At 52.4% G+C, this 140,196-nt stretch overlaps 5 protein-coding genes and 1 pseudogene across 5 annotated transcripts; 5 read left to right on the forward strand and 1 right to left on the reverse strand.

Moving 5' to 3' along the window:
• Positions 1–7,701: 7,701 nt before the first annotated feature.
• LOC132249254 (zinc finger protein ZFP2-like) lies at positions 7,702–13,650 on the reverse strand. Its single transcript, XM_059723845.1, has 2 exons — positions 13,184–13,650; positions 7,702–10,482 (listed from the first exon to the last, which is right to left on the reverse strand). The coding sequence occupies exons 1-2, from the start codon at positions 13,332–13,334 to the stop codon at positions 8,357–8,359; spliced, it is 2,277 nt and encodes a 758-aa protein (XP_059579828.1). The 5' UTR covers positions 13,335–13,650; the 3' UTR covers positions 7,702–8,356.
• Positions 13,651–27,237: 13,587 nt separating this feature from the next.
• LOC132249269 (zinc finger protein 239-like) lies at positions 27,238–30,426 on the forward strand (annotated as a pseudogene).
• A 6,890-nt stretch (positions 30,427–37,316) lies between these two features.
• Positions 37,317–48,262, forward strand: LOC132249272 (zinc finger protein 446-like). The gene is made up of 5 exons (XM_059723898.1): positions 37,317–37,878; positions 37,975–38,185; positions 41,876–42,048; positions 42,483–42,609; positions 48,132–48,262. The coding sequence occupies exons 1-5, from the start codon at positions 37,525–37,527 to the stop codon at positions 48,260–48,262; spliced, it is 996 nt and encodes a 331-aa protein (XP_059579881.1). The 5' UTR covers positions 37,317–37,524.
• A 4,395-nt stretch (positions 48,263–52,657) lies between these two features.
• On the forward strand, positions 52,658–55,798 carry LOC132249263 (zinc finger protein 883-like). The gene has a single exon (XM_059723873.1). It carries the CDS (start codon positions 52,874–52,876, stop codon positions 54,923–54,925), a length of 2,052 nt encoding a protein of 683 aa, XP_059579856.1. The 5' UTR covers positions 52,658–52,873; the 3' UTR covers positions 54,926–55,798.
• Positions 55,799–61,245: 5,447 nt separating this feature from the next.
• On the forward strand, positions 61,246–92,753 carry LOC132249276 (delta-1-pyrroline-5-carboxylate synthase-like). The gene is made up of 19 exons (XM_059723908.1): positions 61,246–61,626; positions 67,208–67,331; positions 69,187–69,309; positions 71,235–71,458; positions 72,014–72,163; positions 72,268–72,372; positions 73,603–73,755; positions 74,222–74,312; positions 77,872–78,020; positions 81,154–81,298; positions 84,146–84,219; positions 84,979–85,078; positions 86,391–86,611; positions 87,545–87,682; positions 87,819–88,014; positions 88,176–88,297; positions 89,978–90,164; positions 90,484–90,579; positions 91,787–92,753. Exons 2-19 carry the CDS (start codon positions 67,229–67,231, stop codon positions 91,966–91,968), a joined length of 2,559 nt encoding a protein of 852 aa, XP_059579891.1. The 5' UTR covers positions 61,246–61,626; positions 67,208–67,228; the 3' UTR covers positions 91,969–92,753.
• Positions 92,754–103,347: 10,594 nt separating this feature from the next.
• LOC132249273 (pre-rRNA-processing protein TSR1 homolog) lies at positions 103,348–104,434 on the forward strand. Its single transcript, XM_059723902.1, has 3 exons — positions 103,348–103,543; positions 103,919–103,993; positions 104,122–104,434. Exons 1-3 carry the CDS (start codon positions 103,405–103,407, stop codon positions 104,298–104,300), a joined length of 393 nt encoding a protein of 130 aa, XP_059579885.1. The 5' UTR covers positions 103,348–103,404; the 3' UTR covers positions 104,301–104,434.
• Positions 104,435–140,196: the final 35,762 nt, after the last annotated feature.

Consider the following 140,196-nt stretch of genomic DNA (forward strand, 5'->3'; position numbering starts at 1 on the left):
ACTCCAATGCTAGGGGTCACTGTCCACTGCTCCAAACCTCCTCTGCATGGTGGCCCATGCCTCGCAGATGATACCAATGTTAAACTGCATCCTAGGGCATTGTGTCAGCTCACTCTGTTGCTGTGCCTCTTGGCACTGGGGTCTGCCCCCTGTTTCTGCACCACCTGGTGCTGTGCCCCCTGGTGCTGAGGTCCAATCACCCCCTCTCTCCATGCACTGGTGTCCCATCACCCTCTGTGTATGCACCCCCCGGTGCCTCGGCTATTGGGGGTATTAAATGGGCAGCCCCCACCTGAGTAACATCATCAATATTGTTCCATCAAGGTGTGGCAGGGGAGATAGGTGGGTGGGTAGCCCCGACACAGAGGGTCAGACCTCCATTAGACAGGCTCAGGGATGGACCCCTGTCACAATGGTGCATTGGCAGCGACACTTCCTATGGCAGTGTGTAACTGGAGACAGTGAGAAACCCGAACACAAGACAGAATCCTTGGGCCCAAAGAGAAATCAGGAAAAGAGACATTGGGATTAGCCTCGGAGCTGAGGATGCAGCAAAAGATATTAGAGCTAATGGGACAGGCAGTACAGGGATTGCAAGATGAAATAGTAAGACACCAGTTACTACTAGAGACGGTGGCCAGAGCCTTGTAAACCCAACAAACAATGCCAGAAGGGGTTTGTGGCTATGGAGCAAGGGTTGACCCTTAAACGAGAGAAGAACAACCTCCACTCATGACAGGCGTGAGAATAGAAGGACAGTGGGTGTGGGCTGTGTTAGACACAGGGTCATCCTAGATGGTAGTGCAGAGAGACACGTTACCAAGAAAAGAGAGAGAGGTAATCGATCAGATATCCTCTCGATGTTGGTGCGGGGAGTTCCTACAGAATGACAGAGTGTGGGTCACTTTGCATGTGGGCGATAAAACCCACCAGATGCTAGTAGGGGCAAGGGAGCACTCACCCTATCCACTGATGACAGGTTATGACTGGCCAGAGTTATTGACAGTGGTAGTTTGGAAAAGACAGAATGAAGAGATGAGAAAGCCCTCCCATGGCCACACCCGTCAGGAGAGAGAAACCAGAAAGAGAGACAGTTTGGAAGATTTTGGTCTTGGATATGACCTAAAACTATACCCTGCTGGGGATGGGTGGCCTGGTGGGGCTCCTGGTGGTGTGGGAGTCCCCAGGAAATGCCAGGCCACTTACCAACCCAGCAAAAGGCAGGTAGGGGCACCTCATAACCACAGCCCAGCACCCATGGTTGAAGGGTTCATCGCGGAGAGTGAACTTCTCCCACATAAGGAAGAGGAAAAGCAGGAGATAGACATCGCCCAACTATGTGACGAAGGCCATTTTTGATTGGCGCAGAGCCAGGAGGAAGGTTTCCGGTATGCCTTTCAGGAACATCTGGCTCAACGCAACAGTGGAATATTGCATCTGGAGGTGATGAAGACAACCTGAAGAGTCGAGGTGAGGCATGATCTCCTCTATAGAGTTGAGCAGTGGAAAACCAAGGGAGAGGAGACAGTACAGCTGCTGGTACCCCGGCGCTACAGGAGGGCCCTATTGAAGGTCGCCCATGAACTCCCTATGGGTCGACACCTGGAGAGGGTCAAAATGGAAGCCCATATTCATGAAAGATTTTTTTTGGATGGGATTACTATGCGAAGTAGCGAATTACTGTGCTTCGTGCCCCGCATGCCATAGAGCGACCCCTAATCATCCGTTTGAACGGGTGGCAGTAGATATCATTGGGCCACTGCCCAGAAGTGGTGCTGGGCACCAATATAGCTTAGTGTTACTAGACTATGCCATAAGATCTCCTGAGCTGTGCCAATGCGAACAGTGTCAGCCCCAAGGGTGGCAGGAAAACTGCTAAAAATATTTGCCAGGGTGGGAGTCCCTAAAGAGCTGTTGATGGATCAAGGGACAAATTTTATATCCTAAGTGTTTGAGGGGGTGAGTAAGACCTTGGGAATTAGACACCTAAAGACTGCCATTTACCACCCACAAACCGACGGGCTAGTGGAGCGATGTAACAGAACATTTAAACATATGCTAAAAAGTGTTGTGGTAGAGAGCGCACAAAAATAGGACCGCATGTTGCTGCCTTTGTTATTTGCGGTATGAGAAGCTCCCCAAGCCTCAACAGGATTTTTCCCCTTCAAAGGGTTGTATGGACATCAACCACAGGGACTACTAGATTGGATTAAAGAAGGCTGGGAAGAACAGCAAAGGAAAGATAAGAATTGGATCCAATACGTGGTATAGTTAAGGGAGCACCTAGAGGTGGTGAGGAGAGAAGCTTTAAGAAAATATGAGCAAAGCCCAAAAGAGACAAGTAACCCATTATAACAGAAGAGCTCATGACAGGAAATTCAAGGTGGGGTTCAGAGTGTTAATTTTGTTACCCGACCAGAAGAGTACACTACCTGCACAACGGCAGGGACCTTACAAAGTTATACATCAAGTGGGACCCATAGACTTTGAGATACACTAGCCAGATAAGAAGAAAAAACAAGATTATCATGTCCACATTTTGAAGATGTGGCAAGAACAAGAGGATTCCAAGGTCTGGAATAGACTGCCACTAGAGGTAGATCAAGCACCTACTTAGAACACCTTCAAGAGACATTTGGATGTTTATCCAAGAGAGTCGTAGTGGATGGGTGGGTCTGTATCAACCTGGAAGGATGTGGGCAGTGGGGTCCCGCAGGGCTCGGTCCTTGGACCGAAACTCTTCAATGTCTTCATCAGCGACTTGGACGAGGGAGTGAAGTGTACTCTATCCAAGTTTCCAGATGACACAAAGCTATGGGGAGAAGTGAACACGCCGGAGGGCAGGGAACAGCTGCAAGCAGACCTGGACAGGTTGGACAAGTGGGCAGAAAACAACAGAATGCAATTCAACAAGGAGAAATGCAAAGTGATGCACCTAGGGAGGAAAAATGTCCAGTATACCTATACCTACTGCCGAGGGAATGACCTGCTTGGTGGCACGGAAGCGGAAAGGGATCTTGGAGTCCTAGTGGACCCCAAGATGAACATGAGTAGTCAGTGTGATGAAGCCATCAGAAAAGCCAATGGGACTTTATCGTGCATCGGCAGATACATGACGAACAGATCCAAGGAGGTGATACTTCCCCTCTATCGGGAGTTGGTCAGATCGCAGTTAGAGTACTGCATGCAGTTTTGGGCGCCGCACTTCAAGAGAGATGCAGATAACCTGGAGAGTGTCCAGTGAAGGGATACTCGTATGGTTAAGGGCTTGCAGGCCAAGCCCTACAAGGAGAGACTGGGGCACCTGGACCTCTTCAGCCTCCGCAAGAGAAGGTTGAGAGGCAACCTTGTGGCTGCCTATAAGTTCATCACGGGGGCACAGAAGGGAATTGGTGAGGTTTTATTCATCAAGGCGCCCCCGGGCGTTACAAGAAATAATGGCCACAAGCTAGCAGAGAGCAGATTTAGACTGGACATTAGGAAGAACTTCTTCACAGTTCGAGTGGCCAAGGTCTGGAACGGGCTCCCAAGGGACGTGGTGCTCTCCCCTACCCTGGGGGTCTTCAAGAAGAGGTTGGATAGGCATGTAGCCGGGGTCATCTAGACCCAGCACTCTTTCCTGCCTATGCATGGGGTCAGACTCGATCGATTGAGGTCTCTTCCGACCCTAACATCTATGAATCTATGAAGCTTACTAGGATCCTATGACCCCTGCTGACTTCGTGCCCCTGGGGCAGAGGACTGGACTCGATGATCTTCCAAGGTCCCTTCCAGCCCTAATATCTATGAAATCTATGAAATATCTGTGACATCTGAAACTGAACAAATTCATGCTCAGGGGCAACCAGCACGGTTTCATTAGGGGCAGGTCATGTCAGACCAACCTGATTGCCTTTCACGATCAGGTCACAAAAGCATTGGAGGCAGGTGTCGCTGTGGATGTAGTCTTTCTGGACTTCAGCAAGGCCTTTGACACTGTCTGCCACCCCATCCTCATTCAAAAACTAGGTGACTGTGGCATTGATGCCTACATAGTCAGATGGATTGCAAATTGGCTGAGCGGTTGTACTCAGAGGGTGGTGGTGGGCAGGTCATAATTGACCTGGGGGGAAGTGGGCAGCGGAGTCCCCCAGGGCTCGGTCCTTGAGCCCACGCTGTTCAATATCTTTATTAGCAATTTGGACGATGGGGTGAAAAGCAACCTGTTCAAATTTGCTGATGATACCAAAATTTGGGGTGAGGTGGGCACACTAGTAGGGAGGGAAAGACTGCAGCAAGACCTGGATAGGTTGAGGGTGGGCTAACAAAAACAGGATATGTTTCAATACGGACAAGAGCAGGGTGCTGCACTTGGGCAGTAGTAACTGGCAGCACACTTATAAGATGGGAAACTCCCTTCTCGAAAAGGGATCTTGGAGTCATCACTGACTCCAAGATGAACATGGGCCGACAATGCGAGGTCATGGTCGGCAGGGCCAACTGGACCTTATTGTGCAACCACAGGTGCATCTCAAGTAGGGCCAAGGAGGTGATCCTCCCCCTCTACGCGACACTGGTCAGGCCGCAGCTGGAGTACTGTCCAGTTCTGGGCACCCCACTTGAAGAGGGATGTGGACAACATGGTATTCAAGGCCTTAGATGATTCGCTTGCTGCTCCAAAGCTCTCCATAATCATCGCTCGCCTGCGTGCTGCCTCTTCCTTTAAACTCAGCACCTTTCTCCTCTCCACCTCCCCCATTGCTCCGCCTCAAGCAAAAGGGCAGGGCTCACATTCAGGATCAAGATGTCTCCCCTGCCCTGGGTAGACCGCCTACGTGGTCACAGCTCTTCCCCTGCAGGTCGTTTTGAGCCCTTTGTTGCAGTCTGGTTTTCTAATAAAATGTTTTTAAGGAAAAAAAAAAAACCAAAAAAACCCACTGCCATAGAGATGATGTTCCAGAGGACGCAGCAGGTCATGAAGGAGTCAAGGAGGGACAGCACAGAGGACAAAACAGCGGGGATGTAGCTCTAAGAAGGGATCTACCATCCATGGGGCAAAGGAGGGGAGGGCTTCCCTTAGTCACTGCACCATTCCTCTTGCCCTCCAGTCTCCCTGTGCCCTGCAGCCCTCCGCACCCTCCTGCTCTCTCCATCCAGGGGAGCTGGCAAGGGCACTCATGGGCAGTGGCAGCAACACCAGGCCCTTCAGCAGCCTCCCCATGTCCCACCCCAGCCCCTCTGCCAAAGGCTTTGCTCCCCACTGATGCCTTTACTCATAGCCAGGCCTGCACAGTAGTCTCATGTCCTGCTCCTGTCCCAGGAGAACAGAGTCCTGCAACTTCCTCCAGTGGAAAGGCTCGGCTATGTGGGCTCTTGTCTCTGACCTCTGCCCACAGCATCTGGTCCTGGGGTCTCTGGCTCATGCCCGCCTTGCTTGCTGCCTGCCTTCAGAGGAGCCACAAGCAGCTATCTCAGCAGAAGCACATGTGTGCAGCCCACCTACCTCTGTGTGAACGTGCTCCCCTGCCTTCCACACACTGGAACAGCACAGGGACTCCCAGGGAGGGAGGTCTCCCCTCCCTGCAATCCTCCCTCTCTTGAGGAAGCAGTAGTAGGGCCAGACTCCCTGAAAGGGGGCAGTTACCTGACGGATACGGGGGTGATTTGGGCATCTGTGCAGCAGTATATGTCCCAAGGATTATTATGGAGTCAAATGGCTGTGGCACTTTCAGGAAGGCCTCAGTACTCTGAGTGGGAGATTACAATGTGCTACATTTCACCAGGAGAATATTTTTATACTTTCCCCACCCTTCCAGGGGGGAAGGTAGGACCTGCCACCAGCTGCACCTCCTTCACCTCTCCTAAAACACTGCACTCACGTAAGGGACTCTACTACCTCCTGCCCAGGGTTCATTCAACACGGCAGGGTCCTGGCTGCACAGCGGGACAGGGCAGTGGAGCCCTGAGTGGGACCAACTCCTGCTCCTGAGGCTTAGGAACAAGCTCTGCGTAACAGTGAATCTTCTGAAAGACAAGGGTCTGGGAAGTGGGAAAGAGATCTGCCCTGGAAAGGGTTGAGGATTCCCACAGCACAGCTCTGCAGAGTACACAGACACCAACCACAAGGTACCATGTTCAGTTCAGGAGCTTTGCTAGCAGGGATGTCAGGAGAGAATGCAAAAAAGGGAGGGAGGGAAGAGTGTCAGGGTGACAGTATTTGGATCTTGGGGAGCATTGGATTTGCAGCTGAATAAAAGGCTTAGCAAAGCTGCTGACCAAAAAGCTGAATGGTATGTTAAAAGTAACACTGCAAGACACTTAGGCAAGCATTTTCCTCACGATACAGTACTGTTCTACGATATATAGCTCACTGTGTACAAGAAACAAGATGTAGACCTCTAGCTATCATGAGGAGATAAAGCACAAGCAAGACCTTGGAGATGGTGAAGACATCAGCAAGAAACTTCAAGTGATGGAGAGAAGCAGAGGTCAGGGTTTTAAGCATGCGCTCATAGCAAAAAGACATGTAAATGAGTGACATGCAAAGGCAACTGCATGCTAATGAAGTAAGCAGTAGACAAAGGTGGAGCTTAAGATGGGAAGGACTAAGGGTGGAGCAAAGGTGGGGTAAATGTTAATGAGTAAAAATCAAGGTATATAGATATGAAAAGAGAGAATGTTCACTGCAGCTCCCCAATTTGTTGAAGCTGGCCCAAAGATCTCTCCACTTTGAATAAAGCTGTTGACGAGCAATGCGTGCATCGATCCATTTTCTCCCTACTTGCTGGGCATCGCATAGAGGCAGGGTCTAACAAAGAGCAGGTACCAAGTGCTGCACAGGTCTGCAGAGGCTGAAAAGCAAAACAGGTAAAAAAGGCTAATAGGGTGGCAGTAGCAGCTCCTGGCAGACCCCACTGGGCATGGGCAGGTCTGGGAGAGGGCTGATGTGCTGGTGAGGAAAGGCGAGGTCAGGGAGGAAGGTAGGGAATGCTTCCTCAGCCATAAATGAACTCCTCCCTGCAACTCAGGGGCTCATATGCCAGAAGCCCTGGAACAGGAGGAAGGAGAAAGCTGGGAGGCAGCCAAGGAAAGTCCCTGGGTGTCGTTTGAAGACAGCGGTCTGGGGGAGGTCACCCTATCATTAAGGCACTTCTTCCCCTGGGACTACTATCTGCTTTTAATTCATGATGGGGAATGCATAGGCTCCAAGCCTGATACAAAGATCATCTCCTCATCACATGGAGAAGACGCAGCAAACACTATCTGGCACAGGGACACGTGGCTCAGGACCATACAACCCCCACCAACAAAAGAAGAGAGCGATGGCAGCAGAGAAGAGGACCAGACAAGTGGTATGGAGGACAGCCACAGTGACAACAGCAGCAGCAGTGGGTCCTCCAGTGGAAGCTGGAGTGACAATGAAGAAGAGACCAGTTGAGCAGAGTACCTGACCCCAGAAACGGGGCATGACTAGGTGTGAAGGGAGGGCTGGTTGGAGAGACCAGAAAGGACTGGGTGCATTGTGTGTGTTTTGCACGTGGCTTCAGACATTGTAATGGGTACGGGTGGCCAGCGGGCCTTTGTACGGGTGCTCAGGTGCACAGGAGTGTGGGTACAAGGGTGCAGGGTTTTTTTTTTTTCTGTAACAGGATCGGTTTAGATACATACAACCATATATAGAGAGAGAAATATATTTTTACAAAAAACAAATATCATCTCCCCTTCGTTGGGGCTGATCTCTGCCTGAGGTGTTTCTTCTTACCCCTTCCCCACAATCAAAACTTGGGGGTGAGTGTCTGGGTTCTGGACTCCCACTGTGCCCTACAAGGGACAAAGCCTGGGGGAACTCTTTGTTCAGGTCACCAGCATGAGGGTGCTTGTCTGAATGCACCACTGGTGGGTGCTGAGCAGGCAGACATCTCCCAGGGCTTCCTGCACGGCTGGCAGAAATAGAGATGCTTCTGGGTGTGGATGTGCTGATACTGGGACAGGTGGGAGAGATGGGGGAAGCTTTTCCAATACTCAGAGCACCGATGTAGCTTCTCCCCTGTGTAGATGCACTGGTGTTCGGCACAGGCTGCCGGAGTAGGTGAAGCTCTGCCTCCACTAAGAGCAATGATGTGGCTTCTCCCCCTTTGTGGATGCACTGCTGCTGGGCCAGCTTGGAAGAGGGGGTGAAGCTCTTCCCACACTCATAGCACTGATCTGGCTTCTCCCTTTTGTGGATAAGCTGGTGCTGGGCCATATGGGAAGAGTGGGGGAAGCTATTCCCACACACAGAGCACTGATGTGGCTTGTCCCCTGTGTAGACATGCTGGGGCTAGGCCCACCTGAAGGACAGTGTGGAGCACTTCCCACATGCAGAGCACTAATGTGGCTACTTCCCTGTGTGGATCAGCTGATGCCGGGTCAGGTGGGAGGATCGGCTGAAGCTCTTCCCACACACAGAGCACTGATGTGGCTTCTCCCCCGTGTGGATGAGCTGGTGATGGGTCAGGTGGGAGGGTCGGGTGAAGCTCTTCCCACACTCAGAACAGCGATGTGGCTTCTCCCCTGTGTGGATGCGCTGGTGCTCAGATAGATGGGAGCATTGGGTGAATCTCTTCCCACAGACAGAGCAGTGATATGGCTTCTCCCCTGTGTGGATGAGCTGGTGCCGAGTCAGACAGGAGCGCTTGGTGAAGCTCTTCCCACACGCAGAGCACTGATGTGGCTTCTTTCCTGTGTGGATGAGCTGGTGCCGGGTCAGAACGGAGCGGTTGGTGAAGCTCTTCCCACACACAAAGCACTGATGTGGCTTCTCCCCTGTGTGGATGAGCTGGTGATGGGTCAGGTGAGAGGGTCGGGTGAAGCTCTTCCCACACTCAGAACAGCGATGTGTCTTCTCCCCTGTGTGGAGGCGGTGGTGCTCAGCTAGGTGGGAGGACTGGGTGAAGCTCTTCCCACACACAGAGCACTGAAATGGCTTCTCCCCTGTGTGGATATGCTGGTGCTGTTTCAGGCTGGAGATGTAGGTGAAGCTCTTCTGACACACAGAGCACTGATATGGCTTCTCCCCTGTGTGGATGCGCTGGTGCTGTGTCAGATTGGAGCGGTTGGTGAAGCTCTTCCCACATGCAGAGCACTGATGTGGCTTCTCCCCTGTGTGGATGCGCTGGTGCAGTGTCAGGCTGGAGATGTAGGTGAAGCTCTTCCCACACACAGAGCACTGATGTGGCTTCTCCCCTGTGTGGATGCGCTGGTGCTCAGCTAGGTGGGAGCGCTGGGTGAATCTCTTCCCACAGACAGAGCAGTGATATGGCTTCTCCCCTGTGTGGATGAGCTGGTGCCGAGTCAGACAGGAGCGGTTGGTGAAGCTCTTCCCACACGCAGAGCACTGATGTGGCTTCTCCCCTGTGTGGATGAGCTGGTGCCGGGTCAGACCGGAGCGGTTGGTGAAGCTCTTCCCACACACAGAGCACTGATGTGGCTTCTCCCCTGTGTGGATGAGCTGGTGATGGGTCAGGTGGGAGGGTCGGGTGAAGCTCTTCCCACACTCAGAACAGCGATGTTGCTTCTCCCCTGTGTGGAGGCGCTGGTGCTCAGCTAGGTGGGAGGACTGGGTGAAGCTCTTCCCACACACAGAGCACTGAAATGGCTTCTCCCCTGTGTGGATATGCTGGTGCTGTTTCAGGCTGGAGATGTAGGTGAAGCTCTTCTGACACACAGAGCACTGATATGGCTTCTCCCCTGTGTGGATGCGCTGGTGCTTGGTCAGGTTCCACGATTGGGCGAAGCTCTTCCCACACACAGAGCAATGATGTGGCTTCTCCCCTGTGTGGATTAGCTGATGACGGACCAGGTCAGAGGACCAGGTGAAACTCTTCCCACACACAGAGCAAGGATGACGCTTCTCCCTTGTGTGCATGCACCTGTGCCTGGCTAGACTGGAGGGCTGCCTGAAGCTCTTCCCACACCTTGTGCAGCCGTGTGGCTGCTGCCTCCTCTGCACAGAGAGGCTGGTCAAGCTCTTCCCACACTTGGTGCTAACATGGGGCTTCTCCCCAGCATGCTTTATCTTGTGCAGAGCCAAGACTGAGGGGCAGCTAAAACTTTTCCTGCACTCAGGGCAGGAGTGGGCTCTCCCCCTGCGCTTGGTGGTGGGCTCCTGCTTCCCTCTGAGGCCCCCCATACTGCCTTGCCTTGCATGCAGTGTCTCTCTCCAGTGGGCCTTTCCTTTCTGCCTCTTCTGGTGTCTCAGCACCACAAATTCATCCCTGGACCTTGGGCTGTTTTGGGCTTGTTTCCCTTCTTCACTCCAATGCCCAAATAGAGACGGGACCTTGTTCACTGCTACATTCTCCTGCTTTTGGAGCATCCCCTGACCCTTGTGCCATTGGTCTGTTGCTGGGGTCAGGGAATCCACCTCACCCATACTCCCCAGGGAAGCCCATGCTGGCTCCAGCTTTCCAGGCCCCTCCTCAGCAGCTGGCTCTTCAGTTCTGCTCAGCAACCAGGCATGTCCTGCATGGGAGGAAGAAACACCAGATTAGTCCCTGCCCTGCTGCCAAGGGGCAAGCACTGCTACTCCTTCTGCTGGGATGGGCCTCAGAGCAGGACTGGACCTTGGCACTTGTGTTTCCTCAAGAAAACTAGGTGTTTCTGCCAAAATCCCAAGTGCTGGGCGTAAGGCAGTGCCAGGTCTCTGTGCCAGTCTCATCTTCTCTACTCGGTGGGGTTAAGAGGCAGACTCTCAAGGTTTCTGGCCCAGCTCTCAGCCCCATCACCTCAGGCCCTGCTCCAACAAACACGTGGGACATGTGCGTTTGCACTGTACCTGAATGGCTTCATGTTTTAACAGGCTGAGGATGAGACCAGAGGGATCTGATCAAAGGAAAAATGAGGCTCTCAAAGGGCTGCTGTATCCCACAGCACTGGTGCGTCCAGGGGCAGATGGTGCTGAGCCCTACACCTGACTGGGCTGACACACGCCAGAAACCCCAGGGCTTTGGTGAGACCCATCTGCAATGCTTGCCCTTGATCTCTGGCAGTCCTGAAAGCAGCATCTAGGTACAAGGGTGAACAGCCTCGTGGTGCATGTCCAGGACTTATCACCAGTCAGGAGTGTGTGCTGAGCACTGCTTTACACTGCTTGGTAGCAAAACCCATCATGGTTCATGCATTATCCCTCCAAGAAATGTTCTGGGAGTGGAGGATTGAGAGCAGTGATCTGCTTCCTACCTGTTTCTGGGGCAATGTCTGGTGCAGGGAATGAGCCCATGGAGCTTTCCTCTGCTAATGAATCCCAGGCAGCCTCCACATCACAGACAGCTGCACTGGGACAAAGGCCTTGGCACGAACCCGCACACGGACTCTGGGCTGAGCCTCAGGCTTCGTAACACTCGGGGCCCCAGAGAGGAAACATCACAAGGGGTGATTCCGGTGCAAACAGTGGGGGGTTCATTTCCCCCCACAACATGAAATCTTCTGAATCCCACCCACCCCACCAACTCACTTCATGCAACCTGAGGCCAGGATTACACACGCCCCGTGCTCCAGGTCAACCAGACCAGGAGACACCAGGGACAGCCCCAGCCTCTCTCTTGTCCAACAAGAATGGCTGGGGGTGAAAAAGCCCAGAAGTGAGAGGCTGTGCCCATGAGGGTGAAGATAACCAGGGCAGAAGAACCGAAAGATTAGTCCTGACTAAGTCCTCATAACTACACCCTCCTAGGACTAGTTAGTATGGTGGAGCTACTTGAGGCACGGCAGTCTCTACGAAATGCCACGTTGTCACCCCTGAGAAAGGCGAGTGCAGAGTGCCTGAAAACCTTGGCTCCCACTGCCTTGTGGTTTACTCTTGGCTGGGAAAGGATAGGGGGAGCCTACCCCAACAGAAAACCCCTGGTGAAAGCCAAGGAAGGAAAGTGTGTGGGAGGGTACACCTTGCAGCAGCTGTCACTTGAAGTAGAAAATATTGCTAAAAAAGCAGCCTCTCAAGCTGCAAAGAGAGGAATCTCTGAAGGAGCTCCAGCAGGGCCAGGGCCAGGGCCAGGGGCAGGGCCAAGCCACAGTGTCAAAAATGATCCAATGACAGGAACAAACTTAAAGGGGGTTAAGCCCTTCCCTTTTCTGTCTGTGTTTTCCAGGATGCGGACCAGCAGTGAATCATCACGAAGTTCACTTGGTACAAAGAAGATTCAAGGTTCACTGCGTTCTCCATAGTCATTGTCTTGCTTGCTCGGCTGTGTTTGTATACCGTTATTGCTGTAAGTGGCTGTGGTGTTAACTGTGCTAGACAAGGAAATGTAAGTACAAGTTCTGGATGGGTTCTGGAATATCTGCAAAGTGGCTACAGAAAATGGTACATCCCTGGAGCATGGCCTCCTGGGCCTCAAACATATCAGTCACGCCAAAGATCGAGAAGGGCGGACTGACCTTTTGTTTGGATTCTCATCCTTTTGTTGGTTTCCTTTTGACGATTATCTACAATGGCACAAGCAATACACTTGAAAGAACAAGGAAAGTGTTGCCGACTGTATAAAAGGGGCAGAATTCCTGAGAACACATCTGGTCCGAAAAAGCTCTGACCATGAGATGTTTCTCTGCCATCTTAAATATCAAAGAAAACCATCATTTCAGTACTGGAAGAGTTTAGAAAACTAACCCATAATTATGACTGGTGAAAAACTGTTCAGCTGGTAAGGAACTTGAGGATTAGACAATTTAGACAAGTTACTGAAATACTGGACAAAGGAATAGGGTGTTGTGTGCATGCTCTTACTCTGGGGAGTTGGGGCGCGGTCGTGCATTTCTACGTGAACAGCAGGAAAGCCAGAAACAAACATCTCCCACACCCAGCGGAGGACACGAGGCTGGCACCACCAAACACTGCTGCTGTAATATCTAAAGGAGCCATGTGTCAGGTTGTAATGCAGGGAGGAACTTGTAAAAATTACTATTAAAGTTTACTTGATATTAAATCAGACAAGAGGCCATGTCTATCCTTGGGGGTCTTTGGCAAAAAGACTACCGAGAGTTTCCATAGTTTGAATTTCAGGGGGTGGAACAACACCTGTCTGCACACACGACAGCATAAGCTATATGAGGTCAACACCCTGAAATGGCAGCACAGGGCAGGTCTGCAGTTTCCAGGCTCCCTTTCACCCTGGGCATGGAGCATTTGCGAGAGGGGAGTTGGGTGGAGGGGACAGCCACAACTCACCTGGCAGCACGTCCTCCGACCTCGAGATTGCCCCACGGTCCTCATCACAACAGACCCAGAGCTCCACCTGTCCTCCCTGGATGCGGCAGATCAGTTCAGGGGCAGGGCCTCGATATCCTGTTTGGGAAGTGGTTAGAGAGAGTTTAACCATTGGTACTGGATGCAGAATGAGCAACTGAAATTTGGGGAATGGAGCCAATGAACTCAAGGATTAGACTAAGGACTTGAAGGACAAGGGAAGATGGACATTTAGGATGAAAGGGAAGGCATAGCAGGGGGAAGAGGATGGTCCTTTTCATCCAGGTAGTGGATGTATGGTCACAGGAAGCAAACACCAGTGCAATTCCAGGCAAATGAGTGGAAATGAGTTTGGACAGGACACACTAGGCAAGAGAGGGAGGAAATGAGAATAACTGCCTAAGGAACACCTCCTGGAGCTGAAGGAACAGGCGTTACAGCATCAGTGTCTCCTGCCCTGCTGCCCCCACAGCCCTGTCTGCACTCACTCTGCACTACAGCGCTTTGCACGCTTAGCCAGGACAGCCAGGGGTACGTTACTCAGCTGACACATGACATGCAGGGATCCTGGTTTTCTCTTTAAAAATTGCAAATTCTCTCATAAAAAAAAACAAACCCATAGCCCCCCAGCCCTGCAATGGCCCGTGAGCAGGGAGTCAGTGAGCAGGGACTGTCAACAGGAGCCGTTTCCAGGCAGTTTGCAGGCAGGAGTGCAAGCCCCCTGCAAGGGCGCGCCTGTGTTTGCGCCGGCATTGGCACAAGGTGGGCAAGCAGAAGCCAGGTCCGATTCTTCAACAGGGGAAAGAGGAAGACAGGTCACTCTACAATAGTGGTAAGGACATGGCAGGCTGTCTGGCAGGGCCTCTGTGGGCTGTGCGGGGAGTGCACGGTGACCCTCGCCTGTCCCACGTGTCCCCACCTTCGGGTCCTGGAGGGGCAGGTGAGGGAGCTCCAGGAGGAGGTCAATGGGCTGAGGGGAATCAGAGCTGCCGAGGACAAAATTGATGAGTATTTCCATTCTCTGCAGGGTCAAGTACCTAGTGGAGAGGCATCCCGGGAGGGACCCAACGCCCCAATGGTATCACGGACCGTTACCACCAGGGCCAGGGCTATTTGTGCTCCTGCAGTGTTGACCCCCGCAGTACACCTGGCGAACAGGTACGAGGCCCTGGCAGCATGGGAGGAGGAGGCAGGGGAGGATGACTCCAGAGCACCCGATGTGGCTCCACGCACGGCCCAGACTGAGCGATGCCGGAAAACCCACAGGAAGAGACGCCGGGTCCTCGTCTGGGCAACTCCCTCCTGAGCGGAACGGAGGGACCCACCTGTCGCCCGGATCCCATGGCACGTGCGATTTGCTGCTTGCCTGGATTCAGGACGTCACGGCCGTGATCCCAGACCTCATCCAGCCCTCTGATCACTACCCCTTGACCCCCATCCATATGGGCACATATGATGCTTACAGAGACAGGAGCACAGGTGGTTTTCTCATCTGTTCTTCTGGTGAGCAGACATGGATGGTGCCACAAGGCCTGCATCAGAGAGGTCAACCGGCAGCTTTGGACCTGGTGTTACCTGGCAGGTTTGGATTCCTCGACCATGGCTCGCGCTTCCACACGGGAGACATGCTAGGGCAGAGCAGGCTAAATCTTTCCCTGAAAAGTAAGCATGCATTTCTCTTCCAGGTTGACTGATCTTGTACAGCGAGCTTTAAACCTAGGTTCGTCGGTGGATGGGGATGAAGAGGTCAACTGGTGACTTGGAGCTGGTGTTACCGGGCGGCTTTGCATTCCTCCACCATGGCCCGCCCTTCTGCGCAGCAAACATGCTAGGGTGGATCAGGCTAAATCTCTCCCTGAAAGGTAAGCGTGCGTTTCTCTTCCAGGTTGGCTGAAGTTCAACGGCCAGCTTTCAACCGAGGTTCGTCGGTGGATGGGGATGCAGAGGTACAGGAGGACACTTCGACGTCAAGGCGGAGGAACACCCTTCTCAACACAGCAGCTGAAAGGGATCTTGGGAGTCAACATACACTCCAAGATGAACATGGGGTGACAGTCAGTAAGGCTAACCGGACCTTGTTGTGCATGCACAGATGCATCTCAGACAGGTCCAGGGAGGAGATCCTCCCCTCCATGCGGCGCTGGTCAGGCTACAGTTGGAGTACTGCGTCCAGTTCTGGGCGCCGCACTTCAAAGAGGGATGTGGCTAACCTTGAGAGGGTCCAGAGAAGGGCCACTCACATGGTGAAGGGGTAGCAGGGCAGGCCCTACTAAGACAGACTAAACGGCCTGAATCTATTCAGCCTGCACAAGAGAAGACTGAGAGGAGATCTGGTGGCCCTCTATGAACTCACCAGTGGGGACCAGCGGAAAATAGGTGCAGCTCTGCTCCCCGAGCCCCACCTGGGATAACAAGGAACAACAGCCACAAATTGATTGAGTAGGTTCAGGCTTGATATCAGGAGGTCATGAGCAGAAGACACTTGAAAACCAGGGAGAAGACAACACTACTTCAGAGCTCACATGGCTGCAGGGAGAGGCAAGAACCAGAGCTTTACCCAGGGAAAGGAGGGCTTGGTAGTTCCTCAGCATCTGGTCCTGGTAAAGCCCCTTGTCTTCCTCTTCCAGCAGATCCCACTCCTCCCGTGTGAAATACACTGCCACGTCCTCGAACACCTTCCGGAGCTGCAGGCACAAGCGTTACAGCATCAGTGTCTCCTGCTGCCCTGTCTGTACTCGCTCTACTACAAGTATTTGCACCTTAGCCACGGATGCAGCTGTGGACATAGGAGCTCGTGTGTCGGCCTCAGCCCAGCTCAACACGCTCCATTTCCTCGGCCCTTGGAGGCAGCCCAGGCAGCACATTTAGAGGCAGGGAGCCCAGCTCCAGGGACTCTGCCCAGGCCTTCCCGTGCCAGCACCCCTGGCTCTCTGCACCCGGGAGTGCGCGCCTGCTAATGCAGCCTGGGGGGTTTGCAACTGTCACCAGAGACGTCTCACTCTTCAGGTCTCTGCTCCCCAAACTCTTGACAGCACCCCGGCTCCTCCTGGGCTCTCCCCAGCTGCACTCCCACCCCCACCTCCAGCTGGTGCCCTGCTCACCTCCATGCTCTGCCCCTGCTTCGCCGGCCTGCCCTGCCCCTCCTGCAGCTGGCCCGGCCCAGGTGTCAGGGAGCCGCTCTGTCCCTGTGTCCCTGGGGAGGGTCTCTGCGGCTCCAGGTTCACAGGCCCTTCCTCTGGAGGCTGCTGATCCGCTCGGCTCAGGGTCCCGGCGCCTGCGGGTGGAAGAGAGTGCACAGGTGAGCCCTGGGGTGGGGGCAGGGGAAAGCCCTGCTCGTCCCCTGCACTGGCCTGGGGTGAAGGGAGCTGGAGGCTGCAGTGTGTGGAAGAGGGGGGAGAAGGGAGACTCATCGTGCCACCGCTCTTCCTAACAGACCTCCACAGGCACGAGGCTGGAGATGAGCCCAGCGCCGGTGGAGATCACAGCGCCGCGTCCGAGCCGGCAGGGACATCGCTGCTGGGGGAGATGCCGCCGCGATGTTGGTGCTGTCACATTCACATTTTCAGGGGGGAAGCGGGGAAACGCACAGCACGGACATGTGAAATGCTGCCGGGGCACTGGGAGAACAACAGCCCGGACGTGTCGGAGCACAGACCCGCCGAGCAGCTCTGGCAGAGATCTGGGGACGCGCCCGGCCCGGGGCACTTGCTTGAGAAGCATCCACGTGCCGACAGCGCCCAGGTCTGCCTGTCCCGGGGCTGCAGCAGGACGGAGGCCTGGGGGAATGTAAGGAGTGACCTAGAAAGCAGTGCCCGAAGACGAAGCGGAAGAGAATGCTATGTGACGAATGCCCATCTGCAATGATAAGGAGGAGACAGTCCTAGATAAAGGGGGCTTGAAAACAAAAAGAAAAAACAGGGAACTGGGTTAAAAGGGCTCATTAGAATACTAAAAATCACGCCCCTGGGTGGGGAAGAAGTATGCTAATGAAACACACATGTATGTAAATGAGATACATGGCTAAAACACAGGTATAGAGACACGCTCAGTAAAGAACTTCTTGCGTCGCTCATAAGCAATCAGCAAACAAGTATGCTTATGAAGGCTCAAAAACTCCTGTATAAGAGATGCTTAGATTAGTGATCTGGTGTGCTTGTGCGAGCGGAATAATTTCACGTAACCTTTTATTGCTAGCAGTAAACCTTTGTACTTTCACCCCTGGTATCTTTATTGGCCTTTGCATACCGGGCACGATCCCAGACTCGAGCTGGGGCACGACAGGGGGACGGCACCGGCACCGGCACCGACCGGCTGGAAGTCACGGGGACTCCCACATCCCCTCCCCTGCACCAGCTGCAGCTCAAGGGGGACAAGGAGGCCTGCACCGGCCTCGCATTGGTGGATATTATTACAACACGGATCGTTAGCACGGCAGTGACATCACCGAGTGTGACCGCGGCCGCACGGCAAGAGCCAACAGCCGTAGAGCGTGTGTGTGCGGGGAGCTGCGAGGAAGCCGCGGGACCGCGACCCGCCAGACAGACCACAGCCCGTCCCACCCGCCCGTGCAGCACGTGCTGTCCGTCCCGCCCTCTACTTGTGGGGGCACTCGTGCTCTCTGGGGCCCGTGGGACCTCGCGCACCGAGCAGGCGGGCAAGGACCTGGCTCCGGGCGGGGCGGGGCGGGGGCCCCTCTTTGGGACACGGGGCAGCTCGTGCTCCGGCCCGGGCGCTTCCCCACCGCCCGCCCGCGGCCCCGCCTCGCCCCTCACACGCACGGGGGCCCGGGGACGGATCCACGTGTCCCGGGGGGGGCGTGCAGCGCTCTCCCCGTGGGGGAGGCTCATCGGAGGGTAGGGTGGGGCGGGTCTCGCTGTCCGCACACGCGTGCTCGGCGCTCCTGCGGGGGGCGGGGCCCCGGCTCTTCCCAGGGCGCTTTGCGGCCGGGGCGGGGCTAGGTCTCCTTCCTCCCGCCAGGTGCAGACGGCAGAGCGGCCGGCTCGTGTCCGATTTGCATATGCAAATCCGACCCGTGCAACGATTGGAGGAAGGGGCAGAGCCCCGCCCCCGGCAGCAGGACGCGGCGGGCGGGAGGGGCCGGGTCCTCGTGCGCTTCCGCCGCAGCCGCTCGTCCCGGCCGGGGCCGCCCCGGGCTGTGGGGGGGGCGGGCCCCGCGCGGGGGGGGGCACCTGGGGTCCCGGCCTTGTCCTCGCGGCGCCGCCGCGGTCCCAGCCGGGTGCGAGGTCGGACCCAAAGCTGGAGCCCGTGGCAGCCGTGGGCTTCCCCTTCCCGGCGGGAGCTGCAGGAGCAGGACCCAGGAGGGGCTGAGGGTGCAGAAGTGCCTCGTGTCGTCCAGACCGGAAACCTTGCTTTTCGTTTTCAGGCTGGCAGAGTTGCAGCCTGTAAGACTGCTTGGGGCTCCCCCGGCCCAACACACCCATTGCCTGCCCCACAGCCTGGGGTGCTGGGCCCTGGGGGTGGGGGGCAGCGGGTTGGGAGTGAGGGGCACTGGGTTGGGACTGGCCATGGGTGTATACAAATGGGTCCTGACACACGAAGGGTTGAGAACCCCTGAAATGGGACATTTTAAGAGCTGAGGCACCAGGGAAGAGCCCCTCTGGGTACGCCGTGACAGCCAGCCAGCACCAGGGAGCCCGGGGCAGCGGTCTCTACAGCTGAGCCCAGCAAGGCCTCTCCCGCTGCCTAGGACTGGGGAGCACAGAGGGTCTCTGCAGCTGATGCCAGCAGGGTCCCCCCAGCCCATCAGTTTGGCAGGAGTGAGCTGCACACCTGGCTGCTGATTATGTGTGTTAGTGTGAGGGGAGGCAGAAGCCGGGATGGATTTGCAGCTTACAAATGACCTGAATCAAAGGCGCAGCACAGGTTTTTTCGATTCCACACTCATTTGATAGGTTTGAATTGAAGGGTATGCACAGACCAGACTATTGAATAGAGAGAGTCTTTTGCATACCAAGTGCAGAGGGGCAGCGTGGTGGGAAGGGGGACAGTGCTGGGAGAGGGGATGCAAGCCAAGACCCCCCCACACAAAGGGGACACAGCAGCTAATCCGGTTAATCGGAGAAGACTGCACAGTCCCTGTGTGGACCGTGCATAACACAACCCAGCCTGCATTTGATTTCTGGTTGCACAACTCCATGTTCAGGTTTGTGTTGCAGTGTTGGGTGTAAGGACAGCTGCTCTGAGGCCAGCACTGGGAAGTCCAGGGAGGTGAAAGTGTCCTGCCACAAGCCTTTGTCTCTTCCTGGACCAGATGTTGGAGCGGGGTTGATTCAGTCTTTCCTGGAGGGATTGCACCATCTGGCAGTGTAGACAGCAGCCGGGCACTGTAAGCAGGGGATGTCCTATAAGAACAGTAGGGGCCCAGGTGGATGACCCTCTGATGCCACGATCCATGTTGTGTGGCTCAGTGACGATGTGGTGTGCATTGAGGAGGGAGCAGTGTTTGCATCAGGCTCCGTTGCAAGGCCTGGTGCCTTGGTGAGAATGGGCTGCGTGGTAGCCAGGACATGTCCGTGCCCCATAGGACACTGAATTGGCCCTCCTTTGCCAGGAGGAGGTGGAGGTCATTAATGGTGTGTCCTGGCTGGTGAGGACTCAGTGGGGCCAGGCAGGGAAGGTAGATGCTGCTGCTGCGATCCAAGCACCGCCATGGTGATTCACCCCCTGCCCACGCAGCAAAAGCGGGAAGCACAAGTCTGCGCCACAACCCCCGCTGTGGGCAAGGGCTCCTTGCCATGGTGGCACTCGGCTCGTGGCACCACCACCAAGCTGTCCCACCCTGCTCTGTCCTGCCACGCCGCGTCCTGCTCTCTGCCATGGAGGCCTCAGGAGGCGGGCAGCAGGACCGGGAGCCTGAGCCCGCAGCTGGCAGCCCTCCCTACCACCCCGTGGGCTGTGCTGCACTAGTCAGCACCTCCCTCAGGCTGCAGCCACGGCCAGGGTGCCGCGGAGCAGGCAGGGCTGGGCTGGGCAGAGTGCTGTGGGTGAGGACTGAGGGGACCAGCAGTGCCAGCAGGGCTGTACATAGGGAGCGAGTCCGCAGCAGGGCCAGGGGGCTATGGGGGAGTGTGGGGCAGCAGCAGGGCTGGGGGACTATGGGTTGGGAGCAATTTTTTTTTCTTTTATGAGAGAACTTACAGTTTTCAAACAGACAAAACCAGGATCCCTGCATGTCACGTGTCAGCTGAGTAGCGTACCCCTGTCTGTCCTGGCTAAGCGTGCAAAGGGCTGTAGTGCAGAGTGAGTGCAGACAGGGCTGGGGGCAGGGGGGCAGGAGACACTGATGCTGTAACGCTTGTGCCTGAAGCTCCGGGAGGTGTTTGAGGATGTGGCAGTGTATTTCATACGGGAGCAGTGGGAGCTGCTGGAAGAGGAGGACAAGGGGCTTTACCGGGACCAGATGCTGAGGAACTACCAAGCCCTCGTTTCCCTCGGTAAAGCTCTGGTTCTTGCTTTGCCCTCGAGCCATGTGAGCTCTGCAGTGTTGTTGTCATCTTCATAGTTTCATAGCTGGTCGGGTCGGAAGGGTCCTAAGCAGATCATCAAGTCCGACTTTCCCGCCCATGCCAGGGGGGATGCTGGGATAACACGACCCCGGCTAGGTGATTGCCTAGCCTTCTTTCGAAGGCCCTGCGGGTTGGAGCGAGCACCACTTCCCTTGGAAGTTGGTTCCAGCTCCTCGCCGCCCTGACAGTGAAGTAGCGCCTCCCGATGTCTAGCTTGAATCTACTCTCAGTCAGCTTATGGCTGTTGTTCCTTCTTACCCCGGTAGTGCTCGGGGGAACAGGGACTCTTCCATGGCCTGCTGGTCCCCCTTGGCAAGTTTATAGGCATCCACCAGATCCCGTCTCAGCCTTCTCTTGTGGAGGCTGAACAGGTTCAGGTCCCGTCGCCTCTCTTCGTAGGGCCTGCCCTCCTGCCCCCTGATCATGTGAATGGCCTCCTCTGGACCCTCTCCATGCTGTCCACATCCCTCCTGAAGTGCGGCGCCCTGAACTATATGCAATACTCCAACTGTGGCCTGACCGTGTCCCCACACTGTCGCCCCATGTTCATTTTGGCATCAATACTGACTCCAAGATCCTTTTCTGCCTTCTTCCTGGTATTAACACTTTCATCCTCATGAACGTTTGGGCGGGGGATTAAATCCCTTTGCTCCCCACTGCTCTGTCCATGAACAGACCTCTCACACCTCATACTTGTATATATTCCTCCTTCATTTTATCCAGCTGCCTTCCCTGGAGTCTTTCCCCTTAATAACATGATTTCCCTTTGCCTTCTCACAATGATCATATCATTTGCCATTCATTGTGCCTCAAAATGCACTAACAGCCATTCCTTGGGCAGTTATTCTGATTTCTTCCCTCTCCTCCTAGTGTGTCCTGTTGAAACTCATTTCCACTCATTTGCCTGGAATTGCACTGGTGTTTGCTTTCCTATGACCATACGTCCAGTACCTGGATGAAAAGGACCATCCTCTTCCCCCTGCTATGCCTTCCCTTTCATCCTAAATGTCCATTCTCCCTTGTCCTTCAAGTCCTTAGTATAATCCTTGAGTTCATTGCCTCCATTCATCAAATTTCAATTACTTATTCTGAATACAGTACCAGTGAATAAACTCTCTTTAACCACTGCCCAAGCAGGATATCGAGGTCCCACACCTGACTTGATCTGCTGCATCCAGCGAGAACAGGTCGAGCTCTGGGTCAGTGATGATGTGTACTGTGGGGTAATCTTGAGGCCGGAGGACCTGCTGTCAGGTGAGTTGTGGCTGTCCCCTCCACCCAGCTCCCCTATCAAAAATGCGTTGTGCCCAGGGTGAAAGGGAGCCTGGAAACTGGAGACCTGTCCTGCGCTGCCATTTCAGGGTGCTGACCTCAAATAGCTTGTGCTGTCACGTGTGCAGACAGGTGTTGTTCCACGCCCTGAAATTCAGTGTCAGTAGTCTTTTTGCCAAAGACCCCCAAGGATTGACATGGCCCCTTGCCCATTTAGTATCAGGTAAAGTTTAATAGTAATTAAATAGTAATTTAATAGGGCCTGAGATGATGGGGCTGAATGCTGGGCCAGAAACCCTTGTGAGTGTGCAGCTTAACCCCACCGAGTAGGGAAGATGAAACTGGCACAGGGACCTGGCACTGCCTCACCGCTGGCACTTGGGTCTTTGGCAGAAATACCTAGTTTTCTAGAGAAAACACAAGCGCCAAGTCCTGTCCTGCTCTGAGGCCCATCCCAGCACAGGGAATAGCAGTGCTTGCCCCTTGGCAGCAGTGCAGGGACTAATCTGGTGTTTCTTCCTCCCATGCAGGACATGCCTGGTTGCTGAGCAGAACCAAGGAGCAGGGTCCTGAGGAAGGGCCTGGAAAGCTGGAGCCACCATGGGCTTCCCTGGGGAGTATGGGTGAGGTGGATTCCCTGAGCCCAGCGAAGGACCAGTGGCACAAGGGCCAGGGGATGCCCCAAAAGCAGGAGAATGTAGCAGTGAACGAGGTCCCATCTGTAGTTGGGCGTTGGAGTGAAGAAGGGAAACAAGCCCGAAACAGCCCAAGGTGCAGGGATGAATATGTCATGCTGAGACACCAGAAGAGAACGAAAGGAAAGGCGCACTGGAGAGAGACACTGCATGCAAACCAGGGCAGTGTGGAGGAGCTGGTAGTGAGGCAGGAGCTCGCTACCAAGCCCAGGGGGAGAGGCCACTCCTGCCCTCAGTGCAGGAAAAGCTTTAGTTGCCCCTCGCGCCTGGCTCTGCACAAGATAAGACATGCTAGGAAGAAGCCCCATGTATGTGCCACGTGTGGGAAGCGCTTCACCTGCCTGTCAACCCTGGCTGCTCACCACCAGGTCCATTCTGGACAGCTCCCCCACCGCTTCACCAAAAGGGGGAAGAGCTTTGTGCGCAGCTTGGAGCTGCTCAAAAAACAACATGTGCACAGGAAGAAGCGTCAGTACTGCTGTGTCACATGTGGTAAGACCTTCACCCATTTCTTCTCCCTGGTTCAGCACCGTCGGATGCACTTGGGGAGGAAGACGCACCGCTGCAACAAGTGCAGGAAGAACTTCATCAGCTGGCAAAAGTTGTCCCAGCACCGGTGTGTGCAGAAGAGGCAGCAACCACACTGCTGCACCAAGTGTGGGATGAGCTTCAGGCAGCCCTGCAGCCTGGCCAGGCACAGGTGCATGCACACACGGGAGAAGCCACATCGTTGTTCTGTGTGTGGGAAGAGTTTTGCTCAGTCCTCCACCCTTACCCTGCACCAGGCCCTCCACACAGGGGAGAAGCCACATCGCTGTTCTGAGTGTGGCAAGAGTTTCACCCAATCCTCCCACCTGACCCGACACCAGCTCATCCACACAGGGGAGAAGCCACATCAGTGCTCTGAGTATTGGAAAAACTTCCCCCATCTCTCCCACCTGTCCCAGTATCAGCACATCCACACCCAGAAGCATCTCTAATTCTGCCAGCCGTGCAGGAAGCCCTGGGAGATGTCTGTCTGCTCAGCACCCACCAGTGGTGCATTCAGACAAGCACCCCCATGCTGGTGACCTGAACAAAGAGTTCCCCCAGGCTTTGTCCCTTGTAGGGCACAGTGGGAGTCCAGAACCCAGACACTCACCCGCAAGTTTTGATTGTGGGGAAAGGGTAAGAAGAAACACCTCAGGCAGAGATCAGCCCCAACGAAGGGGAGATGAGATTTTTTTTTTTTGTAAAAATATATTTCTCTCTCTATATATGGTTATATGTATCTAAACCGATCCTGTTACAGAAAAAAAAACCCCTGCACCCTTGCACCCACACTCCTGTGCACCTGCGCACCCGTACAAAGGCCCGCTGGCCACCCGTACCCATTACAATGTCAAGCCACGCACACAACACACAAAATGCACCCAGTCCTTTCTGGTCTCTCCAACCAGCCCTCCCTTCACACCTAGTCATGCGCCGTTTCTGGGGTCAGGTACTCTGCTCAACTGGTCTTTTTTTCATTGTCACTGCAGCTTCCACTGGAAGACCCGCTGCTGCTGCTGTTGTCACTGTGGCTGTCCTCCATACCACTTGTCTGGTCCTCTTCTCCGCTGCCGTCGCTCTCTTCTTTTGTTGGTGGGGGTTGTATGGTCCTGAGCCACGTTTCCCTGTGCCAGATAGTGTTTGATGCGTCTTCTTCATGTGATGAGGAGATGATCTTTGTATCAGGCTTGGAGCCTATGCATTCCCCATCATGAATTAAAAGCAGATAGTAGTCCCAGGGGAAGAAGTGCCTTAATGATAGGGTGACCTCCCCCAGACCGCTGTCTTCAAATGACACCCAGGGACATTCCTTGGCTGCCTCCCAGCTTTCTCCTTCCTCCTGGTCCAGGGCTTCTGGCATATGAGCCCCTGAGTTGCAGGGAGGAGTTCATTTATGGCTGAGAAAGCATTCCCTACCCTCCTCCCTGACCTCGCCTTTCCTCACCAGCACATCAGCCCTCTCCCAGACCTGCCCATGCCCAGTGGGGTCTGCCAGGAGCTGCTACTGCCACCCTATTAGCCTTTTTTACCTGTTTTGCTTTTCAGCCTCTGCAGACCTGTGCAGCACTTGGTACCTGCTCTTTGTTAGACCCTGCCTCTATGCGATGCCCAACAAGTAGGGAGGAAATGGATCGATGCACGCATTGCTCGTCAACAGCTTTATTCCAAGTGGAGACATCTTTGGGCGAGATCCCTTTCAGCCGCTGTGTTGAGAAGGGTGTTCCTCCGCCTTGATGTCGAAGTGTCCTCCTGTACCTCTGCATCCCCATCCACTGACGAACCTAGGTTTAAAGCTCGCTTTAGAAAATCAGCCAACCTGGAAGAGAAATGCATGCTTACCTTTCAGGGAGAGATTTAGCCTGACCTCCCCTAGTATGTCTCCTGTGTGAAAGTGCGAGCCGTGGTCGAGGAATCCAAAGCTGCCCGGTAACACCAGGTCCGAAGCTGCCGATTGACCTCTCCGATGCAGGCCTCGTGGCAGCTTCCATGTCTGCTCACCAGAAGAACAGATGAGAAAACCACCTGTGCTCCTGTCTCCCTAAGCTTGTCGCCCAGAGCCTTGTAGTTTTTCATGACGCGGTCCGGACAACTCCCGGCCGTGTCATGCATGTTCACATGGATAAGGACGAAGGGGGAGTGATCAGAGGGCCGGATGAGGTCTGGGATCACGGCCGTGATGTCCTGAATCCAGGCAAGCAGCAAATCGCACGTGCCATGGGATCCGGGCGACAGGTGGGTCACTCGGTTCTGCTCAGGAGGGAGTTGCCCAGACGAGGACCCGGCGTCTCTTCCTGTGGGTGTTCCGGCATCGCTGAGTCTGCGCCATGCGTGGAGCCACATCGGCTGCTCTGGAGTCATCCTCCCCTGCCTCCTCCTCCCATGCTGCCAGGGCCTTGTACCTGTTCCCCAGGTGTACTGCGCGGGTCGACACTGCGGGAGCACAAGTAGCCCTGGCCCTGGTGGTAACGGTCCGTGATACTGCTGCATCGGGTCCCTCCCGGGGTGCCTCTCCACTAGGTACTTGACCCTGCAGAGAACGGAAATACCTGTCAATTTTGTCCTCGGCAGCTCTGATTCCCCTCAGCCCGTTGAGCTCCGCCTGGAGCTCCCTCACCTGCCCCTCCAGGGCCCGAAGGTGGGCACACATGGGACAGGCGAGGGAACTCCCGCTCCCCACTCCCCCCACAGCCCACAGAGGCCCTGCCAGGCAGCCCCCACAGATGGGGGGAGGGTGGCTTAACCTGCATGCGGGCTCTGTGTGGGTGGAGGACTCAGAGGAGCCCCAGGCGGGCAGCATCCCTGGGGCCAGGTCCCTGGCAGCCCATCACGGCTTTACCATTAATGTAGAGTGACGTGTCTTCCTGTGTCCCCTGCCGAAGAATCGGACTTGGCTTCTGCTTGCCCGCCTTGTACCAATGCTGGTGCAAACACTGGTGCGCCCTTGCAGGGGCTTGCACTCCTGCCTGCAAACTGCTTGGAAATGGCTCCTGTTGGCAGTCCCTGGAAACCAACAAAAGGATGAGAATACAAAAAATCGGTCAATCTGCTCTTCTCAATCTTTGGCGTCACTGATATGTTTGAGACCCATGAGGCCATGCTCCAGGGATGTACCATTTTCTGTAGCCACTTTGCAGATATTCCAGAACCCATCCAGAACTTGTGCTTACATTTCCTTGTGTAGCATAGTTAACACCACAGCCACTTACAGCAACGACGGTACACAAACACAGCCGCGCAAGCAAGACAATGACTATGCAGAATGCAGTGAAGCTCGACTCTTTTGTACCAAGTGAACTTCTTGATGATTCACTGCTGGTCCAGATCCTGGAAAACACAGACAGAAAAGGGAAGGGCTTAACCCCTGTTAAGTTTGTCATTGGATCATTTTTGACACTGTGTCTGGCCCTGGCCCTGCTGGAGCTCCTTCACAGATTCCTCTCTTTGCAGCTTGAAAGACTGCTTTCTCAACAATCTTTTCTGCTTCAAGTGACAGCTGCTGCCAGGTGTACCCTGCCATGCATCTCACCTCCTTGGCTTTCACCAGGGGTTTTCTGTTGGGGTAGGCTCCCTCTATCCTTTTCCCAGTCAAGAGTAACCCACAAGGCAGTGGGAGCCAAGGTTTTCAGGCGCTCTGCACTCGCCTTTCTCAGGGGTGGCAAAGCTGCATTTCGTCGAGACTCCCTTGCCACAAGTAGCTCCACCGCACTAACTAGTCCTAGGAGAGTGTAGTTATGAGGACTTAAACAGAACAAATCTTTAGGCTCTTCTGCCCTGGTTATCTTCACCCTCATGGGCACAGCCTCTCACTTCTGGGATTATTGCCTCCAAAGCCATTCTCGTTGGACAAGAGAGAGGCTGGGGCTGTCCCTGGTGTCTCCTTGTCTGGTTGCCCTCGAGCACGGGATGTGTGTAATCCTGGGCTCAGGCTGCATGAAGTGGGTGGGTGGGGTGGGTGGGATTCAGAAGATGTCATGTTGTGGGGGGAAATGAACCCCCCGCTGTTTGCACCAGATTCTCCCCTTGTGATGTTTCCTCTCTGGGGCCCTGAGTGTCACGAAGCCTGAGGCTCAGCCCAGAGTCCGTGTGCGGGTTCGTGCCAAGGCCTTTGTCCCAGTGCAGCTGTCTGTGATGTGGAGGCTGCCTGGGATTCATTAGCAGAGGAAAGCTCCATGGACTCATTCCCTGCACCAGACATTGCCCCTGGAACAGGTAGGAAGCAGATCACTGCTCTCAATCCTCCACTCCCAGAACATTTCTTGGAGGGATAATGCATGAAATGTGATGGGTTTTGCTACCAAGCAGTGGAAGGCAGTGCTCAGCACACGCTCCTGACTGGTGACAAGTCCTGGACATGCACCCCGAGGCTGTTCACCCTTGTACCAGATGCTGCTTTCAGGACTGCCAGAGATCAAGGGCAAGCATTGCAGATGGGTCTCACCAAAGCACTGGGGCATGTGGAGCGTGTCAGCCCAGTCAGGTGGAGGGCTCAGCACCATCCGCCCCGGGACCCACCAGTGCTGTGGGATACAGCAGCCCTTTCAGAGCCTCATTTTTCCTTTGAGCAGATCCCTCTGGTCTCATCCTCTGCCTCTTAAAACATGAAGCCATTCGGGTACAGTCAAAATGCACATGTCCCACGTTTTTCTTGCAGGAGGGCCTAGGGTGATGGGGCTGAGAGCTGGGCCAGAAACCTTGAGAATCTGACTCCTAACTCCACCGAGTAGGGAAGATGAAACTGGCACAGGGACCTGGCATGGCCTCACCCCCAGCACTTGGGATTTTGGCAGAAACACCTAGTTTTCTTGAGGAAACACAAGTGCCAAGGTCCAGTCCTGCTCTGAGGCCCATCCCAGCACAGGGAATAGCAGTGCTTGCCCCTTGGCAGCAGGGCAGGGACTAATCTGGTGTTTCTTCCTCCCATGCAGGACATGCCTGGTTGCTGAGCAGAACCGAGGAGCAGGGTCCTGAGGAAGGGCCTGGAAAGCTGGAGCCACCATGGGCTTCCCTGGGGAGTATGGGTGAGGTGGCTTCACTGAGGCCATCGAAGGACCAGTGTCACAAGGGTCACGGGATGCCCCAAAGCAGGAGAATGTAGCAGTGAATGTGATCCCATCTCTAGTTGGGCATTGGAGTGAAGAAGGGAAAGAAGCCCGAAACAGCCCAAGGTGCAGGGATGAATATGTCATGCTGAGACACCAGAAGAGGCAGAAAGGAAAGGCGCACTGGAGAGAGACACTGCATGCAAACCAAGGCAGTGTGGGGGGTCTCAGAGGGAAGCAGGAGCCCACCGCCAAGCGCAGGGGGAGAGCCCACTCCTGCCCTGAGTGCAGGAAGAGTTTTAGCTGCCCCTCACTCTTGGCTCTGCACAAGATAAAGCATGCTGCGGAGAAGCCCCATGTACGTGCCACGTGTGGGAAGAGCTTGACCAGCCTCTCTGTGCAGAGGAGGGAGCAGCCACACGGCTGCACAAGGTGTGGGAAGAGCTTCAGGCAGCCCTCCAGCCTGGCCAGACACAGGTGCATGCACGCAAGGGAGAAGCGTTATCCTTGCTCTGTGTGTGGGAAGAGCTTCATCTCCTTGTCCAAACTGGCTCGACACCAGCTTATCCACACACGGGAGAAGCCACATAAGTGCTCTGAATGTGGGATGAGCTTTGCCCAGTCCTGCTACCTGAGCAAGCACCAGCGCATCCACACAGGGGAGAAGCCATATCACTGTTCTGTGTGTGGGAAGAGTTTCACCTACCCCTCCCACCTGGCCCGGCATCAACTGATCCACGAGCGGGAGAAGCCACATCAGTCCTCTGGGTGTGGGAAGTGCTTCCACCATTATGCCAACGTGACCCAGGACGAGGGCATCTGCACCGGGGAGAAGCCACATCAGTGCTCTGTTTGTGGGAAGAGTTTCACCTGGTCCTCTTCCCTGACCGTGCACCAGCGCATCCACACTGGGGAGAAGCCACATCGCTGCTCTGAGTGTGGTAAGAGGTTTGCCCAATCCTCCTCCCTGACCGCGCACCAGCATATCCACACTGGGGAGAAGCCACATCAGTCCTCTGTGTGTGTGAAGAGTTTCACCTGGTCTTCTACCCTGGTCTGGCATTAGCTGATACACATGGGACAGAAGGCACATCAGTGCTCTGAGTGTGGGAAGAGCTTCATTCATTCCTCCTATCTTGCCAAGCACAAGAGCATCCACACAGGAGAGAAGCCGTATCAGTGCTGTGTGTGGAAAGAGCTTCGTGCGATCCTCCCACCTGGCCCAGCACCAGCGCATCCACAAAGAAGAGAAGCCGCATCATTGCTCTTAGTGTACGGAGAGCTTCACCTACTCCTCCAGGTTATGCCGAACACCAGTGCATCTACACAGGGGAGAAGCTATATGGGAGCCCTGAGTATTGGAAAAGCTTCACCCATCTCTCCCACCCCTCCTGGAATCAGCACATGCACACCCAGAAGCATCCCTAATTCTGCCAGCAGTGCAGGAAGGGCTTGGAGATGTCTGCCTGCTCAGCAGTCACCAGTGCTGCATTCGGACAAGCACCCCCATGCCGGTGGAGTGCAGAAAGATTTTGCTCAGGCTGTGCCCCTTGTAGGGAACAATGGGAGTGCAGATCCCAGAGGCTGGCCCACAAGGATTGATTGTGGGGAGGGGCTAAGAAGAAACACCTCATGTAGAAGTCAGCCCCCATGCGGGGAAAGGAGAAGAGGAGGAAATGATCTTGCATCAGCCTTGGAGCCTGTGCATTCCCCATCCTTCTCTAAAAGCAAATAGTACTCCCAGGGGAAGAAGTGCCTTAACGGTAGGGTGCCCTCCCCAAGACAGCTGGCGTGAAATGACACCCAGGGACTTTCCGTGGCTGCCTCCCAGCTTTCTCCTTCCTCCTGGTCCAGGGCTTCTGGCATATGAGCCCCTGAGTTGAAGAGAGGAGTGCATTTCTGGCTGGGCAGCATTCCCTACCCTCCTCCCTGACCTCGCCTTTCCTCATCCCCACATCACCCCTCTCCCAGACCTGCGCATGCCCAGTAGGGTCCGCCAGGAGCTGCTACTGCCACCCCCTGAGCTGTTTGTTAGACCCGACTCTATGCAATGCCCAAAACTAGGGAGGCAGTGGATCGATGCACAAATTGCTTGTCAACTGCTTTATTCCAAGTGGAGACAGCTTCGGGCCACCTTCAATAAACAGGGGAGCTGCAGTGAATATGATTTCGTTTCATATTTATATACCTTGGTTGATGCTCATTAACGTTTACCCCACCTTTGTCTCTCCTTCGCTGCACCCTTAGTCCTTCCCACCTTAAGCTCCGCCTTTGTTTACGGCTTACTTTATTAGCGTGCAGTTGTCTTTGCATGTCACTCATTTACATGTCTTTTTGCTATGAGCGCATGCCTAAAACCCTGACCTCTGCTCCTCTCCGTCACTTGAAGTTTCCTGCTGATGTCTTCACCATCTCCAAGGTCTTGCTTGTGCTTTATCTCCTCATGATAGCTAGAGGTCTACATCTTGTTTCTTGTACACCGTGAACTATATATCGTACAACAGTACTCTGTCGTGAGGAAAATGCTTGCCTAAGTGTCTTGCAGTGTTACTTTTACCATACCATTCTGCCTTCTGGTCAGCAGCTCTGCTAAGCCACGGGTTATTGCCTTTTATTCAGCTGCCAATCCAGTGCTTCCCCAAAATCCAAGTACTGTCACCCCGACACTCTTCCCTCCCTCCCTTCCTTGCATTCTCTCATGACATCCCTGCTAGCAAAGCTCCTGGACTGAACATGGTACCTTGCGGTTGGTGTCTGTGTCCCCTGCAGAGCTGTGCCGCGGGAACCCTCAGGCCTTTCCAGGGCAGATCTCTCTGTGACTTCCCAGACCCTTCTCTTTCAGATAATTCACTGTTACGCAGAGCTTGTTGCTAAGCCTCAGGAGCAGGAGTTGGTCCCACTCAGGACTTCACCTCCCTGTCCCGCTGTGCAGCCAGGACCCTGCTGTGTTGAATGAACCTGGGCAGGAGGCAGTAGAGTCCCTTACGTGAGTGCAGTGTGGTAGGAGGGGTGAAGGCGGTGCAGCTGGTGGCAGGTCTACCTCCCCTCTGGAAGTATAAAAATATTCTCCTGGTGAAGTGCAGCACGTTGTAATCTCCTACTCAGAGTACTGAGGCCTTCCTGAAAGTGCCACAGCCATTTGACTGCATGATGATCCTCGGGACGTATACTGCTGCTCAGCTGCCCAAGGGACCCCTGCATGCCCAGGGGACTGGCCCCTGGCTGGGAGTCTGGCCCTACCACTGCTCCCCGAAGGGAGGGAGGATTGCAGGGAGGGAGACCTTCCTTCCTGGCAGTGCCTGAGCTGTTCCCGTGTGCAGAAGGCAGGGGAGCGTGTTCACACAGGTAGCTGGGCTGCACACATGGGCTGCTGCTGAGATAGCTGCCTGAGGCTGCCCCAAAGTCAGGGAGCAAGGAAGGCGGGCCTGAGCAACAGACCCCATGCCCAGATGCTGGGGGCAGATGTCAGAGACAAGGGCCCACATAGCACAGCCTTTGCACCAGAGGCAGTTGCAGGACTCTGTTCCCCTGGGACAGGAGCGGGACATGATTGCTCTGAGCTGGCCGTGGCCAGGAGCAGAGGCAGCAGTGGGGACCTGAGCCTTTGGCAGAGGGGCTGGGGTGGGATGTGGGGAGGCAGCTCCCCTGGATGGAGAGAGCAGGAGGGTGCTGAGGGCTGCAGGGCACAGGGAGACTGGAGGGTAAGAGGAGTGGTGCAGTGACTAAGGGAAGCGCTCCCCTCTTTCACCCCATGGATGGCAGATCCCTTCTCGGAGGTACGTCCTGGCTGGTTTCTGCTTTGTACTCTGCATTCTTGAGTCCTTCAGGACCTGCTCTTTCCTCTGGGACATCGTCTGTGTGATGGTGGGTGCCAGTCTTTGGTACCAGCAGTGGTATGCAGACAACCTGTCAGGGGTATATGTGCCCCGCCCAGACCTTGCACCCATGAGTGTGAGAGCGACCTGCTCATGTGTACACAAAACCTAAAGATCCCTTATTGCACGTCGCTCCCACCCCTGTGGGTGGAAGGGCCCGGCCCTGCCAGCACCGCTTCCAGGTGGGGGCCCCGGGGCCCTGCTCTGCTTCCCGGTCTCTTCCTGGCTCCAAGAAGCAGGTAGGGAAGCAGCAGGGGCTGCTGCTGAGCAGGACTGCAGAGCATGGGGCTGGGACTGGTGGCAGTGCGGAGCCTGCACCGGGGGGGTCGGTGGGGCTTTGTTTGTGTGTGCGCTTCGGCACCACTAAATTATTTCTCGCCAAATTTGTCGCTTTCTTTGCACGGAAGAGTTCTCTGCTGCAAGGGAGAACGCTAGTGCAACGGGGGATTTCCCGCCAGATTACAGCTTCTTTTCAGGGTGCATTTCTTTTGCATCATAGTGATACACGCTGCAAAGAAGTTCCCACCATTTGTATTAGGATTCGCGCCACATTATTGGCCCATTCTGAATGTAGGCACACGTGTTGGATAGCGATTGGCTTGCTAGCCGTACAAAAGGCTTGGGTAGTTTCTGCCCAAGCCGGAGGAGGGAGGACGAGAGAGATTCTGTGTGAAGATCTCCAAGCGCTGCGGACCCTCGCGGACCCGACGCGCCTCCCCTAAGCAGGCAATAGAGGCAATAGAACCGAGTCTACGGAGCTTTCGCTTCTCGCCTCTCCCTGTCGCCGAGCGCAATCCTAGACGTACCCCTTTCCTGTAACTTCGGACCCGCGGAGCCTAAGTAACTCCGGGGAAACTTTTCGAACCTAACCGAACCAGTCCTGCGGAGCCTGAACCACTCCGTGGGAGCAATCGATTTCTCGTGTTCCTCCAGTGAGGATCCAAGCGGGAGCTGTGCCTGGACACCTGTCCAGCCTACACTAATACCATCTTTGGGTGTAAGTAAACAATCTTTTCAATCAACCATTACGCCTCCGTAACTAATTCTAACTCGCGTGCGCTAAACCGCCCTGCGGTTCTCTCGAGCCCCGTGTGCCTGGGCTGCCGGCCACAGCCCGTGTGCAACGAAGACGGGCCTGGCTCGCCCCCGGCTCTAACATGGCGACGGGAATGAGATCGGAATCGCCCCCGCACATGGCGACAAAGGTGGGATCGGGGCGTGGCCCGCACAGTGCCCCGCCCAGGCTTTGCACCCATGAGGGTGAGAGCGATGTGCCCACATGTACACAAAGCCCAAAGATCCCTTATTGCATGTCGCTCCCACCCTTGTGGGTGGATGGGCCCGGCCCTGCCAGCACCGCTTCCACGTGGGGGCCCTGGGGCCCTGCTCTGCTTCCCGGTCTCTTGCTGGCTCCAAGAAGCAGGTAGGGAAGCGGCAGGGGCTGCCACTGAGCAGGACTGCAGAGCATGGGGCTGGGACTGGTGGCAGTGCAGAGCCTGCACCAGGGGGCGGGGGCGGGGGCATTGGCAGCAGGGAGCTGGGCTGGGCAATGTGCGGGTGTGAGGGAGGGTGGGGGTGTGGGGACCCCCCACATACCCCCAATAATGCGCAGCCCCGGTACGCAGTGGCGGCAGCAGCAGCAGCAGTAGCCAGGGGCTGTCAGGGCACTCGTGCCTGGTGCAGGTGCCCAGCGGGCCACGGCTCCTACCTCCATTGCACGTTGCAATGGTGAAGGTGAGATCAAGGTGCCCACGTGAACACACAGCCCGAACGTTTCCTATCGCGCCTTGCCTAGTCCAGGACATTGGAAAAGTAAGGCTTCATACCAATGCCCCTCCCCAAATCTCCTCCTCTTTAGATAAGGTCAGTGTGTTGCTGAGCTTTTCCCCAGCCCAGGGGAAAACCTCCCATGTTACCCCGCGAGGGACATGGTTAGGAGGGTTGTTGGGCTCTGACCCAGGCCCTCCCTGTAGTGTGCGAACTGGAACTGACCAAAGGTGACAGGACAGGCCCCGCTGCCCCTGCCCAGCCAGCACTGGGAGGGCCCAGCTGGGCCCAGCAGTGTGCACCAGCCCCACACACTGCACGGCAGATGAAGGAGGTTGAGGGCGCTTGTGGTGTCCCAGGGTCCTCCCAGGGCTACTTCTCAGCATGTCGTTGGTGCCCACCAGGACAAGGAGCATGGGTTGTGGTCACTAGGGCGGACCAGTTTAGGGAGTCTTGGTGTAACATCTCTGATCCTGGCTGCTGGAAGGCAGCAGAGCTCGCGAGCAGAGGGGTCTGGATGGAAATGGCACCCTCTGTGCCCCGCACCAGGGAGTCTCCCACCCTCCGATCACCCTCCGAATCTTCCACCCTCCGATCACCCTACATTGTTTCCTTGCTGGGGTCGGTTGTTCCAGTTCAGATGCATCATCTGTCGATGGTGTGAGGGCTTGGTAGCTGGTGTGCAGGATTATTGGTGGGGCAATTTATGCACGTTGTGGCTTTAGTCGCTAAGTGAGCAGTGTCCAACCATTGGGGCCCTTTGCTGAGGTCCGCTCTTCAGCCCTACCTTCTTCTCCAGGTGCAGCGCCTGGCAGTAAGCATCAATTTCTGCGTGGTGTTCCCTGACGCATCACAGCCCGTGCGCCTCCTCTTGTAGCTCCTGCACCCGGCCCCAGGGCCTCCACCAGCTGCACATCCCACAAGTGGGAGTGCCCGTGCCTCTGATCCCAGCAGACGTGCCAGGTATCCCCCGCAGCCTGGAGTGCAGGGCTCCATCTGTGACCCTGGTCACGTGGCTGCCTGGGTGTGTGTGTAAGTAGGAGACCAGGCGGGTGTTAGTGCCTCCACGTGGGCTCACCAGCTGCTGCTGCTGCTGCTGCTGCTGCGGTTTAAGAGGCAGGCTCGAACCGTAGCAGGATCCCCTAGCTACCTGGCTTCCCCGGTGGCCAGGGGATTCCCAGGGTCCCTTCATGGAGCAGGGGAGGGTTGGTCCCTTGTCCCCTTTACCTGATGTCCAATGCTGGACGGCTTTCCTAAGAGTGTGGCGGGCTTTGGTTGCCAGGGGTGTGCTGTGCGGTGCTGTGCTGTGCTGTGCATTGGGCAGTTGGGGGCCAACTCAGGACTGAGTGCTCATGGGTAGCCCCTTCATGTCCCCCCTGTGCAAACTCCCGTGCAAACTCATGTGCTAGCCCAACCTGAGGGACTAGTAGATACGCTGGGGGGTAGTGCTAGGGTTCAGAGTGAGCTAGACCACTCTAAATCCTCTAAATTGGAGGATTGGGTCAATTGGAGAAATGGGCAGATCCTACAAGGACAGGCGACACGACCTGAACCTGTTCAGCCTGCACAAGAGAGGCCTGAGACGGGACCTGGTGGCCATCTATAAACTTACTAGCGGGAACCAGTGGGGTTTGGGAGAGACCTTGTTCCCCCGAGCTCCTCCTGGAGTAACAAGGAACAATGGCTAGGAGTTGTTAGGGGGTAGGTTCAGGCGAGACACGCGGAGGCGCTACTTCACTGTCGGGGCGGCTAGGATCTGGAACCAACTTCCGAGGGCAGTGGTGCTGGCTCCTACCCTGGGGTCTATAGGAGAGGGCTTCACGATTACCTAGCTGGGGTCATTTGAACCTATTTTGTTAACCCTGTCTTTTGCCAATGACTGTAAGTGTCTAACCTTTGTTGAATCCTGCCCCCCTGGGGCATTGTGGGGTCCACTTTACCCCCTGATTATGTGTGTTAAAAGGTATATGTTAAGTCCCCAGCGGTGGTCTGGCTCTGCTCTGTGGGGGGAGGAGAGTCCCTACACCTCCCACAGCGCTTGTGCACCTGCTCTGATCCCTTCAGTTGGAGAGGGGTACCTCGTGGAGTACTGCCGTGTAACACAAAAATCGAGGACTCTTGGTTCGGAGATGATACCTAAGAAAGAGCACAAAAAGTGTCTTTTTCAGGAAGCTTTTGGGCTCTCACGCCCTTCATCCGGCACAGGGGAAATGAACGATGGTAACAAGTCCGTGTAGGTAGGGAATCAACTTCCTTTTTGCACAGAGGGAATTGAGAATGAAAGTCCGGCCCCTCTGGGTCCATCCAAGTGTGCAAAACCGGTGTGCCTCTGCCCTAGTCCTCATGTAGCCGTGGACGGACGTGGTCCCCGGCTCCCCCTGCGCTGCTGCACCTGCCTGCCTCTACTGCCGCCAGCCCCGCTCCCCTGGGCTCCAGGGCGCAGCCCCTTCCGCTGGGGCCTGTTCCCGGCTCGGCTCGGCCCGGCCCGGCCCGGCTCACACCCGCACGCTGCAGTTCACACGCGCCCCCCGGCACGCTGCGTGTGCCACGTGCGTGTCACTGCTGGCACACCTGCACGCGCAGCACCGGTCCCAGCGGGCGGTGCGAGGGCAGGGAACGGACGCTGCTGCAGCGCTGGGTCCTGAGCTCCCGGCCGGGGCAGACCGCGGAGCGGCGTGAGACGAGCACGAGGAGTCGGGCGGGTCCAGGGCTGCTCCGGGCTCGTCTGTCTGCCCCTGCCCCTGCCCCTGCCCCGGGTGGGTCGGTGTGGGGGGGAGGGCTCAGCCCAGCCCTGCCCCGGGAGCGCGGCACGACCCGCCGCTGCGGTCAGCGGCGCTCGGGGCGGCGGGGGAACGGACTGACACACGCCCCCGCCGCTCACACGCGGCTCTACGGGGGGTGGGGCAATCCCGGGGGCGGGGCCCGGGGGGCGGGGCGGGGCGGCCGCGATGCGCACGGAGCCCGGGCACCGGTGGGGCGGGGCTCTGCCCATTCCTCCAATCATTGCGCGGGGGGATTTGCATATGCAAATCAGAAAGGACAGTCTGCAGTCCACACCCGAGGGGGGAAGTAAGAGCTCGCCCCGCCCCGCCGCAAAGCACCCTGGGGAGACCCAGGCCCCGCCCCCCGCCTGGCGAGACAAGGGCACGTGTGCGTCGGCCGTTTCCCGTCGCCGCCGCCATCTTGCGTGTGCCCCGCCCGCCCGCCTTCCCGCGGCTCCCCCGGGCCGGTGCCGCCCCCGCCCCCGCCCCCCGCGCTCGGGAGCCGTGTGCCCGCGCTCGGCCGTCCCGCTCGGGCCTTGAGGCCGCCCCTCACCAGCGTCCCCGGCCCGGAACACGCGGTCCCCGCCGCGCAGGGCCGGGCCCGGGCCGGGGCTCGCACCTCCCTGCAGCGCGGCCGGGGCCGGGGGGGAGGGCTCCCACCCGCACACGGCCCACAGCCCGGGCCCGGCCGGGGAGACCGCTCCTGGGGAGCCCGTGGCAGCTGTGGGCCTCCCCTGCCCGGCAGGAGCTGGATGAGCAGGACTCAGCGGGGGCTGAGGGTGCATTAGTGCCTCGTGTCGTCCAGACCGGAGCCAGTCCAGCACCGAGAGCTGTGGGGCAGGACGCGACGCAGGCCATGCAGCCCCCTTGCGAGGCCGAGCTGCCCTCCGCGACCCCACAGCTGGCAGCGCGGGATGAGCTCCCCACCCCAGAGCCCTGGCGCCAGCTCTTCCGTGGCCTGCGCTACCGGGAAGCCGAGGGCCCAGGGAAGATTTGCAGCCGCCTGCGGGAGCTGTGCCGGCGCTGGCTGGAGCCCCAGCACCGCAGCAAGGAGCAGATGCTGGAGCTGGTGGTGCTGGAGCAGTTCCTGGCCATCCTGTCTCCGGAGATGCGGAGCTGGGTGTGCGGGTGTCACGTGGAGACATGTGCCCAGGCCGTGGCCCTGGCCGAGGGGTTTCAGCTGGGGCAGGCGGAGGATGAGAAGCTCCAGGTGAGAGCCTTTGTTTGGTGCCATCTGCACCTCCACGTGTCGGGGGATGTTCCCCCCCAGATCCCAGCTCCCCAGTGACACGTGTCTCGTCCCCAGGTCACGGCGCGTGTGAAGGTCGAGGAGGGGTCGTCGGACCAGATGCAGCCCCCGCGGGCCCTGACGGAGCCTGGTGATTCCTGGGGGCAGCAGCCAAATGCCCATGGTGAGGACAGGTGTCTGGAGGAGGCAGGAGAGCGGGAAACCCCAGGGCCCGAGGATGAACTGCCCCATGTCCCCGAAGAGGAGCCCCCGCCCAACCCGGAGCCAGGTCCTTACCCGCCTTTTTGATTTCATAGATTTCATAGACATTCGGGCTGGAAGGGACCTCGGAAGATCATCGAGTCCAGCCCCCCGCCCAAAGGGCAGGACGTCAGCTGGGGTCATAGGATCCCAGCAAGATAAGCATCCAGTTTCATCTTGAAGGTGTTCAATGAAGGCGCTTGAACCACCTCCGGTGGCAGGCTGTTCCAGACCTTGGGGGCTCGGACAGTAAAGAAATTCTTCCTTATGTCCAGCCTGAAATGATCTTGTAGTAGTTTGTGACCGTTCGACCTCATCATCCCTTGGGGCGCTCTGGTGAACAAACGTTCCCCCAGATACTGGTGGTCACCCCTGATAAACTTGTAGGTGACCATCAGATCACCCCTGAGCCTGCGCTTTTCCAGGCTAAAGAGCCCCAGGGCTCTCAGCCTGTCGTCGTAGGGTCTGCTTCCCTGACCTCTGATCATGCGCGTGGCTCTTCTCTGGACTCTCTCAAGCTTCTCCACATCCTTTTTGAATTGTGGAGCCCAAAACTGGACGCAGTACTCCAGCTGCTGCCTCACCAAGGCCGAATACAGGGGGAGAATGACGTCGCAGGATTTGCTTGAGAAGCATCTATGGATGCAAGCCAGCGTTTTGGTCGCTTTACTAGCCGCAGCATCGCATTGCAGGCTCATGTTCATCTTGTGGTCAGTGATGACCCCCAAGTCTCTTTCTTCCATAGTGCTAGCCAACATAGCACTGCCGAGCCTATAAGGATGCTGCAGGTTTTTCTTCCCAAGGTGGAGAACCTTGCATTTATCGGTGTTGAACACCATCAGATTCTTGTCCGCCCACTTGCTGAGCCTGTCCAGGTCAGCCTGGATCACCCGCCTGTCTTCTGGTGTGGATGCTTTGCCCCAAAGTTTGGTGTCATCAGTGAACTTGGCCAGCCCGCTTCTGACTCCAGTGTCCACATCATTAATGAAGATGTTGAACAGTATGGGTCCAAGGACAGAGCCTTGGGGGACCCCACTGGTCACCATGATGAGTGACTTCTATCAATTACTACCCTCTGGGTCCAACCCCGGAGCCAATTTTCCAGCCCGTGGATTGTGGAGGAACCAAGGCAACAATTGGCCAGTTTCTCCAAGAGGTGATCATGGGAAACCAGATCGAAGGCTTTTTTGAAGTCAAGATATATGACATCAATCTCTTCTCCCTTGTCCAGGTGATAGGTCACCTGGTCGTAGAAGGAAATGAGATTGGTCAAGCAAGACCTACCCGCAACAAACCCGTGCAGGGTATCCCTTAAGATGTTGACATTGGCCAGTCCGTTAAGGATGGCCTCTTTAATAAACTTTTCTAAGTTCTTCCCTGGGATAGAAGTCAGGCTGATGGGCCTATAGTTAGCCAGATCCACTTTCCTCCCTTTCTTGAAGATAGGCACCACGTTGGCCTTCTTCCAGTCTTCGGGCACTACACCAGAGCGCCAAGAGTTTCCAGAGATCCGTGCTAGAGGCTGGGCTATGATGCTCGCCAGCTCCTCGAGTACCCTGGGGTGAAGATTGTCAGGGCCGGCTGACTTGAAGGTATCCAGCTTCTCAAGATGTTCCTTCACGAAGTCAGCATCAATGGAAGGCAGGGGATCACCCTCACCCGGACTTCCCGGCCCTGTAGCTGGCACGGGCGTCCCATGGGGCTGATGAAAGACTGATGCAAAGTACCTATTTAATAGGTTGGCTTTTTCCTGGGCATCAGTTGTCAGTTGCCCCATCTGGTTCAGCAGGGGTCCAGTGTTGCCCCTGCTTTTCCTCCAGCTCCCCACATATCTGAAAAAGGACTTTTTATTGTCCTTGATGCTCAAAGCTAGCTGGAGTTCAGTTGCAGTCTTGGCTTTCCTGGTCAGCTCCCTACAGGACCGGACCAGTGCAGAATAATCTTCCTTGGAGGCGAGTCCCATCCTCCATCCTTTGTAGGCCTTTCTTTTTAGCCTCAGGAGGTCTGCTAGGTCCCTGGAGAGCCAGGGGGGCTGCTGTGCCCTCTTGCTGCCTTTCCTCCGAGATGGAATAGACTTAGTTTGTGCATGGAGGATCGCTCCCTTGAGGAGCAACCACTCGTCTTGAACTTCCCTCTCCCTGTGGTCACGGTCCCTTAGGGCCTCACTGACAAGCCTCCTGAGCTTGTCAAAGTCGGCTTTCCTGAAGTCAAGGACTTGCGTGTTGCTGACTGACTTGCCAGCTTTTCGGCGGATGGTGAAGGTGATCAGGTCGTGGTCGCTGTCACCCAGCTTCCCATCGATCACTAGGTCGCCGACTAGGTCATCCCCCGTAGCCAGCACCAGGTCGAGCAGTGCTTTGCCTCTTGTTGGCCCATAGACTTCTTGAGTCAGGTAGAGGTCATCCACGCACGAGAGGAAGCTTTGCGACCGCTCAGATGTTGCTGAGCGATCCTCCCACGAGATGTCCGGGTAATTGAAGTCACCCATGACAACCATGGTCCTGGAGCAAGCTATCTCAGCCAGTTCCTGGGCAAACTCCTGGTCAAGCTCAGGACTTTGGATGGGAGGTCTGTAATAGAAAGCAGGCTAAAGAAAGCAGGGCTGGGAGTGGGGTCGCAGGCTCCAAACAAGTATTGCAAAGAGGGACAGCGAGCGGAGCAGAGCAGACAGTAGCTGGTGGCTCTTGAATGAGCCCAAGGAGCCAGGGACAAGGGAGTTATTGGAGACAGGCCTGGGCATGGGTCTGGGTGCCTGAGTGGCTGTCCTGTGCTCGGGGGGAGAGGCTCTAATGCCGGCTGCTGCCTGGGACGGGGCCACAAGATGAAAAAGCCCTGTGGCGCAGGTGGGAAAGGGCTGTAGACTGTCTGGCTGGTTGAAGGTGCTGGATGTTCCTCGCCGGTGTGCAGCTCCCTGCACACAGACGCTTTACGGCTGTTGGCTCTTGCCGTGCTGCCATGGTCACAATCGGTGATCTCATTGTTGTGCTAAAGATCCGTGTTGTAATAATATCAATCAATACGAGGCCGGTGCAGGCCTCCTTGTCACCCTTGGGCTGAGGCTGGTGCAGGTGATGGGGATGTGAAATTGCCTAGTGACTTTGAGGTGGTCCAGGTGCAGTTCACCCAGACCTCCGTCCTGCTGCAGATCCTCCGGGACAGGGGAGACCTGGGAGCTGTCAGCACGTGGAGGGTCCCCAGGTGGGTGCCCCAGATCCACACCCTTCCCCAGGCAAGGTGAGGAGCGGTGGGTTTCCTGTTGCCAGAGGCAGGAGGCCCCGTCCCTCAGTGCACAGATCTCTGCCAGAGCTGCTCGGTGGGTCCGTGCTCCAACAGATCCATGGCTGTTGTTCTCCCAGTGCTCCTGGAAGCATTTCACATGACTGTACTGTGCATTTCCCCTCTTTGCCCCCTGAAAATGTGAATGTGACACAGCGCCAACATCACGGCAGCTTCTTCCCCAGGAGCGATGTCCCTGCCGGCTCGGACAAGGCGCTGTGATTACCACCTTCCCTGGGACAGTGCTTGGGGCTCATCTCCATCCTCGTGCCTGTGAAGGTCTGTTAGCGAGAGCTGTGGGATCATGAGTCTCCCTTCTCCCCCCTCTTCCACACACTGCAGCCTCCAGCTCCCTTCGCCCCAGGCCAGTGCAGGGGACGAGCAGGGCTTTCCTCCTGCCACCACCCCAGGGCTCACCTGTGCACTCTCTTCCCACCCGCAGGTGCTGGGACCCTGAGCAGAGCGGATCAGCAGCCTCCAGAGGAAGGGCCTGTAAACCTGGAGCCGCAGAGACCCTCCCCAGGGAGACGGGGACAGAGCGGCTCCCTGACACCTGGGCCGGGCCAGCTGCAGGAGGGGCAGGGCAGGCCGGCGAAGCAGGGGCAGAGCATGGAGGTGAGCAGGGCACCAGCTGGAGGTGGGGGTGGGAGTGCAGCTGGGGAAGAGCCCAGGAGGAGCCAGGGGTGCTGTCAAGATTTTGGGGAGCAGAGAGACCTGAAGAGTGAGATGTCTCTGGTGACAGTTGCAAACCCCCCAAGCTGCATTAGCAGGCGCGCACTCCCAGGTGCAGAGAGCCAGGGATGCTGGCACGGGAAGGCCTGGTCAGAGTCCCTGGAGCTGGGCTCCCTGCCTCTAAATGTGCTGCCTGGGCTGCCTCCAAGGGCCGAGGAAATGGAGCGTGTTGAGCTGGGCTGAGGCTGACACACAAGCTCCTATGTCCACAGCTGCATCCATGGCTAAGGTGCAAATGCTTGTAGTAGAGTGAGTGCAGACAGGGCTGGGGGCAGCGGGGGCAGGAGACACTGATGCTGTAACGCTTGCACCTGCAGCTCTCGGAGGTGTTTGAGGACGTGGCAGTGTACTTCACACGGGAGGAGTGGGAGCTGCTGGAAGAGGAGGACAAGGGGCTTTACTGGGACCAGATGCTGAGGAACTACCAAGCCCTCCTTTCCCTGGGTAAAGCTCTGGTTCTTGCCTCTCCCTGCAGCCATGTGAGCTCTGAAGTAGTGTTGTCTTCTCCCTGGTTTTCAAGCATCTCATTCTCATAAGCTTTTGGCAGGTGTCTTAAATACTCTTCCTCCTGACTGCTCTGTCAGTGATCTGATGTCTCTGGCATTTCATGTTGAAATCTGCTCCCTCCTCTGATCCAGTCACCTTCACTGGAGTCTTCCCCATTCCTGTAGCTCCTGGTACTGACATTCAGCTCCTTCTTGGCGAATGATCCCCCTTTGCCTTCTCAGCCTGTGCACATCTTCTCCATCACCGCCTACAAATTCATTCACAGACGGTCCTTGGAGAATTATTGTGATTTTTCGCCCGGTTTCGTAGTGTCTCCTGTTCAATCCCATTCAACAATCTGAGCGTGCTCAGTTCAGTGCTGTCTAAATCCCTTTTCTCCTCCTCTGGGTAGGACCCCCTGGAGTTATTGGATGTTGTAGTCTTTTCTTCTACATGACATGGATTATGCATTTCCTTGACTCCTTCCTAGTGACCTACGTACACGTGATGGAGCCCTGGTACCTGTAGCAAGGAATCACTGGACGCTTCTCTCCCCGTCCTTCCTGTCATCCTCATCTCCAGAGATCAGAGACTGTGGCTGTACTCTGTTTCCTTTGAGATGTGTGCTCTCAAGCTCGCTCTCCCATTCTCACAGGTTTTCTTGTCCTCCTCCTGTAGTCCTCCTTGGTGCAGGGCGTAGTGAAAACCAATTTTCCTTTCCAGAATATCTGTATTACCGGGGCTTGTTGTGTCTTGTGTGCAAGGTTGAGGAACTTACCTCTTCCTGGGTCGGTTTGCTTTCCTGGTGCTTTCTTTTCCCTCTGTTTCCTCCAGAGGATTGGCTTAGGGAAGTGCGCAAATGCTTTTTTTAGCTGAGCACAGACCAAAGAGATTTCTGTTTTTTTTTCTGCAGTTATCTTGAAAATGTTAGAGGATTTTTGCCCGCTTCTAAAAACCTGCTGGTTATCACTCATGTTGGTTGTCCTTTTGATTCTGGCTGCACTAACATTTTCCTTACCTCTTTCATGGAGTGGCTACGACTAAGTAACTGTTCTCCATTCATTGAAGAATTGGCATTTACTACACCTCTCTCTCAACAAGAGATGTGATATTTCAACCCCAGTCTGTTCATCCTATTCATTTTCTAGATGAAAAAGTTTCATAGTATCTAAGGTCGGAAGGGACCTGAATAGATCGTCAAGTCCGACCTCCTGGCCTGGGCAGAAACGAGTGCTGGGAACACAATACCCCAGCCAGACAACTGTCCAACCTCCTCCTTGAAGACCTCCAGGGTAGGGGAGAGCACCACCTCCCTTGGGAGCCTGTTCCAGACCTTGGCCACTCTGACGGTGAAGAAGTTCTTCCTGATGTCCAGTCTAAATCTGCTCTCTGCTAGATAATGTGGCCATTATTTCTTGTAACCCCCGGGGGCGCCTTGGGAATTGGTGAGGTTTTATTCACCTTCTGTGCCCCCGTGATGAACTTATAGGCAGCCACAAGATCGCCTCTCAACCTTCTCTTGCGGAGGCTGGAAAGGTCCAGGTGCCCCAGTCTCTCCTCGTAGGTCTTGGCCTGCAAGCCCTTAACCATACGAGTGGCCCTTCTCTGGACCCTCTCCAGGTTATGCACGTCTCTCTTGAAGTGCGGCGTCCAAAATTGCACGCAGTACTCCAACTGCAGTGTGACTGGCGCCCGATAGAGGGGAAGTATCACCTCCTTGGATCTGCTCGTCATGCATCTGCTGATGCACGATAAAGTGCCATTGGCTTTTCTGATGGCTTCGTCACACTGCCGACTCATGTTCATCTTGGAGTCCACTGGGACTCCAAGATCCCTTTCCACTTCTGTGCCACCAAGCATCTCAGGGTCTACGCATGGCAGTCTGGCGCCTTGCTGCTGCCTCTCTACAACCCCAGTGAGAGCCTTGTCATGCCCCTCACTTAGGAACACTGAGGCAAAGAACTCGTTGAGGAGGTCAGCCTTGTCCCCCCTGTCCGTCACCAATTGCTTCTGCCCATTTAGCAGGGGTCCTATTCCTCCCTGGGACTTCCTTTTACTCCCTATATATCTAAAAAACAATTTTTTGTTATCTTTATCTTGGGATGCCATCCTCAGCTCCATGATAGCTTTGTCCCGTCTAACTGCCTCCCTACAAGCGCGAGCAGAGGAGGTATACTCCTCTTTGGTAATCTCTCCCCGTTTCCACTTTTTATATGCTCCCCTTTTAGTCCGCAGGATGCCCTGGATTTCTCTGGTCAGCCAAGGAAGCCTCCTGGCCCCTTTCCCTCTTTTTCCTCGCTTCGGGATCGTCTCCCTCTGTGCCCGAAGGATCATTTCCTTAAGGCACAGCCACCCTTCCTGGGCTCCCATCTCTTCAAAACTCCTACTCTGCAGTGCGTCCTTGACTAATCGCCTGAGTTCATTGAAATCAGCTTTCCTAAAGTCTAGCACTTTCACCCTACTAGTTACCTTACCCACTCGACGTCTTATGATGAATTCTATTATTTGTTGATCACTGTCCCCCAGGTGACTACCAGTCTGTAGGTCCCCTACCATGTCATCCCCCATTGCCAATACCAGGTCCAGGAAGGCATTCCCCCTGGTGGGACCGTGTACCTCCTGTGTCAGGTGGAGGTCCTGTACGCAGGATAGGAGCCTGTGTGAACGGTGGGACTTTGCCGTCTGTGTCTCCCAGCAGATGTCTGGGTAGTTTAGGTCCCCCATGACTACCAGCTCCCTAGTGTTTATGGTCTCTGAGAGCTGCCTCAGGAGCCCCGCATCTAGTTCTACCCCTTGGTTTGGGGGTCTGTAGCAGACCCCTACCACCAAATCCCTTTCTCCTTGCCCCCCATGTAACCTAACCCACAATCGTTCTACTTTCTCCTCCTTCGATTCCGTCTTGATGAGGGTCGATGTATATCGCTCATTGACATAGAGCACAACCCCTCCTCCTCTCTTCCCCACCCTGTCCTTTGTACAGCCTGTAACCCTCAATATGTACCGCCCAGTCGTGGGACGAATCCCACCAGGTTTCTGTTAGCCCTACTAAGTCGTAGGTGTTTTGTGCAAGCAGGAGCTCTAGTTCATCCTGCTTGCTCCCCATGCTCCTAGCATTAGTGTATAGGCACTTGAGCCTGTGACTGGTGCCTTTTTGCCTCCTGGCTCTGATGCCCAAAGGGCCCCTTATTGCTTACCTGTGCTGTAGTGCTGGCCGTCCCATGGCTTGCAGGTTCCTGATGTTCTCCTTCTTCAGGCTGGGCTGTCCTTGTGGGTGCCACATGGTTTGGTGGTCCATGGCTTCCCCCACCCTCATCTTCCCCTCCCCCCAGTGAGGCTAGTTGAAAGCCTGCCGGAGGAGATCTGCCAACCTAGAAGAGAACACATGCTTAGCTGTGGGATGGGCTTCACCTGTCCCCCAAAGGTAAGCGTGTGTTCTAGGTTGGCGGATCTCCTCCGGCGGGCTTTAAACTAGCCTTGTCGGGGGGGAGGGGAAGATGAGGGCGGGGGAAGCTGTGGACCACCAAACCATGTGGCACCCACAAGGACAGCCCAGCCTGAAGAAGGAGAACATCGGGAACCTGCAATCCATGGGGTGGCCAGCAATAGATTAAGGAGCTTTAGTCTGTCTTAGTAGGGCCTGCCCTGCTCCCCCTGATCATGCGAGTGGCCCTCCTCTGGACCCTTTCAAGGTTAGCCACATCCCTCCTCGAAGTGCGGCGCCCAGAACTGGACGCAGTACTCCATCTGTGGCCTGACCAGCGCTGCATAGAGGGGGAGGGATCATCTCCCTGGACCTGCTTGAGATGCATCTGTGGATGCACAACAAGGTGCGGTTAGCCTTACTGACTGCTTCCACGCGTTTGCAGCTCATGTCCATCCTGGAATCAATTCTGACTGCAAGATCCCTTTCAGCCGCTGTGTTGAGAACGGTGTTCCTCCGCCTTGATGTCGAAGTGTCCTCCTGTACCTCTGCATCCGCATCCACCGACGAACCTAGGTTTAAAGCTCGCTGTACAAGATCAGTCAACCTGGAAGAGAAATGCATGTTTACCTGTCAGGGAGAGATTTAGCCTGCTCTGCCCTAATATTTCTCCTGTGTGGAAGCGCAAGCCATGGTCGAGGAATCCAAAGCTGCCCAGTAACACCAGCTCCGAAGCTGCCGGTTGACCTCTCCAGTGCAAGCCTCGTGGCAGCTTCCATGTCTGCTCACCAGAAGAACAGATGAGAAAACCACCTGTGCTCCTGTGTCCCTAAGCTTGTCGCCCAGAGCCTTGTAGTTTTTCATGACGTGGTCTGGACAACTCCCGGCCGCGTCATGCATGTTCACATGGATGAGGACGAAGGGGGAGTGATCACAGGGCCGGATGAGGTCTGGGATCATGGCCATGATGTCCTGAATCCAGGCAAGCAGCAAATCGCACGTGCCATGGGATCCGGGCGACAGGTGGGTCCCTCCGTTCCGCTCAGGAGGGAGTTGCCCAGACGAGGACCCGGCGTCTCTTCCTGTGGGTGTTCCGGCATCGCTGAGTCTGCGCAGTGTGTGGAGCCACATCGGCTGCTCTGGAGTCAACCTCCCCTGCCTCCTCCTCCCATGCTGCCAGGGCCTCGTACCTTTTCCCCAGGTGTACTGCGTGGGTCGACACTGCGGGAGCACAAGTAGCCCTGGCCCTGGTGGTAATGGTCCGTGATACTGCTGGGTTGGATCCCTCCCGGGGTGCCTCTCCACTAGGTACTTGACCCTGCAGAGAACAGAAATACCCGTGAATTTTGTCCTCGGCAGCTCTGATTCCCCTCAGCCCGTTGAGCTCCGCCTGGAGCTCCCTCATCTGCCCCTCCGGGGCCCGAAGGTGGGCACACATGGGACAGGCGAGGGAACTCCCGCTCCCCACTTCCCCCACAGCCCACAGAGGCCCTGCCAGGCAGCCCCCACAGATGGGGGGAGGGTGGCTTAACCTGCATGCGGGCTCTGTGTGGGTGGAGGACTCAGAGGAGCCCCGGGCAGGCAGCATCCCTGGGGCCGGGTCCCTGGCAGCCCATCACGGCCTTACCATTAATGTAGAGTGACTTGTCTTCCTGTGTCCCCTGCCAAAGAATCGGACTTGGCTTCTGCTTGCCCGCCTTGTGCCAATGCCGGTGCAAACGCTGGCGCGTCTTTGCAGGGTCTTGCACTCCTGCCTGCAAAATGCTTGGAAATGGCTCCTGTTGGCAGTCCCTGCTCATTGACTCCCTGCTCACGGGCCATCGCAGCAGTGGGGGGGCTATGCATTTGGAGCAATTGGTGGTTTTTTTTTTTTTTTATGAGAGAATTTGCAGTTTTTAAACAGAGAATACCAGGATCCCTGCATGCCGTGTCAGCAGAGTAGCGTACCCCTGGCTGTCCTGGCTAAGTGTGCAAAGCGCAGTAGTGCGCAGTAAGTGCAGACAGGGCTGTGGGGGCAGCGAGGCATTAGACACTGATGCTGTAACGCTTGTGCCTGCAGCTCCGGGAGGTGTTCGAGGACGTGGCAGTGCATTTCACACGGGAGCAGTGGGAGCTGCTGGAAGAGGAAGACAAGGGGCTTTACCGGGACCAGATGCTGAGGAACTACCAAGCCCTCATTTTCCTGGGTAAAGCTCTGGCTCTTGCTTTGCCCTCGAGCCATGTGTGCTCTGAATTAGTGTTGTCTTCTCCCTGGTTTTAACAGTCTCTCACCCCATTCTCATTAAGAAATTAGGTGACTGTGGTGTTGATGCCTACACAGTCAGATGGGTCACTCGTTGGCTGGAGGGCTGCACACAGAGAGTGGAGGTGGACGGGTCGTTATGGACCTGGAGAGATGTGGGCAGTGGGGTCCCCCAGGGCTCGGTCCTCGGACCCGCACTGTTCAACATCTTCATCACCGACTTGGACGGGGGTGAAAAGAACGTTGTTCAACTTTGTGGATGACGCTAATATGTGGGGAGAAGTGGGCACGCTGGAGTAGAGTGACAGGCTGCAACTAGATCTAGACAGGTTACAGGGGTGGGTGGATGAGAGCAGGATGGGATTCAATACTGACAAGTGCAAGGTGCTGCATGTAGGGAGGAAGAACCAGCATCATACCTACAGGCTAGGAACTCCCTTCTCGTCAGTGCAGAGGCAGAAAAGGATTTTGGAGTCATTATTGATGCCCAAATGAATATAGGCCACCAATGTGGGGACTCAGTCAGGGAGGCTAACTGCACCTTCTCATGCATGCACAGATATATCTCGAGCAGGGCCAAGGAGGTGATCCTCCCCATCTGTGCGAGACTGGTCAGGCCACAGTTGGAGTATTGCATCTAGTTCTGGGTGCCACACTTCAAGAGGGGTCTGGATGACATGGAGAGGGTCCCAATGAGTCCACGCGCATGATCGGGGGCAGCAGGGCAGACCCTACAAGGAGAGGCGATGAGACCTGAACCTGTTCAGCCTCCACAAGAGAAGGCTGAAGGGGGATCTAATGGCTGTCTACAGACTGAGGAAAGGGGACCCGGAGACAATGGGAGAGTCCCTGTTCCCCCCGAGCACTACAGGGAGTAACGAGGAATAACGGCCATAAGTTGACTGAGAGTAGATTCAGGCTAGACATCAGGAGGTGCTACTTCACTGCCAGGGCGCCTTGGAGCTGGAACCAACTTCAAAGGAAAGTGGTGCTCGCCCTGACCCTGGGGATCTTCTAAAGGAGGCTGGATAATCACCCAGCTGGGGTCGTTTGACTCCAGCATTCATTCTTGCATGTGGCAGGGGGTCGGACGTGATGATGTACTCAGGTCCCTGCCAACCCTACCAACTATGAAACTATGAACTTTTGGCCGGTGGCTTAAATCCCTTTGCTCCCCACTGCTCTGTCCATGATGAGACCTCTCACATCTCATACTTGTATATATTCCTCCTCCAATTGATCCAGCCACCTTCCCTGGAGTCTTCCTCCTTGATAACAGGATTTCCCTTTGCCTTCTCACCATGACCATATCATTTGCCATTGATTGTGCCTAAAAATGCACTAACAGCTGTTCCTTATGCAGTTATTCTGATTTCCTCCCTCTCTTGCCTAGTGTGTCCTGTCCAAACTCATTTCCACTCATTTGCCTGGAATTGCACTGGTGTTTGCTTCCTGTGACCATACATCCACTACCTGGATGAAAAGGACCATCCTCTTCCCCCTGCTATGCCTTCCCTTTCATCCTAAATGTCCATCTTCCCTTGTCCTTCAAGTCCTTAGTCTAATCCTTGAGTTCATTGGCTCCATTCCCCAAATTTCAGTTGCTTGTTCTGCATTTAGTACCAATGGTTAAACTCTCTCTAACCACTTCCCAAACAGGATATCGAGGCCCTGCCCCTGAACTGATCTGCCGCATCCAGGGAGGACAGGTGGAGCTCTGGGTCTGTGGTGATGAGGACCGTGGGGCAATCTCGAGGTCGGAGGACGTGCTGCCAGGTGAGTTGTGGCTGTCCCCTCCACCGGACTCCCCTCTCACAAATTCACCATGCCCAGGGTAAAAGGGAGCCTGGAAACTGCAGACCTGCCCTGTGCTGCCATTTCAGGGTGCTGACCTCAAATAGCTTGTGCTGTCATGTGTGCAGACGGGTGTTGTTCCACCCCGTGAAATTCAAACTGTGGAAACTCTTAGTCTTTTTGCCAAAGACCCCCAAGAATAGACATGGCCTCTTGTCTCATTTAATATCAAGTTACCTTTAATAGTAATTATTACAAGTTCCTCCCTGCAATACAACCTGACACATGGCTGCTTTAGACATTACAGCTGCGGTTTTTGGTGGTGCTGGCATCATGACCTCTGCCGGGCGTGGGAGATGCTTGTTTCTGGCTTTCCCACTGTTCACGTAGAAATGCACGACCGCCCCCAACTCCCCAGAGTAAGAGCATGCACACAGCACCCTCTTCCTTTGTTTGTCCATTACTTTAATAACTTCCTCATGCCAAATTGTCTAATCCTGAAGTTCCTTACCAGCCAAACAGTTTTTCATCAGTGATAATTATGGGTTAGTTTTTTAAGCTCTTCCAGTACTGAAGTTGACGGTTTTCTTTGATATTTAAGATGGCTTTTTAGATCAGAGGAACATCCCATGGTCAGAGCTTTTTGGGACCAGACTTTTTTTGGGAATTCTGCCCCTTTTATACAGTGGGCAATGCTTTCCTTGTTGGTTCAAGTGTATTGCTTGTGCCATTGTAGATTAGGGTCAAAAGGAAACCAAGAAAAGGATGAGAATACAAAAAATCAGTCAATCCGCTCTTCTCGATCTTTGGCATGACTGATATGTTTGAGGCCCAGGAGGCCATGCTCCAGGGGGGTACCATTTTCTGTAGCCACTTTGCAGATATTCCAGAACCCATCCAGAAGTTGTGCTTACATTTCCTTGTCTAGCATAGTTAACACCACAGCCACTTACAGCAATAACGGTACACAAACACAGCCGCGCAAACAAGACAATGACTGCAGAACGCAGTGAAGCTCAACTCTTCTTTGTACCAAGTGAACTTCGTGATGATTCACTGCTGGTCCACATCCTGGAAAACACAGACAGAAAAGGGAAGGGCTTAGCCCCCTTTAAGTTTGTTCCTGTCATTGGATCATTTTTGACACTGTGACTGGCCCTGGCCCTGCTGGAGCTCCTTCACAGATTCCTGTCTTTGCAGCTTGAGAGGCTGCTTTTTAACAATCTTTTCTGCTTCAAGTGACAGCTGCTGCAAGGTGTACCCTGCCACACACTTTCCTTCCTTGGCTTTCACCAGGGGTTTTCTGTTGGGGCAGGCTCCCCCTATCTGATTCCCAACCAAGAGTAACCCACAAGGCAGTGGAAGCCAAGGTTTTCAGGCACTCTGCACTCGCCTTTCTCAGGGGTGACAACGTGGCATTTCGTAGAGACTGCCCTGCCGCAAGTAGCTCCACCGCACTAACTAGTCCTAGGAGAGTGTAGTTTTGAGGACTTAGACAGGACTAATCTTTCGGTTCTTCTGCCCTGGTTATCTTCACCCCTCATGGGCACAGCCTCTCACTTCTGGGCTTTTTCACCCCCAGCCATTCTTGTTGGACAAGAGAGAGGCTGGGGCTGTCCCTGGTGTCTCCTGGTCTGGTTGACCTGGAGCACGGGACGTGTGTAACCCTGGTCTCAGGCTGCATGAAGTGGGTGGGTGGGGTGGGTGGGATTCAGAAGATGACATGTTGTGGGGGGAAGTGAACCCCCCACTGCTTGCACCAGATTCTCCCCTTGTGATGTTTCCTCTCTGGGGCCCCGAGTGTCACGAAGCCTGAGGCTCAGCCCAGAGTCCGTGTGCGGGTTCGTGCCAAGGCCTTTGTCCCAGTGCAGCTGTCTGTGATGTGGAGGCTGCCTGGGATTCATTAGCAGAGGAAAGCTCCATGGGCTCATTCCCTGCACCAGACATTGCCCCTGAAACAGGTAGGAAGCAGATCACTGCTCTCAATTCTCCACTCCCAGAACATTTCTTGGAGGGATAATGCATGAAACGTGATGGGTTTTGCTACCAAGCTGTGTAAGGCAGTGCTCAGCACATGCTCCTGACTGGTGACAAGTCCTGGACATGCACCCCGAGGCTGTTCACCCTTGTACCAGATGCTGCTTTCAGGACTGCCAGAGATCAAGGACAAGCATTGCAGATGGGTCTCACCAAAGCACTGGGGCATGTGGAGCGTGTCAGCCCAGTCAGGTGGAGGGCTCAGCACCATCCGCCCCTGGACCCACCAGTGCTGTGGGATACAGCAGCCCTTTGAAAGCCTCATTTTTCCTTTGAGCAGATCCCTCTGGTCTCATCCTCTGCCTCTTAAAACATGAAGCCATTCGGGTACAGTCAAAACGCACATGTCCCACGTTTTTCTTGCAGGAGGGACTAGGGGGATGGGGCTGAGAGCTGGGCCAGAAAGCTTGAGAATCTGACTCCTAACTCCACCGAGTAGAGAAGATGAGACTGGCACAGAGACCTGGCACTCCGCACCACTGTCACTTGGGATTTTGGCAAAAACACCTAGTTTTCTTGAGGAAACACAAGTGCCAAGGTCCAGTCCTGCTCTGAGGCCCATCCCAGCAGAAGGAGTAGCAGTGCTTGCCCCTTGGCAGCAGGGCAGGGACTAATCTGGTGTTTCTTCCTCCCATGCAGGACATGCCTGGTTGCTGAGCAGAACCGAGGAGCAGGGTCCTGTGGAAGGGCCTGGAAAGCTGGAGCCACCATGGGCTTCCCTGGGGAGTATGGGTGAGGTGGATTCCCTGAGACCAGCGAAGGACCAGTGGCACAAGGGCCAGGGGATGACCCCAAAGCAGGAGAATGTAGCAGCGAACGAGGTCCCATCTCTAGTTGGGCATTGGAGTGAAGAAGGGAAAGAAGCCCGAAAGAGCCCAAGGTGCAGGGATGAATATGTCATGCTGAGACACCAGAAGAGGCAGAAAGGAAAGGTCCACTGGAGAGAGACACTGCATGCAAACCAAGGCAGTGTGGGGGGCCTCAGAGGGAAGCAGGAGCCCACCACCAAGCGCAGGGGGAGAGACCACTCCTGCCCTGAGTGCAGGAAAAGTTTTAGCTGCCCCTTGCGCCTGGCTCTGCACAAGATAAAGCATGCTGGGGAGAAGCCCCATGTACGTGCCACGTGTGGGAAGAGCTTGACCAGCCTCTCTGTGCAGAGGATGCAGCAGCCACACGGCTGCACAAGGTGTGGGAAGAGCTTCAGGCAGCCCTCCAGTCTAGCCAGGCACAGGTGCATGCACGCAAGGGAGAAGCGTCATCCTTGCTCTGTGTGTGGGAAGAGCTTCATCTCCTTGTCCAAACTGGCTCGACACCAGCTTACCCACACGGGGGAGAAGCCACATAAGTGCTCTGAATGTGGGATGAGCTTCGCCCAATCCTGCAACCTGAATGTGCACCAGCGCATCCACACTGGGGAGAAGCCACATCACTGCTCTGTGTGTGGGAAGAGCTTCACCCAATCTTCCTCCCTGAATGTGCACCAGCGCATCCACACTGGGGAGAAGCCACATCGCTGCTCTGTGTGTGGGAAGAGTTTCACCTACCCCTCCCACCTGGCCCGGCATCAACTGATCCACGAGCAGGCGAAGCCACGTCAGTCCTCTGAGTGTGGGAAGCACTTCACCCATTATGGCAACCTGACCCAGCACCAGGGCATCTGCACCGGGGAGAAGCCACATAAGTGCTCTGTGTGTGGGAAGCACTTCACCCAATCCTTCTCCCTGACCAAGCACCAGTGCATTCACACAGGGGAGAAGCCACATCAGTGCTCTGACTGTGGGAAGAGTTTCACCTGGTCTTCTGCCCTGGTCCGGCATCAGCTGATCCACATAGGGGAGAAGCCACATCAGTGCTCTGTGTGTGGGAAGAGTTTCACCTGGTCCTCCGAGCTTGTCCGGCATCAGCTGGTCCACACAGGGGAGAAGCCACATCACTGCTCTGTGTGTGGGAAGAGCTTCACTCAATCCTCCTCCCTGACTGTGCACCAGCGCATCCACACTGGGGAGAAGCCACATCAGTGCTGTGTGTGTGGGAAGAGTTTCACCTGGTCTTCTTCCCTGGTCCGGCATCAGCTGATCCACATAGGGGAGAAGCCACATCAGTGCTCTGTGTGTGGGAAGAGTTTCACCTGGTCCTCCGAGCTGGTCCGGCATCAGCTGGTCCACACAGGGGAGAAGCCACATCACTGCTCTGTGTGTGGGAAGAGCTTCACTCAATCCTCCTCCCTGACCAAGCACCAGCGCATGCACACGGGGGAGAAGCCACATCACTGCTCTGTGTGTGGGAAGAGCTTCACCCAATCCTCCTCCCTGACCAAGCACCAGCGCATCCACACAGGGGAGAAGCCACATCAGTGCTCTGTGTGTGGGAAGAGTTTCACCTGGTCTGCCCTGGTCCGGCATCAGCTGATCCACATAGGGGAGAAGCCACATCAGTGCTCTGTGTTTGCGAAGAATTTCACCTCATCCTACAGTCTGGTCCAGCATCAGCTGATCTACACGAGAAAGAAGCCACATCAGTGCTCTGAGTGTGGGAAGAGTTTCACCTCGTCCTCGTCCTTGACCGTGCACAAGCGTATCCACACAGGAGAGAAGCCATATCAGTGCTCCGAGTGTGGGAAGAGCTTCATTCATTCCTCCTATCTTGCCAAGCACAAGCGCATCCACACAGGGGAGAAACCATATCAGTGCTCTGTGTGTGGGAAGAGCTTTGCGCGATCCTCCTACCTAGCCCAGCACCAGCGCATCCACAAAGAAGAGAAGCCGCGTCATTGCTCTTAGTGTAGGCAGAGCTTCGCCTACTCCTCCAGGTTGTGCCGAACACCAGTGCATCTACACAGGGGAGGAGCTACATGGGTGCCCTGAGTATTGGAAAAGCTTCACCCATCTCTCCCACCCCTCCTGGAATCAGCACATGCACACCCAGAAGCGTCCCTAGTTCTGCCAGCAGTGCAGGAAGGGCTTGGAGATGTCTGCCTGCTCAGCACCCACCAGTGCTGCATTCGGACAAGCACCCCCATGCCGGTGGAGTGCAGAAAGATTTTGTTCAGGCTGTGCCCCTTGTAGGGTACAGTGGGAATCCAGAGCCCAGAGGCTGGCCCACAAGGATTGATTGTGGGGAGAGTCTAAGAAGAAACACCTCAGGTAGAAGTCCGCCTCCATGCGGGGCAAGGAGAAGAGGAGGAAATGATCTTGCATCAGCCTTGGAGTCTGTGCATTCCCCATCCTTCTCTAAAAGCAAATAGTACTTCCAGGGGAAGAAGTGCCTTAACGGTAGGGTGCCCTCCCCAAGACAGCTGGCGTGAAATGACACCCAGGGACTTTCCGTGGCTGCCTCCCAGCTTTCTCCTTCCTCCTGGTCCAGGGCTTCTGGCATATGAGCCCCTGAGTTGCAGGGAGCAGTGCATTTCTGGCTGGGCAGCATTCCCTACCCTCCTCCCTGACCTCGCCTTTCCTCATCCCCACATCACCCCTCTCCCAGACCTGCACATGCCCAGTAGGGTCCGCCAGGAGCTGCTACTGCCACCCCCTGAGCTGTTTGTTAGACCTGACTCTACGCAATGCCCCAAACTAGGGAGGCAGTGGATCGATGCACAAATTGCTTGTCAACTGCTTTATTCCAAGTGGAGACAGCTTCGGGCCAGCTTCAATAAACGGGAGCTGCAGTGAATATGATTTCGTTTCATATTTATATACCTTGGTTGATGCTCATTAACGTTTACCCCACCTTTGTCTCTCCTTCGCTGCACCCTTAGTCCTTCCCACCTTAAGCTCCGCCTTTGTTTACGGCTTACTTCACTGGCACGCAGTTGCCTTTGCATGTCACTCATTTACATGTCTTTTTGCTATGAGCACTTGCCTAAACCCTGACCTCTGCTTCTCTCCGTCACTTGAAGTTTCTTGCTGATGTCTTCACCATCTCCAAGGTCTTGCTTGTGCTTTATCTCCTCATGATAGCTAGAGGTCTACATCTTGTTTCTTGTACACAGTGAGCTATATATCGTACAACAGTACTCTGTCGTGAGGATAATGCTTGCCTAAGTGTCTTGCAGTGTTACTTTTACCATACCTTTCTGCCTTCTGGTCAGCAGCTCTGCTAAGCCACGGGTTATTGCCTTTTATTCAGCTGCAAATCCAATGCTCCCCAAGATCCAAATACTGTCACCCCGACACTCTTCCCTCCCTCCCTCCCTCCTTCCCATTCTCTCATGACAGCCTTGCTAGCAAAGCTCCTGAACTGAACATGGTACCTTGTGGTTGGTGTCTGTGTCCTCTGCAGAGCTGTGCCGCGGGAACCCTCAGGCCTTTCCAGGGCAGATCTCTCTGACTTCCCAGACCCTTCTCTTTCACAGGATTCACTGTTACACAGAGCTTGTTGCTAACCCTGAGGAGCAGGAATTGGTCCCACTCAGGGCTTCACTCCCCTGTCCCGCTGTGCAGCCAGGACCCTGCCGTGTTGAATGAACCCTGGGCAGGAGGCAGTAGAGTCCCTTACGTGAGTGCAGTGCAGTAGGAGGGGTGAAGGCGGTGCAGCTGGTGGCAGGTCCTACCTTCCCCCCTGGAAGTATAAAAATATTCTCCTGGTGAAGTGCAGCACATTGTAATCTCCCACTCAGAGTACTGAGGCCTTCCTGAATGTGCCACAGCCATTTGACTCATGATGATACTCGGGACCTATACTGCTGCACAGCTGCCCAAGGGACCCCTGCATGCCTAGGGGACTGGCCCCTTGCTGGGAGTCTGGCACTACCGCCGCTCCCCGAAGGGAGGGAGGATTGCAGGGAGGGAGACCTTCCTCCCTTGCAGTGCCTGAGCTGTTCCCGTGTGCAGAAGGCAGGGGAGCGTGTTCATACAGGTAGCTGGGCTGCACACATGGGCTCCTGCTGAGATAGCTGCCTGAGGCTGCCCCGAAGTCAGGGAGCAAGGAAGGCGGGCCTGAGCGACAGACCCCATGCCCAGATGCTGGGGGCAGATGTCAGAGACAAGGGCCCACATAGCACAGCCTTTGCACCAGAGGCAGTTGCAGGACTCTGTTCCCCTGGGACAGGAGCGGGACATGATTGCTCTGAGCTGGCCGTGGCCAGGAGCAGAGGCAGCAGTGGGGAGCTGAGCCTTTGGCAGAGGGGCTGGGGTGGGACGTGGGGAGGCAGCTCCCCTGGATGGAGAGAGCAGGAGGGTGCTGAGGGCTGCAGGGCACAGGCAGACTGGAGGGCAAGAGGAGTGGTGCACTGTGGGCTTGGCTCCACAGCAAGGAGAAGTCCCCGCTGTCTGCTGAACTCGCCCTCCAGCGAGCTGCTGAGGAAGGTGGTTCGGTCATGTCTGGTGGGTTGCCATGCGATCCTTGAGGGCGCTGGTGGCGATGATGCTTACTGCTGGGTCCGGGCATTTTATCCAGGTCCCCGGGCTCTTTACTGAGCCCTGGGCTTCACCCCCTTGTGAAACCTGGCTTAAAGCTCTCTTCACTAGGTTAGCAAGCCTGTACGCAAAGATGCTCTTCTTCCCTGGCTTCGTGAGGTGGATGCCCTCTCTCTTTCTAGCAGAGCCCCTGTGGAGCACCGCCCCAAGGTTGAAGTAGCCGCAGCCCTGCCAGCAATGCTCTCGACGCAGCCACGTGTTCTCTCTGGGATGCGTCTGCGTTCAGCTGGGCCTTTAGCCTCGACTGGAAGGATTGAGGAGAACCACCTGGATGCCCGTCCCCTTCACCCTTGTGCCCAAAACCATGTAGTCCCTTTTTGATCTGCCCAAGGTTGTCCCTGGCAGTATCATTGCTGTCAACATAGATGAGCAGCATGGGATGGTAATCAGGGGGCCAGATGAGTCTGAACAGCGTTTTTGTGATGTCTCAGATGTGGGCTCCTGGCAGGCAGCGGCCTCCCCAGCCAGAGGTCAGGCCGACAGATGGATGTTTCCGTGCCCTGCAGGAGGGAGTTGCTAACCGTCACCCCCATTGCTTCCTCTTGGTAGTGGTCTCAATCCTCTTTCCCTGGCAGGGGAAGGGAGAGAGCAGGGCTTGGCCTCCCCGGCCACTGGAGTGGGCTCCTTTTTATCTGAAGCCAGGGCTTCATACCGGTTCTTCAGCTGGGCAGCTGCAGGCATAGAAGAGGAGCATTGCCTGTTGCCAGAGGTGACAAGCTGCCAGCTTCCACCTTCTAGAGTACCTGCGTCTTCCAGGACCATCTCTGGCTGGCCCATGTTCCCTAATGCTGGAGGTCTTTGTGAACCCATCTGCCTCCTCCTGCAGCGCCTTTACCTGATTACCGAGAGAATTCCCCAGGAGGTACCTCTTACCCCATAAGCCATCTGCGCCCCCACCCCGGCTGCCCCCGGCAAGGACCTGCCGGCTGCAGTTCCTGCAAAGCCAGACCAGACCTCAGTGGAAGCCTCCGTGGTCGGTGACCAAGCCTGGACACAGCTGCACAGGTGCAGGCAGAGGAAGAGCTGGTAGTGGCAGAGGCTTTGGCATTGCAGTGTTTTCCAGCCACCCTGTTGCTTCTCTTGCTAGGTCCATCTTTCTCTGCTGCTGCCTCATTGACAGAAAACCAGAAAGATCCCAAGTGAACGTGCGCTATCACAAGATGTAAAAACTTTAATCTGGAAAGGAGAAATTCAGCAGCATTTAATTGAGGTTTACAGAACTGTAAAGGGTTCAGTTAATGCTGTTCACACCACTTTTATAATGATGCACAGGTAAGGGGTAGCTCAATGTAAAACAAAAAGAAAAATAAAAAAAATTAGAGCCAGTAATAAAGTAATTGGTCTTCCTATTGTGGGTAGTTAGCTGTGGAGTTCAGTCACAACAGACTGCATCTGAAACTGTCTGGATTTTCAAAGAGCTGATGATGTCTTTTAGGCAAGCCAGAATAACAGTGATTAAATCGCATGCTTTGTTTTGTGAGCTGCTCTTACATTCCTTGTATAGAAGTCTCCCTTCCCAGTCTCATGTTGCATGACTGGCTTGGTGTTTAGACAGGCAGGGTTTGGCCTTCGGGGCTAGATGTGGGCCCTTGCCAGAAGTAAACTACCAGGTTAGACAGACTGGGTTTGCGATGACCAGGGATCCTGGTTTTCTCTGTTAAAAATCCCAAATTCTCTGATTTAAAAAAACAAACAAACAAAAAACCAAAAAATTCACTGATTAAAAAAACCCAAATACATGTTTTTCTGTGATTCAAATGAAACGCCACTTTGGCATCCTTTCGTCTATGGGAGATGGTGGATATTGCAGACTGTGACGTAGATGGTTTGCAGTGTTTCATGTGACTGAATAGTCCAGTCCGAGATTTGCATGCTCTGTGGCAGTGATTACAAATGTACATGTCATGGTTGTAGGCAGACAAGGTTCCCTGGGTGAATTTGATATCTTTTATTAGACCAAAGATATCAAATTCACCCAAGGAACCTTGTCTGCCTATGTCCTTAGACCAACACGGCTACAACCTACACCCCTGCAACATGTCATGGTTGGGCGGTTTGGGAGCTGCTTGCCTCCTACGGGCTCTTTTCAAGCTGTTGGAGCCAATTTCTGTTGTGGACTTTGATGCCCTGGTGGAGACGACACCACTTGTTACGATCGCTTGCCAAGGTTTCCCATTGGTCAGGATCGATCCCAGATGCCTTCATATCTCGCTTGCACGTGTCTTTGTAGCGAAGCTTGGGGTATCCTGTTGTTGCCTCCGGTAATTCCCCGTGTAGCATGTCCTTGGGTATGCGTCCATCTTCCGATCTTCTTCGATGGCCTAGCTAGTTCAGTTGTCTGTGTTTGAGTAAAGCTGTCATGCTTGGTAAATTTGCTGTTTGAAGAACCTCTGCATTGGTAACTTTATCTTGCCATTTGATGTTGAGTATGCAGTGTAAGCAGCGCAGGTTGAAGCTGTTTTACTTTTTCTCTTGAAGTGCTTGAGCTGTCCATGTTCCCCCCCACATACACGAGTGCTGAATATGCAAGCCTTGTACACTAGCATTTTGGTCTTGATGATAAGCTTTGGGTTGTTGCAGGTTCTTTTAGTTGGTCTGCTGAAGGTGGTGCCAGCCTTTCCGATGCGAACATGAAGTTCTTCATCCAGTGAAAGGTTGGTGGTCACTATGAAGCCTAGGTAGCCGAACTCTTGGACTACTGCTAGCTGGTTCTCATCAATGATGATTGATGGATCTTCCCTGTCCTAGTACAGTGGTTTTCTTTATGCTGATGGTGAGAGCAAATGCCTGACAAGCTCTTGAGAGGCAGTTCATGAGTTGTTGAAGTAGGTCTTTGTCGTGGACTGTAAGGGCAGCATCATCAGTAAATAGAAACTCCCTGATAAGCACCTTTCTAACTTTAGTCTGCCTTAATTTGTGACAGGTTGAAGAGTTGCCTGTCCAATCTTGTGTGGAGGTACACTCCACCTTCCATGTCTTTAAATGTGCAATGTAGGAGTACTGAGAAGAAGATTCCCCAAATCCCAAACCTATAAACATCTATAAATTTTGGCATTTGATTTTGGGTTTTTTATCATAGAGAATCAGGGCTTCCCCTGCCCCCTTTGCTCACCAAGACACAGGTCCAGCTGCAGCTGTGTGGTCCGTCCCCCCTGCCCCATGCCATTGCCCTCACTCCTGACTTGCAGCCCCCCACCTCTCCCATCCCTGTCAGTGCCCCTCAGTCCCAACCTGCCCCCCAGTATGTGGGGAAGGGGGGACTGTGTGTGGGGCAGGGGGTGTGAAGGCATGGGTGATGTCAGGAGGGCATGGGGGGTCACAAGCCCCTTCAGAGATCTCTCTGCCCACAGCAGGGCACCAGGCTGCAGTCTGGCGGGACTGGCACTGGGCAGGAGCCACCTCCGTGGCCCAGCAGTTTGGACTCAGCCTGGGAGGGCAGAGTGGGCCGGGGAGGTGCTCTGCACCAAATGGGCCTTAGTATGGTATAACTTGCAATGCTTTGCACCCTGTTTTACTCTGTACTAACTTCCTGAGTTAGATTCACAGCCCTGAAGTTTCCTGGCTCTTTTCTAGAGCTTCTTTTAAATATCAGAGTCACATTGGCAATCCCCCAATCCTTTGATAGCAAGGCTGTTTTTTGTGATAGGAGGCATGCTACAGTTAGGAGTTTGGTAGTTTCTGATCTGAGCCCCTTCAGTGGCATTCACCCTAAGGTCCTGAGTCCTGGTGATTTGTTACTGTTTAGTTTATCCATTTTCTCACAACCTTATCTACTAAAACCTCAGTTTGGGTTAGCTTTACTGATTTGTCCCTGGAAAGGTTTCTTACTATAGTCAAAGTCCCTTCCTGCGACTGGTTTTAAGCTGCCTCTCTCCATGGCTGACCTTCCACTACAGCTCCAGAGGACCAGGACAGTCCTAGAAGAACAGGGCCAGAAGGAACCTCAGGAGGTCACCCAGTCCAGCCTGCTGCTTTTGGCAGGAACATCCCTGTCTAATCCATCCAGCCAAGCGTTATTCTGACCTGCACTTAAACTTCCACTGAAGAAGACTGCACAGCCTCTCTAGGTAATCTGCTCCAGTGCTTAACCACCTTCAGTGTTAGACTGCCCTTCAGTTTAAATCTCCCTGGGTGCTGTCTAATGCATCTGTCTGCTAGCACAGGCAGCGATGACCGTAGCAGGTTGTGGGGCCTGGGAGAAATCAGCCTGTGTGGGGCCTGGACATGGCAGGGGAGGAGGGAGGGTGGCAAGCGGCCAGACATACAGCCGGCCTGTCTTCGCGGGGCCCCCCAAAGCACAGGGCCCGGGGCAGTTGCTCCAGTTCACGCCCCGCTAGGGACAGCCCTGAGCACAGGAGACAGGTCAAGCTCCTGTGAAAATCTTGGCTCCCTGTGGGAGCTTCTCACAAGGGTTTGTTGATCATGAGTGCAAAACTCAGCCCTTTGACTTAGTTCTCCTTTGATTGCTCCTCCCGCCCCAAGAAGGGACATTTCTTCTGCTGGCTGACAAGAAAAAGAAACAGTCTTTTCAGTTAGTTGCTAGATGCAGCTTCTGTAGTGGAAGCTGTCAGTATGTGGAATTGTGTTTGAATGGAGGCGTTGAAGTGTTCTGCGTCAGGTTGTGTCAAGAATCGCTGAGGTAGCCTGCAGAGAGGAGAGCTATTAAACACAAAAGCTGAACATTGACAGCTGTGTCATGTCTGGCTGGAGACTGAAGGGAAGAGGAGAGTGGAATACGACTTGGGCTAAGGCAGGGTCAAACTCATCTGGCCCACAGAGCGTGGGGCTGGTCCACAGCCCGGATTGAACCCCCAGGCCAGCTCCACACATCAGAGCCAGTGTGCAGGGCTGGGCAACTTCATGTAATGTGTGTCCTGAACCAACCCTGCCTGCTGCACACGGTATGCACCAGCACCGTTCCTGGGCTTGTACATAGAGCTGGCATTGGGCGCATGCTGTGTGAGGTGGCCGTGGCCGTGCCCAGGGGCAGATCTATATGCTGAGAAGTGGAGTGCAGGTGTTGTGGCACAGGCGGTGAGGCACATCATCACACAAAACACAACGCACATTATTCTTCAGTTCCAGTTCTCCATGTTCACTGATTTGCTAGATTATGTATTAAGTTTAAAAAACTACAACAAACAAGGCACAAATGGTCAAAAGATATCATGCAATTAGTCCCGTGAGTAGCCATTATAGTCAAACGTACATCTCTTATTCAGATTCATAAAACAAAACCTAGCCTTCTTGAGTGTTGTGATACTGCCTCCAGTACTTCAGTGCATTCAGCCCTGTGTGCCACACGCAGCATGCGCTGGACTGTCTCTGCACGCTGTCTCCGGTGCATAGGGACGGTCTCCGAGACCTGATCTGGCCCTGGAACAAGTGCACAGGGCTGGGCTGACATGGTGCCACGTGCAGCGACTGCCAGACTGGCTCCACAAACAGCACTTTTGGTCAGTCCGAGGGCGCCATCAATCCCAGGGCGCCACAGCCAAATTTGGCCCATGGCTGTATCTTTGAAAATAAATTAGATTAATTAATAAATGAAGTTAAAGAAAGGAGAGTTATGACTTGGTCACGGTGTGTCTAAATCAAAACAAGGATCTAGTTATTAGGCAACATTTTATCTGCTCTCTGGTTTTCCAGCCCGATCCCATTTGTCTTGTACTTGCCCTGCCTAAGTCTTTGGTTGCAAACTCTTTTGGGAGCACTTTTATTCTGTGTGCACAGTGCCAATGCAGTTAGTGCAGGGGTGGGCAACGTATGGCCTGTGGGCCAGATCTGGCCCTCCAAATGACTTTATCCAGCCTATGACTGCTCCTCTGAAGGAGAATTGTATCTGGCCCATGGCTGCCCTGGCTTTCCGTGCTTCTCACTCTTTTCCCTTCCCCCTGCCAACCGGCTACAGCAGCACCAGCCATTCCCCTTCCCATTGGCCTGCCCTTCCCTGCCCTCCAGCCCCCAGTGCACACTCCCAGGCAGGGGACACTGAGCCCCTGGCCAGGCTCCTGCCCATCGAGGCTGCCTGCTTGCTGCTCCAAGCCTGAGGCTGTTCACAGACCAGAGAGCCCGGCCCCAGCAAACGTCACTCTCCACTGGCAGGGGTGAGGGCGCGGGGGGAAGAGGCTCAGGAGCTGCGGGTTATCCAGACTCTGCCGGGTCAGGACCTGGTAGGGGTGTAGGCGTTGCTAACATGATGCCACGCTGTGTTCCCTCACAGCTTTGGGCTGCACCATGTGGGCCCAGCTGGAGTGGCTGGTGCAGCTCCTGCCCAACCCCAAGCCCTCAGCAAGTGGCCAGGTCAGATGGGAACCATGTCAGATGCACCCACATGCCCCGAAGTGGCACCTGGGCCCAAAGTGGTACAGCATGGCACTGGCCTGGCCATGTGCCAGAGACTTTGGGCAGGGGAGGGGATGCAGGGAGAAGGACTGGAGCTGTGGGTTATCCGGGCCTGGCTGGGCCGGTGGCACACTCTGTTTACCCCTTCTCTCTGCACCCGATCCCCCGCCCTAAGTCCCCGGTACATGACCAGGTCAGGCAGGAACTGTGCCAGCTGTGCCCACGTGGCCCAAAGTAGCATGTGGGAATACAGGACAACATTGGCCCAGCTGTGTGCCAGAGACTCGGGGTGGGGGGAGGTACAGGGAGCAGGGGGGGACAAAGGTTAGCTTCCCCTAACCTTTGTTCTCTCTGCCCTTGGATCGGTGGCAGGTAATTATTTGGGCTGCAGGGCCACTTAGGGAGTTTGGGTGAGCTGTTGCCAGGGGGACCTGGCCCATGACAGTTTACCCAAACTCCCTAGGTGGCCCTGCAGCCCAAATAATTGCCCGCCCCTGAGTTAGTGCATGGGGACTCAGTAGGTTTCTTTAGCCCTGATGCTGGGAAAATGAATGGCTGCAGTTTTTATCTAAGGATAGATGTCCCTGTGCTTGGTTTCTATTTTCCCCCACCAGTTTGGAGATACTGTCCCATTTAGAAGTGGAGAGTGAGTCTGCCAGCCTCAGACATGCAAATGTGAATTGGAGCCTCCAAGTTACAAGAGTACATCTCTTTTTGGAGTCTCTGTATTTGCTCCGGTGTTTCAAAGAATGAATTTCAAGGATTCGGAATTGTTTCCAGCCACAGGAGTGAGGAAGCTAGCGTTTTGACCGAGTCCCCTAAGGCCTTGCTTTTTGGAAGGAAAAACAAGCCTTTGATTTGGTCTAGAATCACACTGTGAGACTTGGGGTGAGGCAAAATGGGAGTGAACCGGGGCCATCTGGGTGTGATGCAAGTCAGGCTGAGGCAGCAGCTTGACTTGGATGTCTCTGAAGAGAAGACATGACAAATGCTTTTAACTACAGAATCAAAGCGTGCTTTCCCCTTTACTGTGCCAAGTGGAGTACAAACAGAAGGGCAGAGGGGAGTAAATAGGACAAACTGCCTCCCCTCTTGTGGAACAGGATAGGGGCTGGATCTGGATGCAATCAAAAAGGAGAGAGCTGGGCTAAGGGTGGATTCAAAGACCACACTACCCTTGAAAGCACGGAGGGAGCTGCACGCAACTGCCACCATCAGTGGCTCAGCGGGTCTGAAAATGAAGAGCATGAAGGTCAAGGGAAGCTGGGTGTGGAGCAGGGTGCTTGTGCCGGAGTTGTGGGACCAGGACTGCCCGTGGCACCAGGGCTGCCATGCACAAAGTTCTTACTGACACAGCAACCTTAAAACTCTGGATTTTGTGCTGCAACGTGGAGCAGAGTTACATCAGCTGGGCGGAGAGGTGTACGTGCTCCTGCAGCCACAGGGAAGAGCTGGGCCTGACGTTACGTCAGCCGCAGGGTAGCTCTGTCTGTGCTGCTGGAAGGGATGTGGCTTGTGCTGCCAGGACCTCGGATTGGCGGCTGCTGAGTTGCATCACGCCTCGGCCGAGCTGGCAGAAATTCGGTCTGTGTCAACTCCTGGTTTCACAGCAGCTGCTGCTTCTGTCTGAAATCTTTCTCATCAGGCTTTCAGCCGGAAGTGTCAGGTACAGAAGCCTCTGCACGGCACACAGTGAGTGGCACCTGCACGTGATGCTCTTGCTATGTTGCTGCTTGCTTTTGCCCTGCGTTCTGGATAGCGAGCTCAACTGCTTGACTATGCCAGGGAGGGCACTGGTGTTTGCCCCCGTGTCAAAGCTTGTCCCACGCAGGTCATAGAAGACCATTGACCAGGGATTGGGGCCTGATCCTAAATCTACTGCAGTTGGCTATTTGATTGTAGGCATATTGCTTAAACCGCTCCTGCCAGTTTTCCCATTTATAAACAGAAATAATGCTTAACTTGCAGCAGAATAGTCTTGTCTATGAGATGCTTGAATTGAAAGCGCATTGCAGAACCTCACCATCCAAATTCTCTAATGGAAAAGAAACATGTCTGTTTGGGGCATGCTTCCTATTCTGCACTGTCCATTTCCGGCCAATTTAAACCATTAGGAAACCTGGGCAAACTTTTATTGACTAGCTGCAGGTCAGATCAAGCTTTCTTCTGAGACCTGTTTTTGGGTGATGATAACTTTGTTTATACAGCTAGCTTTAATAGCTGACTTTTCTCATTTGTCTTGGTGTAGAGCAGGCTGTCAAGGCAGTGATTCTCAGGCAAGGGAGTGTGGCATGTTGGGATGCCTTGAGATCCTTTCAAGTGTCACAAGGTGCCACACAATGTTAGCAGTGTAACTACTGATAGTGAAGGGGGGGGGGGGGCACAATTTGGCTGTCAACCTTTTTTTTTTAGTCCCAAACCCCTAAAACTGGGGAATGGATCTTGCTGTCTTGCAGCACCTTCAGATCCCACCTGAGGCAGCGGCAGAGATGGGATGAGGCGCCGCTACCTGGCCACGCTCTGTTCCTGGTGCTCAGGTGGCCTCTGGCCGCGGGGGGAGCTGCAGCAGGCTGTGCCTGCTGATATTGGGCTGCCGCCTGCTGCTGCTGGTCTGGCCACAGGAGTATCTGGAGCAGCAGCAGCACAGCCACCTTTTGTGGATGCTCCACAGACCCCCCAGAAATTGGGGGGGGGGGGGCACGCGTCCCCATGTGTTCCCCGAGGTGTCGCCTGTGCTGTTTGGTGTTCAAACATGATTCAGAAGATAAACCCAGAGATTCCAACCAGGAATTCAGAGTGTTAAAAACATTGTGGCCTGTTGTTGTCTTCCTGAGTTCTTTTCAGCAGAAGACTTGCTGTTATTTTTCTGCAGTCAAATAATGAGTGAAAACTAAAAGCTGGCATTTTCTGAGGTGTACCTCAAGTTTGTGGAAGGGTGTCTCGCATCTAAAAAGGTTGAGAACCACTTAAGGAAAGGATTAATTTTTTTGGTGGCATGTGGCCCTTAAGGTTACTTGCTGCACCTGAAACAATTGGGACGTTTGCGATAAATGCAGGTTTGCTTGTTTGTAGGTGCTATTTTCATTTTGTGAATGTAGACAAGGAAACTCAGTGCAATGAAACTACTGCCACATGAAGGTGGAGTTTCCACGTCAGGAAAAACTAGGTTTCCAGAGACATTGGGTTTGCTTTGCTGCTGGAGAGTAGTACAGTGAAGTTCTTTGTGTAGGAGATTGGTGATCCTGTGATTACGGTGCTGGCTTAAGACTTGGCACTCCCAGGTCTTCTTCTCTGTTTCCCCAGACTCCATGCCTGGCCTTGAAGATGCTTGCTTCTCTCAGTGCCTCCATTCCCCATCTGCAAAATAAAGGGCAACAGTGCTGCCCCTTGCTTTCCACTCCGAGTGGGACAGTATCTGCAAGAGCAGGTAGGGACCAGTGGGAAGAATGCTTCTGATTACAGCGGAGCTGCTGGCGTTCGTTTTGCCAGTGTCAGGACTCCAGGAGTCTCTACGCAGTCCGCAGCAGTGATGCATGCCCGTGCAGCCTCAGGCCTGACATGACTGTGTTGGGCCAGGCGTGGTGCCCGTGCAGAATGGAAAGTGCATTGAGATATTGCTGAGGACTGTAAATACCAGAGGTAATCAGGCTGTGTCTGACATATGCTCAGACACGAGGGCAGCTTCTCCTTCCCTTTCCCCTTATGTACCCTAAGAGTGCCTGCCTGGGTGCTGGCTGGAGCAGCTGTCCTGGGTCCCTTCCCACGTGGCTGAACCTTCCTCCCTCTGTCTGTCTGTCAGTCATGCTCTCTCAGGTGCAGATGCTTTTTTTCTGGTGTAGCTCAGGGAATCGGAATAACCTTCCTCTGCCAGTGCCATTCTGCACTGACCCTCTTGTACAGCTGAAAGTCAGGTTTGGGGCTGGAGAACAGACTGGGACACTAGCCTTGAAGACATGCCTTTCCATGCCTCCATTCACCGCCCCAGGACAGTGTCTCAGGAAGGGGTACCACTGCTCTGCCTCTGACACCGGCCTGTATGTCAGGACCTGGGGTGTCTCACTGCTGTTCACCAAGGACAGTCTCCTATTGGCTAGCACTCATGTGTGAACCAGGAGAGGGCGTGTTTCCTCTCGGGAAAGTGTATGCCGTTCACTGTAGTACCTGGGCAGCGTGAAGGTGCTTTTCACTAGATCAGTGGGGGCCAACCTTTCTGGCCAGCAAGTCCCAGATGAGCCCTGTGCCCTCTCTGACTGTCACTTGAATCCCCTTCTGCCCAACCTGCTACTTTGCTGTGTGCTCCCTGCCTGATCTGCTCGGTTTCCTGCTCCCTCCCTGATTTGCCGTGTGCCATGCACAGGCTGCACATGCCACTTGTGGCAGCTGTGCTGCATGGTGGCCACCCTGCCTTAGACTGTTTGGAGCAGTTTACTTTGCACCAGACTGACAGGTGATGCTGGGGGCTCGATGCAGAAGGTGCCATCTGAGATTGTTGGCTTGTTTGGGCCGGAGGTCAGACTGGATTGGTCAGGCTGACTGTACCGTAAAAGAATAAATATGTCAGTGGTAACAAAATATGCACAACTCGCGTGTGTTGAGAAGGTGACAGAACCCGTGACCGGGAAGGGGTGAGCAGGGAGCAGAGGAGTGAAAACTAGCAGTATTTTCAGTGCTTGATTACTTTCCTGGGCCCCTTAGGACCCTGACTCCCCAAGTGGGAAAAGCTGGCCTAAAGTTATTATGACGCTCTCTTCTGATCCTACGCATACCCTTGGGGTAGTTCCAGCCCTCAGGAGAGCTGTCTTGGGATGTAGCTGGTCAACATTTGGGGGCTTGGGGGTAGGGCAGAAATGCACAAGCCCAGAGCCCTTGACCCAGGTGTGGGAGGCTGCAGAGGATGTGAACTGAGAAGCCCCCACCCGCAGTAGGAGTTCTGAGTCCTAGGCCACAAGGAGCTTGTCAGCATGTCACAGCTCTTCTCTTAGTGTTGTTCAGCTCTGCTCCATCCAAAGGAAGGGCTCCCAGTCCACTCCTGCCTCCCTGTTCCCTCCCCCCTGGCCCTTCCTTGTGCTGCTCATTCACTTCTTGAGTTGAGCGCGTATCGTCCAGCCAGTCTGCGTCTGAACCACTCCCCCACTTGTGAACATGTTGTGTACTGCAGAGGACAGCATGCAAGTTGGGATACGTTGGTGTGCAGGACTGAACACGGTTCCCTATTAGGGATAGGGAGGCAGGGTCACCAAGACTAATGAATCTCTCTGTCTCTCCCTTGCTTTATTTTGTAGGCATCAGTAGTTCTCGTGGGTGTCTCATGATGCTGTGTCGAGCTGCTCTGAGCCCCTGCTTCCACGCCCCTGGACGGTCCCTTCTCTTCTCACCATGGTCCATCGCAGCTATTGCCCGCCCTTGTACGTATCTCAGAGAGCATTCTAGGGCTTGTTTCTAGCAGTGCCAGTTGGGGTGCTCACAGATGTTTAGTTAATGGTATGATTGGATCTGATCTGTGATCTCAATAATCATGCCTCCTGCTGTACCACATGTGTGGCAGGATGTGTGGTTTTGGGGATCAGGGGGCACACCCCAGGCACGCCCTGCTTCTCAGTGCAATGGTTGGGGGACAGCAGGCTCCATCTGCACCCACAAAGGATCCAACAGTCAGTCTGTTTGAGCTCTGTTGTGGTTCTGATACTGCTGCCCATCAGCTGATAGTGCGGTCCACCTGGCCACATATTCATTTTGGGGTGCAATTGAAATGCCACAAAATTATTGTACATTTTGTGTGTGTGTGTGTGTGTGTGTGTGTGTGTAATAGTTTTGTGGTTGGTTTTGTTTTTTGCTGCACCATTACTTGCATGAACATGTGGCTGAGTTGCACTTTATGATGTGATTAATTGATTAATTGTGCCTTAAATATAATGTCTGGCAGGGGCCTCAGTTAACTCCACACTGCAGTTAATGCACTGTTTTCCCTTCATTCAGCTGTGAAGGACAGTGGAATGAATCGCAGCCAAAGAGATCAGTGCAGCTTTCCTTCCTCAGTCCAGTGATAATTCAGCCAGGTGCTGCAGCTATCGCTGTTTTCATTCAGACAGTTAGCAACTCCAGCCAAGAAATCATGTGGCCTCTAAGAATGCTTGTACTTGTTCTGTGCTTTCTGAGGTGACAGTGGGGATCATAAGTCTCCTCATGTGCTGGTTAGGCAGGGAATTCCCTCTTTATCAAACTCTTCTGTAGCTTCAACCTAACTTTCTCCCAGACAAAAGAAAGCATAGTGAGGCAGTTTGATGCCTCTGCTCCCCCTAGACAAAGCATAAGGTTCTGGGGCAGGAGGCCTATAATTGTGTGGATAGGTACAAATGTGAAGATTCTTCATCGCAATCTGAATGCACACGTGGAGGTAATCTGCCTGGCTCTTACCTCTGGGCATGCACGGCTGAGTGTGTTGGTTGCTGTTCTCTGCTGGGCAGACTCCATGCACCAGAAGCCTCAGGCCATGCAGCGGGCACAGATTCCCCCTACTGCAGCTAGACGCTATGCTGAGATGAGCAACAGTGGTAATACTGCAAATCACAGCATGAAGTCTGTAACTAGCAGTGTTTCTAGATTATTGTGCCTGGTCTCTCCAGGCATTTTAAAGTTAGACCTGTTCTACAATACAGAAACTGCAGGGATACCATGACATTTCCTCTCTTCAGTCAGTTAAAATTTGGCTAGAACTTCAGACTTAATTTCCTGACTGTTGCAAAGGGACCACTGGATATTTACAGACTCGACAGCTAGTGAGGATTGTTGTTGCAGCACCATTTAGCTCTGATGTATTTCCAGTGCCCCTTAACACTGTGCTGACCCAGTGGGGTAGTGCTGTTTTAGAGAGAAAAATGCTCCCATTCCCTGCTTCTCTTCTGCCTTAGCCTCATCTAACGGCTGACCCAGCTGGCTGCAGTTTCTGATTTCTATTGAGTCAAGTTGCATGCATCACCAAGCACTATAGCTAAAGCAGTTTCCAAAGCCATCTAAGATATGTAAGAGGCACTCAGCTCAGTAGCTTTTCAACAAGCCTCCTCATCTGTACCTCAGATTCACTGGCCAACATGTTGCTTAGGAATGACTTACGCTCAAGCAGTTATTTGGAGGATGAGTGCATTGAAGTGGCTGGGTGGTAAGCCCTGAGTGTGTGCTATGGACCCCTTAGATTTGGGGAAGGGGAAGTTTTTGGTATGTAAGGGGTGGTGAGAGAGGGGAGGGGTCCATACCTAGGTTCTCCACATTGTGGGTTCTGTGGCTGGGAAGTACAGGCTTTTCTCTAGTCTTCCATGTTGTTTTGAAACCACAGCTCTCCCTGCCCACAACTGGGTGCTGAAGAATGGCTCTGTCCGCTGCTGGAGCAACATCCCATTCATCACTGTGCCACTCAGCCGGACGCACGGCAAGTCGTTTGCTCACCGCAGTGAACTGAAGCACGCTAAGCGGATCGTGGTGAAGCTGGGCAGTGCTGTGGTCACCCGTGGAGATGAGTGTGGATTGGCTCTTGGGCGGCTGGCATCCATTGTTGAGCAGGTAACTTAGTGACTAAGAATGACTTGTGCTTCTCAAGCTGGTTAGTCGGCTTCCCCTTCCAGCTGTAAATTACACCTCAAAACTTCCACACAAACTTCTGCTGCTCTTGTAACAGGGCACAACTGAAAACTGTACTAGAGAGGAAGGGGCAGCAGGGACAGCCTGTGCCTTAATATGTGTAAGGGAAGCCTAGGGGATAAAGCAGAAACCCCAAGGGAGTTTCTGCCCAGTGCAGAGGAGGGAGGAACCATCAGGAAGGGGGGAAGGGTTTTGGACTTTGCTAAAATGGGAAGAGATGATCTTCTGTGCCCCTTTGGATATTGAAAATTACCATGGATTAGAGTCCTAGTGAATGTTGGTCAGGGCATCACGACCTATGACATGTGGATAACTTTGCGCCTGTTCTCTGGGCAAGCAGGTGGTTTTGGGCTTCAGAAATCATTGAGCTTGTGGTACACTCAAACTGTGTAAGGTGGAAGTGGGGGAGGGACATCTTGGCAAGCCGGCAGCTGCCCTGTTCTGGGCCTGATCTCCCTCTTTTCTCCCTGCCTGCAGGTGTCGATGCTTCAGAACCAGGGCCGAGAGATGATGATTGTCACCAGTGGAGCCGTGGCTTTTGGCAAGCAGCGACTGCGCCATGAGATCCTGCTCTCCCAGAGCGTGCGACAGGCCTTGCACTCTGGGCAGAACCAGCTGAAGGACATGGTACATGGTGAAGGCAGGCACCTGGCCTCTGGAGGGATGTGAGGCAGAGGTTGCTCATGTCCCCACCTGTGTGCCAACTGATGGGCCTTCTCTGGTCTTTGCAGGCTATCCCGGTCCTGGAGGCACGAGCTTGTGCAGCTGCTGGGCAGAGTGGACTGATGGCTTTGTATGAGGCCATGTTCACGCAGTACAGCATCTGTGCAGCTCAGGTGAGTAGGTGCACTTATCCCATGATGCATCTTGACAATCCTTCCAGGCTGTTTTATTGCTCTGACTTCTTAGAGTATCTGTGTTGCACTTACTGCCATCCCAGACCTCTGCTGCAGTCCCACTTGTGCAGGGTTGTAATGCAGTGGGAGTGACAGCTGGCACAAGAGCTTGTTCAGCTAAAGGTAACTTAGATCAACTTCTCTACTATAAGTAGGGTGAAATAGCATTGTGTCTAGATTTGTTTTCTAACTGGTGAGATGAGATTAGGGCAAGGACCTAAGGATCACAAACAGAACTGGGACTGCCATGCTAAATGTGGAGAGTACCCATGTGGAGAGTCCCTCTAAAATGGACTGAACATTTAGACAGTCTAATATGGACTGTCTGTTCACTGAAACCTCTCCACTGCATATACAGGCAACCCCTGTTTAGCACTCTTCACTGGTTCCTGAAAAACTGAGCGTTAAGCAAAACTAATGTGAAGCAAAACCGAAAGTTTTAACAACCCAAAACAGCGACCGCAAGTGTTTTTAATGACCCAAGACGGCGACCATAAGCATTATAACAAAACTTGCTGAGCGCTAAGTGGAATCAGGTATCAATTTAAAATGAGCATTATAGTGACTTAGTGCTATGCGAAACAGCGTTAAGCGGGGGTTTCCTGTACCTGGCCATGGACATCTCTAACAGATAGTGGTACACTACTGCTTGGACTACTATAGGAATGTGGGCTTTGTCTGTTTATCTTGGATAGTCTGCAAGGGTTACGCTCAAGTACAGCACAAGCCTGTGTAAACACCTCTAGGTTCTTGTATCAACCACATCCCTGTGGTAGTTGAGATCTTTAAAGCACCATGTCACTCAGGTGACTTCTGCATGTTCTGTGAAGTAGGGTGTGCTAAATTCACTCATGAAATAAGTATCCTGCACTGCAGAGTAAATGCAGCCATGTAGAAATAGGCTGGATTCTGTCCTGGCTGGTGTGCACATGGGTCTTCTGTCCTCATATGCAGAAAAATTAAATTTCTTCTATTTAAAAACACTTGGCTAGTTGTGCAAGCAGAACTCCCAGATGTTCTTCTGGTCAGAGACTTCTGCAGCATTGCATGGTGCCTCCCAGTGCTCATCAGCCAGTTTTCAATGCCTGGTGAGAAAAGAAGGGTGTAAGGCAAAAATCTGCCAGAAAGGCCATGCACAAAGCTCCTGCTGGAAGTCTTTCCTCCTTTCAGATCTTAGTCACCAAGCTGGATTTCCATGATGAGCAGAAACGCCGGAACCTGAATGGGACATTGCACGAGCTGCTGCGAATGAACATTGTCCCCATCATTAACACCAATGACGCTGTTGTTCCACCTCCAGAGCCAAACAGTGATCTGCAGGGGGTAAATGTGGGTAAAGTATTGCAGGGGGCAGATCCGGTCTGTGGCCCTGCTTGGAGCATGAAGGCTTGGCTCACTAACCTCCGCAGGGAAAGCTGCAATGTAAGAACTAAAGAAAAGCATGGCAATGCTGGGGCTGAACAGAGACACGTAGAGCACACCAGAACAATGGGGGCAGCAGAGCAGGGGACACGGTCTGCCATGGCTGGCTTCTGGCAGGGCTCAGTGAGGGAGAAAGGATGGGACGGAGGTATGGGCATGACGTGGTTTGGCTGTTACTTGCTGCATGCCAGTAGTGTGTTCAGTTACCTACCAACAAGGATGGCATCCAGAAAACTTGGCGCTGCATGGAGAAAGCTTCTCAAAGGTGCATGGTAGCACTGATGTGGCTTGTCTTTGTTGGGCATGGCTATGGCTCTGCTTGCTAGCTTCACCCAGGTAGCATTGCTGACCTCTCAATGCATTCCAGGTCATTAGCGTGAAGGATAATGATAGTTTGGCAGCACGACTGGCGGTAGAAATGAAGACCGATCTCCTAATTGTTCTCTCGGACGTGGAAGGTACGTAGTCCTTCAACTTTGACTACACAAGTAGTTTTTTTCCCGTAAAATCCCTACAGAGGTCATAACCTGCAAGATGCATGCTGATGTTAATCTCCTTCACTTTTGCCTGTATATTGTATCCTTATTGTTGTCTGTATATGCTCTCTGTGAGAGTAAACTCTTCAAGGCTAGGACTAGGTGGAGCTCTCCAATGAGTGGAGCCTAGCACTGGATAAAGTACAATGTTTTGCAAAGTGCTGTGTCATCCCCTTTGGATCTCAGGGACAGTGCAATTGAAATTCAGAAACGACGTAGTAAGACAAGAAAGGGCTGTTTGCCCTCTAGAGTTTTGGGATTTCTCTGTAATATTGGTTAAATTATTTTAGATGGGTTGGAAATTACTTCTGTATGTCTGACTGCCAACTTGAGGTTAAAAAATACAGCCTGGGCCACTAGTGTAAAAGTGGGCTGAGGGTCCAACCGGATCCTGCTGTAGCTCCATTAGCATATGAGCTGTCCTTCTGCATTGGAGAGAGTCCAGCGGAAGGCAACAAGACGGTTGGGGGGCTGGGGCACATGACATGTGAGGAGAGGCTGAGGAAACTAAGCTTATTTAGTCTGCAGAAGAGAAGATTATGGCGGGGTTTAATAGCAGCCTTGAACTACCTGCAATGTGGTTCCAAAGGGGATGGATCTGGACCGGTCTCAGTGGGGGCAGATGACCGAACAAGGAGCAATGGTCTCCAGTTGCAGCAAGGGAAGTTTAGGTTACATATTAGGAAGAACTTTCTCATGAGGAGGGTAGTACAGCACTGGAACAGGCTACCCAAAGAGACTGTGGTTACTGTCCTTGGAGGTTTTTAAGACCTGGCTAGACAAAGCCTTGGCTAGGATAAGATGCTTGGGGATGGTCCTGCTTTGAGCAGGCAGTTGGACTAGATGACCTCCTGAGGTCCTTTCCAGCCCTTGTGTTCTACGATTCTGTGATTCTATAATTGTTCGTATTTTAACTCCATCCTGGGGCTCCTGAAGCTTGGCTCAGTGCAAGGTTTTACCACAGTGACAATGGTGTGTATATGTGCCAAGCATAGCATTGCACAGCCCTGGGCCCAAACTCTGATGTGCTGAGACACATTGACCAATAGCTACTGTCCTATCACCTGGTCAGGAGAGCACAGGAGAGGGAGGGCATGATACATTTGCAGAGAGCCTCTTCCATAACCAAGGTGTGATTGGTCACTTTTATCTACCCAGCTTCATTAGAAGTGTGGATTTGATATGGGTGCCTGTTGGCTGATGATGTATGCATGCTTAGGATCCCTGGTGAAACTCGGAGGCTAATCTACTTTAATTTGGGGAGTGGCTGGACAAGTCTGCTCTTCCAGAAAGCATTACCCTTCCTGGGGCTTGCAGACATTGCCAGTTTTAGAGATCCTTGACCCCTTCCCAGATGCTCAGAACTTGTGCCTTTCTATTTTCCAGTTCCTTGATCAGAATTACTGTTTTTTGGCTGAGTGACATGTTCTGTTGTAAACAGTGACCCATTAGGCACTGACTTGCAACCTGTTCACTTTTGCATGATGAAATGTGTTACAGTTCAGGCATGAGCTGTGGCAGTATTGTCTCTGAGTCTTTCAGTGGATGCTTCCTTCTACTGACAATCCTGCACCCGTGTTTGAGTGGAACCGCATCATCCCTTTGCTCTCCAGGCTGTGCCACCCTGTTTACTAGTTGCATTTACCTTTGGCAAGTCCTTCTGCAAACAGCAATTGGTAGTAAAATCAGTGATAGAAAACAGCTCGTGCAAAATACGTATGTATTTAGCACTAGTACTGTTGGGCAGAGAATACAGCTGAACATGAAGCCTGACCTGGCAAGGGCTTTGCCCCAGCCCCCAGCAGGTGGAACCTCTGAGCTTCTGCCCCCTGAGTCTGATTTTCTGGGTTGCTGTCTGGCTGGGGTCCTTGCTTGCCCTGTAAACAAAAGCAATGAATAGTGAACAAAGGTTTGTGCCTGGACTTTTCCATGTTTCTTTGGCGTTGTCAGTTAACCTGCTGGCTAGAGTGTGGTGAGAGTAACCTTCAAACGACAAACGTGTGTTTGTGTCAGGGTCTCACAGAGCCCCAAAGCCACATGTTAACTGTTGGGCTTCCTTATAGCCAGTCTTCACTCAGTCAAATAACTAGAGGTTCCTGCTGTTCACTTTCCAAAAGAGGAAAATATTCTTCCCACAAAGAACAGCCTACCAGTTACAACAGTTGGTGGCCCTTACAGAAAGGGAGAGTGAATGGCCATCTCTAGATGCTTTGCAGCTCGAGTGCTGTAGCTCGTATCCCATAGCCCACTCCATATTGCTGATCCTTCTACTGTCTTTTCAGAAAAAAACCCTAAAATCCATAGCAGATCATGATGCCTTTCCCTCCTGAAGAATTTAGTTTTACGTGTGCCGACTGGTTGGTGCTTGCTAAAATTAAGCAAAGGGCCAATATCAAGTTTTACACTTATGAGAAGTGAAGAGGAAAGATAAAGAGGCTGGAGGTGCTATTAGCGAACTGATTATTTCAAGAAAGAACCCCAGCCCTAATTATGCACTCCCTCCTTGAACAAGTGCCCCCTGCACAGCCCTCACCTTTGCTTCATGCTGGTTAGCTTCTGCATGCACAGATGTGTTCTGTCACTGCAGACTTGCACCAGGGTCATTCCATTGACTTCAGTGGATTTAGGCAAAACTTATCTAACCACAAACCAGGAATTTACTGGATCTGTGCTTCATCCATCATCCTCCACTTGCCTACTGAGCAGGGAATAAGGAGAAGGTCCTGCAGCACAGGCTGCATGCATACATGCAGAGTGCATATCCCTGCGTGTGCTGCTTTAATGATTCTCTAGTGGGTGTTTCTATGGCATTTCTGGTGAGATGGCAGTAAGAGATGCTTAAAGGGGCAGAAAACTAGAAGTCAGTCAACTTAAAATGTCATTTCTTTTTCAAGCAGACTCGTTTGTGTATTCTGCTCTTGTGTCCCCTGGAGCGGTTGGCATTACTTGACCTTTCATTGCTCTTCTTGGAACTATCTCCCACCTGTAGACCTCTGTGAAACATGGTGCTCTGCTGTGTTGTTGGAGGCCATGGCAGTGGTGCCTGTCCCCTCCCTGACTTTGCTAATGTCTTTCCATGTGCAGCTTCATACTGCTCTGTTGCAGGCCTGTCACACTGCAAGCTCATATCCCATTTTCTGTCATCTCTTGCTCCATTGCATCTGCCAACATCACTGCTTCTCAGGCTTCCTGCTATCATTTCAGATATGTTGTCTTTCTCTTTTTTATGCGTTTAGTTCTCTTTCTTTTAAGCTTAACTTTGAAGTTCTTCATTTTTGGGGACAAGCACCTCCTGGTTCAGGCTCACAACCTTGTCCTGAGCTGGGTTTGTTGAGACCTGCACAGGTGTCCTCTTGCAGTGGTAAATGGTCAGTGCCCATACCTTTGTAATGGAGAAGAGCTCCCTAACCCTCCCAGTTCTGTTTCCCTGAACGACGGAGTCCAAAGATATACAGAGCTAACAAATAGATTTGCATTTTAGGACTCTTTGACAGCCCCCCGGGGTCAGATGATGCGAAGCTTATTGACATATTTTACCTGGGAGACCAGCAGTCTGTGACCTTTGGAACCAAATCCCGGGTAGGAATGGGAGGCATGGAAGCCAAGGGAGGAGAAAACTCTAGAGCCTATGTTGCTTGCTTTTCATATGGGAAAAGCAATGTTCTGAAATGCTCTGAGATGCACTTTACCTTTGAGCCTTGCTCTAAGTCTGTTTTCGAACAAACGTGCACATTGCATTGAGTTTAACCCATTCTCTCTGTCTCCTTCCTGTATATAGACGCATTTCTGGCTTCTGAAAGAGGAACTCTGGGGTATTTTAGTCCTTTATCTGCGCATTTGTTCCATTACAGAGAGGTTAATTTCGCTACCGTGCACATGACCTTTTCATTGTTTTTTGGGAACTTTCTCCATCTCCAGTGTTCCTTTTCGTGCAGAGATTTGTTTTTAAATCCCATGCAAAACAGAACATTGGACGTGTCTGCAAGAGAAGCTTACTGCGCAGTAGTGTGTTGGTCAAAAACTGTGCTAATGCGCTGTTGTGCAGTGTTATTAAGCTCTTGTGCAGTAAGCACCACAAAAAACATGCACCAGTGCTACTGCGCAGTAACTAGTTAGTGCTCATTTAGTTAGTACTTCATTAGGTAAGTACTAAACTAAATGCTCAGTATCTAAGCTCATTAATGAACGTATAGACATACCTACCCATTGTGTCCTTTGGTATGGATGTAGTGAGGAGGGGCATCTCCATGATGGGGATGAGCCAGTTCCTAAGGAGGTCTTAAAAGCTGCAGTATTTCCAACTGCTGGAAGGCTCAAGTTCAGTGCCTCTTCAGTAGCTTTATTTAAATAGTTCCAGTTGCATATACAGGTTCAATAAGACCAGGAGAACTTCAGAATCTAAATGCACAAATGGGAAGAGGTATAGAGAAAGGAGTTTTACATTTAATGAAGTCCCAAATGTAACTTTGTGGGGATAGGAAAGCTAAAACAAAATAAATTCCACTGTATGCAAAGTGTGGCTGTCTTCTGGCATGAAGAGCTGGTGGAAAACTGTCCATTGCATAGGAGCACTCAAATTGCCCAAAGCACCAGCTGGGATTGTCAGTACTAGAAAAAAAAAGTAAGTGCGAAGATCCTAGGAATGGGCAAGGTGGGGATGGATTATTGCTGAAATGAAGTGAACTGAGATCAGGGAAATGTCCTGAGAAAATTATGGGATGCCAGATGAGCACCCTACATGTCAGTATATGTGGCGAAAAATCCATAAACCTCTCTATAGTAGTGAGAGACTTTTTAAAGGTGGGTTGGGGGGGTGGGGGGAACGAGAGTCCTGCAGTAGAAGGGGAACGTAATGTAATGAGCATATGGAAAACTCAGTCTCCCAGTCCAGGGGGGTCCTGTGCATCTGCACTGGAGGAGAGCTATAGAGCTAAGGAAGTGGAACTGTAGCTGAAGGATTGAATAGGGTCTGAGAAAGCTTCCTCCTTATATGCACAGCAATAGGAACAGACATACTTACAAATATACTCGTATTGTCTTGCCTGCAGCCCATTTAGGAAAAAAGTGATGGCGAATGGATTCATGTCAGTGTAATAATTTATAAACAATGGTATCTCAGGATAGGGAAGTTTTTGTCAAGAAGTCACTTCTCCAGTTGAAATGATTGCTTTGGAGTCTGGGAAAAGGTGATTCTGTCTTAAAAATTAAGGATCACACATGAGCTGCTTCAAGTAAACGTTGACCCATAGTTTAATTGCATTAAACATCGTAGACATCAGAATTTGTGCTTGGCCACTAAACTGCGGACGGGAGACTCCCACGCTGCCCCGCCCATCTGCAAAGAGTTCCCTGTTCATATCTGCAAAGGTCCCTCCTTTTCATCCCTCTTTCAAACTCTCCTTTGACATGAAGTGTACAAGAACTCAGAAGCAGTTGGGCGGGCAGCGGGCTAAGGCTGCTATCCCAGATCAGCAATATTGTCTCATCATTTCCTTTTGTTACCCATCTGCCTGTTCAACATGCTGAGTCCTTTTCCCAAGCAGCTTACAGTTTTTCCATGTTTGAATAGCACCTAGCATAGGGCACTTAGTAATAGACACTGAGGAAACATGTGGAAAGGGTGTGAACCCAAAAATGAAAAAAATAGAAGGCCTCAGATTAACAAACTGTATGTGGTATGGCCATGTCAGAACACGCATTCTTGCATGCAAAAGGAAACTGAAAGGCAAGACAGCGATCCAGCCCCAGTGAGACTGGTGTAAAGGAGTACAGCACATGAGGTAAATTGGGGAGGGAAATCAAAGAACTAAAATCACTTTGAAGAGCCATTACCAAAGAGATAGAAACAGTACCCAATCCTTCAAGATCTGAAGCTGGAGACCCTCAGAAAATCACTGGTGTCACTGGACTTCAGGGGGGTAATTTAGGAAGGTAAGGACATAGAAATCAGGTTTATTGTCTATGATGGTGCCTAGGAACCAAGCAAGAACAGGCTGTCATTATGCTGGGCACAGGACAGACAGCAGCAGACAGTCTCGAGAGTCAGCTCTTCATCCTTCTTCCTTGTCACCGCCATCACCTCGGTATGTGCTGTTTCAGAATTGACAGTTCCAAATTACCAAAGATGAGAGGATAAAATCCAAGAATTGTGGAGGAAGGATGTGGCTGAACTTTTGACAGATGTGCTGCCCATCATTAAATCACCTGCTGGTTTTTGGTTGGGCAGCGATGCCTTAAAGGCATGTCCAGCGGTGCTGAGAACAGACACCAGTGACCCTTCTGCTGGCAGGAAAAGTGGTGGAAGCCCAAAGTTAAAAAAGGGACTCCAGACACCTGGATGAGTATGACACGATGGGGACAAACCAGCAGAGCTCTTGTGAAGGAAAACGGTCTCTTCCGCTCAGCACAATGCTTGCTGTTGTGTGTCAACGAAATAGCGGTGCAGGAAAAGTTACTATTATGATTTGTATCTTCAAAAAGCCTCTGTCAGCATGCTGTCAGGCATTTCTTTCTTATTCTGGGCCTTGGCTAGATTCCAGCCCACAAAATTTAGCAGGAATAAATGATCTATTTTCAACCTGGGTTAGCCTGTGGTAGCTCCTACACTGTGTTTGTATGCTCCCAAAGGTGTGTGAGGAGATGGTTCCTGTCATGAAGGATTTACAATCTAAAATACTACAATGAAGCAGGGATAATCTCTGAAAGAAGATGCTTGCTTGGCATGAAGATTTTTTTCCCCCAGTGTTTGCTTTCTTCCTTCTAGGTAAAGGCCGCTCTGTGGGCCCTCCAAGGGGGCACTTCTGTGGTCATTGCAAATGGGACGCACCCAAAGATCTCTGGCCACGTCATCACGGACATTGTGGAAGGGAAAAAAGTTGGCACCTTTTTTTCAGAAGTGAAACCTGCAGGTAAGCTGGTATGCGGGGCAGTTTGGAGATGAGGACTGAGTGAAGGGCTGAAGGTTTCTGGCATCTCTAAACCAATGGTGGCAGATGCCAGGGAGAGCATGGCAAGGGATGGATCACTCTAGATCTACCTTGTAACATATGCTGTCTGTCTCCTGCCACTGTCAGAAACAGACGACTGGGCTAGATGGACAGTTGGTCTGACCTGGCATATGTGGGTGACTGGTGCCTCCTGAGACTGGGGGGGATGACAGTGGGTGACAGTGTCGGTGGCAGGGTGGCGAGCAGCGACTGCCCACAGAAGCTGGCAGCAGCGGTGGGGTGGGGACGAGCAGGACTGCCCACAGAAGCCAGCGGTGGCGGCCAGTCTCAGGGGACAGGGGGCACGTGCCCCCCCGTGCCCCCCCACCAGTCACCTATGCTGGCATGGCACTTCTCGCATTCTTTGTAGATATTGGGGTTTGGGGAAGGCTTCCTAGGGGGATGAAGATGGGTTACAACTTTATCTATAGCTGTAAGAAACTGACAAAAATGTACTTTGTGAGGCTAGCAGATCATTTTTAAAAGATGTGTATCCATCTGTAGGGTCTGTAGCTGTGCTGCGGCAGTGTGCCTGCTGGCCTCCTGGGGCTAAGGCTGTGGGTTCAAGACCCCTGGTTTCCTGGGCCAGAGGGCATCTGAGGTGTGTGTCCTATCCTGAGCAACACAAATGATCAGGGGCCTGGGAGATGAGACTTATGAGGAGAGGCTGAAAGAAACTCAGGAGAAGAGAAGATTGAAGGGGGATTTGATAAGTCTTTAAATACCTGAAGGGCAATTACTGAGAGGATGGAGATAGGCTTTTCCCTTTGGCCATGGGGGACAGGACTAGGGGCAATGGCCTCAAGCTACAGCAGAGGAAATTTCTGACTGTGAGGTGGTCAAGAGTTGGAATAGGCTGCCTAGAGAAGTCGTAGACTCTCTATCCATGGAAGTTTTCAAGAGTACTTTGGACAGACACTTGCCTGGGATGGTTTAGTCAGCGATGATCCTACCCTGAGCAGATGACCTTGTGAGTTTCCTTCCAGCCCTACTTTCCCATGGTCCTATGATCTGATAGAGTCCCTTGCATGCTCCTTGTACGACCACTGATGGGCTATAATTAAATTGTCTTTCAACCTTTCTTTAGTGAGTTAAAAAAACTGAACTCCTTAAACTTCTCATCTTAAGGCACACTTTTGTAGAGTGTAAATCATTTCTGTAGCTGTTCTCTGGACCTTCTGCCATTTTCTCTTATCCGTATAAGATGGAGACACCAGAACTTCCATACGGGGTTGGAAAGTTACCTTGGCACGGCATTGGTAAGACCAAGATCTCTTTCTAATCCTACTTGGTGGTCTCCTCATAGTACATCAAAGCATTGTGTTAGCTGGCTATCCCAAAACCTTGAGCTTGGGAGTGAATGTTCAGTTTGCCTTCTGCAGCAACACCTGAGCCTTTTTCAGAGCTACTGCTTTTCAGACTACAATCCTCTTTTCCTATAGATACAATCTATGTTCTCTGTTCCTATGTCTTTGAAAAAGATATGTTGCCTTTTAGGTGATCAGATCTCTTTAGTATTGACTTATCCTTCTTTTTTGCTATCCCATGTGTCTGAGAGAGAGTCATTCCTTGGACATGAATGTATTATTTCTAGACGCTGATTTAAAAATAATTGAACGAGAGTGGACTGAGAACCAATCCCAGCAGTGCCCCAAAGAGATATACTGTATTAACTGAGAATTCCTTTTTTGAGCTCTGAAAGTTGTGCCTTGCCTATTTTAATAGTGGTCTTTGTAGTTGTGATGGCTTAAGGAATATGAGAGAAGCTAGATTTGTTTTGGCAATTTCTTAATGGAACAACTCAGTAGTAGGAAGAGATGTTAGACAAACATTTTAGGTACAAATGCTAGTTTGTCTGACTTCTTTCCCAAATAGAGTAAACTATCTTGGCCTGCCCGTGGTTTGTACCTCCTGCACTGTACACTTGGTCCTACTCCTCTCCTAGTGCTGGGAATGATCTTAGGAGTCCAGGCTATCTCCTTACTCTAACCACTGCTAACAGATTGCACTACTGTGGATGAAGACCTAGGCCAAAAAGTGACAGGAGGGAGTATAGAAGTCCTCTGCAGGTACTTGGAATGACAGAGATCATTTGGGGAGGGCCAAAGGATTGTGAAGAGCCTGAGATATTGGGTTGTGGGGTTAGAGGAGACGAGGAAGAAGCTGAGAACAAAGGTATCCTCATGGGTCAGCTACACTGACATAGTGTATCTGGGTCTGCACAAGAGAGCAGGGAGATGGTCAGAGGAGGAACACATCAGGAAAGGTGGATATGCTCCCGGCTCTTAACGTTTTTGTTTATGGTTTTTGTCTGTTTACAAGATTTTTACCACTCTGATACTGTCTTTACCTAGGAATATTTTTCTGTCTCTTTCTGTTGCTTGCAAGTCCCCAAGCTTACCTGAATATATTTAAGAGGCAAGGATTCCTTAGGGTGACATCTTTTAATGGACCAACTATGTAGCTGGGAAATGAGATAGACAAGCTTTCTTTTGAATGCAAGACATTCTTCCTCAGGTCACTAAACATGAATATAATTAGGCATGATTTTGATGTCACTTTCTGCATGGGTATAGTTGCAGCTTCTTGGATGTGCACATGAAACCGCATGTGTACCCTTCCATGCGTTGAGAGAAAGGGTGAGAGGTTTTAGCCAGTGTATCTTTTCTTGCCTGGTGGATGGTCACTGTGATGAGGAGTTTTAGTTTTTGTATATGCTCTAACTTGGAGTTAAAATTATATCCAGTGTGCACACTCTTGTTTTCATAGGCCCTACTGTAGAACAGCAGGCTGAAATGGCTCGAGCTGGTGGCAGGACCCTGGCAGCATTACAACCTGAACAGGTAACAGGGCTACATGACCTCAGATCTTACTAGAATCCACAAATGTGCAATATGTTTTCTGGGAAACAGTTAAGATGAGTCCCTGCTCGAAAGGGCTTGTGTTCTTGCTTTTCTGTCAAGCTCATCACTTAGTAATGTATTAGGAGAGGGGAAGGGGCATGGCATGGCATGGTGGATGGGCTACAGAGCTGTGGTTAGGAAGTTACGCATGTTTGAATCCTTGTGTTTTATATGTATTTCATCATCTAAATAACTGCTCTATTTTAATACAAACTCTCACAGTCGGTAGGCAATGCCTCAGACGCACCTAGGAGTGGGCTGCCCCAGCTGCTCCCGCTAAGAGAATTCTCACAATGTCCGTAGGGTGCCCCTGTGTGCAGTTCTCCAGTGAGCGCACCATAGCATTACAGTTGGGTTGGATCAAGGGGAGCCACCATGAAGAACAAGGCTGCTATAGCTGCAAATAGGAGTGTCTTAAAGGGAGAGGTTCTTGGGGTTGGGAAAGAAGGCAGAGACCTGAAAGGCAGAGATGCAAAGGCCAGAAATGGAGTTGGCAGAGTAAGTGATACAGTCCCGCTTCTAGCAAAGAGAAAGCTGAGAGCCGTCAGCTCTCTGAGGGGAACTGGGGGCCAAACCAGGGAGGAAACTGTGAGGTCCAAAGATGTGCCGTTCAGAGCTGGAAGGGACCAGAAGCCAGAGTACTATGAGCTACTTCAAGTTTACCATGATAAGAGGAATTCCCTTTTTTATTCCTGTTAGAGAGCTGATATTATCTATCATCTTGCTGACTTACTGACAGACCAGAGAGAAGAAATTCTGTTGGCAAACAAGAAAGACATGGAAGAAGCTGAGAACAAAGGTAACGTGTGCCAGCTACATTGACATAGTGCATCTGGGTCTGCACAAGAGAGCAGGGAGATGGGAATGTTCTCTGCTTCGGGGCTTGAGGAATTTGGGAATGAGCTCTGTGGGATGACCTTCCTCTTGGCTGCCACTGAGGAGCAAATCCAAGACCTTGAAAGCCCTGAGTGCAGGCAGCTGTAGCTCTGAAAGTTGTAGGAAACACTTTCTCTGCATTGGACACCACAGCCAGGTAATGTGCTGAACAGTGACGTACAAAAACTGACAGTGCTCCAAGTCCCCATGAGAGCGATGCCATGACATGGCGAACACCTCATGTTCCTTAGCAGTGGTGGCCAACACAGGATGCCGTGCCCCATGGAGGTGAATTCCATCTCTTGTGGCCAAGCCAGCTGTGACGCAACGCTCTCCAAAAAGAGCAACATCCGTGTACTAACTAGGCTTAGTCTACTTTAAGCAACTGGTGCAATGCCTTTAATCAGCATCAGGTTATTATTCTGAGAAGTCTGGGATGGACTGAATGTGGGACAGGTGACTTGTGCTCACATCATGAATCGTTTCTACATTATACTCCTGCATCCTTCATGAAGGATGCACAGAGGTGTGCAAAGTGTAGGTTGGGGCAGGCAGTGGGTTTGTGCCTGGATGTATCCATTCACAGCAAAGCCTTTCTACGAGTTTATTGTTTTAGCAGCATCAGGAATTCTTTAAAAAGGGCAGAAACATTGAGCTCTCCTGTCATGTCTGAGATGTCAGTAAAAGTGTCTTGCTTTAAACTTCACCTTCAGAGCGTGAGCTATGCATGCAGCTGTGCTGAGCACACTCGCTGCTAAACAGATAGAGCCAAAATAATCTCACCCCCAGGAAATGACCCACCAATAACAAGCATGGCCAAGGTAGGGGTGTACTCCTATTGCCCGTCTCACCCATCGCTGTTTTTCTTGAGCTTCTCTACCTTATACTAGTCACTGTTAGACACCTAGCTCTGTATTTGGCTCTTGTGCCACAGTTGCTGCATTGCCCTTCAGTGAGTCGGGTGTCACTTTCTTGATATCTGTCCTCCTCCTCCTCCTGCAGTGACCCCTCAGTTTTTCCAGGGTAGACCCTACATGCATCCCTAGCAAGAGCATCTTTGCAACATTTGAACAGCAGCTAGCTGCCTCTATGGTAGATACGTCTACAAGGAACCAAGGACCAGCCACTGTTGTCCTTTAAAGCTCACACTTAGTGGTTCCTCCAAATGCATAAGTCTAGTCTCCAACAAATGTGGTGCTTGTTCAGAATGGCTAAATCGCTTTCCCCTCTTCCAGGGAGACTGGCGCTTCCTTTGATGAAGAGACTGAGTCTGTCTACGTCCAAGCTGAACAGCTTGGCCATTGGTCTGCGCCAGATTGCAGCATCCTCGCAGGACAGTGTGGGCCGTGTCATTCGCCGGACGCGAATAGCAAAGGACTTGGAATTGGAGCAGGTGACAGTGCCCATTGGTGTCCTGCTGGTGATCTTCGAGTCCCGCCCAGGCTGCCTCCCACAGGTACGTAGCAAGAGCACGTGGAACTGCTGCAGCTGCCTGTTGTTACCAGGGGAGGAGCCGGGGAGGATTCTCTTGATGCAGGGGGTGGTCAGCCGTGTGCCTGAATGTTTCCTGAAAGGTTCCCTTGCTGGGACTCCTCTAAACTGAGGTTCTGGCCTCCTGCCTGCCTGCACCGGCTGCTGCTGGGTCACAAAGCCCCTGAGCAGTGCGGGGCCCGGTGCTTCCCTCTGTGGGTGCGGCCACCTGGGAATGGCTGGCTTGGCCCTGGGGCAGAGCAGCAAGGTGGCAGGAGGGCAGTTGGGTGTGCTGGTGGTGGGAGAAGGTGGTGGGGACGGTGCACGGGTCGGGTTTCAGCGTCCCATGCACTGTTGCACTTTGTTAGGTAGCAAACTAAAACACCACAAAGGTGTTTTACCTTGCTACATTACAAAGTCATTTACAGTGGAATACACTGCTGAGCGTGCAAACAGCAATGCCATTAAAGCGATGCAAAAGGGCATTTATTCTGCTTTAAAGGCCAATTTTGTGGTGTGTACAAAGACCCTTGCAGTTTAGGCACTGTAGTAGAAGCAGGACTTCTCCTTTCGTGGAGAGCTTCAGTGATTTCGGGCAGCTGGAAGGACTGATTGGTGCAGAGGGGAACCAATGTATCATTGGTGATACATTGGTGTCCCCTTGCAGTGGGACATCCATCCACAGCTAGCCCCTTTGCCAGCACCACCTTGACATTGGAGACTTGTCCATGAAGTGTATTTAGCTTTGGAGCTGTGTGCATCCTATGTCTGTCCAAATAGCTCCCTGGGCAGAGTGGCCTGGAAGACGGTATGACTCCAACAGGGTCAGCATGGCTGCAGGGGGAATCTGGTACTTGCTCGGTGGTGTCTGCATTATGCTGATGTTCTGTAGTGCTCATGCCTTCTCTCCCTTTGGCAGGTGTCTGCTTTGGCCATTGCCAGTGGAAATGGTTTATTGCTGAAAGGCGGAAGGGAGGCATCACATAGCAATCAGATCCTTCACCACCTGACACAGGAAGCACTTTCTATCCATGGGGTCAAAGATGCAGTGCAGCTGGTGAGTACTGGAGGCCAGTCTGGAATTTGGCAGATGTGTGCATGTGCTGTAAGTGAAGCCCATTTGTGAATGCTTCAAGGCAGAGATCCTGTGAGCTTCCTTTAGTCCTCAGAAACCTGCTGCTTATTTATTACAGGTGAATACCAGAGAGGAAGTAGAGGACCTCTGCCGCTTGGACAAACTGATAGATCTGATCATTCCACGCGGGTCATCTCAGCTTGTTAGGGACATCCAGAAAGCAGCTAAAGGGATCCCAGGGATGGGGCACAGTGAAGGGATCTGCCATGTATATGTGGACGCAGATGCCAGTGTTGAGAAGGTCACAAGGATAGGTAAGGTGGGAGAGGCTTCTTGTGTTTGAGTTCAGCTGAGATGTCTGTATTGTTTTAAGACATAGGTTCATAAGTACATGATACTCAGGCTTGCTCATTAGGAAGGCTTGAAAGAGTGTGCAAGGAGCAGCTTGTAACCATTGTCCATTCTTGCACCGTAGTCAGAGACTCAAAGTGTGACTATCCTGCTGCTTGCAATGCTCTGGAGACGCTCTTGATTCACCGGGACCAGCTGCGAACCCCACTGTTTGATCAGATCATCGACATGCTGAGAGTGGAGCAGGTCAGTGAGCACCGCCTGTTTTGCTATGGACAATTGCTAGCCTTTAGGAGTCTGGCTGGGACGTTAGAGGCATTTGCAGTAGCGCTATGGTATACAGAAATGGGCTTCTGGGGCCCTGCTCCCCCAACCCTCAGGTTCTGCCTAGAGATGAACCTGGTGTTGCTGAGCTGTGATGTGCATCGCGGTCCTTCTCTGGTGCTGCTTGTATTCCCTTTCTCTGCTGTGTCTGGAAGCAGAAGCTTTTGGTCCCGACTCTTCATGTCCTGGTGCTAGTCCACCAGATCGGCCCCTCTTGTGCTTGAGGTTTGTCACTCGTCTTTATCTTAACCACACTCAAGTCCCTTCTTTGTTTTTGCCCCCTGTTTCGCACTGTTTCCTCCCCCCAGACTTACCCCACACCCATGCTTGTCAACCTGTCCTTGGTTCTGCCTGTTCTGCTTACCTCGTGTCTATGCAGGATCTACAGAGCGAAGCTCTCGAACGACTTTCTCGGCATCCTGCAGACATTGCAGTTCCAGCAGCATCTGTGCAGGAGTCTTTGTAGTTGTGTGCTTAATTTCTCTGGGCTCCAGAGAGCTGTAGGATTAAGCCCCCAGCTCAGACCTTGAATGCTAATTAACAGGCACTTGACACAGCTGGTGCTATGTCACTAGGACACGCAGGCTGTGGGTATTTGTGCAGAAAACACAGGGTCAGAGGGAAAGTTGGGACCACATGTGTTGGTGACAGGGGAGCTGGGGGGATGTGTCCAAGGGAAACCATGTGACCCAGAAAGCTCCCCAGTGAGCCCCACTGGCAGTTCTCCACAGACTTGGGCTTCCCTTCTGCAAGCGGGAAGGGGCTGTTAAGCTAGTGTAGTGTCGGTCTGTCACAAAGGATGTGAAGTTTCATTCAGTATTTGTGTATCAAACAAGTGGCAGTTGAATAAATATTAGACAGACACCCAGCTCTGGTTCTGCAGGCTCCCAGCAGCATTAGTGCTTCACGACAGACTCAGAGTAGCTTGCCTTGTTTTGCTTGACACAAGTACTATGTTTTCTTTGCAGGGCAAGACCAGGAACACTAGCAGTTACGGTGGTGTAGCTGATGCTCTGTGTTCACTTATCCAAGCTGATCTTGCAGGGGCTTGTTCATGCAGCCAGGCCGTGAACTGAAATCTCTTCATAATCTTCACTTTGGTTAAACTAACTAAATTGCATTTGAGTCTCTGTTGTAAGGGATCTTCTCTGTATTTCTGATTCATTCTTTATAGCTCTCCTCTGAAGTCTCTCTAATTCTTAACATTCCTTTTAAAGTGAAGGTACCAGAACTGGACATGTGTTCCCAGAATGGTTTCATCACTGCTGTACTGGGTGTACTCTCACCTCTCTACTCTTGCTTGATGCATCGTTAAAGGAATACGTTACATCTTCTAGCTGCCATATTGTGCTGGCAGTTCATGTTCAGCTGGTTGGCAGCCATGACCCAGGTTCAGTATCCTGTTGCTAATTCACTGAGCCATAAAATTCCCAGAAATGGCTTTTACATTTTATGACCTGAAACTGTCTATAGGGTCTACATAAGGCAAGAAATCTGTGCTGCAGCCAGCTTTTTATTTCTAGGGAATATTTAACTTGGGGGCAGCTGTTCTGTGTGGAAGGTGTTTGGAGAGGTGAGTTGATGCATATTTTGTCCTTGCAGGTGAAGATTCATGCTGGCCCTAGGTTTGCATCTTACTTGACTTTCAGTCCTTCAGAAGTGAAGTCTCTCCGTACAGAATACGGAGACCTGGAATGCTGCATCGAGGTGGTGGACAGTGTCCAGGAAGCCATTGAACATATCCACAAATATGGAAGCTCTCACACAGATGTGATCGTCACAGAGAATGGTCAGTGCCCTGCACAGTAAAGTGCATCAGCTCGTGCTGTCAAACTTCAGGCACTGGTGGTTGATGTGCACTTTCATGGCATGTAAGGCTACCAGGCCCAGAAGCTACTTAGGACAGAACCTCTCTTGATCGTTCTTACTGTCATGGCTGCAGACCTGTAGAGTTGACATCTGTGTGCTGTGGTGAAAGGGCTGTCAGTATTGGTTTGGTCATGACGAATCCGCCTAATGCTGTGCTGCACAACTTGGTTTGTGCAGGTTCTTGCACTGCGCACATAACTGAAGATCTCTGAACGCTCACATCAGTTTGTTTCCCTCAGAGAAAACGGCAGAGTACTTCCTGCAGCACGTGGACAGTGCCTGCGTGTTCTGGAATGCCAGCACCCGATTCTCCGATGGATACCGCTTTGGGCTTGGTAAGGGAGCAGGAGCAGTTCTTTTGCTCTGCTTGGGTTGCAGATTTGAATTTGGGATTTGTACACCTAGCAGGTACCTGCCTGAATCCTGGAAGATGAGGCTGTACCTTCTCTGCCTAGAGCTTCCTGGAAGGATTTTAGAGAAGATACTGTAGCAGAAGTAGACATTTGGATCTTTCAGCTGAAAGGATTAGCAGATAAAAATCTGGTGGGTGTAGTTAAGTTTGACAGGAGCAGAAAGTACACTGTACCACCTGGATTAATTAGGAAGGCGAGTCAGTTAGGAAGGGAGAAAAGATGTTCTGTTGTGGAACTGAGTAACCTCTAAAGGCCCTAGCCTTGAGGCTGTGTGGTGTTAAGTTTAGTTTAGTGCATGTGCATAGCAGGAGAAGACCCTAAAATGACCATGCTTAGATAACATATGGTCTTCACTTCAATTCCAGAGGGGATTCAGTGGTCTCTTCCGTGAGGATCGTTAGACCTGGAGATGAATGAATACCTCACACACATGTGTACGCATGCCGTCTGGCATAGTGCAACACCTTTTCACCTGCATTTGCAGGCTGGGCTGCTGACCACTACAGTCCCAGAATCGAAAGGGGCTGTGTATGTGGGGGTGTGGTATCCTGAGAAATTCCAGGAGCAGTTCCATTTCTCTCCTCTCACAAAGCCTTGTGGGAGTTGCAGAAGGCTCCCAGTGCGAGCCTTCAGTGTGAGGGAAGCACTGTTGCTTGGAGCAGCAATGCACAGGATGGCCTTGGTCACAAGCTCTGTGGATGTCTGTAGGATATTGCTCAGTTACGGCAGCTGCTTCCTGCTCTGAGCATCCCTGCTGTATATCCTGGCAGAGCTTTTTACAGAGCGTGAAACTTTCAGAACACAAACTGAATCTTGATTCTGCTTTGTAAGGATGTCACTTCAATTTCTGAAAAAAGCTTCCAGCTGGCTCCATAAGGGCTGTTTCACTCCGGAAAAACAGGTTGTAGACAGAGAGACGTTACTTTGCCTCCCTTTTTAAAAAAAAATGTAAGCTGAGTTCTGCTTGGGGGAAATGGGATGGAAAGGATGCACTATTGGCTGTTCTTCGTCTTGGAAAAGATGCAAGAACTGTGTAGCACTGAAGCAATAAGAGAAATTCCTTCCAGCAAAGAGCCAACTGTGCACAAAACCCAGCTTCATCTTGTGCTCCTATCTCCCGCTGCTGCAGGGGCCGAGGTTGGAATCAGTACTTCTCGTATCCATGCCCGTGGACCGGTGGGGATCGAGGGACTATTAACTACAAAGTGGCTGCTGAGAGGGGACAATCATGTTGTGTCTGACTTCTCAGAGCATGGGAGCATGAAATATCTTCATGAGAACCTCCCCATCCTTCAGAGGAACACCGACTGACAGCACCTGAGAGCCCAGGAGTGCGACAGGTTTACTGAGGATGCTCAGGCTCCGGAGCTGCCTCTGGGGAGGAGTTTGTACTTGCCCTCAGGTGAGTTGTCTGCTCTGGCTCCCCCGGGGGGTTAGACACTGTGCAGTAAAATGAAGAAAAGACAATTGTGTCTGTCTGAGAGTTCCTGCTCCTACTCGCCGTTAGCGCCATGTAGCAACAAACATAGAGGCTGCAAGTAGACACCTGTTCCCAGAGCTGGGTCCTCAGACCATCCCAGCTGCACAGTGAGACTCTCCCCTTTGCATCCCTTTCTCTCCCTTGCTCCTTTGGTAAACCACCTTTACTTGCTTTGGGGTGGACCTGTTCCTTTCTCTTAATCTCTTCCTGTGGCACTTGGCCATCTCATCCTGGTCTGAAGGGCTTTGTTTCTGAGAAGACTTTGTATTGCCGAGCGTGTTCCCTTTCCCTGCAGTCCTAGCATCTTGGCAGCTCTTGGAAGGGCTGGAATGTTCTGACACTTACTTTGCGCTTAAATGTTAGGTAAATCGATGAATAAATGTTCCAGCGGCAGAATGCTTTGACCAAGAGATCCTTTTTAATGTTTGATTTCTTTTAATTACAGATAAATGTAGATAAATTTCACAACTGTAAATGTGGATTCCATTACCCTTTTATGAATATTTGTACCAAATATTTTTGTTCATTGTGTTATATGAAACTTTATCATCCCCACAGGAGAATGGAAATGGTATTTTAACTCCATGTTTTTCAAAATAAAGTTCTTGCAAAATGATTTTCGGTCTTCAAGTGTGTGATTATTTAAAATGAAATTGTAACTTTCTCTAGAGAAGACTCCCCTAGTTAACAATGGCAAACACTTGGAGGTCGGCAATCTTGCAATTTTTTTTTCTGATTTTTTCTTTCATTTCATTAACATTGTCACTTTTTTCACATAAAATGAGTCGCATGTTGTACGAATTGGCTATGTCCTTCCGTGGAAGTGGGGCTTAATCGCAGAAATCCCAAATGTGGTTTCCTCTTTTAATCTAAATTCCAACACTAGATGTAGGATCCTTGCCCCAGTCTGTCATGGCTTCATCTGGTGGCCCAATGCCTGTGATTGCTCTGCCTGTTTGAATACAAGAGACTAGTTTAGAACAAGAGGGAGAATTTGAGAAGCCAAAGGCAGTGACTGCTAAGTCTAAGTCCTGTGTCTTTTGGGCCATATCCCTGCTGGGATTACTGTGGCCTTTTGTGTGCGGAGGGGGCCCTATATTCTCTTCCAACTCTACAAAGTTGTGTAAATAACTATGATTTTTTAACATCCTCTCTTAGATTCATAGCTGTCAGGGGCTGGAAGGAACCTCGCAAGATCATCGTGTCCAGCCCCCTGCACTAGGCAGGAAGGACAACTGGGGTCAGGTGACCCCAGCAAGGTGACCATCCAGTCTCCTCTTGAAGATGTCCAGGGTAGGTGATGGCACCCAGTCTGGAGAGAGTTTATTCCAGAGCTGGACACCCTGATTGTGAAGAAGTTTTTCCTAGTGTTAAGCCTGAAACGGTCTTCTGGAGTTTGTGGCCATTACTCCTACTTTTCCCCAAGGGTGCCCTGGTAAACAGTTGTTCGCCAAGCCCCCGATGTAGCGGTAAGCTGCTACTAAGTCCCCTCTCACCCTTCTCTGCTTTAGGCTGAAGAGCCCCAGGTCCCTCCGCCTTTCCTTGTATGGCTTGCTGTGCAAGTCTATGATCATACGTGCGGCTCTTTTCTGCACTCTCAAGATTTACCACGACCTTGTTAAAGTGTGGTACCCACGTGTGTGTGTGTGTGTGTGTGTGCACAAGTGTGTATAGAGTTATTTTGGTTAGTCTATAAGGTACAAATCTACCCTTCCTTCTATTTGTCTGAAGACTAACATGGCTAACTATGTTTCAAATGTGATCCTCAGCATTTGGAGTGGGGGGGGAAAGGGTGGTTGCATGAGGCAGCATTGTTGCATGTTGCAGCCAGGCTGCTGTGGGTGTAGCAGGGGCGGAGTGGAGCTACAGGGTGATATGGAGCATCAGGGGTTGGCCTGGTGTTCAGCTGCATGATACAGGTGCAGAATGGATATAACAGTAGTAGTAGTAGCCTGGTTCATAGTTTCTGTCAAGTACCGGTGATCCAGGGGGTCGGCAGCAGTCAGGCCTGGAAGTCTCTGCTCCTTTCCCTTATGGTGCCATTTGGGTCAGCAGCGGGTGAGGTCCATGGGCATCCATCTGCAGTCCTCCCTTAAGGTGCCATTTGGGTTGTCTGTGGGCAAGGTCCACGGGCCTCCATCCGCAGCTCTCCCTTACGCACCATTTGGGCCTGTAGCGGGCAAGGGCCGGGAGGTCTCCGCTGTCTGCTCTCAGGCTCATCTTGCCGAGCTGCGGTGTGGTGCTGCCCTGCTCGCAAAAGGGTCGAGCACTGACAGCCTTTCACACTCTGAAGCCTGAGCTACGGTGTGGCACTGCCCAGCTCTCCCCACTGCGCTGTTTCTCCTCTCTCTCCCGTCATTTCATATCCAGGTTCCCCACATCTGCTGCTGCCCCCGTTCATTTCTGCAGTGGTTCTCTTGTGCCCACCGCGTGTTGAGTGCCTCCGAGCTGGTCACCCAGGATGCTGACTCCCTTGCTGAAAAGGGATTAATGGGAGATGTCGCTTGTCTTTGCTGTCTGGTTGAAGCGGCCACCTGAGGCTTTATCTGCAAATCACATGAAACAGGTCGCCTTTGGGGGTCAACCCCCTTTGCTTGCTGCCAAAAAGAGAAGTGGAGAAGATGGCAAACGCAGGTGTGCGCTGCCTTGCTCCATAAGACTAATACCATTGATTAGTCGCGGCGCGGTGCCCCGACCCCTGCGCCTCGCAGCCACCAGAGAAGAGCTCGCGGCGCGGCCGGGATCGGAGGCTCGTGTTCCTATTGGCCACCTTGAGGCGTAAAGCGATTGGGTAGAGTGGCTGCATGGGCGGGGTCAGGGCCGCAACCCCCTGCTTCACTCTGATTGGTTTTTGCAGGAGGGGGCGGGCCCAAGGCAACAACCCCCCCCCCCTTACCTCGTTCGCATTCTGATTGGCTGCCCGGCAACGGTGGGTGGTGTGCACGCTTCTGCGTAGCGATTGGTCGGACTGCGATCCCCAGCGGCGCCGCTCCGGCTGGTTCTGCCCGCGGCCGGGTCCGCTGTTGTGGCGACCAGGGCGGGTCGTGCGAGACACTGCGCTGCCAGGGCGCGGGGCCGGCCAGGCTCTCCAAGACCAGCCCCAGAAGCTCGAAGCTGTGTCTGTCCCGGCGCCCCTTTTCTCTGCGCCTCCCGCCCGGGGAGCCTCCCTGTCTCCTCCACGTGACGGGAGGTGCTCTACGGGGTCCCAAGAAGGACCGGTTGCTTCTCGGGGGACGCTGACACCTCCCTGGAGAACACCTGCAAAGCACCGGATTTCCGTTTTTTAACGTGGACAAAAAAGAGAAAGGAAACCTTGTGCTGTTGAGGAGGCGCCGCAGGGCATCCGTTCAGTTCTGGGTGGGAGGGTTGGGACCCTTGGTGTAAAATAGTATAACACTGAGACCGGGGGTTGCAGTGACGGTGCTATTCATTGCGTACTGACGTTGAGAAACGTACATTGTACAGAGTGTAACATGTCTCCAGTCAGGATGGCGATAGCGGTAGAGCTGCTCATGTGCAGAGAACCTCGTCCCGCACCAGGGTCTGCAGCGAGCGCAGCTCTCACGTGTCCGGTGCAGCCACGCTCGGGACTGACAAACCCGGCTCAGTGCTGCCCTCCGGTGGTGCGCCCCGAGCACTGCAGCCACGAGCAGCGGTGCTGAGGAGGGGAGACGAACCCGCCGCTCGCTGCTGCCCTCCCGTGGTCCTGTCGGGGCACTGACGCAGCGAGTGAAGGCGGAGGAAAAGCCGGGCTCAGAGCCGCCCTCCTGTGGCCGCGCCGGGCATTGCGGCGGGGAGACCCGGGCGGACACCCAAGCCGGCTCCGCGCTGCCCGCCTGGGGCTGGAGCGCGGAGAGCAAGAGCCGGAACAAAGCCGGCTCCGTGCCGCCCTCCCAGCGCGTCACCCTGCGCGGAGCAGCCGGCTTTTACATGCAGAGAAAAGAAAACCCTGCCCAGTGCTACTGCCCTGCGATTCCAGCCGAGAGACGAGGGCAGGGAGAGGGACAGCGGCTCCGGGCCCCGCGCCTCCAGCTCGGGCAGGCGAGACATCAAGCCAGCGAGAGAAGAAGGACCAAGGCCTCGGTCGCTTGCTCGGGGGCAACTCGGGCAGTGCCCGCGGCCGGGGCCGGGGCCGGGGCCGGGGCAGGCGGGGTCGCGCTGCTCGGGGCGGACACACGAGTCACGGACACGGATTCCGGGCTGGGGAGAGCTCCAGGGCAGGGATGGGAGGCTCGTGTTCCCATTGGCCAACAGGAGCCGTGAGGCGATAGGGTGGTGTGGCCGCTTGGGCGGAGTCACAGCATTGCCGCCCTTCTTCCCTCTGATTGGCTTGTGCCGGGGGAGGCGGGACCAAGAGTCCGGCCTCCTTGTTCACAGTCTGATTGGCTGCCGGGAATGGTGGGAAGGGGGGCGGGATGTGCAGGATTCTGTGTGCCCATTGGTCCGACTGCGATCCGCACCGGCCCCAACCAGCGGTCTGCCTGTCCGCGCGGCGCGGAGCCCACGTCCCGCTGCTGGGCAGACCGGCGACCGGCCCGGTCTGCCCAGCACAACCACAACCACTCCTGGTTGTGTGCCTCTCCCCTGGCTGCGGGCTTCCCTACGGTGCAAGGTGCTGGAGGCTGAGCCTTGGACTCCAGTCCCGGTGCCCCTGCGACTGCCCGGGGCCGGGAGCCTGCGTCCCAGGGTGCTCCTCAAGCAGGTGCTGCAGCTGGGCCTGTGCCCTTTTCCTCCACCGTCTGCTTGGCTGCTGGGATTGGGGCGAGGGGTGCACTCTTCTGTGTGCCGATTGGTCCACGCGCTGAAGGCCCGTTCTGCTGGCGGAGCACTGGGCTTGTGCGGGAGGGCGAGGGGCTGCTGGAGCAGGAGGCCCGCACCCAAGAGCCCCGCTTCCAGCCCAGTGCTGCCCGCGGGCCCCTTGCTGAACCACCTTCCACGGGCAGAGGACAGTGGCTGCAGGTCCCGCTGAGGGTAAAAGCTCCGCCCTGCTTCGCTCTGATTGGTCTCTGTCTGAGGAGGCGGGTCCAGGAGCTCGCCCCCCTTGTTCGGATTGGGATTGGCTGTCGAGGATGGTTGGGTGTCCGGAGTCCGACTCTGATCCGCAGCGGCGCCGTTCTCCGCGGCCGGCGCGTGCCCTGATGGGGTGGGAGCCGGGGGCCGCAGCGTGAGCACGGCGACGGGCAAACACGCCTCCCGCCCGGGGCTGTGACAGGGATGTGTGCGTGTGCGTGTGCGTGCAGAATACACCCCATAACCAACGTAGCCATCCTACTAGTGTCTGTCTGTGGCCGTCCATCTCCCCAACAGGGAAATGGATGGAGGTGTTCACACAGCAGTACGTCTGCATATTGCTAGATATTAATGGCTGGATTTCAACACATCCCCTAGGTACGGTGTGCGGCCCTGGACAGTACTGGGGCGGGGCGGGGGCGTGAACAAGGACACGCTGCTGTCGGGGCCGCCGTGCTGCGCTTCCCCCGGCGCCGCAGCCGGGGCTGGAAGGCGGAGAACGAGAGCGCGCTCGGTGCTGCCCCGCGGTGGCTGAGGCCGGGCACTGCAGCGGGGAGGGGCGGGCGGCTCCTGAGCACGGCTCAGTGCTGCTCTCCTGTGGGCACGGCGCGCATTGCAGCTGTTGCCGGCCCGGACACAGCGCAGGGAGGCAGCAGTGCCGCGAGCGGCTTTGTGCGCGGTGCCGCCGCCCGGCCGCTCGCCCCGCGCCTGCGCCCTGTCGCCGCTCCCGTCTGCCCGCCCGCCCGCCGAGGCGCCAGGCCCAGCCCGGTCTCGTGCCACGGCGGGGGGCGCGGGGGGGCCGCGTCCGGGGTGCCGGGGGCGGGGGGAGTGTCGTCTGCAGCGGGGCCGGCGAGCGGGGCTGTGCGGGCACGTGGGCGGGCTCGTGGCGGTTGTGGGGGGTGAGCGTCATAGATGTCATAGACATTCGGGCTGGAAGGGACCTCGGAAGATCATCGAGTCCAGCCCCCGCCCAAAGGGCAGGACGTCAGCTGGGGTCATAGGATCCCAGCAAGTTAAGCATCCAGTTTGTTCTTGAAGGTGTTCAATGAAGGCGCTTGAACCACCTCCGGCGGCAGGCTGTTCCAGACCTTGGGGGCTCGGACAGTAAAGAAATTCTTCCTTATGTCCAGCCTGAAATGATCTTGTAGTAGTTTGTGACCATTCGACCTCGTCATCCCTTGGGGCGCTCTGGTGAACAAACATTCCCCCAGATACTGGTGGTCACCCCCGATAAACTTGTAGGTGGCCATCAGATCACCCCTGAGCCTGCGCTTTTCCAGGCTAAAGAGCCCCAGGGCTCTCAGCCTGTCATCGTAGGGTCTGCTTCCCTGACCTCTGATCATGCGTGTGGCTCTTCTCTGGACTCTCTCAAGCTTCTCCACAGCCTTTTTGAATTGTGGAGCCCAAAACTGGACGCAGTACTCCAGCTGCGGCCTCACTAAGGCCGAGTACAGGGGGAGAATGACGTCCCGGGATTTGCTTGAGAAGCATCTGTGGATGCAAGCCAACGTTTTGGTCGATTTACTAGCCGCAGCATCGCACTGCAGGCTCATGTTCATCTTGTGGTCAATGATGACCCCCAAGTCTCTTTCTTCCATAGTGCTAGCCAACATAGCACTGCCGAGCCTATAAGGATGCTGCGGGTTTTTCTTCCCAAGGTGGAGAACCTTGCATTTATCGGCGTTGAACACTATCAGATTCTCGTCCGCCCACTTGCTGAGCCTGTCCAGGTCAGCCTGGATCGCCCGCCTGTCTTCTGGTGTGGATGCTTTGCCCCAAAGTTTGGTGTCATCGGCGAACTTGGCCAGTCCGCTTCTGACTCCAGTGTCCACATCATTAATGAAGATGTTGAACAGTATGGGTCCAAGGACAGAGCCTTGGGGGACCCCACTGGTCACAGGACACCACGATGAGTGACTTCCATCAATTAGTACCCTCTGGGTCTGACCCCGGAGCCAATTTTCCAGCCAGTGGATCGTGGAGGACCCAAGGCGTCAATTGGCCAGCTTCTCTAAGAGATGAGCATGGGAAACCAGATCAAAGGCTTTTTTGAAGTCAAGATATATGGTCTTCATACCTCCAGCTCTGTATAACACCAGCTCTAAACATCTCTAGCTCAATATATTTCTAGATCTCTATATTTCCAGCTGTGTATGTCTCCAGCTTCATCTATGTCAATCTCTATATGTCTACCGCTGTGCGTCTCTCCAGCACTGAATATCTCCAGCTGTGACTATCTCCAGTTTCATATATCTACCTCTCTATATATTGACATCTGTGAATATCTCCAGCTTCATATATCCACCTGTAGATGTATATCCAGCTCTGTATATTTTCAGCTCTGCATATCTCCAGCTTGAAATATTGACATCTCTATATATCTACTTCTCTGAATATGTCCAGCTCTGAATATCTCCTCTTCTAAATCCTTCCAGCTCTCAAGATCTCCAGCTCTCAATATCTTGAGCTCTGCATCTCTCCAGATATCAAGATCTCCAGCTTCATCTATCTGGATCTCTATATGTCTACCCCTGTGAATGTCTCCATGTCTACCTATCTCCAGCTCTCCATATTTCCAGTTCTGAATATCTCCAGCTGTGACTATCTCCAGTTTCATATAGCTGCATTTCCATATATCTCCAGCTCTGAATCTCTGTATCTCTTAATATCTCCAGGTCTAAATATCTGAAGTTCTGTATAAGTGCAGGCTCCTATATCTACATTCCTATATATCTACCTCTCTCAATATCTCGAGCTCTGAATGTCTCCAGCTGTCACTATGTCCAGCTCTGAATATCTCCAGCTACATAAATCTATCTGTGTGTATGTGTGTATGTATATGTATAGTGTGTGTATATGTGTATATATATAGTGTGTGTGTATAGTGTTGTCTCTAGTGGGTTATGGAATAGAGAAAATCCCACACAATTTACTGATTCGTTTTGATGCACTGGCTGGGGAAGTAGTTAGCTGATTGCACGATTTCACAATGATTACACACTTAATTTATACAACACAATTTTATTTTAAAACTCTTTGCTACGTATATAACACTGCTTAGCTTTAAGAAACACCACAAACATTAAAAACACAATAACTACATATATCAGAAACAATGCTCCGAATGCACTTCCTTCCCAAACAATGCTATAAGAATTAGTATTACGAAAACAACTACAATTACAACTAAAAGTTAAATTTGAATCAATACTATTATTTTTCATAATATACTTACAATCCTAGAATTCCGAGAAGCCAAATACCAAAATATGGTTTCATTCCTCAGTAGTACAATTTAATGGGTTGGCCTCAGTAGTACGGTTCAATGGGCTCGCCTCAGCAATACAATTCAATGGGCTGGCCTCAGTAGTGCTAGAACTAAGTCCCCTTCTTTCAGTCCCTTTCGGGCGCTCTGCAGCTTCAGCATGAACTAAGAAATTTGTGTTCACGGAGAGGTTGGTTCAGGTGATCAGGCTGATCCGGCCTACACTTGCGATTCTTCCTTCGTTGTTCTGCAAGTGAAGTTACCTCCAAATTGGGACAGTAAGTTACAGTTTTTATTGAGCGAGCTGCCGTCTTGGGCCACTCCTACTCAAGCCTGTCATTACCCCCAAATTTGGGCTCGTATCTCACTCAACAGATTCTTTTGCTTAGTAATTAGTTTCTTTTGTTAATCATTTTACTTTGGGGAACTTCCATACCACTGCAAGTGCCCTTTTCTTACCAATCTGGTCAAAAGGCTCTAGGGTTTGATCTCTTGGAACTCAGGATATTTACTCTCTTTGTAAAAGACTTCTAAAGATAATTCAAAAGTTAAAACTTTAAGCGAAGTCAGGACTTTTCGCATGTAGTCCAAAAACAATGACTTAGATAAGGAGATACATCTTATCTTCTTCCTGAAACTGGCTAATGGGCAACCATTACAAACATTCAAACTATTTCATTCAATATGACAAGTGTGTGTGTGTGTACATATATATAGAGAGAGAGTGTGTGTGTGTGTGTGTATATAGGGAGAGAATGTGTCTATAGATAGATAGATAGATAGATAGATAGTGTATAGAGACTGTGTGTGTGTGTGTGTATAGTGTGTGTGTGTGTGCGTGTGTATATAGTGTGTGTGTGTGCGTGTGTATTGTGTTTGTATACATATATATATTGTGTATATATATCCAGCTCAGTATATCTTCAGCTGTGTTTATCTACAGCTTCATATATCTACATCTCTATGTATCTACCTCTCTGCATATCTCCATCTTTGAAGAGCTCCAGCTTCATATATCTACCTGTATATCTGTATCCAGGTCAGTATATCTTCAGCTCTGTATATATCTAGCTTCATATATCTACATCTCTATGTATCTACCTCTCTGAATATCTCCAGCTCTGAATATTTCCATCTATCAATATTTCCACCTCTGAATATCTCCAGCTATTAATATCTTCACCTCTGAATATCTCCAACTCTGTATAGCTCCAGCTCTGAATAACTGCAGCGCTCAGTGTCTCCAGCTTTATAAGTCTACCTGTCTATATATTTCCACCTCTTCATATCTCCAGCTTCATAGATCTACATCTCTATATCTGTACCTCGCTGAATATCTCCAGCTTTGAATAACTCCAGCTTCATATGTCAACATCTCTACATATGTCCAGATCTAGGTATCTCCTGCTTCATATGTCTACATCTCTATATATCTCCAGCTCTGATTATCTCCAGGTTCATACCTCTACACATTTATATATCTACCTCTCTGAATATCTCCCGCTCTGCATATCTCAAGGTCTAAATATCTCCAGCTATCAAGATCTCCAGTTCTGAATGGCTCCAGCTTTATGTATCTACCTGTCTATATATCTCCAGCTCTGCACATCTCCAGCTTCATTGATCTACATCTCTCTATATCTACCTTCCTGAATATCTCCAGGTCTAAATATCTGGAGCTCTGAAGATCTCCAGCTCTGAATAGATCCAGCTTCATATATAAAGACCTGTATATATATATATATATATATATATATATGCAGCTCAGTATATTTTCAGCTCTGCATATCTCCAGCTTGAAATATCGACATCTCTATATATCTACGTCTCTGAATATGTCCAGCTCTGAATATCTCCTCTTCTAAATCCTTCCAGCTCTCAATATCTCCAGCTCTCAATATCTTGAGCTCTGCATCTCTCCAGATATCAATATCTCCAGCTTCATCTATCCGCATCTCTATATGTCTACCCCTGTGAATATCTCCATGTCTACCTATCTCCAGCTATCCATATATCCAGCTCGGAATATCTCCAGCTGTGACTATCTCCAGTTTCATATAGCTGCATCTCTATATATCTCCAGCTCTGAATCTCTGTGTCTCTTAATATCTCCAGGTCTAAATATCTGAAGTTCTGTATAAGTGCAGGTTCCTATATCTACATTCCTATATATCTACCTCTCTCAATATCTCGAGCTCTGAATATCTCCAGCTGTCAGTATGTCCAGCTCTGAATATCTCCAGCTACATAAATCTATCTGTGTGTCTGTATAATCTGTATAAATATATATATATAGTGTGTGCGTGTGTGTGTATAGTGTGTGTGTGTACATATATATATAGAGAGAGAGTGTTTGTGTGTGTGTATGTATAGAGAGAGAGTGTGTCTTTAGATAGATAGATAGATAGATAGATTGTGTGTGTGTATATAGTGTGTGTGTGTGTGTGTATGTATTGTGTTTGTATATACATATATATTGTATATCTATATCCAGCTCGGTATATCTTCAGCTGTGTTTATCTACAGCTTCATATATCTACATCTCTATGTATCTACCTCTCTGCATATCTCCATCTTTGAAGAGCTCCAGCTTCATATATCTACCTGTATATATGTGTCCAGGTCAGTTTATATCTTCAGCTCTGTATAGCTCTATCTTCATATATCTACATCTGTATGTATCTACCTCTGTGAATATCTCCAGCTCTGAATATCTCCAGGTCTAAATATTTCCATCTATCTATATTTCCAGCTCTGAATATCTCCAGCTATTAATATCTTCACCTCGGAATATCTCCAACTCCTGTACAGAGGAGTCCTGTATCCAGGACTCTGTATAGCTCCAGCTCTGAATAACTGCAGCGCTCAATATCTCCAGCTTTATATGTCTACCTGTCTATATATTTCCACCCCAGCTCTAAATATATGTAACTCTCTATATTTCCAGCTCCATGTATGTGCAGATTGTCTAACACCTCTGCCTGGGGCAGGGATGCACGACCTCCTGGCCACAGGCTCTTTGCTGGCGGTGGACCCAGACAGGCTCATCATCAAGAGGCTGGTGCTTAGCGGTCACCCCTTCAAAATTTTCAGCAAGATGGCAGTCGTGCGGTACATGTTCTTTACCAGAGGTACGGTACTCACAGGTGGGGCAGGGCAGTCCGTGCGTCTGGGAGCCCTGCAGCTTCCACAGGGAAGTCCAGTTCATGATTGCAGACAGCTGGGCCTCTGAAACCCTGTGCTGCAGGGCTAGAGGTCGGGGTGGTCTGTCCCGCTCATGTTGGCATGTCCCAGGCAGTCCCGTAGTCTCCCCCCACTGCCTGCTGGCAGGCTTTTGCACTTCAAACATGCCCATCCCTGCTGCAGCCATGGTCAGTTTGCAGCGGGATGCCTGGTGTGCACTCTGTACCCATAGCTGCTGTAGGGTGACAGCTCGAGCTAGCCAGATGGGCAGCATATGCCCGCGGCCTGGCCTGTCTCGCATGCGTCTTGTCTTCGATCTACAGAGGATGTGCTGTGGTTTAAGCCTGTTGAGCTGAGAACAAAATGGGGCCACAGGGGACACATCAAGGAGCCACTAGGTAAGGGAAGCTTGGAGGTGGGTTGCTCTGCTTTCCTTCCATGGTGTGGGCTGGACCCGCTCACGCCCAGCAAACCCCTCCCTGACCTGGGAGAGCTGCCCACAGCCCTGCTTGCTCCCTTTGCCTAGGGACCCATGGCCACATGAAGTGCCACTTTGATGCACAGCTGAAGTCCCAGGACACGGTGCTGATGAACCTGTACAAACGCGTCTTTCCCAAGTGGACGTATGACCCGTATGTGCCAGAGCCGGTGGCGTGGGTGAGAAACGAGGAGCCTGCCCCCGTGCCAGAGGTGGACACGGAGTAGCTCTTCGGAACCCGCGTCCAGGATTCCCGAGGAGTCTCCTGGGTGCAGGCGTGTGTTAGCGTAGTGCCTTCCCACGCTGCTGCAGCCTCTGTTGTATCTATTTCAATGGCAAATATACTGTGCAGCCTACAGAGGTCCTAGTGCTTGGCTTATTTTTGGGAGGTGGCTGTTGTGTTCTCAGGTGTGGCAGCTTCTGGACTTTGCAGGCTGTGCTTGCTCTCTCCTTGGGAAGTTTGAAACCCCACAGATTGCACCAGGGCACCTGTGCGTCCTCCTGTTTTCTTGATATGTTAGGAAGGAGCCCCAGCTGGCTCTATCCTGCCGGAGCCCAGGCTCTCATTGTAGGGGAGCTGGCTGGTCTCCAAGCTCTGTGGGCATGGGCTGTGCACGGGCCTGGCTGCCAGAGCTCTCTGGCTCCGTCCCCTGCTTTGGCCTACTTTGGACGGACAGGGCAGAGCAGGGCTGCGGCATTACAGGTTGTGCACGCCCTGCAGGGAAGAGCTCCCCCTGCTTCCTCAAAAGCCAAGCCCTTTTGTGCTGAGTGGCCTCTGGTTTACGAGTAGCTGGAGCTTCCCTGGTACAAACAGCAGCAGCGCAGAGATGCCCTGGCCCTGTGTCCCCTCCCTGGGGCAGGTGGCTCCACAGGCCACTCGTTTCCTGCAGCTTCTTTGCCCAAGCTCCGATGAGCCAGGCCAGGGAGCCCAGGCCCACATTTCCTCCACGCAGCATGATGCAGATGTCCCTCATCTCCGGTGCATCTGCTGGGATCCCGGGGAGAGCACAGCTGCCACCCCTACCCCGGCTGGCCGTGGGCTCAGTCAGCAGCTTCATCCCCTCCCGCACCAGCTGTGGGGTCTCCTGCAGGGCAGACAGACAAATGACTGATTACCCCGACTGCCGGTGCCCACTCCCCACTTTGAGTTAGGGGTTCAGTGTCGGGGTTGGCTCTCGCTCTCCTCTGAGTTTCATATTTTTATACCTTGGCTTCACTCCCCTGTCCCGCTGTGCAGCCAGGACCCTGCCGTGTTGAATGAACCCTGGGCAGGAGGCAGTAGAGTCCCTTACATGAGTGCAGTGTGGTTGGAGGGGTGAAGGCGGTGCAGCTGGTGGCAGGTCTACTTCCCCTCTGGAAGTATAAAAATATTCTCCTGGTGAAGTGCAGCACATTGTAATCTCCCACTCAGAGTACTGAGGCCTTCCTGAATGTGCCACAGCCATTTGACTCATGATGATCCTCGGGACGTATACTGCTGCTCAGCTGCCCACGGGACCCCTGCATGCCCAGGGGACTGGCCCGTGGCTGGGAGTCTGGCCCTACTGCCACTCCCCGAAGGGAGGGAGGATTGCAGGGAGGGAGACCTTCCTCCCTGGCAGTGCCTGAGCTGTTCCAGTGTGTGGAAGGCAGGGGAGTGTGTTCACACAGGTAGCTGGGCTGCATGCTGTGGCTCCTATTGAGATAGTTGCCTGAGGCTGCCCCGAAGTCAGGGAGCAAGCAAGGCGGGCATAAACAACATACCCTATGCCCAGATACTGGGGGCAGATGTCAGAGACAAGGGCCCACATAGCACAGCCTTTGCACCAGAGGCAGTTGCAGGACTCTGTTCCCCTGGGACAGGAGCGGGACATGAGAGCTCTGAGCTGGCCATGGCCAGGAGCAGAGGCAGCAGTGGGGAGCTGAGCCTTTGGCAGAGGGGCTGGGGTGGGGCGTGGGGAGGCAGGTCCCCTGGATGGAGAGAGCAGGAGGGTGCTGAGCGCTGCAAGGCACAGGGAGACTGGAGGGCAAGAGGAGTGGTGCGGTGACTAAGGGAAGCGCTCCCCTCTTTCACCCCATGGATGGCAGATCCCTTCTCAGAGGTACGTCCTGGCTGTTTTCTGTTCTGTGTGCTCCCTCCTTGAATCCTTTAGGACCCGCTCTTTCCTCTGAGACATCATGTCTATGACGGTGGGTCCCAGTCTTTGGTATCAGGTGGCTTCCAGGTGGGGGCCCTGGGGCCCTGCTCTGCTTCCCAGTCTCTTGCTGGCTCCAAGAAGCAGGTAGGGAAGCGGCAGGGGCTGCCGCTGAGCAGGACTGCAGAGCATGCGGCTGGGACTGGTGGCAGTGCGGAGCCTGCACCGGGGCGGGGGCGGGGGGGAGGCCAGCATTGGCAGCAGGGAGCTGGGCTGGGCAGTGTGCGGCTGAGGGAGGGTAGGGGTGTGGGGACGCCCCACATTCCCCCCATGATGCGCAGCCCCGGTATGCAGTGGCAGCAGCAGCAGGCAGGGGCCGTCAGGGCACTCGTACCTGGTGCAGGTGCCCAGCGGGCCACGGCTCCTACCTCCATTACACATTGCAATGATGAAGGTGAGATCAAGGTCCCCACGTGAATCACACAGTCCGAACCTTTCCTATTGCGCCTTGCCTAGTCCAGGATATTTGAAAAGAAAGGCTTCATACCAATGCCCCTCCCCAAATCTCATCATCTTTAGATAAGGTCAGCGTGTTGCTGAGGTTTTCCCTGACCCTGGGAGCGGCCTTTCCCTCCACCACAGACATGCGGATTTGCTGGTGAGATCAGCTGACATAAGTGCAGGTGTGTCTGTGTGTGCAATCAATGCACACAAAGGAAGTCTGGGGCTTGTTGATCCATAGATTTTTGCTCCTGGGCACGCTCTTTGAACGTGCGCCCTGGAGCAAAAACCTCTGGGGTATATTGTTTCAGAGTTTATTTGTGCACAGCAAATTGAGTGCAGCCCTGGATGGCAGCAGCCCAATTCTGCTCCGCCTGAGTTGGGAAATGTGATCCACAGCAGCTAGACAGGGCTGTGCCTCAGCAATGAACGTTTGTATCGCAAGTGAACCACTCTCCCAGGGCCAGGGCCTGACGATCTGCACTCTCACTCCCGTGTTACCCCTTGTTGGACACGGTTAGGAGGGTTGTTGGGCTCTGACTCGGACCGTCCCTGTAGTGTACGAACTGGAACTGACCGAAGATGACAGGACAGGCCCCGCTGCCCCTGCCCAGCCAGCACTGGGAGGGCCCAGCTGGGCCCAGCAGTGTGCACCAGCCCCAGACACTGCACGGCAGCTTAAGGAGGGTGAAGGTCCTTGAGCTTCACCCCCATGGTCTTGTAGTCTCCCATGATCCTCCCAGGGCTACTTCTCAGCATGTCGTTGGTGCCCCCAAGTACAAGGAGCATGGGGTAGTGGTCACTAGGGCGGACCAGTTTAGGGAGTCTTGCCGTAACACCTCTAATCCTGGCTGCTGGAAGGCAGCAGAGCTCTCGAGCAGAGGGGCCTGGATGGCAGACGGCACCCTCTGTGCCCCGCAGCAGGGAGTCTCCCACCCTACTATCACCCTCCATTGTTTTCTTGCTGGGGTTGGTTGTTTCTGCTTAGATGCATCATCTGTTGATGGTGTGAGGGCTTGGTAGCTGGTGTGCAGGATTATTGGTGGGGCAATTTATGCACATCGTGGTTTTAGTCGTGACGTGACCAGTTTTCACCCACTATCTGTTGGGGCACCTTGTTGAAGCCCGCTGTTCAGCCCGGCATTCTTCTCCAGGTGCAGCGCCCGGCAGAAAGCATCAATTTCAGCCTGGTGTTCCGTGATGAAGCACACCTTGTGCCCTTCCTCTTGTAACTCCTGCACCCGGCCCCCCAGGGTCTCCACCAGCTGCACATCCCACAAGTGGGAGTGCCCGTGCCTCTGATCCCAGCAGACGTGCCAGGTATCCCCCGCAGCCTGGAGTGCAGGGCTCCATCTGTGACCCTGTTCACGTGGCTGCCTGGGTGTGTGTGTAAGTAGGAGACCAGGCGGGTGTTAGTGCCTCCACGTGGGGCTCACCAGCTGTTGCTGCTGCTGCTGCTGCTGTGGTTTAAGAGGCAGGCTCAAACCACTGTCCGTAGGGGGATCCCCAGCTACCTGCCTTCCTCAGGGTGTGGAGCAGGGGAGGGTTGGTGCCATGTCCCCTTTACCTGATGTCCAATGCTGGATGGCTTTCCTTAGTGTGGGGCAGGCTTTGGTTGCCAGGGGTATGCTGTGCTGTACATGGGGCAGCCGGGCGCAACTCAGGACTGAGTGCTCATGGGTAGCCCCTTCATGTCCCCCCTGTGCAAACTCTCATGCAAATTCATGTTTCGGCCCAAGCTGAGGGAGTAGTAGATATGCTGGAGGGTAGTGCTAATGTTCAGAGTGAGCTAGACAAATTGGAGGATTGGGTCAATTGGACAAATTGGAGGATTGGGCAGACCCTACGAGGACAGGTTATGGGACCTGAACCTGTTCAGCCTGCACAAGAGAAGCCTGCGGCGGGACCTGGTGGCCATCTATAAACTTACTAGGGGGGCCAGTGGGGTTTGGTAGAGACCTTGTTCCCCCGAGCTCCTCCCAGAGTAACAAGGAATAATGACCAGAAGTTGTTAGACAGTAGGTTCAGACTAGACATCAGGAGGCGCTACTTCACAGTCGGGGCGGCTAGGATCTGGAACTAACTTCCAAGGGAAGTGTTGCTGGCTTCTACCTTGGGGTGTTTAAGAGAGGGCTTGACGATTACCTAGCTGGGGTCATTTGGACCTGGTTTTCTCTCCTGCACAGGGCAGGGGGTTGGACTAGAAGATCTTCAAGGTCCCTTCTGACCCTACATCTATGAATCTGTGAAAAAAGCAATTTCATGAGTTTCAACATGGACAAGTGCAAAGTCCTGCACCAAGGACAGAGCAATCCCACACACCAGGACACGCTGGGGGTGGCGGGCTGGGCAGCAGCTCTGCAGAAAAGGATCTGGGGGGACAGGGGACAAGAAGCTGAACAGGAGCCAGCAGTGAGCCCTTGTTGCACAAAAGGGTAATGGCATCCCAGGCTGCATTGGTAGGTGTGTTGCTCATTGGTTGGGTAGTGATTCTTCCCCTCTATTCAGCACTGGGGAGGCCACAGCTGGAGTACTGCATTCAGTGTCAGGCCACCCAAAACAGAAAGGATGTGAACAGATTAGACAGAGGGCAATGGAGGGCAACGGCAATAGTGAGGGAGTTGGGGAACTGGACTCATGAGAAGAGGCTGAGGGAATTGGGTTTAGTTCATTTGGAAAATACCAGTTTGAGAGGGGATTTAATAACAGCTTTCAGCTCCCTGAAGGGTGCTTCCAAAGAGCATGGACTGTTCTGAGTGGTGGCAAGTGACAGAGCAAGGAGAAATGCTCTCAAGTTGCATCAAGGGAAGTTCGGGTTAGTATTAGGACAATTTGTCTCATGAGGTGGGTGGTGAGGCACTGGAACAGGCTCCCCAGAGAGGTGGTGGAGTCTCCATCCTTGTAGGTTTTGAAGACCTGGGTAGACAAAACCTGGGCTGATATGATGTAGTTTGGGCTGGTCCTGCTTTGAGCAGGGGGTCGGACTAGATGTGACCTCCGGAGGTCGCTTCAACCCTCCTTGTCTGTGATTCCATGGCTGATCTTCAATGAGCTCACCGTCCGAGTTGTGGCAGCTACAGCTCTGTGCACCATGGCCATGTAAGGAGTGACCTAGAAAGCACTACCCGAAGACGAAGCAGAAGAGAATGTTATGTGACGAATGCCCACCTGCAATGATAAGGAGGAGACAGTCCTAGATAAAGGGGGCTTGAAAACAAAAGCAGAAGCAGGGTACTGGGTTAAAGGGCTCATTAAAATACTAAAAATCACACCCCTAGGTGGGGAAGAAGTATGCTAATGAAACACACATGTATGTAAATGAGATACATGGCTAAAACACAGGTATAGAGACATGCTCAGTAAAGAACTTCTTGTGTCACTCACTTATAACCAATCAGCAAACAAGCATGCTTATGAAGGCTCAAAAACTCCTGTATAAAAGATGCTTAGAAATAGTGATCTGGTGTGCTTGTTACGTGAAATTATTCCGCTCGCACCTTTCATTGCTAGCAATAAACCTTCTTTGTATTTTCACCCCTGGTATCTTTATTGGCCTTTGCATACCGGGCACGATCCCACACTTGAGCTGGGGCACAACAGCCACAGCCAGTCGGTCTCTGCATCTGACTGAGGTCTTAGGCACCCCTAGGAACAGCGTGGCCCTTCCCACATCACTGGCAGTGTCAGCTGGAAGGAGCCACTGCCAGGGCTGCCAGGAAGCGGAGTCCAGCCACCGCACTGCCCCAGCCCCACTGTCCCAGCCACCTGCAGAGGGTTTGTGGATTGAGAGTATGGTCGGGGGCAGAAAGGTAAGAAAGGTTTATTGACTTAACAAAAACACATCTATGCTTAGTAACAAAGCAAACAATGACAGGCAAAAGCAATTCACGCCAGCAACTTCTTGGCAGTCCCCTCTGATGCTTGATACACAGCAAGCTTTTCTTTTTACAAAGTTCACCGAAGTCAGGCGTCCCTGAACATCACTGTCCGAAGGGCACCGGGAAGGACCTTGGAATGCAGTCTTTGGGCTCCTCGAGGTTAACAGGTCCACTAATTTAGGCAACAGCTAACTAATTTTTTTTACAGAGCTGTATCTTTCTTCTGACTGGTTTTCAGATATTTTAGCCAGTTTAAAGCTTCTGAATGGTTTTGATAACATATAACTACTTAGATTTCTTTTACTTTAATTGTCTTTAGACTGACTAATAGCAGTACAAGCTTTGTATTCTTTTGATAAGGTAATTTTAGCTACGCCACAGGGCTTTACTACTTTAAGGCTTTGCTAAATTTACTAGGCCTTACTTTATACAAGGCTTCACTACATTTTAAACTTTAATTAGGCTTTTAGCAACAACATATAGCTTAATATCGAACAAAAACAGAAAAACACTTATTTAATTTAATTAATCTAATTTTCATAGAGCCTTTAGCAAGCAAAGACATAATTTCAGCTGTCACACTCCACCCCTTGCTTGCTGAAGCACTATGATGGCTACAATTTAAATGCTAAAGCTACATGCTCTACATCAGGGAAATGGGAAGGGATTTATAAATGTAACTTGCATAGCATGAACAGATTTATGACAACAACGGTTAGAACAGTATTTAGCTGTTGCCACTAGGGCAATACAGAATAGTATGATGCTTAAGATGGTTAGCCATATAGTTGAGTTGACACTTGGTGACACACAAATAGGACAGATTACATCATACTATTTACATGGCTGGGGCATGTTGACAGCTAGACTGATGATTTGCCCACCCTCTCGAGCAAAGAGAGCTGAGTGCCTTGCCGAGACTTTGCCTCAAGGCTTTGCAGTGAATTTTTTACTTCATTTTTGTTTTCTAACTGTGGCATGTCTACATCTGATACCCATGAAGTGGGTATCGTAAAGTTGAGAGGTACAGTTTCAGAGGAAGTTTCTGGCTATTTTAGAGTAATAGTACAGTAACTTAATTGCAGTAGAGCAACGGCTCCACTTTTAGCTCTTAAGCAACACGAATTGCACAAAGTTCAGGTGGTACCATTTTTATGCGGGAAATGACTTGTTTTTTTTTAACAAACACGTTGCCCTATTGTTATATATGACACATTAGGAAACTCGTATATGCAGGTTATGTTAGTTGGGCTGAGAGGCTAGCTTCTCTATAGGGTTTTTAATTTAATTCAGGTGCTACTAATTTGAACTAAGGGGGACTGTGCTACATACTGAGGGCCATCGGGGGTAACTATTTTCCATATGGGGCGATGCAGATTCCAGTCTCAAAAGCATCTCCCTCCTACCTCTGTGTTTAGCAAGTAAGGAGTGGTTCAGCTTTCCTCTTTTACTTTCTGCAGTAGGAATGGACATTTTCTTTTATTACAGTCTTCTCAAGTGGTAATCTAGGTACTTTGATAGGGGTCTCTCTCTCTAAATGTTGCAGGCATTTCATGATTTTCTAAGCCAGGGGGCTATTCTCTATTTTGAATGTTGTTTATTATCTGGGAAAAATGTATATTCAATGATAATTGAACTTGCGCACAAGCAGTACTCTAAGTTTGATTTTTGTCTGCTTTAAAAGCAGCGTCTATCATGACTTGGGCAAGACGGGCTGTCTCTAATCTTACATCAGTTAGCAATTTGTCAGTGTGCTCTAACTTTTTTGGTTTTTTTTGAGCATGCCTCCCCTAGTGAGCAGCCCTACCGCCTGTCGGAGATTGGCTACTCCTTCAGTGTTTTTCTGGGATGTATCCAAGTTTTACACATTCATAGCAGAGTTAAGTCCATTTTAAAGAAAACCTGGAGTATCTCTTCATCTGCGGGACTTAAGTGCACTTATGGAACGGAAAATGACTGGCTATTTCTATTTAAGCAACCCTTCAGCTACCCGGGCTCTTGCTGAACAGTTTGGAAAAGTAGTTTGAACATACTATTGATCTGGCACTGAACAATGAAGCATTTAGGAGGGTTGGGATTTTAACTTGTGGCCTCTACAAGGGTGTGGAGTTATACACAGGCGGTGTCAGGGCTTCCTGTGGGGAAATGGCCAGAGATAGTAGTGAACACCCCATTTTCTCCCAGATAATTTATCTTTCCTTCTTTGGGAGTCCATAACTATGCTTCACCTCCCAGAGAGCAAAAGAGCTCCCACCATCGCTCATGGGTACTATGCTGTATTGGGTTAATGAAACGGTATTGTTCTGGCAGAATCATAGCACTGATTTGCTTTGGGAACCTCACTGGTATAAAAGGATGCGGATAAGTGGTGGAGACTTGCGGATACACCTTCTTTCTGGCTGTATTAAAGTGGTTACTATTTTATTACGCCTCTGTATAGGTATGATTTACAAACTATGTAATAACTTTGTTCTAACCTGTAATGTACTCTCCCACCTGGTGGGCCTCACACCATCGCTGGAGAGTGTTGTCACCATAGGAATGGGAGGGGGAAGATCCTCCCATAAATGCAGTGGCTCGAGAGGCTGAACAGGTGCAGAATGCACTATTGGGGACACAAACTCAGGGGCGTTGAGCTCAACGGGTTTCCCTCAAGAAATATGTAACAACACACTCCCAAATGAGCAGAGCTACAACAATCCCCTCCCCTCCCACAGTTAGCCAATCCAGCCTTCAGGTAGGGAATAAACTTAAGAAAATAACTGGTGCCACAGGTGCACCGACAGTTACCACCTTGCCAGTCAACTATCCTGTTTTTTCTACTCGGAGACCAGGACTTCACTTGCTCCGGGGTGGCGGGTTTCTTCCAGTATGGATACTGCAGCTGGACCACGTGAAGGCCATCTGAATGCATTTCCGGGGGATGGTCTTCAGGGTCAGGCCACTCCTTGAGGTCTTCAGGAGCAAGTTCATTAATATCTGGGTAATAAGAAGGGTAGTAGACACGCCCTACCCAGGAAACCCAACAAGCCATTAAGAAAACGAGTACGTTTATAACAGTACACCACTTCATGGTGCCAGTCAGTTCAGACCGGTGACAGAGCAGGACTCATTTTTAGTGGCAGGCTCAATTAGAAATGGTTATGGCTGCACTTGTGGACAGATCCAATCTGTGGGAACAAGACAACAAGGAGCTTGGCTCCTGTTAGATAAATTTGACTTAAATACTCACCATATATTATGCATGCCTTTTGCTAATAGTGTCCCTTCCCATTTATTTCCTTGAGGATGCTTTACTACTACCTGATCTCCTGCCTGGACCTTTTTCGGGTTACTACCTCTAGGTCGCTCTACTGCCGGCTCACGGGGACCACCCAATCTAAAGGTCTGTTGCATGGGGCTACCTCCCGAACAGGGTCAGGTATTGGCTCAACTGATAGCTTGATCCAGGTGCAAATTTCAGTCTTTAAGAGCCGGGCCAGCGGCTACCCGCAAATTGCATTTGAGGATGCCATTGGCTTATTGTACTAATTCATTAAACTGCGGATGGGATGGGATGTGATACGTCCATCACGTGCTATGTTTTGTGGTCCAGTTATACACAAGATGGTTGCGGAAGTGAGGGCCATTATCGCTCTGTAGTTCTTTGGGTGGTGATACACAGCTAGCAGAATTTCCAGTGCTGCACAAGTGTCCTGGGCTGTAGCTCTCGCTGAGGCGCGGGCGAACGTTATCCTTGCGGCAACTTTTACAGCTACAAACACGTAGGGTCGTGACATGTCTTTCATATTAATGGATTCTATTCATGCAGGCTTATAACACTGGATGCTTTCTGTCAAGGCTGGTAGTGATGGGATGGCAGCCATCAAGGGGTCAGTATTAGTATTTAAAGCTTGAAAGTCAACAGTCAACCACCACCCTCCATTCAGGTTGTTCACTGGCCACGCTGGATTGTTATACAGAGACTGGGTTCGAATAGTACTCATCTTTGAACTGCATCTTATGATGCACTGGATAGGTTGGGTGTCTTTGGGGGGAGTTTGATACTGGGGTCTGTGTACTCCTTTCATGGGAGGCAGGGTTAGTGGGATCACTTACATCGAGTTGCAGCTGTTATAGCCATTTCTTCTGGTTCTTGGTGAGGCACTGTACACCCATACTGCCGATTCTCTTGTTCAAGGGCAAACCGCTGTCCTCTTAGTACATTGAGTCCCAGTAAGCTTGGTCTCCCTTTAAGTATTACTGTGGCCGCTGTTACTTTAGAGCCATTAGGTGACACGGAGGTTGCTCGGACTAGATGTCCTGGTCGTCTGATGCCTCTGACTCCATTTACTTGATAAGGGGTTCCTTTCTCCCCTGTCTAATCTGCAGAATCTAAAATGCAAATCTGGGCACCTGTGTCTAATAGCGTGTCAATTGACTTTTTACTTAATTGAATTTGTACAGGTATCCGAATTAAGGGGCTAATATTAACTTTAGATACCAGTCTTTGGCTTCCTACTACCCCCATTTTGACTCCTTTCTTTGGGGGTTGGGCTGGCCGCACTCTGTAGACCATGTGACCAGGCGGGGTAACAGGTGGCGGCCCTGCATGTGCCTGGGGAAATGTTGACAGTTTTGCTCTCAGGGCAGAGAATCTCTCCGGGGACACTGTTGGTGGCACAAAAGGCTCTGCTTTTGGTCTTGCCCTTTTGGCCTCTAAATTGACCCATACCTGAGAGGCAGGGTTAAGCTCTTCTTCCATATTACCATAACTGGCTGCAGTGGCTTGGAGCGCAGCAGAAAACAAACTAGCATTTTCATTACTTTTTGCAAACTGATGTAACTGGAGCTCAGGGCACAGAACCATTTTTGCAGCTTCATCTCTATTTACTGAAATTGCAAATGCTTCTTCACTAGACATTTGAACTAGCCAGTTTATTACTGGCTCTCCTGGCTTGGACTTCTGCTGCTTTTGTGCATTTTTAATCTTTGCACAGGTAAAGGAAGGCAGCTCAACTTGGGGATTCTCTCCTTGCAGCCTTGAATGAGTTATCACCATGGGAAACACTTGGCTGTGTTTCTCCCTCGGGGCAGGGAAGGCCTGACTAGGTTCCTCTCTCTGGACAAGAACATACCGGGGTGTTTCAGCACTAGGCTTGTCATAAATCTCCTCCTTTCCATCAGTCTCCTCCCTTTGATCTTCCCAGAGCTCAACTTCTGGTTTATCTCTGTACAGACACTTGTGGGAGGATGGCTCCACAGCCTATGCTAACTGCACTTCCTTCTGGAGAGGAGTGGCCATGCCCGGGATCACAATTTTTCCTTTCTTCCGTTTTAATGTTTCCAAGCAGCTCTGCGTATCTCGCACAGCCTCACACGCCACGCTGTTGGAATTTCTCACATCTTTTAACTCCTTACTCAGCCGAGTGACTTCTGCCCCGAGCTGGGCATTCTCTTCAGCCACTAACCGCAGGCATGTTGCCAGCAGCCACAACAGGCACCCCTTCCTTAGTTTCCCCCAGGCAGCAGCAGCAAAACTAGCCCAATGATTGGGTACAGTTCCCCGGTCACTCCAGGCAGGTCTCAACCTATCCTTATCCAACCCGGGATTCTCCATCCCTGTCACCTCCTTAAATAAAGCTACTAACGGGGCCCATGCATCTACCTCCATTTTGCCCTTTCTCGCCAGACCAGAGCCTCTCAATCCTGTTTGTGATGCCAATTCATGTCCCAGCTGCCTGCGGAGGGTTTGGAAACTGAGAGTGTGGTTGGGGGTAGAAAGGTAAGAAAGGTTTATTGACTTAAAAACACAACTACGTGTAGTAACAAAGCAAACAATGACAGACAAAAGCAATACACATCGGCAACTTATTGTCAGTCCCCTCTGATGCCTGATACACAGCAAGCTTCTCTTTCCATGAAGTTCAGCGAAGTCAGGCGTCCCTGAACAGTGCTGTCTGAGGGGTACCGGGAAGGACCCTGGAATGCAGTCCTTGGGCTCCTCGAGGTCCACTGGCCTATTGATCCAGGCAACAGCTAACTAATCCTTTCCACAGAGCTGTATCTTCCTTCTGAATGGTTTCCAGATATTCCAGACAATGTAAATCTTCTGAATGGTTTTGATAACATGGTCCGCATCTTTAAAAAACGGAGCAGGGAGGAACCAGGCAACTATAGGCCCGTCAGTCTTACCTCAATCCTGGGGAAATTCTTTGAGATGTGCCCAGCAAGGAGCACATCTGTGATGGGCCAGCATCGGGGATGATGCTCAAGGGCAACCAGCACGGTTTCATTAGGGGTAGGTCATGTCAGACCGACCTGATTGCCTTTTATGATCAGGTCACAAAAGCATTGGATGCAGGTGCCGCCGCGGATGTAGTCTTTCTGGACTTCAGCAAGGCCTTTGACACTGTCTCCCACCCCATCCTCATTAAAAAACTAGGTGACTGTGGCACTGATGCCTACACATTCAAATGGATTGCAAATTGGCTGAAGGGTCGTACTCAGAGAGCGGTGGTGGGTGGGTCTTATTGGATCTGGGGGGAAGTGGGAAGTGGAGTCCCCCAGGGCTTGGTCCTTGGGCCCGGAATGTTCAATATCTTTATCAGTGATTTGGATGATGGGGTGAAAAGCAACCTGCTTAAATTTCCTGATGATACCAAAATTTGGGGTGAGGTGGGCAAGCTACTAGGGAGGGAAAGACTGCAGGAAGACCTGGATAGGTTGCAGGGGTGGGCTAGCAAAAACAGGATGTGTTTCAATATGGACAAGTGCAGAGTGCTGCACTTGGGCAGTAGTAACCAGCAGCACACTTATAAGATGGGAAACTCCCTTCTGGAGAGCACGGAGGCAGAAAGGGATCTTGGAGTCAGATCTTGGGGCTCATCTCCAGCCTCGTGCCTGTGGAGGTCTGTTAGCAAGAGCTGTGGGATCATGAGTCTCCCTTCTTCCACACACTGAAGTCTCCAGCTCCCTTCATCCCAGGCCACTCCAGGAGCCGATCAGGGCTTTCCCTGTGCCCCCACCCCAGGGCTCACCTGTGCACTCTCTTCCACCCGCTGGTGCCGGGACCTGAGCAGAGCGGATCAGCAGCCTCCCGAGGAAGGGCCTGTTAACCTGGAGCTGCACAGACCCTCCCAAGGGAGACGGGGACACACTGGCTCCCTGACGCCTGGGCCGGGCCAGCTGCAGGAGGGGCAGGGCAGGCTGGTGAAGCAGGGGGAGAGCATGGAGGTGAGCAGGGCACCAGCTGGAGGTGGGGGTGGGAGTGCAGCTGGGGCAGAGCCCAGGAGGAGCCAGGGGTGCTGTCAAGAGTTTGGGGAGCAGAGAGACCTGAAGAGTGAGATGTCTCTGGTGACAGTTGCAAACCCCCCAGGCTGCATTAGCAGGCGTGCGCTCCGGGATGCAGAGAGCCAGAGGTGCTGGCACGGGAAGGCCGGGTCAGAGTCCCTGGAGCTGGACTCCCTGCCTCTAAATGTGCTGCCTGGGCTGCCTCCAAGGGCCGAGGAAATGGAGAGTGTTGAGCTGGGCTGAGGCCGACACACGAGCGCCTATGTCCACAGCTGCATCCATGGCTAAGGTGCAAATACTTGTAGTAGAGTGAGTGCAGACAAGTCCACGGGGGCAGGAGACACTGGTGCTGTAACGCTTGTACCTCCACCTCCGGGAGGTGTTCGAGGACGTGGCAGCGTATTTCACACGGGAGGAGTGGGAGCTGCTGGAAGAGGAGGAAAAGGGGCTTTACCGGGAGCAGATGCTGAGGAACTACCAAGCCCTCATTTCCCTGGGTAAAGCTCTGGTTCTTGCCTCTCCCTGCAGCCATGTGAGCTCTGAAGTGCTGTCATGTTCTCCTTGTTTTTCAAGTGTCTTCTCCTCATGACCTCCTGATATCAAGCCTGAACCTACTCTCAATCAATTTGTGGCTGTTGTTCCTTGTTATCCCAGGTGGAGCCCAGGGCAGCAGAACCTCACCTATTTTCCACTGGTCCCCACTGGTGAGTTTATAGAGGGCCACCAGATCTCCTCTCAGTCTTCTCCTGAGCAGGCTGAACAGATTCAGGCCATTTAGTCTGTCTTAGTAGGGTCTTCCTTGCTCCCCCTTCACCATGCGAGTGGCCCTTCTCTGGACCCTCTCAAGGTTAGCCACATCCATCCTTGAAGTGCAGTGCCCAGAACTAGACGCAGTACTCCAACTGTGGCCTGACCAGCGCTGCATAGAGGGGAGGGATCACCTCCCTGGACCTGCTTGAGATGCATCTGTGGATGCACAACAAGGTCCAGTTAGCCTTACTGACCGCTTCCCCACACTGTCGTCCGATGTTCATCTTGGAGTCTGTACTGACTCCCAAGATCCCTTTCAACTGCTGTGTGGAGAAGGGTGTTCCACCGCCTTGACGTCAAAGTGTCCTCCTGTACTCCTGCATCCCCATCCCCTGATGAACCTAGGTTGAAAGCTCGCCATAGAACATCAGCCAACCTGGAAGAGAAATGCATGCTTACCTTTCAGGGAGAGATTTAGCCTGACACACCCTAGCATGTTTGCTGCGCAGAAGGGTGGGCCATGGTCGAGGAATGCAAAGCTGCCCGGTAACTCCAGCTCTAAAGTCACCGGTTGACCTCTCCGACGCAGGCCTCATGGCACCGTCCATGTCTGGTCTCCAGAAGAACAGATGACAAAACCACGTGTGCTCCTGTCTCCCTAAGCTTGTCCCCCAGAGCCTTGTAGTTTTTCATGACGTGGTCCGGACAACTCCCAGCCACATCATGCATGCCCACATGGATGAGGACCAAGGGGTAGTGATCAGAGGGCCGGATGAGGTCTGGGATCATGGCCGTGATGTCCTGAATCCAGGCAAGCAGCAAATCACATGTGCCATGGGATCCGGGTGACAGGTGGGTCCCTCCGTACCGCTCAGGAGGGAGTTGCCCAGACGAGGACCCAGCGTCTCTTCCTGTGGGTGTTCCAGCACCGCTCACTCTGTGCCGTGCATGGAGCCACATCGGCTGCTCTGGAGTCATCCTCCCCTGCTTCCTCCTCCCATGCTGCCAGGGCCTTGTACCTGTTCCCCAGGTGTACTGCGGGGGTCAACACTGCGGGAGCACAAGTAGCCCTGGCCCTGGTGGTAACGGTCCGTGATACTGCTGCGTCGGGTCCCTCCCGGGGTGCCTCTCCAGTAGGTACTTGACCCTGCAGAGAACGGAAATATCTGTCAATTTTTTCCTCGGCAGCTCTGATTCCCCTCAGCCCAGTGAGCTCCGCCTGGAGCTCCCTCACCTGCCCCTCCAGGGCCCAAAGGTGGGCACACATGGGACAGGCGAGGGAACTCCCGCTCCCCACTCCCCCCACAGCCCACAGAGGCCCTGCCAGGCAGCCCCCACAGATAGGGGGAGGGTGGCTTAACCTGCATGCGGGCTCTGTGTGGTTGGAGGACTCAGAGGAGCCCCAGGCAGGCAGCATCCCTGGGGCCGGGTCCCTGGCAGCCCGCCACGCCCTTACCATTAATGTAGAGTGACGTGTCTTCCCTTCTCCCTTGCCAAAGAATCAGACCTGGCTTCTGCTTGCCCGCCTTGTGCCAACGCTGGCGCAAACATGGGTGCGCCCTTGCAGGGGGCTTGCACTCCTGCCTGCAAACTGCTTGGAAATGGCTCCTGTTGGCAGTCCCTGATCACTGGCTCCGTGGTCACGGGCCACCGCTGTGGTGGGCGGGCTATGAGTTGGGAGCAATTGTTTTTTTTTTAATGAGAGAATTTGCAATTTTTAAACAGTAAACCAGGATCCCTGCATGTCATGTGTCAGCTGAGTAGCGCACCCCTGGCTGTCCTGGCTAAGCGTGCAAAGGGCTGTAGTGCAGAGTGAGTGCAGACAGGGCCGTGGGGGCTGAGGCAGCAGGGCAGGAAACACTGATGCTGTAACGCTTGTGCCTGCAGTTCCAGGAGGTGTTTGAGGCTGTGGCAGTGTATCGGCCACCTCCAGGGCCCGAAGGTGGGCACACGTAGGACAGGTGTGCTCTGAAGTGGTGTTGTCTTCTCCCTGTTTTTAACAGTCTCTCACCCCATTCTCATTAAGAAATGAGGTGAGTGTGGCGTTGATGCCTACACAGTCAGATGGGTCACTAGTTGGCTGGAGGGCTGCACACAGAGTGGAGATGGATGGGTCGTTATGGCCCTGGAGGGATGTGGGCAGTGGGGTCCCCCAGGGCTCGGTCGTTGGACCCACACCGTTCAACATCTTCATCACCGACTTGGACGGGGGGTGAAAAGAACGTTGTTCAAATTTGCGGATGACGCTAAGATGTGGGGAGAAGTGGGCATGCTGGAGTAGAGGGACAGGCTGCAACTAGATCTAGACAGGTTACAGGGGTGGGGGGATGAGAACAGGATGGGATTCAGCACAGACAAGTGCAAGGTACTGCACATAGGGAGGAGGAACCAGCAGCATACCTACAGGCTGGGAACTCCCTTCTCGTCAGTGCAGAGGCAGAAAATGATCTTGGAGTCATTATTGATGCCGAAATGAACACTGGCTACCAATGTAGGAACGTGGTCAAGAAGGCTAATCGCACCTTGTCGTGCATCCACAGATGCATCTCAAGCAGGTCCAAGGAGGTGATCTTCCCCCTCTATGTGACACTGGTCAGGCCGCAGCTGGAGTACTGTGTCCAGTTCTGGGCGTTGCACTTCAGGAGGGGTGAGGACATCATGGAGAGAGTCCAGAGGAGGCCACCCGCATGATCGGGGGCAGCAGGGCAGGCCCTACGAGGAGAGGCTGCGGAACCTGAACCTGTTCAGCCTCCGCAAGAGAAGGCTGAAGGGGGATCTGTTGGCCGTCTACAAATTGGCGAAGGGGGACCAGTAGACAACGGGAGAGTTCCTGTTCCCCCGAGCACTACTGGGAGTAACGAGGAATAATGGCCACAAGTTGACTGAGTCAATGCAGGCTAGACATCAGGAGGCGCTACTTCACTGCCAGGGCTTCTTGGAGCTGGAACCTGTGCGGGCCGGGGGCGAGCCGGGCCTGTCTTCGTGCACGTGGGCTGTGGCCAGCAGCCCGGGCATGCGGGGCTGGAGAGAACCGCGGGGTGGTTTGGTACGCGCGAGCTAGAATTAGTTACGGAGGCGTAATGGTTGATTGAAAAGATTGTTTACTTACACCCAAAGATGGTATTGGCGTAGGCTGGACAGGTTTCCAGGCACAGCTCCCGCTTAGACCCTCACTAGAGGACCACGACAATTCGATTGCTCCCAAGGAGGTGTTTAGGCTCCGCGGGTCCGGTTCGGGCTTCGAAGGGTTCCCCGGAGTTGCTTAGGCTCCGCAGGTTCGAAGTTTACAGGAAAGGGATACGTCTGGGATTGCGATTGGTGATGGGGAGAGGCGAGAAGCGAAAGCTCCGTAGGCTCGGTTCTATTGCCTCTATGCCTGCTTAGGGGAGGCGCGTTGGGTCCGCGAGGGTCCGCAGCGCTTGGAGATCTTCACACAGAGTCTCTCTTTCTTCCTCCCTCCTCCGACTTGGGCGGAAGCTAGCCAAGCCTTTTGTACGGCTAGCAAGCCAATAGCTAGCCGCCACGTGTGCCTACATTTGGAATTGGCCAATAATGTGGTGCGAATCCGAATACAAATGGCGGGAACTCCTTTGCAGCGTGTATCACTAGTATGCAAAAGAAATGCACCCTGCAAAGAAGCTGTAATTTGGCGGGAAATCCCCCATTGCACTAGAGTTCTCCCTTGCAGCAGAGAACTCTACCGTGCAAAGAAAGCGACAATCAGCGGGAAAATAATTTAGCGGTGCCGAAGCGCACACACAAACAAAAACCACAACTTTGGGTTGTGACAGAACCAACTTCCAAGGTAAGTAGTGCTAGCCCTGACCCTGGGGATCTTGAAAATGAGGCTAGATAATCACCTAGCGGGGGTCGTTGGACCCCAGCATTCATTCCTGCAATGGCAGGGGGTCAGACCTGATGATCTACTCAGGTCCCTTCCAACCCTACCAACTATGAAACTGAACTTTTGGCCGGTGGCTTAAATCCCTTTGCTCCCTACTGCTCTGTCCATGATCAGACCTCTCACATCTCATACTTGTATATATTCCTCCTCCACTTGATCCAGCCGCCTTCCCTGGAGTCTTCAACCTTGATAATATGATTTCCCTTTGCCTTCTCACCATGATCATATCATTTGACATTCATTGTGCCTTAAAATGCATTAACAGCTGTTCCTTATGCAGTTATTCTGATTTCCTCCCTCTCTTGCCTAGTGTGTCCTGTCCAAACTCATTTCCACTCATTTGCCTGGAATTGCACTGGTGTTTGCTTTCCTATGACCATACGTCCACTACCTGGATTAAAAGGGCCATCCTCTTCCCCCTGCTATGCCTTCCCTTCATCCTAAATGTCCGTCCTCCCTTGTCCTTCAAGTCCTTAGTCTAATCCTTGAGTTCATTGGCTCCATTCATCAAATTTCACTTGCGTATTCTGCATCCAGGACCAGTGGATAAACTCTCTCTAACCACTGCCCAAACAGGGTATCAAGGTCCCCAACCTGACTTGATCTGCCGCATCCAGCGAGGACAGGTGGAGCTCTGGGTCTGTGGTGATCAGGACAGTGGGGCAATCTCGAGGTCGGAGGACGTGCTGCCAGGTGAGTTGTGGCTGTCCCCTCCACCCGACTCCCCTCTCACAAATGCTCCATGCCCAGGGTGAAAGGGAGCCTGGAAACTGCAGACCTGCCCTGTGCTGCCATTTCAGGGTGCTGACCTCAAATAGCTTGTGCTGTCATGTGTGCAGACGGGTGTTGTTCCACCCCCTTAAATTGAAAGTGTAGAAACTCTCAGTAGTATTTTTTTGCCAAGACCCCCAATGTTTGACATGGCCCCTTGCTGATTTAATAACAAGAAAACTTTAATAGAAATTATTACAAGTTCTTCCCTGCAATACAACCTGACACATGGCTCCTTTAGACGTTAAAGCAGAGGTGTTTGGTGGTGCCGGCCTCGTGTCCTCCGCTGGGCGTGGGAGATGTTTGTTTCTGGCTTTTCCACTGTTCACATAGAAATTGCACGACCGCACCGCAACTCCCCAGAGTAAGAGCATGCACACAACACCCTCTTCCTTTGTTTGTCCACTGCTTCAATAAATTTCTCATGCCAAATTGTCTAATCCTCAAGTTCCTTACCAGCTGAACAGTTTTTCACCAGTGATAATTATAAGTGAGTTTTCTAAGCTCTTCCAGTACTCAAATGATGGTTTTCTTTGATATTTAAGATGGCAGAGAAACATCCCGTGATCAGAGCTTTTTTGGAGCAGACATGTTCTCGGGAATTCTGCTCCTTTTATACTCTGGGCAAAGCTTTCATTCTTGTTTCAAATGTATTGCTTGTGCCATCATAGATAAGGGTCAAAAGGAAACCAACAAAAGGATGAGAATCCAAACAAAAGGTCAATCCGCCCTTCTCGATCTTTGGCGTGACTGATAAGTTTGAGGCCCATGAGGCCATACTCCAGGGATGTACCATTTTCTGTAGCCACTTTGCAGATATTCCAGAACCCATCCAGAACTTGTGCTTACATTTCCTTGTGTAGCATAATTAACACCACAGCCACTTACAGCAACGACGGTACACAAACACAGCCGCGCAAGCAAGACAATGACTATGCAGAACGCAGTGAAGTTCGAATCTTCTTTCTACCAAGGGAACTTCTTGAGGATTCACTGCTGGTCCGCATCCTGGAAAACACAAAGGCAGAAAAGGGAAGGGCTTAACCCCCTTTAAGTTAGTTCCTGTCATGGGATCACTTTTGACATTGTGGCTGGCTTGGCCCTGGCCCTGGCCCTGGCCCTGGCCATGGCCCTGCTGGAGCTCCTTCACAGATTCCTCTCTTTGCAGCTTGAGAGGCTGCTTTTTTAGCAATCTTTTCTACTTCAAGTGACAGCTGCTGCAAGGTGTACCCTGCCATACATCTCAGCTCTATGGCTTTCACCAGGGGTTTTCTGTTGGGTCAGGCTCCCCCAGTCCTTTTCCCGGCCAAAAGTAACTCACAAGGCAGTGAGAGCCAAGGTTTTCAGGTGCTCTGCACTCGCCTTTCTCAGGGGTGGCAGCGTGGCATTTCGTAGAGACTGCCCTGCCACAAGTAGCTCCACCACACTAACCAGTCCCAGGAGGCTGTCGTTTTTGGGCCTTACCCAGGACTAATTTTTAGGCTCTTCTGCCCTAGTTATCTTCGCCCATCATGGGCACAGTCTCTCACTTTTGGGATTTTTGCCCCTGAAGCCATTCTTGTTGGACAAGAGAGAGGCTAGGGCTGTCCCTGGTGTCTCCTTGTCCAGTTGACCTGGAGCACCAGACGTGTGTAACTTTGGGCTCAGACTGCATGAAGTGGGTTGGCAGAGTGGGTGGGATTCAGGAGATTTCATGTTGTGGGGGGAAGTGAACCCCCCACTGCTTACACCAGAATCTCCCCTGTGCCATTTCCTCTCTGGGGCCCCGAGTGTCACGAAGCCCGAGGCTCAGCCCAGAGTCCGTGTGCAGGTTTGTGCCAAGGCCTTTCCCCAGTGCAGCTGTCTGTGATGTGGAGGCTGCCTGGGATTCATTAGCAGAGGAAAGCTCCACGGGCTCATTCCCTGCACCAGACATTGACTTTCCACCCTGGCCCAGCACCAGCACATCCACACAGGGGAGAAGCCACATCATTGCTCTCTGTGTGGGAAGAGTTTCACTCATGCCTGCCACCAGCCCAGCAGGAGCGTATCCACACAGGAGAGAAGCTACATACGTGCTCTGAGTGTGGGATGAGCTTCACCCAATCCTCCCACCTGGCGTGGCACCATTACATCCATCCAGGGTAGAAGCCACATCAGTGCTCTCTATGGCCTGCCCTGCCGCCCCCTGACCATGTGGGTGACCTCCTCTGGACCCTCTCCATGCTGTCCACATCTCTCCTTAAGTGCGGTTCCCAGAACTGGACGCAGTACTCCACCTGCGGCCTGACCAGTGTCGCATAGAGGGGGAGGATCACCTCCCTGGACCTGTCCGTGATGCATCTGTGGATGCACGACAAGGTGTGGTTGGCCTTCCTGACTGCAACCCCACACTGTCGGCCCATGTTCATTTTCGAATCAATGACTCCAAGATCCTTTTCTGCCTCTGCCCTGACAAGAAGGGAGTTTCCCCAGCCTGTAGGTGTGCTGCTGGGTCTTCCTCCCCAGGTGCAGCACCCTCCACTTGTCAGTGTTGAAACCCATCCTGTTCTCATCCTCCCACCCCTGTAACCTGTCCAGATATAGCTGTAGCCTGTTCCTCATGCCCACTTCTCCCCCATCTTAGTGTCATCTGCGAACTTGAACAAGGTGGTTTTTACCCTGTCGTCCAAATCACTGATGAAGATGTTGAACAGTGCGGGCCTGAGGACAGAGCCCTGGGGAACCCCACTGCCCACATCCCTCCAGGTCGAAAAAGACCCGTCCACCACCACTCTCTGGGTGAGGCTCTCCAGACAATTTGTGACCCACCTGACTGTGTAGGCGTCGACACCACAGACGCCTAATTGTTTAATGATGACGGGGTGAGAGACAGCGTGGAAGGCCTTCCTAAATTCCAGACTCCCAGAGTTTTATGGTGGGCTTCCTAAAGTCCAGGCAGAGTTTTATGCTTTATTGACAAAACAAGAATAATAGTGTAACCCGGGCGGTACTCCAAGAGCTACCCCTCTCCAATTGAAGGGATCAGAGCAGGTGCACAAGCGCTGTGGGAGGTGTAGGGACTCTCCTCCCCGTATGGAGCAGAGCCAGCCTCTCCTGCCGGCCGCACACCGTGCTGATGAGGGTCCCACTGCTGCTTGCAGGTCCTGCTCCTTCAGGCTTTCAAGGCTCTTCAGAGGGGTCTCTCTGCTCCTTCTGCTGGGTCAGTTCACCCCGGCTCTTCTTCGGCCTCCTGCATCATTCCCCAGGGTCACTGTCAGCATCCCTGCCAGGCCAGTTCAGCTGCTGCTTTATCCTCTCCAGCAGTCCCTCCCTGGCTTGCGAACTGGCCAACCAGGGCTCAGGGTGGCAGGCCCCCAACCCCAGCCACCCATCCTAGCCTTCAAACAAGCACCGAACCTCGCTAACCTCATCACCAGAAGCAAACTTCCTCAGGCCCAGAACACACCAAAAGGATCCAGACCGTGCCACGACAAGAAATGCAAAACCTGCCAACACATCTCCACCACCCCCGCTATTAATACACCTCACAACAGAGCCATCAGCATCCCAGGATCTTACAGCTGCACCTCCAGAAATGTAATATATCTCATCCAATGCACCAAATGCCCTGACAGAAAATACATAGGAGAGACCAAGCAACAACTGCGCACCAGAATGAATGCACACCGGAAATCCATCAAAGACAGAAATACCCAGTTACCGGTGGGGGCACATTTCTCACAAGAAAATCACTCTCTCAGTCCTGATCCTCATAAGTTCATCACGGGGGCGCAGAAGGGAATTGGTGAGTTCTTATTCACCAAAGCGCCCCCGGGGCTTACAAGAAATAATGGCCACAAGCTAGCAGAGAGCAGATTTAGATTGGACATTAGGAAGAACTTCTTCACAGTTTGAGTGGCCAGGTCTGGAACGGGCTCCCAAGGGAGGTGATGCTCTCCCCTACCATGGGGGTCTTCAAGAGGAGGTTAGATACGCATCTAGCTGGGGTCATCTAGACCCAGCACTCTTCCATGCCTATGCAGGGGGTCGGACTCGATGATCTATTGAGGTCCCTTCCGACCCTAACATCTATTGCAGGCTCACGTTCATCTTGTGGTCAATCATTATCCCCCCCCCAACCCCAAGTCCCTTTTGTGTGTGGTGCTAGCCGGCATAGCACTGCCGAGCCTATAAGGATGCTGCAGGTTTTTCCTCCCAAGGTGGAGAACCTTGCATTTTTTTAGTGTTATACACCATCAGGCTCTCGTCCACCCATTTCCTGAGCCTGTCAAGGTCAGCCTGGAATGCCCCCCTGTCCTCAGGTGTGGACACTTTACCTCAATTGGCATCATCGGCAAACTTGGCCAATCCACTTCTGATGCCAATGTCCACATCATTAATGAAGATGTTAAATAGTATAGGCCCCAGGACAGAGCCTTGGGGGACCCCACTGGTCACAGGGCACCACAACAATTGTCTTCCATCAACCACCACCCCCTGGGTCCGACCACGCAGCCAATTCCCCAGCCAGCAGATTATGGTGTGGCCGAGGACACACTTAACCAGTTTTACTAAGAGATGATCATGGGATACCAGAATGAAGGCTTTTTTTAAAGACAGGATATACAACATCAATCTCTTCTCCTTTGTCCTGGTGATAGGTCACCTGGTCATAGAAGGAAATGAGATTGGTCAAGCAGGACCTACTCGCAACAAACCCATGCTGGTGATCCCTCAGGATGTTGCCGTCGGCCAGTCTGTTAAGGATGGCCTCTTTGATAATCTTTTCTAAGACCTTCCCCAAGATAGAGGTCAGGCTGATGGGCCTATGGTTTGCCAGATCCACTTTCCTCCCTTTCTTGAAGATAGGCACCACATTGGTCTTCTTCCAATCATTGGGCACTTCACCAGAGTGTCAGGAGTTCTTGAAGACCCATGCCAGGGGCTGAGCTATGATGTTAGCCAGCTCTTTGAGTACCCTGGTGTGTAAACTGTCAGGGCAGGCTGACTTGAAGGTGTCGAGCCTCTCAAGGTGTTCCTTCACAAGGTCAGCATTGATAGGGGATAAGAAATCTCCCTCATCCATGGGTGTCCCATGGGACTGGTGAAAGATCCTTTTGGCCAGTTGGCTTTTTCCGGGGTGCTGGTTGTCAGTTGTCCCATCTGGTTCAGCAGGGGTCCAATGTTGCCCTTGCTTTTCCTACAGCTCCCCACATATCTTAAAAAAAGGACTTTTTATTGTCCTTGATACTTGTATGTAGTTTGAGTTCCGTCGCAGCCTTGGCTTTCCTGGTTCACTCCCTGCAGGTCAGGACCAGAGCAGACTATTCCTCCTTGGAGGTGGATCCAGTACGCCATCCTTTGTAGGTCTGTCTTTTTAGATGCAGAGGGTCTGCTAGTTCCCTGGAGAGCCAAGGGGAATGCTGTGCCCTTTTGTTGCCTTTCCTCCGAGTTGGGATAGACTTTGCTTGTGCATCCAAGATCACTCCTTTGAAGAGCAACCACCCACCCTTAACTCTCCTCCCCTTTGGGTTGTGGCCCTTCAGAGCCTCCCTCACAAACCTCCTGAGCTTGTCAAAGTCAGCTTTCCTGAAGTCGAGGTCTTCTGTATTGCTGAATGACTTGCCGGCTTTATGGCAGATGGTGAAGGTGATCAGTTCATGGTCACTCTCGCCCAGCTTCCCTTCAATCATTAGGTCACTGATTAAGTTGTCCCCCATTGCCAGAACCAAATCGAGCAGCACGTTACCTCTCATTGGTCTGTAGACGTCTTGCATCAGATAGAGCTCATCCACGCATGATAGAAAGCTTTGTGACCACCCGGATTTGGCCGTGCGCTCTTTCCACGAGATGTCTGGGTAGTTGAAGTCTCCCACGACAACCATGCACTGGAAGCATGTGGCCTCAGCCAATTCCCTGGCAAACTCCTGGTCAATCTCTTGATCCTGGGTTGGAGGTTTATATTAGACTCCCACCATTGTGTCCCCTGTGCCATGTTCCCCATGGATTTTAACCCAGAGGGTCTCCCGTTGTCCACCTTGGGTGCCAATGTTGGCTTACAACGTCACGTAACTCTCTTTGACAGAGAGAGCTACAACCCCACCCCTTTTGTCCACTCGATCCCTCCTGTACAGGGTATATCCATCTATACGTGTGGTCCAGTCATGGCTGCCGTCCCAGCAGGTCTCCGTTATCCCTATGACATCATAGTTGTTTGTGTTAAGCAGGAGGACAAGTTCCTCCTGTTTATTTCCCAAGCTCCTGGCATTTGTGTACAGGTGGGAAAGTGTCCCTCTGGGGGCCCTTGCCTTGCCCACAGCTCGCTCTAGGGCTGGGGCAGGGGTGGACTCCCTTAAGTGCCTTGACCTGCTGGCTTTGCAAGGGTTGCTCAGCAGGCCAGCAGTGGCGGTATTCCCCCCATCTGCCAGCAGACTCAGTTTAAAACCCGGTGGAGCAGGTCCGCCAGTCTGGCTGAGAAGACCCTCCTCCCCAGCAGAGAGAGGTGGAGGCTGTCCCTTCCCAGCAGTCCACTGCCTCTCTCACCAAAGAGTGGACTGTGATCATGGAAGCCAAAGCCTTCGTGATGACACCAGCACCACAGTCTTTGGTTCACTATCTCAATCCTCCTCTCCCTCCTCCGCCCGTAGCCTAAGACTAGGAGGATCAAAGAAAACACCACCTGTGCCCCCAGACCCTTTAGCCCCGCTCCCAAATCGCTGTAGCACTTCATGACCCAGCTGGGAGCACTCCAAGCCATATCATTTGTGCCCACATGGATAAAGATTTATACACCTTGGTTCATACATCTTAACGTTTATTCTGTCCTCGTCCCTCCTATGGTTCTACCCATTTCTCCTCCTATCTCAAGCTCCACCTTTGCTTACTGTTTGCTTCCTTAATATGGAATTGCCCAGGCATTTCATTCATTTGCATGCCTCTCTGCTAAGAGAGCATGCGTAAGATTTTGACCCCCATCTTCTTCCGGGCACTTGCATTTCTCGTTGTCTCTTGCTGGTTTTCTTGCTGACTTCCCCATCTCCAAGGCTGTATCTCTGCTTTTGTCTCCTGGCACTAGTTGCTTAAAACATCATGCACTTTGCACCCTACCCCCACTGTTAAAAATCCACTTACTTAAGCATTACCTAAGTTAGTTGCTTTTAATATATCAGCTAGCCTTGTAACTAACAGCTTTTGCTGAGGTTACCTTTTAGTATATCATCCAGTCTTGTGACCAGAAGCTTTTGCTGAGACACAGGAAAAAGCCTTCATTTAGCTGCACACTCAGTACTCCCCAAAATTCATATCGTTACCCCAACATCCAAAATCCATATTGTTACCCTAACAGTTTCTTCTCAGATGGCCTAGCTATGCTTGCACTGTGAAGTCAGCATCAGTGTTTTGTATTTTCCCTGTTGTGAATAAGCCTCAGCTTAGCATGACTTTCAGACCTTACTGTAGTCTTTTAACAGACTTAAGGGGATTGATTACTTGGAGTGTTCAGAAACGTGGTGGGGAGGACTTCCACCAGTCATCCCGGGACAACTATAACAGCATTTGTGGTCAGGGTTCCAACGGTCTGGATGTTGTGATGAACCCTGAACCGTTGTTCAAATGTCACCCATACCCACTCTGACTCAGTCTCTTGCCTCAGCATTCCTGAACCCAGCAACCGAGTTTTAGTCAATCAAGTTTCAATAGGCTTCCTGTGACAAGGGTGCCTGTCTAACGGAAGCCTGACCCTCGGTCTCTGGGCTACCCACCCACCTATCCTTCCTGCCATGCCTTGATGGCACAATAATTGTGATGTTACTCAGGTGGGAGGCTGCCCATTTAATACTCCAGTACTAGGGGTCACTGTCCACTGCTCCAAACCTCCTCTGCATGGTGGCCCATGCCTCGCAGGTGATACCAATGTTAAACTGCATCCTAGGGCATTGTGTCAGCTCACTCTGTTGCTGTGCCTCTTGGCACTGGGGTCTTCCCCCTGTCTCTGCGCCACCTGATGCTGTGCCCCCTGGTGCTGAGGTCCAATCACCCCCTCTCTCCATGCCCCCTGGTGCTGGGGTCCAATCATCCCTTGTCTCTGTGCCCCTGTGGTGCTGAGACCCCCGGCACTGGTGTCCCATCACCCTCTGTGTATGCACCCCCCGGTGCCTCGGCTATTGGGGGTATTAAATGGGCAGCCTCCCACCTGAGTAACATCATCAATATTGTTCCACCAAGGTGTGGCAGGGGAGATAGGTGGGTGGGTAGCCCAGACACAGAGGGTCAGACCTCCATTAGACAGGCTCAGGGATGGACCCCTGTCACAATGGTGCATTGGCAGCGACACTTCCTATGGCAGTGTGTAACTGGAGACAGTGAGAAACCCGACCACAAGACAGAATCCTTGGGCCCAAAGAGAAATCAGGAAAAGAGACATCGGGATTAGCCTCGGAGCTGAGGATGCAGCCAAAGATATTACAGCTAATGGGACAGGCAGTACAGGGATTGCAAGATGAAATAGTAAGACACCAGTTACTACTAGAGACGGTGGCCAGAGCCTTGTAAACCCAACAAACAATGCCAGAAGGGGTTTGTGGCTATGGAGCAAGGGTTGACACTTAAACGAGAGAAGAACAACCTCCACTCATGACAGGCGTGAGAATAGAAGGACAGTGGGTGTGGGCTGTGTTAGACACAGGGTCATCCTAGATGGTAGTGCAGAGAGACACGTTACCAAGAAAAGAAAGAGAGGTAATCGATCAGATATCCTCTCGATGTTGGTGCAGGGAGTTCCTACAGAATGACAGAGTGTGGGTCACTTTGCATGTGGGCGATAAAACCCACCAGATGCTAGTAGGGGCAAGGGAGCACTCACCCTATCCACTGATGACAGGTTATGACTGGCCAGAGTTATTGACAGTGGTAGTTTGGAAAAGACAGAATGAAGAGATGAGAAAGCCCTCCCATGGCCACACCCATCAGGAGAGAGAAACCAGAAAGAGAGACAGTTTGGAAGATTTTGGTCTTGGATATGACCTAAAACTATACTCTGCTGGGGATGGGTGGCCTGGTGGGGCTTCTGGTGGTGTGGGAGTCCCCAGGAAATGCCAGGCCACTTACCAACCCAGCAAAAGGCAGGTAGGGGCACCTCATAACCACAGCCCAACACCCATGGTTGAAGGGTTCATCGCGGAGAGTGAACTTCTCCCACATAAGGAAGAGGAAAAGCAGGAGATAGACATCGCCCAACTATGTGACGAAGGCCATTTTTGATTGGCGCAGAGCCAGGAGGAAGGTTTCCGGTATGCCTTTCAGGAACATCTGGCTCAACGCAACAGTGAAATATTGCATCTGGAGGTGATGAAGACAACCTGAAGAGTCGAGGTGAGGAATGATCTCCTCTATAGAGTTGAGCAGTGGAAAACCAAGGGAGAGGAGACAGTACAGCTGCTGGTACCCCGGCGCTACAGGAGGGCCCTATTGAAGGTTGCCCATGAACTCCCTATGGGTGGACACCTGGAGAGGGTCAAAATGGAAGCCCATATTCATGAAAGATTTTTTTTGGATGGGATTACTATGCGAAGTAGCGAATTACTGTGCTTCGTGCCCCGCATGCCATAGAGCGACTCCTAATCATCCGTTTGAATGGGTGGCAATAGATATCATTGGGCCACTGCCCAGAAGTGGTGCTGGGCACCAAAATAGCTTAGTCTTACTAGACTATGCCATAAGATCTCCTGAGCTGTGCCAATGCGAACAGTGTCAGCCCCAAGGGTGGCAGGAAAACTGCTAAAAATATTTGCCAGGGTGAGAGTCCCTAAAGAGCTATTGATGGATCAAGGGACAAATTTTATATCCTAAGTGTTTGAGGGGGTGAGTAAGACCTTGGGAATTAGATACCTAAAGACTGCCATTTACCACCCACAAACTGACGGGCTAGTGGGGCGATGTAACAGAACATTTAAACATATGCTAAAAAGTGTTGTGGTAGAGAGCGCACAAAAATAGGACCGCATGTTGCTGCCTTTGTTATTTGCGGTATGAGAAGCTCCCCAAGCCTCAACAGGATTTTTCCCCTTCAAAGTGTTGTATGGACATCAACCGCAGGGACTACTAGATTGGATTAAAGAAGGCTGGGAAGAACAGCAAAGGAAAGGTAAGAATTGGATCCAATACGTGGTATAGTTAAGGGAGCACCTAGAGGTGGTGAGGAGAGAAGCTTTAAGAAAATATGAGCAAAGCCCAAAAGAGACAAGTAACCCATTATAACAGAAGAGCTCATGACAGGAAATTCAAGGTAGGGTTCAGAGTGTTAATTTTGTTACTCGACCAGGAGAGTACACTACCTGCACAACGGCAGGGACCTTACAAAGTTATACGTCAAGTGGGACCCATAGACTTTGAGATACACTAGCCAGATAAGAAGAAAAAACAAGATGATCATGTCCACATTTTGAAGGTGTGGCCAGAACAAGAGGCTTCCAAGGTCTGGAATAGACTGCCACTAGAGGTTGATCAAGCTCCTGCTTAGAACACCTTCAAGAGACATTTGGATGTTTATCCAAGAGAGTCGTAGTGGATGGGTGGGTCTGTATCAACCTGGAAGGGTGTGGGCAGTGGGGTCCCGCAGGGCTCGGTCCTTGGACCGATACTCTTCAATGTCTTCATCAGCGACTTGGACGAGGGAGTGAAGTGTACTCTATCCAAGTTTGCGGATGACACAAAACTGTGGGGAGAAGTGGACACGCCAGAGGGCAGGGAACAGCTGCAAGCAGACCTGGACAGGTTGGACAAGTGGGCGGAAAACAACAGAATGCAATTCAACAAGGAGAAATGCAAAGTGCTGCACCTAGGGAGGAAAAATGTCCAGCACACCTACAGCCTAGGAAATGGCCTGCTGGGTGGCACAGAGGTGGAAAGGGATCTTGGAGTCCTAGTGGACTCCAAGTTGAACATGAGTCGGGAGTGTGATGAAGTCATCAGAAAAGCCAATGGCACTTTATCGTGCATCGGCAGATACATGACGAACAGATCCAAGGAGGTGATACTTCTCCTCTATCGGGAGCTGGTCAGATCGCAGTTAGAGTACTGCGTGCAGTTTTGGGCGCCGCACTTCAAGAGGGATGTGGATAACCTGGAGAGGGTCCAGTGAAGGGCCACTCGTATGGTTAAGGGTTTGCAGGCCAAGCCCTGCGAGGAGAGACGGGGCACCTGGACCTCTTCAGCCTCCGCAAGAGAAGGTTGAGAGGCGACCTTGTGGCTGCCTATAAGTTCATCACGGGGGCACAGAAGGGAATTGGTGAGGTTTTATTCACCAAGCCGCCCCCGGGCGTTACAAGAAATAATGGCCACAAGCTAGCAGAGAGCAGATTTAGACGGGACATTAGGAAGAACTTCTTCACGGTTCGAGTGGCCAAGGTCTGGAACGGGCTCCCAAGGGACGTGGTGCTCTCCCCTACCCTGGGGGTCTTCAAGAAGAGGTTGGATAGGCATGTAGCTGGGGTCATCTAGACCCAGCACTCTTTCCTGCCTGTGCAGGGGGTCGGACTCAATCGATTGAGTTCCCTTCCGACCCTAACATCTATGAATCTATGAATCTTACTAGGATCCTATGACCCCTGCTGACTTCCTGCCCCTGGGGCAGAGGACTGGACTCGATGATCTTCCAAGGTCCCTTCCAGCCCTAATATCTATGAAATCTATGAAATATCTGTGACATCTGAAACTGAACAAATTCATGCTCAGGGGCAACCAGCACGGTTTCATTAGGGGCAGGTCATGTCAGACCAACCTGATTGCCTTTCACGATCAGGTCACAAAAGCATTGGATGCAGGTGTCGCTGTGGATGTAGTCTTTCTGGACTTCAGCAAGGCCTTCGACACTGTCTGCCACCCCATCCTCATTCAAAAACTAGGTGACTGTGGCATTGATGCCTACATAGTCAGATGGATTGCAAATTGGCTGAGGGGTCGTACTCAGAGGGTGGTGGTGGGCAGGTCATATTCGACCTGGGGGGAAGTGGGCAGCGGAGTCCCCCAGGGCTCGGTCCTTGGGCCTGCGCTGTTCAATATCTTTATTAGCAATGTGGACGATGGGGTGAAAAGCAACCTGTTCAAATTTGCTGATGATACCAAAATTTGGGGTGAGGTGGGCACACTAGTAGGGAGGGAAAGACTGCAGCAAGACCTGGATAGGTTGAGGGTGGGCTAACAAAAACAGGATGTGTTTCATAACGGACTAGAGCAGGGTGCTGCACTTGGGCAGTAGTAACTGGCAGCACACTTGTAAGATGGGAAACTCCCTTCTCGAAAAGGGATCTTGGAGTCATCACTGACTCCAAGATGAACATGGGCCGACAATGCGAGGTCATGGTCGGCAGGGCCAACTGGACCTTATTGTGCAACCACAGGTGCATCTCAAGTAGGGCCAAGGAGGTGATCCTCCCCCTCTACGCGACACTGGTCAGGCCGCAGCTGGAGTACTGTGTCCAGTTCTGGGCACCCCACTTGAAGAGGGATGTGGACAACATTGAGAGGGTCCAGAGGAGGCCACCTGCATGATCCAGGGACAGCAGGGCAGGCCCTAGAATGAGAGGCTACGGGACCTTTACCTGTTCAGCCTTCACAAGAGAAGTCTGAGTGGGGACCTGGTGACCATCTATACACTCACTAGAGGGGACCAGAAAGGTTTGGGGGAGACCTAGTTTCCCCCAGTGCCCCCCGGGATAACAAGGAATAAGGGCCACAAGTTGTTGGATAGCAGGTTTAGATTAGACATGCGTAGGAACCACTTCAGAGTCAGGGCGGCTAGGATCTGGGACCAACTTCCAAGCGAAGCGGTGCTGGCTTCTACCCTGGGGGTCTTTAAGAAGCGGCTTGATGCCTACCTGGCTGGGGTCACTTGAGCCCAGTTTCCCTCCTGCCCAGGCAGGGGGTCGGACTTGAAGATCTACAAGGTCCCTGCCAACCCGACTTCTATGATTGTATATGCTAAGGAAATTTGGAAAGGTAGCTGTTTAAACCGGTAACATCCAAATGGACTAATACAAGTCATTAGCTTGGACAATTCAATGTCTAGAGCTGTGTTTTCCAACCTCCTGCAGTCCAAGGCATGCTCCTTGGTAGATGTTGGCAGCTGATTTATTCACCTGGAAGGGTTCTGTTTACCTCATTGCTATTGATTATTATTCCCATTACTTGGAGATGGCACAATTACAGCGCACCACAACAGAGAGAGTGATAATGGCATTGAAGAGCATGTTTGCATGCCATGGCATACCTTCAGTTTTAAGAGCTCATAATGGCCAACAATTTTCTGGATCCAGGTTTAAGCAGTTTGCAGCCCAGTGAAACTTTCAGCATGTCACCAGCAGTCCATATTTCCCCTGAAGTAACAGAGAAACAGAACATGTGGTGTCGACTGTGGAGAATTTGCTCCAGAAGAAGGAAGATCTCTACAAGGAACTCTTGATCTACCGTTTAACACCATTAGAGCACGGGAGGAGTCCACCTGAGTTGCTTATGAGTTGTCAACTCTGTACAACCCTTCCAAGTATAATCAATGACTTGGTGCCATCACTTGTCTATCCACAGGCATTTCATGAGAAAGAAACAGATAAAGGAGCAGCATAGACAGAACTATGACACCCGGCATGCTTCAGGACATGTACCTGCTCTTTCCACTCAGCAAGAAGTTTGGATCCCAGATCCAGGGGCCCAAGACACCATCCAGGCTAGGGCAGACACCCCTCGTGCCTACTGGGTGGAGAAAACTAGTGATCTTCTCCATAGGAATCGAGACCATCTCCACCAAATCGCACCTCTTTATCACGTTAGGTCTGGACGTGCCTCAGTTCGACCAAAGAGATTAGACCTGTCAAGTAGTTTGGTTTAAACAAATAGACTTACCAATGTTTCTGCTTTGTTTAGGTTCCTTTTGTAACTGTGTATCAGGTTTTCCCTTGAGAAAGGGGGATGCAGTTAGGGTTAACTCTTTTATTAAAGGCTGATGTCACCCACAGGAAGAGGTCAGTCAGCCATTTTGGTTCAGGGATCAGTTGTTACAATAAAGGCTTAATGAGGCCAAAGAGTCTTCCTGCTGCTTCCTCAGATCCAGAATAACAAAATGGCTTTTTTTTTTTAAATTGAGTTTAAATAAAATCTGGGGCATTTTCCAAGTAAAGGTTTTCACTTTGGAATCAAAATACAAGATCTAATGTAATATATTCGTTTGGGTGTTGTGTTTTTTGCAATTTGGTTTTTCACTGAAAGTGTTCGTTGATGGTGTTGCAGGAGTGTAGGTTGTAGCCGTGTTGGTCTGAGGACATAGGCAGACAAGGTTCCTTGGGGGAATCTGATCTCTTTTATTAGACCAACCCAAAGAGTTGGAAAACAATTATTAAGCAAGCTTTCAGGTTCAAAAACCCTTCGTCAGGCTAAGGAAGTTTCAGCAGTTGGTGCGTGCTCTTCCTGGATGGACTGAAAAGTGAAGAAGCCAGCGGAAGCCCCAGGAAGCCCCTCACCAGCACTGTGCTCGTAGCCATTCCATAAAGTGCCCGCACCCGCCCACAAATTCTCCCGTCATCCCCATCTCTTCCAGGACCCGAAACAGAAACTCATGTCCAATGCTGTCGTACGCCTTTTGCAAGTCAAGGCTCGCCGCTAGCGTGTTACACATTCGTTCCGTGACATATGACAGCGTGTCCCGAAGCACCCAGAGTGCTTGTGTCGTTTGCCGCCACCACACTGAGCACATCTGTTCCTCACCCAGCACCTGCGGTAACACCGTCCCCAACCTCGCCGCTGGGATCTTGGAGAATAATTTATAATCAGCATTCAACAAGGTGATTGGCCTCCAGTTCTTAATGTGCTCCCGTCCCCCTTTCTTGTAAATCAGGACCACGACACCCTGGGCAAAACCCTCCCCTACCTGACCCCGCGCCATAAATTCCTTAAAAAGGGCCAAGAGATCCCCCTTCACTAAGTCCCAAAACTTCCCGTAGAAATCCACCGGGATCCCGTCTCCTCCCGGTGTCTTCTTTAGTGGCATCGTTCTCAGGACGCCCAGCATTTCACGTTCTGCCATTTCTTTCTCAGACTCTCCCTCCCTTCCTCCCCCACCTTTCTTTCCAAACTCCCCACCAGTCCCTCCACTTGTTCCTGCCCCACCCCTTTCCTATGAAACAAATCCTTGTAATATTTAGTCACCTCCTGCAAGACCCCTTCCACATCCTCCATCTTTCCTCCGTCGGCCGTGGAAAGCGCCTCCATCACCCGCTTTTTGCTTTTCACCTGCCCCATTCCTCCCCCTCGTCCACCCACTGCGCCCTGGCCAGGAACATCCGTTCTCTCATCCTGGTCCGGAACCACTTTTTAACCCTCTCCCTCGCCCTTTCCGATTCTCTCTTCACTGCTTCCCCCTTCAACTCTTCCCACAATCTTTGAACTTCTCCTTGCAAGCGTGCCAGCTGCTTTTTCCATCGTGCCTTTCTCTTCCACACGCCATTGAACCACTCTCACACGTGCCCCTTAATTTCGACCCACCAGTCCCACCAGGTGGGAAAAAAGGGTTGCAAGGTTTGTCACTGGGGATATGCACTTTCGAAGGCAATGCATTCCTGGGGATCATCCAATAACAAGGCATTTAATTTGCAGACTCCTTTCCCCTGCTTGACCCCTGCCCGATGCCCACCTCTACCCACAGCATGTGACGATCTGAGAAACTCACGTCGATCAGTCGTTTCCTGCGGATCTCCAACCCTTCCGACACCAGCACAAAATCGATCCTCGATTGCCCCTGTCCTCCCGGATCCACTCTAGTAAACACCCCTGACCCTTCCCAAATGTCCTGGAGCCCCTCGTCTTTAATCCACCCCCGCAGCCACTTCCCCGTACAACCCATCCTGACTCCCTGCCCTATTCCAATTCACCCACCCTCTTCAACAATGCAATTAAAATCCCCCAGCACAATCCGCGGTCCTCCACCCCCCACACACATCCTCAATTTATGCAAAACGGCCATCTGCTCCGCATCCTCAGCTGGGGCGTAGACATCGTACACAGTCACATCCTCGCCCTCCACCTCCACCACTGCTTTCTGTAGTCTCCCCTCTTCAAACACCTGCTGGCCTTTGATTTTCCAACCGCCTTCCCTTGCCAGCATTCCCACTCCCGCTGATTTGTTCTCATTTGAACCCCCACACCACGACGGTCCAACCCCCCATCGCTCTTCCAATTATTTATAATTCCTCCCCCATGGGATCCTGCACGCTTGCAAGCACAACACTTGTGTGTGCAGGTCCCTTAAGGTTTTTGACATTGTTTCCTATCTCTGCTTCCCGTATAAATTTCACACATTTAAATATGCCACGGTCAATGCCATCCAGGCTGTTTTCTAGAAGAGTTTTCTGATTGCCTGCATCAGATGTCGTCCGTGTTGCTATTTAAATCTGAGGTGTCTCCCCCACCTTTCTGCATCCCTGTAGTCCTGACCAAAAGGTCAATCGCAGAGGGGCTCAGGTAACTATCACTTTCCTCCCCTTCCCCTTCCTCAACCTTTTGTTCCTTCACAGGCATCTTCCCACTCGTTCCCACTGCTGTTTCCAGCACTCCCCCTTCTGTCTCCTGGACCTTTCCCCCTTCCACCTCTAGTCACTTTTTCTTGGGCTTTGCACTCTGTTTCTTCTTTGTTTTCACCGAAGAAGCCTCTTTCCTCTGTGTGACAGCCAGAACCAGAGGGATTAATAAGCAATAATGTGTGCTTCTTGGAGGCATTTGGTGTTTTGCCTAAATAGGTAATATTAGTTAATATAAGCTTGTAAGTTTGCAAATGTAACTTGTCTGTCATAAATTTAACCAAACTGATATATTAACTGTTCATGGAACTGACTGGGCCCCAGAGGCAAAGCTGTAGCTGTGAGATTAGCTGGCCTAACGGTTTTTTGCTCAGGGTTCAGCCTTAGCAATAAAACCTGGATCTAACTGCTAG

This window comes from Alligator mississippiensis, chromosome 1 (assembly GCF_030867095.1).
Source record: "Alligator mississippiensis isolate rAllMis1 chromosome 1, rAllMis1, whole genome shotgun sequence".
In the NCBI taxonomy this organism is placed as follows: domain Eukaryota; kingdom Metazoa; phylum Chordata; order Crocodylia; family Alligatoridae; genus Alligator; species Alligator mississippiensis.

Excerpts from the sequence above, each read along its gene's own strand:
- LOC132249254 (XM_059723845.1), bottom strand. The coding sequence starts at position 13,334 with ATGGTTAAACTCTCTCTAACCACTTCCCAAACAGGATATCGAGGCCCT. Across the intron at positions 10,483-13,183 it reads GTCGGAGGACGTGCTGCCAG|GACATGCCTGGTTGCTGAGC; the intron begins GTGAGTTGTGGC and ends CCTCCCATGCAG.
- LOC132249272 (XM_059723898.1), top strand. The coding sequence starts at position 37,525 with ATGCAGCCCCCTTGCGAGGCCGAGCTGCCCTCCGCGACCCCACAGCTG. Across the intron at positions 38,186-41,875 it reads CCCGCCCAACCCGGAGCCAG|GTGCTGGGACCCTGAGCAGA; the intron begins GTCCTTACCCGC and ends TCCCACCCGCAG. Across the intron at positions 42,049-42,482 it reads AGCAGGGGCAGAGCATGGAG|CTCTCGGAGGTGTTTGAGGA; the intron begins GTGAGCAGGGCA and ends TTGCACCTGCAG.
- LOC132249263 (XM_059723873.1), top strand. The coding sequence starts at position 52,874 with ATGGGTGAGGTGGATTCCCTGAGACCAGCGAAGGACCAGTGGCACAAG.
- LOC132249276 (XM_059723908.1), top strand. The coding sequence starts at position 67,229 with ATGCTTGCTTCTCTCAGTGCCTCCATTCCCCATCTGCAAAATAAAGGG. Across the intron at positions 73,756-74,221 it reads CAAACAGTGATCTGCAGGGG|GTCATTAGCGTGAAGGATAA; the intron begins GTAAATGTGGGT and ends AATGCATTCCAG. Across the intron at positions 88,298-89,977 it reads ACATGCTGAGAGTGGAGCAG|GTGAAGATTCATGCTGGCCC; the intron begins GTCAGTGAGCAC and ends TTGTCCTTGCAG.
- LOC132249273 (XM_059723902.1), top strand. The coding sequence starts at position 103,405 with ATGCACGACCTCCTGGCCACAGGCTCTTTGCTGGCGGTGGACCCAGAC. Across the intron at positions 103,544-103,918 it reads GTACATGTTCTTTACCAGAG|AGGATGTGCTGTGGTTTAAG; the intron begins GTACGGTACTCA and ends TTCGATCTACAG. Across the intron at positions 103,994-104,121 it reads ACACATCAAGGAGCCACTAG|GGACCCATGGCCACATGAAG; the intron begins GTAAGGGAAGCT and ends CCCTTTGCCTAG.